The sequence below is a fragment of the Leucoraja erinacea genome, chromosome 2, assembly GCF_028641065.1.
Source record: "Leucoraja erinacea ecotype New England chromosome 2, Leri_hhj_1, whole genome shotgun sequence".
NCBI classification, from domain to species: Eukaryota; Metazoa; Chordata; class Chondrichthyes; order Rajiformes; family Rajidae; genus Leucoraja; species Leucoraja erinaceus.
In genome coordinates this window covers 50,796,768-50,940,946 of record NC_073378.1, presented here as the reverse complement: position 1 = coordinate 50,940,946, position 144,179 = coordinate 50,796,768, and the positions used below count along the sequence as shown (strand labels likewise).

The 144,179-nt window shown below is 44.2% G+C and overlaps 2 protein-coding genes across 4 annotated transcripts; both read left to right on the top strand.

Annotated features, from left to right (window-relative positions):
* Positions 1-25,445: 25,445 nt before the first annotated feature.
* Positions 25,446-97,407, top strand: LOC129709989 (polypeptide N-acetylgalactosaminyltransferase 15-like). Of its 2 annotated transcripts, none has more exons than XM_055656695.1 (10): positions 25,446-26,039; positions 45,464-45,630; positions 50,777-50,981; positions 63,065-63,232; positions 66,174-66,291; positions 83,723-83,917; positions 85,826-85,975; positions 87,334-87,435; positions 88,613-88,756; positions 96,237-97,407. In XM_055656695.1, exons 1-10 carry the CDS (start codon positions 25,546-25,548, stop codon positions 96,384-96,386), a joined length of 1,893 nt encoding a protein of 630 aa, XP_055512670.1. In that variant the 5' UTR covers positions 25,446-25,545; the 3' UTR covers positions 96,387-97,407. The 2 variants fall into 2 exon arrangements, with proteins under 2 accessions (XP_055512670.1, XP_055512671.1); XM_055656696.1 differs by having other exon boundaries at positions 85,826-85,968; positions 96,237-96,363.
* Positions 97,408-104,415: 7,008 nt separating this feature from the next.
* oxnad1 (oxidoreductase NAD-binding domain containing 1) lies at positions 104,416-140,722 on the top strand. Of its 2 annotated transcripts, none has more exons than XM_055656694.1 (7): positions 104,416-104,984; positions 111,706-111,769; positions 112,740-112,846; positions 121,061-121,202; positions 129,536-129,778; positions 133,646-133,754; positions 140,105-140,722. In XM_055656694.1, exons 1-7 carry the CDS (start codon positions 104,431-104,433, stop codon positions 140,254-140,256), a joined length of 1,371 nt encoding a protein of 456 aa, XP_055512669.1. In that variant the 5' UTR covers positions 104,416-104,430; the 3' UTR covers positions 140,257-140,722. The 2 variants fall into 2 exon arrangements, with proteins under 2 accessions (XP_055512669.1, XP_055512665.1); XM_055656690.1 differs by having other exon boundaries at positions 111,703-111,769.
* The last annotated feature ends 3,457 nt before the right edge of the window (positions 140,723-144,179 follow it).

The window sequence follows — 144,179 nt, the reverse complement described above, 5'->3', positions numbered from 1 at the left end:
GAGTTAAAACGTAATGGCAAGTATTATAAATGGCACATATAAAAGAAAGCTAACAAACCAATGAAGAAACCAACGTTGTTGGTATAATTTTCAGTAGCACTCATCACCTGTTTGTCCTCTGGTTTAGTTGTGAACAGATGCGTTGTCTTGTGAATCGCTGAAAGAAATTACCTGTTAAATTGAATGTGAGATTACTAACAATCGGGAACAGCTTTTATAAAGCGCGAATTGCTTGTGACCCTATGACCTGGGCATGCAATTCAAGCTCCACTCTATGATCTTTGCTCCACCAGGATGTCTCCCTCCTCTAATCACCGCGCTCTATCCTCAGTTCCATCCCCCTACTTCCACCTCTGACCGACACCTCCCTCCTCCAATCATCGCACTGAATCATCATGGACCCCCCCCTCCCCCCCCCCCCCCCCTCCCCCCCCCCCCCCCCTCCTTGCCTACTGACCGACGTCTCTCTCGTCCAATCGGCACCCTCGATCATCAGTCCTTCCCCCACTGTCTCATGGAAAGCAGAGATTTCACCGAGTTTTTAAATCTGGATTACAAAAAATGGGGGGTGGTGGGGTGGATCGTCTCCCCACCTCTCAAAACAGGGAGGAAACGTGCCCCCGTCCCCCCCCCCCCCCCCCCCCCCCTCTGGGATTTCCGCCCCTGTATGAAAGAAAAATGGTGGACCTGGAGTTAGAATGGCCTGGAGTCAGAATGGGTGGGTGGAGGAGGGGAAAGAAACGTGATGTTGGGATAGGGGAGTGAGAAGAAAGGTGTGTGTTGGAGGGTGGGGAATCTGAGTAGATGAGGAGGAGGTTCACATGAAATTAGAGAATTCCATGTTCATGCAGTTGGGTTGTAGGCTACCAAAGAGTAATAAGATGTGCTGTTCTTCCAGTTGCTGTGTCTTCACCCTGGCAGTGGAGAAGGAGGAGCATGACAGAGCATTATGGGAGTGGGAATTACAATAGTTAATAACTGAGAGACCCAACAGGCTCTAGAAGATAGAGCACAAGTATTTGGTGAAATTGGTGCTTGATCTCTCCAATGAAGAGGAGGGATGAAAAGCCATGGGGTCATGGGAAGAGTGGTCCCTAGGAAAACAGTAATTGGGTGGGGATTGGAAGATGTGACTGGTGATGGGACCTCGTTGAAGCGGGCAGAAATGTTGACGAATTATATGTTGATTGGTGGGTGAAAGGTTGGGATGGGGTGAACTCTCACTGTTCTGTTTGGGTCAGCAGTGGGTAGAGAAGAAGTGGGAAATCGAGAAAATGTGGACAAGGGCACTATCCACAGCTGAAGTTGTGTTTTCTGAAGAAAAATAACATTCCAGATGTTCAAGAGTGGAAAACCTCATCTTGAGAGCAGATGTGATGGAAATGCGTGAAAGGGGTGGTATTTCTGCAGGAGGGGAAAGGTGTAATCGGAGTAGAGGGACATCAAATGCAAGCAATTGGGACTAACTTAGACTGACATCTTAATCGGTATGGATGATTTGTGCTGAAGGTGCAGAACAACTCTGGTCCAATTGAATAATGACTCTGGCACAAGTTTCTGTATAGCCTTTAGTTTACCTAATGTTCCTAACACACCTTTGAATGCCATCTGTTTAAATTCCTAAAAGGTGCAAAACGCCCTCATGGGAAAGGGATTTATTTTGATGTGGTAATCTTTCCTCTCTCCCTGGGTTCCAAGTGCTGCCTGAGCAGACCACAGAAATTAAAATCGAGCATTCAAAATCCCAGGAAATATTAAATATCAAGGGCCGCCTGTAGCTGCAACTACGGAGGGCTTGGGGAGACCCTGACCACGGGGAACAGTGGAGGAAGAAGACTGACTTTGGTGCCTTCCTACACAGTGGGAAACTTTGATTCTGCTGTGTGGGGATGTTTTGTGTTAAATTCTATAATGTGTTGAGTCCTGTTTATTTTTATTGTATGGCTGTATGGAAATTCATTTCACTGTGCCATCTGGCACATGTGACAATTAAATCTATCTTGTATCTTGTATCTCTCTTGAGTAAATATTTTACCTGGTATATAAAAATAAATTCTGCAAGAATGTAGAATTTTGGGTTTGCCAGTTGATAAGGACTACATCTGATGAATTGTATGTATATACTGTAGGAGGACAATTATATCATACTTAGAACATTATATCTGCATTAAATAGCTTGGGGCTCTTATTTCCAGATCAATAAGATGTTAATTTTGTAAATAAATGACCATGTCTGCTCCAACATTCAATATGCAGCTGAGAGGTTTACTATGGCAATTCATTGGTTCAATTGGTTCATATCCCTGACATTAGGCAAGCGATAGGCTCTGTGCTTCATAGTTAGATGTACACAGTCAGTCTTTAATTCAGGACCAAGTTCCGAGAGACTCTGGAATGTTCATGAATTGCTGAGAGTTTCTGGAATTTCAATGAAGCCTTGGAGCATTGGAAGTGTGTGGAACCATGGTCCTTCTGGGCAGGGCCACAGGAAACATAATCTCTTATCTTTAATTCCTCCAAACATCCTAGAGTTTCAAATCACAAGTTGTAGATTGTGTCACCATATTTTTGAAGCAACAATGCATCTCCCTTTCAGGAGAATACTTTAAATAGTGCAGCCATTCACAAAATCTAGCACTACTATGAAGCACAAATGAGTTAGGTTACCACTGGCATGACTGTAGCCAAATTAATGAGCATGCAGCACCAGGTTTTGCATGATTTATCCAGGATGGGTAAATCACTCCATTGCATTATCTTTACTTGATTTTGGCCACTATTTAATTTAATCTGATTTTAGATATCTGCTTGAAAACAAAACCTTCCAGACATTGTTTCTTCTTTTGTTCTTTTCAAAGTCGAGTAAAAGCAATTTTAAGTTTAAAAAAACATTTTTATCTACAATTTTGTGCTCCAACTTTACTTCGTGCTTGCATATATATAGTAGATTTAAAAAAACAAATTAGTCGATGAAAAATGGCTTGATACAATCTTAATGCTTCATTCAAAATCATTCTTGCACATTCGAACCACAAAATAATAAGTAAATCTGAAAGAATGTTCACAACAAAATGAATACCATGTGTGCTCTCTGTAGCACTTTCACCTTAATCTGAATGAACTGTAAATGCATTGATGATTTTGCATCTCATTATCAATTACTGTTATCTATAAAAGGTATCACTTAATTCCCATCCATGCACAGTGTTCTTCCATAACTCCTTAGAGGTACAATGGCTCAAAAAATTGGAGAGAGATATAACCTAAACATCGATATTCCAAAATTGGGTGGGTGGTGCGACTCACGTCGCAGCGGCCTCTGCAGTCCGTCTGTCGTTTTTTTTATTTTTTGTCTCGTTTAAATGTAGTTTAAAGTGCTTTTTTTTAACTGGGTATGTGTGTGGGGGTGGGGGGGAAACTTTTAAAATCTTTCCCCTGCACGGAGAACCCGACCTTTTCTCTGCCGGGTCTCCGTTGTCGTTGGGGCCTAGCACCGTGGAGCGGCCTCCAACCGGAACGACCTGGGGCTCCAGTCGCGGAGCCTGCGGACTTACTTACCATCGTGGAGCTGGCCGAGTTCGGAGTGGGAGGAGCTGTGGTGGCGCGCCGCTGTGACCTGACCCTGGAGATTCGGAGGCTCCAACCGCAGGTCTGGTGGACGGTGACACCGGGAGCCCGCGGGTCCCTGCTGGGAGACAACGGCAACTTCTTCCGCCCGAGTTGCGGGGTTGAAAATTACCTGGAGCGGGGCCTTGCATCGCCCGGCGTGGCTTTAAATGGCCGCGGGACTTGATAGCGCACGCCGGGGGCTCCAACACCAAGACCCGGAGCATGGCCTTGCATCACCCGGCGCAGCTCTAATGGCCGCGGGACACTTACCATCGCCCGACGGGGGCTTTGACTTTGACATCGGGAGGGGAATGAGGAGTGCAGGGGAGAGATAAGACTTTGCCTTCCATCATAGTGAGGAGGAGATTCACTGTGATGGATGTTTGTGTAAATTGTGTTGTGTCTTGGGTTTTTTTCTTGTGTGTATGACTGCAGAAACCAAAAATCAATGAGGTTCAAATGACAACAAATAAATTGTATCATTATAGAACCATTTGCCCTGCTTCATTTTGAAGCACTGATAAAGATTATGGACTAGGTATGAGATACAGCTGAAAAAACATTGTTAAAACATCACAGCATGTTTTACATAAGCCTGTTATGTGGTCTTTTTACATTGCTACACTTTAGCTTGTTTCAAATGGCAATCACTGCCTCTTGCAGTAAACCGCACAATGAAACAGCGCCACTATTGTTGTCTTTAACATGTGCTGGATATTTGACATGCAGCCAAACGGTAGAGGTCACAATCTTTAAAGTGGCCGCTCCTTCATGAGACAACACATACACATTGCTACCTGACCCGCTGAATTACTCCACCACTTTATTTTTTGTAAGCAAGCATCTACGTTTCTTTGCTTCCCCATTATCTCTATTATGACCTCTCCCAAAACTTTGGAATGCAGAACATCAGGCTTCCAGTTTACAACTTCTCTAGTACTAATTTTTACCAACACTAATTTCTTTCAATTCTTCAGTCTTGCAGGCGGCAAGAGTTCAATCAAAGACACAAAATGCTGGAGTAACTCAGTGGGTCAGGCAACATCCCTGGAAAACATGGATAGAATACGTTTCGGGTCAGGACCCTTCTTTAGCCTCCATGTTGTCGATCCCTACATGGACCATGGGTCCTGACCTGAAACATCACCTGACCATGTTCTCCAGGGATGCTGCCTGACCCATTGAGTTCCTCGAACACTTTGTTTCTTTTTCCTTAAACCACATCAACATTCTACAAGGACAATGAAGTGAGTCAGCGCTGACTGGTGGAAAAGACTCCTATGGTCTCAGTCTGAAGAAGGGTTCTGACCTGAAAAGTTGTCGAACCATTCCCTCCACTGTTGCTGCCTTACCTGATTAGTTCCTCCAGCACTTTGTGGTTTGTTCAAGATTCCAGCATCTGCAGTTCCTTGTGTCTCCTATCGTGTCAATACCATTTTCAATCTTTGTGAAAATGATGTCTAGAAAATCCACATTGGAAATAACTTTATATTTAAATTCTGGGAAAACTTACAAAATCCAAAGCTGTAATGAGCAATGTGAATCTCTTAGGCATTCTAAAGCTTTTCTCATTCAACAAAATACTTTGATGTGTAGCAGCAATTTTCTTCACAAGAAAATTCCACAGTATTCCAATAACATGAGTTATCACTTTCAAATGCTGTCAGTTGAATGAAGAATGTTAGCTTGGATCATGACAAACCACACAGTTATTCCTATAATACCAAAGCATGAATGTTGAACTTAGTAGGGTAGAAATCTGTCCTGCGGTTATTACAGCATACATAAAATATAAGTGGCTCTGCTTTGTAATTCGCTTCAGAAATTCCCTCTCCATAATCCATAAGCCTGAAAGATAGGTGTAAGCAAAGTAGATGGATGCATCAAGGAAGATTAATGATGAGAATGTATAAACTGCAAATATCCAAAGAGACTTAATAGGCCTTTTTCACGGGGCGACTTGACGCAAGATGTAGCCAGAGTGAAGTGGTCGTGGTCTAGCACGATATCACATGATATAACGGGGGGGTAGACAAAGAGTTCCCACGGTACTCGGCATTTCTGTTATTTGTGCGAGTGACTTGTCCGTCTCCCGAGCCTTCCCGTTAAATCTTGAATGACATTGTAAACTGTCAAGTGTAATTAAATCATCACGTGGCACAAATGATGTCACTTTTTTTTTTCACACACTATAAATATCCTCCCTTGGTTGAATTGGTATATACACACACAAAGCAGAGTTTTACTGTGTATGTGGGAGACACAGATGGAGTGAGCACAGTTACTCGGTCTTTACTGTGAGTGGGAGGGGGAGAAATAGACATACACTCACAGAGGCAGAGTCTCTCAGCCTGTGTGAGAGGGAGGGAGGGAGAGAGAGAGAGGCGCACACACAAGGTGGATGTGAAATCTCACCTGCCCGTTTCAGTGACAGACACCCGCCGCCAGTAAATGAAGACACCCCCATCTGTCTCCCCCTCCTCTCCCTCGACTCCCCCACCTTTCCCTCCCAACTCCAGTCCCGTCCCGACCCCTGGGAAACTGAAGGGAGCAACAATTAACTGCTGCCTTCCCGCTGAGTTAAAGAGTGCCCACGGTAGTAAGACGATGTTAGTTGCGCCCAAGTTTAAATTTCCAACGTGTGTTTCAGAGTAAATCAAAAACTGTCTGAATCAGCAAGTTAGACACAAAATGCTGGAGTAACTCAGCGGGCCAAGCAGCATCTCTGGAGAAAAGGAATAGATTCCATTTTTGGTCGGGACCCTTCTTTCGGGATGATTGTAGGGGGGAACTGGAAGCAAGAAAAGACCGGGACAAATCAGGGCCAACAACAGATGACCTCAGCAGGGTATTTTGAAGAGGGGTCCCGACCCGAAATGCCGCCTAACCCTTTCCTCCAGAGATGCTGCCTGACCCACTGAGTCACTCCAGCACTTTATGTCTATATTTGGTTCCCTGACATTTACTGCATGGGGGAGGGGGGGGGGGGAGAGAGAGAGAGTGTAAGTTACCTAAAATTAAATAATTCAATGTTCATAGTGAACACGGACACAAAATGTTGGTGTAACTCAGCAGGTAAGTCAGACCTGGGAAGAAAAACATAAAAAGCTGGAGTAAGTCAGTGTGTCAGGCAGCATCTCTGGAGAAAAAGTATAGGTGGCGATTCGAATCGGAACCCTTCTTCAGACATCCTAATCGGAATTGAGTCTGAAGATGTGTCTCGTCCCGAAACATCACCTATTTTTCTCCAGAGATGCTGCTTGACTCGCTGAGTTACTCCAGCTTTTTGTGTCTGTCTTCGTTTTAAACCAGCATGTGCAGTTCACTCCTTTACACGGGTCTCTGGAGAACATTGATTGGTAGCGTTCCGGACCCTGCTTCGGAAAGGCATCGATCGCTGGTCGGCGAGGACTCCGAGCTGTATCTCTCATAGAAGTACATGTGAAAAAACTTTGCACGGACCATAAAAATGCGGGACCTTTCAGTAAAGTCCCTTTTAAAGATTATAGTTATTTTCTTGAATCTCATTAACATAACATGAATAAGTTGATGTCCATATGCGGATGCAAATCTTTATTTTTTAAATTCAATCCCACAGAAGACAATTTTTACTCACCTTCTGTCCCCTCTGTCCAGCTTCCGGGTTCACCGTTCGCAGGAGTTCCCACGGTACACGCAAGAGTCAGTACGGATATCGCACTGGCCACTACGTGCATATAATGTTGCAATATTCAACCACAAGTGTACAAGTCACTCTTGGAGAAATTCAAGCTTGTTTGAATTTTCTCCCGAGTCACCAAGTTACACGAGTACCTGCCGTTAGCGCCACGGTGGTCCACGGTGGTCCACGAATGCCGTATGGTTATCGCAAGAGGTTCCCACGATGTTCAACTTTGGTTAACTCTTGCGTCAAGTCGCCCCGTGAAAAAGGGGTTTAAGGGTCCATGCAAACACATCATTGAAAAAGATCAATTTCCAAAGATTATATTACATTATAATGGAAAAGTATAAAAACAAACAATAGGCCTTTGGAAGTATCATATTACAACTACAAAAAACTCTTGTCAGCACACACCTCAGCAAATCTGGGGACCACATCTTAGGAAAGAGATGTTGGCCTCAGAGGGAGTGTGTGTGGAGTGGTCGGTATGATACCTCAATTCCAAGGTTATGTTACAGAGAGAAAATTTAGAAGCTCCACACGTTATCTCCGAAAATTAGGTAAGATTAAAATGTTATGGGGTGCTGATGGGTTTACAAGAGATAATCATTCTCTAGCGATGAAGAAGTCTGGGTTCAGCAGTGGTTCAACTGTGAAAACAATAGATATATTGTTGTTCACTAAAACCATTGGAGGATGTAGATCAAAGAGAGGGACCTAAAGCTGTTAAAACTGCATTGAAGGGTGCCAAAGGTTTTAAGGGTGAAATGACCTGGATTCTGATATTCCTACACTTCATCATTCAACCATATTGATCATATAGAGGACATGGTGGTACCAAATGTGGGATCAGCTAGATTTCTACTCTATTATATGTAGTTAAGGAAGTGGTATGTTATTACCAGCAGAAATTCATATTAGGAACAGGAAAAGCCATTATTTTCCTCAATGCCTCCTGCCAGCTGGCACTAGTATAAACCCTTAATGCATTCACCAGCCTCATTTCCATCCAGTAAAGAAGGGACATACTGACTTTAAATACTCCACTTCTTTTTCTTTTAAAGGATAACAGTAAATTCTGCTGAAGACAAGATCAGAGTGTACCTGGTCAATCGTACTTAACCACACAAAAACTGCTGACAGAATTGGAACTCTACAGAGTGGGATAATGTGAGCAAAGTAAAACAAACCAGCTATGACTTAGAAAATGTAGTTACAAATGTTTCTACCCCCTGTGTTTCTTGGCACTTTACTTTTCAAGTAATGCTCCCCACAGAAGCTCAGCTTGCTCCAGCTGACACTCTCGGGTGGGGGGTGGGAGCGGTTGGGTTTGATCCAGCTGGCAGCAACAAAGCTGGCATCTCCCAGAAGCAGAAACACTGCAGAGGCTGGGAATCTGAAATAAAAACATAAACCATGGGTTAGATAGCAACTGTGAAGATAGGAACAGTGTTAACATTTCAAGTTGATGACTTTTCATCAGAACAAGGAAGGACAAGTTAGAAATTAAACAGTTGGTAGTGAGAGGGGAGAATGTATGAAGAGAGCATGATAGTAGGTTTGCGAAAGGGTAGAAGCCAGAATGCAGTGAGTGGCATACGTTTTGGTGCTGGCAGAAAGATGGTGATGAAGTTATATCTGGAAGAGCAGATTATATTTCCTGGACTTACATTCACCTCCATTGGAATTGTACAGAAGGCTTGAGAGGTTGACACATCAGAGTTTTCAGAATTCAATACCAAGTTTAATAATTACAGATGATCAGCTATTCCAATCTTGCATCTTAAATTTTCAGCTGTTGTATTTTTTCCTCTTCCCCCTAGTGGTAATTCGAATATTGTCTTTTGCTACTTACATTTTCTTCAAATACACCTTTAACAGACTCTTAGGACAGCACCATCACCAGTTGGTGGCTTTCCTGCTCACTCATGGACCTTCATTTACCATAGATCATGGATCTCTCATTGATCACAGGCCTTGGTCCTGAGCGCACAGTTGAACTGTACAGGCCACTCAATCCATATGAATAGCTCCTCTATGCCATACCAGCCTCTTATGGAGTTTGGGGACACTGGAAGCAGAGATGTTCAAGAAAACGATACAATGACAAATTCAAATACAGTAACATTCCTACAAGTCGCTGAAGTCAAGTGCCCAGGACGGAGCAGGCTGGTGTACTTTGACCAGAAGGCCCTGAATCAACTCTGAAGGCAACCGACAGGGTTGCGTCACCAGAGGCAAATAATACAAGAAGGCTTCAGCATCTGCAACTACCACAGCATCTCTGTCAAGTCCCACTGTCCCTGAATATGCATCTCCAGAGTTGGTCTCACTAGCCACACTCAGGCTCTCTAATGAAGATTGCACAATTGCCATTTTTTAGTTTAGTTTAGTTTAAAGATACTACGCTAAAACAGGCCCTTCAGCCCACCATGGCCACACTGTCCAGCGATCATACCGTACACTAGGACTATCCTACACAGTAGGGACAATTTTACTAAAACCAATTCACCTGTAAACCTTAGACACAAAAAGCTGGAGTAGCTCAACGGATCAGAAAAGGAATACTGTAGGTGATGTTTCGTGTCTGCCCTACTAACCTACAAACCTTATGTCTTTGGCATGTGGGAGGAAGCCAGAGTACCTGGAGAAAGCCCACACGGTCACGAAGAGACCATACAAACTCTGTACAGACCACACCCGTGGTCAGGAACAAACCCGGGTCTCTAAGCATAGTAAGGCCACAACTCTGCCACTGCACCACAGTGCTGCCTATTGTGACATTATCAAACTCAATAGTCAACTGACACATGCATAGATCTTCACATTTGTTCTCTCCACCCATTCCCCATTCGCCCTTCAATTTGCATGTTGTATTTTCATTTTTTTTGGTGCTGATGTTTTTTTTAATTCTGGGATCTTCCAATGTGGCCCGAGTCAGAGATGAACTGGCATTCCAGATGGCTGTCAGTAGTTGATATTTTCTTCATAATATTCTCAGGCTCTTTGCTAAGATTGAGCTAGCCACATTTTCCCATCTCCACCCCTTTCTGCCTTCCACAGAGACCGTTCCCTCCACAACTCCCTGGTTAACTCATCCCTTCCCACCCAAACCACCCCCTCCCCAGGTACCTTCCCCTGCAACCGCAGAAGATGCAACACCTGTCCCTCTACCTCCCCCCTCAACTCTGTCCAGGGTCTCTGACAGTCCTTTCAGATTAGGCAGAGGTTCACTTGCACGTCCTCCAACCTCATCAACTGTATCCGTTGTTCAAGATGTGGACTTCTACACATCAGCGAGACCAAACGCAGACTGGGCGATTGTATCGTGGAACACCTTCACTCAGCCCGCCTGAACCTACCTGATCTCTCAGTTGCTAAACACTTTTATTCTCCTTCCCATTCCCACACAGACCTTTCTGTCCTAGGTCTCAAGCTTCTCATTTTCACCTAACAAACAGCTAACAATGGCCTGCTTCCTTTATCATTGATACTGTTTAGCATATCTTTTATTCATTGTTCTTTATCTCTCTGGATCGTAGACTATATCTCTCGTTTCCCTTATTCCTAACCAGTCTCAAGAAGGGCCACAGTATTGTGTGCAGTTTTGGTCCCCTAGTTTGAGGAAGGACATTCTTGCTATTGAGGGAGTGCAGCTTAGGTTTACGAGGTTAATTCCTGGGATGGCGGGACTGTCATATGCTGAGAGAATGGAGCAGTTGGGCTTGTACACTCTGGAGTTTAGAAGGATGTGAGAATATCTCATTGAAACATATAAGATTGTTAAGGGCGTGGACACGTTAGAGGCAGGAAACATGTTCCCGATGTTGGGGGATTCCAGAACCAGGGCCCACAGTTTAAGAATGAGGAGTAGGCCATTTAGAACGGAGATGAGGAAACACTTTTTCTCATAAAGAGTCGTGAGTCTGTGGAATACTCTGCCTCAGAGGGCGGTGGAGGCAGGTTCTCTGGATGCTTTCAAGAGTGAGCTAGATAGGGCTCTTAAAAGTAGCGGATTTGGGGGATATGGGGAGAGGGCAGGAATTGGGGATGATCAGCCATGATCACGTTGAATGGCGGTGCCGGCTCGAAGGGCCAAATGGCCTACTCCTCCACCTTTTGTCTCTTGTTTATTATCACTATTTAGAGTGCGTACACGGGGTCTGAAGATACATGTCACGGTTAAGAGCAGTAGATTTCCTTCTCTTAAGAGCATTTGTAAAACAGATTGTTTTTTTACAACAATCCAAAACAATTTTTTTAAGAAAGTTACTGATTAGTAAATTTAGGTTCCCTTGCTGCCATGGTGGGATATAAACTTTACATCTTGGAATAATTAGCACAATAATATGATCACTGTGCCTCCGCTTCCCATAAGGGGAAAACTTAAAAATATAATTAAAGGTTTTCCACCAAATGGTTAAAGGGAAAACAATGAAGAAAAGTCTGGCTCAGACTAAAACGCTGTTTCCATTAATAAGCTTTTACTCCTGCAATACCTGTGGGAACTATTAGCTGTTTCTTCCACATCAGCAGCCAATTACCACTTCAGGAATTTATCACTGTGTTTTCTAACAGTGTTAGCATTTTGGCAATTTGTATAGCAATCCATACTTACTTAGATAGAGTATGAAATAAATAGCTTCCTGTGGGTGAAAACATTACAAAAATTAGTATTTTGTGTGTTAGAATGGAAAACAGATGCTTGCTGATCAGGAACCAACAGGAGCTACATTTAAGGCAGCTGTTTCCCAATGACTATTTTTGAGCTCCTTTGAAAGTGGGAGAAAAGCACATATTTTATTTTCAGGTCATGATTTCAGGTTATGATTTTCAGGTTTCAGGTTTTCAGGTTATGATTTTCAGGTCATAATAACCATATAGCCATATAACAATAATTTTAACTTGGGACAGCGATCTTGCAGCTGGGTTGAGGCAGATGGTAAACTAGCCAACCATCAGCAACAGGAGGCCACCCATAGGACGTTTGAGGTTGAGTAGGCTCAGAAATGGAAAGGACTTGAATGCAGGGTCGCCGAAAAGTACTGAAGAATATCCAAAATCCAAACACGAATGGAACCGAAAGATAGCCGTGATCAGCTATGATCATATTGAATAGTGGTGCAGGCTCAAAGGGCCGAATGGCCTACTCCTGCACCTAATTTCTATGTTTCTATATAGACCTGGAACCAACAGAACTCAGAACTGCGCTTGAACCGACAGAATGCGGAACTGGCCAGTAGGCACCCAATTGGTGATGATCTCAGGTATTTATAACAAGTTATAGATTAGGGGAGCAGATTAGTATGAATGAAAGCAACCTTAATATTTTTTTTCAATACATTTCTTAATAAGAATCAATGTAGAATGAAGCATCAAGGAGTGCATCAAGCAGTAAGAATGAAGAAGGTCGACCATTGAAGCATTGAGGAATGTTTTGGAAATGCGGCCCTCCCCCTTACGTCACTCGAAGTTCGTGGAACATTCTGTGTGTGAAACTGGCTCCGAGCCGAGCCATCGTGCCCGCCCACCTCATTGTGACGTCTTCAGTGGGAGCTGGTCATTTTAAAAGGGAATGTTGTCTTTTTTTTTTACTTTAATCAGCAATGTCGTGAAATAAAGCATAAAATCTTAAGTGAAGCTGTTCACTGCTTAGAGGGGGGAAATGCGAGTCAGAATATGTAAACATTTTATTGTTACCGTGTAGCGTTTTGGCGAAAATATAAAGACACACACATATACACACACATGTACACACATACACACATACAAGATGAGAGTTTTAAAGTTATAGAGATGGTTCTGTAGAATGATAAATCTGCCTCATACCAACTGAAATACTCAGATATGTAACTTTGTTTGCATCTAGTTGCATCAATTTTTTGATCTATACATGTCACAATTCCTGGCCTATATCACCCAAATCTGAAAACTAAACTAGATTTCATGCAATGGAGAGTGAAAGCATAATCATTAGACACCAAGATAACATATTAACCTGCTTTAGATGATTGCTAACAAAACATTGTGAAGAGGGAGGCGATGGCACAGATAATCAAAGGAGTAATAATATAGTTATCCAGGACAAAATCCAAGAACCTGGGTTCAGATCCCTCCGCACCAGATGCTGATAAATAAAAATAAAAATCCTTGAATTAATAAACAATTGTCAATTGCTGTAAAGACCCATTTGGTCCATTAATGTCCCATGGGGGAGGAAATCTGCCATCTTTGCCTGGTCCGGTTTACATGTGACTAAGTTGTTGACTCTCAACTGCCCTCTGAAATGGTCTACTGAGTCATCAAGTTATAATAAATTGCTGGAAAGCCACAAAGTAATAAAACCAGACAGATTACCCAGAATCGACCAAAGCCAGAAATGAAGTTGGCAAAGTGCTGGAGTAACTCGGCGGGTGAGGCAGCATCTCTGGAGAACATGGATAGGTACTTTTTTTGTAAACCAGCATCTGCAGTTCCTTGTGTCCATGTAAGATGATTGCAAAATTGCCTTATCAAAATACATTGTCATTCCTTCACCATCACTGGTTCAAAATCCTGAAACTCCTTCCATAAGCGCAGGAGGATGAGGGGAGATCTTATGGAGGTATACAAAATCACGAGAGGAATAGATCGGGTAGATGCACAGTCTTTTGCCCAGAGTAGGGGAATCAAGGACCAGAGGACATAGGTTCAAGTTGAAGGGGAAAAGATTTAATAGGAATCCGAGGGGTAATTTTTTCACACAAATGGTAGTGGGTGTATACAAACAAGCTGCTAGACGAGGTATTTAAGCCTTGGACATTTAAGAAACAGTTATACAGGTAGATGGATAGGACAGGTTTGGAGGGATATGGACAAAGCACAGGCAAGAGGGACTAATGTCACTGGGACATTGTTGACGGTGTGGGCGAGTTAGGCCGAGGTGCCTGTTTCCAAACTGTATCACTCTATGACTCTATAACAGCATTATGGGTATACCCACACCTTAAAGATACCAGTAGTTCAAGAACGCAGCTCACTACCTTCTTCTCAAGGTGAACTAAGGATGGGCAATTAAATGCTGGCTCAACCTATGAAGCCCATATCGCTTGATAGAATTTAAAAAAAGTTAAATATTAAAATAGTGCAAAAGACATACCATACCATGTTAATATTCTCAGTAAATCATTTGATTTACGTTCAGTTATTGCGCAGTTGTTGTACAAATCAATTGTTGATTTGCCCCACTCTGGTTAAAATAGTCTATGCATTCACCTTATCTATTTCCTTCCTGTACACCTCTATGTCACCCCTCAACCACTTGTGCTCTATGAAATAGTCCTAATATAATAATAAATAATAATAATAATTTTATTTATAGAGCACTTTAAAAACAAACATAGCTGCAACAAAGTGCTGTACATCACTAATCATTGACAAAAAAGTTAATACACACCAAAAATAACAATCAAAAGAAATAGTAGGAAAAGACATGTAAAATAAAGAAACATCAAAAACACCACAAACAGAAGCAAAGCCTCAGGCATGGTCAAAAGCCAGGGAGTACAAATGTGTTTTAACACTGGATTTGAAGATGGATAGTGAGGGGACCTGTCTGATGTGCAACGGCAGGGTGTTCCAGAGTGCCGGAGCAGCAACAGAGAAGGCTCTATCCCCTCTGAGCCTCCGACTAGTCCTAGCCTTCCCAATGTCTCTTTATAGCTCAGGTCCTCAATTTCTGGCAACATCCTGGGAAATCTTCCCCCCGCCACTTTTTGCCGTCCTTATTTCCTTCGTAAGTATGCTCTTCAGTTCCCAAAACTCCTCCAAGGATACACTTGATTCCAGCTGCCCATACAGTACCTGCTCGGTGCTTCATTTTTCCTGACCAGCCTCAATTTCTCTCATCATAAAAGCTTTCTCAGTCCCCCACGCCGGTGATCACCCCATACACTAGCACCAGCATTATCCTACACACTAGGGACAATTTACATTTATTTTTACAGTAGCCAATTAACCTACAAACCTGTACGTCTTTGGAATGTGGGAGGAAACAGAGCACTTGGAGAAAACCCAAGCCGTCTGACACTGAATTAATGATTTGAATTATAGAATCAAACAGCATGGAAGCAGGCCCTTAAACCTAACCTGTCCATGTTGACTAAGATGCCCATCTTCCCTATCCATGTACTTGTACCTGCTTCTGTTTATTATATGTTCAGAAGTGAAATGTTTTAACCAGTGATGGAAATGGGTTTTAGGAACATGGGGTACTCTAAGGTCTGTGAGGCTGAGGTTATGTGCGGTTATACCCATGCAAGAGTACAAAAATGCATAACTTCTTTATTGTGTATTTATAATATAGTTTATTGTGTATTATATGTCATAGCTGCTTTCTTGCATCTCTCTCCCTTATCCATGTTACTGTCTACCTGTACTTAGTTGTGAGGGATAACATTCATATCTTTTCATTCATTTTTGAATGACAAATAATTTCAATTCAATTCAATATGTACAGGTCTATTACCAAGAAGATCTTGGAACATTTCACATTGTTTATCAATGCTCTGCATAGTCTACTCTTCTGCCTCACTTTCCCAAAGTTTACTTAAATTTAGAGCCTTATTTTCTGACTCATCCTTCTCCCTCTTAACTAGTATATCGAATACCATTCAACAGTGACTGCTAGCCAAGCGTTACTGCACCATTAACCCAATTGACTAACTCAGACTAATTATTCATTATTTTTGTTAGCTGAAGGACAAATCGTTCCAGAAAAATTGACACAATATTCTAACTATGGCACAACCAAAGATTTATACAAGTTTTCTATTAGGTTCTTAAGCATTATTTCCCATTTGAAAATGTAGCATATCATTTGCTTTTGAAGGTTTGTATATCTGAACCCTGATTTTGTAAATGTGCACATTTTATGCATCTCCTTTCTCCAAAATACCTCCCAAAATACATCATCGAATTTTCGAGAGAGGGGGAGAGTGGGGAGCGAGGAGCGGGGAGCGAAGAGCGGGGAGCTGGGAGTGGGGAAAGTGGAGAGCAGCGGAGAGAGGAGAGCGGCGGAGAGGGGAGAGCGGTGGAGAGGGGAGAGAGGCATGGAGGCAGAGAAGCACGGAGGCAGAGAGGCATGGAGGCATGGAGGCATGGGGGCAGAGAGGCACGGAGGCAGAGAGGCAAATAAAATAACGTGGAATAATAAAATAATGTGACTTTACCTGAGCCAGTGCTTGCAGCCCTGACCGTGAGTTTAAGAAATTTCCCTTGAATTTTATTCAAAGGAACGCAGTGTTAAAACACAATTACATTTATTGAGGAATGTGGATCGATGTATTGATGACACATTGTATAACTACTGTTGACTACTGGCTGTTAACAAGTGCTAACAGTGGCAGTTAACAAATCTTTCTCAAATCTTTCTGCAGTACTTATTAAACCCGAGCTGGAAATTGAAAACTAGTGGAACGCTGTACCCCTGCGTACCCAACCGCCCATTTCACTGGTTTTAATGTCTCATTGCCAAAATTGGCCAATGGCCAAAATTGAAATTAATTAAAAAAAAAAAGATATTTCAAGGCTGATGAGAAGTTTGTTCCACTATTTAGCATTTTTTGCAAAGCTACAAAGATCCACGTCACCAAAATGTACACAGCCTGATGTCTCATGAAGGGATGTAGTCACCATCATTTATTCCGCTGTGAATCAATTCAATATAAACTTTAATTTCCACCATGTGTGCAACTCATCTTGCACGACACAGGCTCGTGTTCCTATTTATGTGAGTTAAAACCCCAACTTCATTCGCATTCAATCTGTCCTGATTTTATTCAACATGAACTCATTAGAGATTTAGTCATAATGAAATATGCATTTTTGAAAGAGGGTTAACTGTGGTCAACTAGTTTTAGTCAGACAGTTTTTCCCGATCTAAATTCCAGCTGCTTTGTCTACTTTCTTCACAAAATTCACTAGATTAATGTGTTGGTTTTGATGAGCAACATGGTGAATATTGAATATCTATTAATACCACCCATCACAGTAAGGATTCAAATGCAGGAGCATGGATCTCTTACTGAAATTGAATAGGGCCTTGGTAAGTATAGTGTGCACTGTTAGTCACCTTGTCTGAGGAAGGATGTTCTATTATGGAGGTAGTCCAGTGAAAGTTAACTTAAAATGATTCCCAGGATGGCAAGACTAAAGAGAGATTTGGTTAATTCAGGTTATATTGGCTAAAGTTGAGAGAAATAAGAGGAAACCTCGATGAAACTTATCAAACCCCTATTGTTGTGGATAGAATATACAGGAAAGATGTTTCTGAAAGTGGGGAAATCCAGAACAAGTGATCAAAGCCTTAGGATATGGGGAAAATCATCCATGGACTGAGATGAAGAGAGCTACCACACCCAATGATTGGTAAATCTGTAGAATTCTCGCAACAGAAAATGGTTAAATATATTAAAGACGTTAGATATTTCCAATAGCTACAAAGACCAGAGGATATGGGGGGAACAGAATACTGGATCTGGATGATCAAAGAGTGGAATGGCCTGCCCTTACCACTAATTTCCATGTTTCACTTCTGAATTTTCAATTGAAAGCAAAGGATATTGTGAACATATAATTTATAATTATATTGATACGGAATAATTTCAATATGATTACATCTTATGGGTTTAGGATAAGAACAACAATTACAATGAATGTAGTTACTTTTACTCTATTATTTTTTGCAATCTGCAAATTTTGGAACTAGCTTGAAGGAATTAGTGAGGTTTGAAATATGGAATAGCTAAGTCAGAACTTATAATGTTATTTTATTTCCACTGCACTTCTGGTAATGTTGGCAATTTGTCTGGCTAGCTTTTACGGTTAATTAGTTCTGTTTTCTAAAGTATTCATGACTTTCACAAATATAATGCAGTGATTTCTAAGACATGATATTTTACTTTTTATTCCATCTAAGAAATGGGTTCCATTTTAATTTAGCACAGTTCTTATTGAATACTTATATATTGACTGAACGAAAATCACTGAAACTCACCAGGGCTCCAGACCCCATGCTTCCTTGAAACTTACATATTTCAAGTTCAAGTTCAAGTTCAAGTTTATTGTCATGTGTCCCTGATAGGACAATGAAATTCTTGCTTTGCTTCAGCACACAGAACATAATAGGCATTGACTACAAAACACATGAATAAATAAAATGATAAAGTGCAAATAACGAATAATGGGTTATTAATGTTCAGAATTTTGTCCGAGCCAGGTTTAATAGCCTGATGGCTGTGGGGAAGTAGCTATTCCTGAACCTGGCCGTTGCAGTCTTCAGGCTCCTGTACCTTCTACCTGAAGGTAGCAGGGAGATGAGTGTGTGGCCAGGATGGTGTGGGTCTTTGATGATATTGCCAGCCTTTTTGAGGCAGCGACTTCGATAAATCCCCTCAATGGAAGGAAGGTCAGAGCCGATGATGGACTGGGCAGTGTTTACTACTTTTTGTAGTCTCTTCCTCTCCAGGGCGCTCAAGTTGCCAAACCAAGCCACGATGCAACCGGTCAGCATGCTCTCTACTGTGCACCTTTAGAAGTTAGAGAGAGCCCTCCTTGACAGACCGACTCTCCATAATCTTCTCAGGAAGTAGAGGCGCTGATGTGCTTTCTTGATAATTGCATCAGTGTTCTCGAACCAGGAAAGATCTTCAGAGATGTGCATGCCCAGGAATTTGAAGCTCTTGACCCTTTCAACCATTGACCCGTTGATATTTAATGGAAAAGTTACTATAATTCGATGTAGCATGTAAAAAATAGTGTGAATTAAAGTGTGTTGGGTTATCAATAGGAGTTGTATTGCATAGTCCAGAAAATCTAAAGGTCTGGCACCTCCAAAGTGCTGAGCATGCTGGATGAACAGGTTTTACTGCAACAGTCAATTGTATATATACAATCAGCGACATTTTACCTTTCTGTGTGTCTGTTTCAAATGGTAGATCCTAGAATTTGACAGAACAGATAATACATGGCCTAATATTTCCAATCAACCTAATGCCGTGAAGTAAAAGGAAAAGTCCATTTGTCTTATCTTCCTATTCTATTACGAGATGCTTTATAAGCAATAATTTTCTTATGAATATTTTTTTTATGATAATCCCAAATTCTTGTTTCTTTTTATAAACTCATCCACCATTCTAAAATATCTCTTGCCCGACTTCTGATAATTATGAATACCGCAGCTTGGCTGCCACTTTGGATTTTTTGGGGTTTTTTTTGTTTTGTTTCAGTACTCAAAGAAAAGTGAAACCACATATATTCTGTGAATGTCCATTTAAAAAAAAGCACTGGATAAGAACATTACTGGAATCATTACAAAGACATTAAAAATAATAGACTTGTTACGTATTTTTTAAATTTATTTGAAAATGTCTCTGGCAACGTTCTCCAACAGAAGTCTGTCTGTTTCTGATAAGTCTTAAGCTCACAAGGCTTTTGGGAGGAGTTGGTAAGGAGTTAGAATTGAAGCCCAATCGTTAAAATTGTCAACGATTGATTCTGCTGTGGGTGGGCAGTAAGTTAAATCACTGGCTTTTGTGTTGGTAACAGGATACTAAATTCTCCAGCAAGGAATTAACTGTTTTAGCAAGCTAGTCAGTCCACCAAAATGGCCAGGAGTGCTATGAAAATCAAATTACGGTCAATTAATTCCAAAATGATGGGATATTTAAGGGTTTAAGAGAAATGGAGGAGATAATAGAGATATGTTGGCTGGCTTGTTAGAATAGAACAAAATTTTGTGGGATGAAACCTGGTGCTTATTTTAAATGGGAAACTCTCTTTATATCAATCAAAAGCAGGGAACACAATCAAAATCTCACAATCAGTCTGTTCTCCTTTCAAGATTATTGTTGAACTTTCCGAGTGGACTGTTTTTATTTTGAATTTCAATCATTTGCCAAGTTTTTTTTAAGTTTACTCTTTTTATTTCTTGAAAAAATGTTGAAATTAGTGAACTTGCATGGTCGTACCTAGGCAAACATCTAATTACTGGATCAAATCCAGGTACAATGGGCCAAGATTGTGCTTCCAGAGACATGTTAAACAATTGCTCCATGGTTAGGCATTAGGCATTGACCAACCGTTTAGAAATTCAATAACACCAGAAGCTCACCAAATTTTATTTAAATTTTATTTAAAGTTTAAAATAGTATATTATAATAGTTTTCTAAAATTATAATACTTTATCTAAACAAATTCACAATTTACTGCAAAATTGGTAATTACAAGGATTAATAAAAAATGTGATTAAAGGGAATAAGAACAAAATAAACCTCAAGCTAAATATGAGAAGATGTTTCATTAATGTTCATAATTATTAGGAACATAAAAAGATTACTTTCAATAATGGTATGGAATGTTTTGTGTTTGGTTATTAGAACAAGAGTAGTGTTTCCAAAAGTGTATTTTTAAGTAGAAGCTAATATTAGTGAAATTTCCCTTCTCTACTTAGAGCTCCTACTTTAGGCATTGTATTTTAGATGTTTGTGCAAGTTTATGTGAATAATGCCTGTCAGATGAAGGACACCTGCAGGAAAATAGAACATAGAACAGCACAGCACAGCACAGGAACATTTGCAGGAAACACAAAGAGAAGAGATGTCTTCAAAAATAACGTTAATTACATCTTAATGTTCTAAGATTACCTTACCCGACTTCTAACGTACAGCAGCACTATCCCCCAACTCTTTCCCCACTACATTGGCAACTGCTTCAGAGCTGCATCCTGCACCCATGCAGAATTCAATGATTTCATTAATTTACCACTGCTCTCAAATCTACGTGAACCATCTCTGACACCTCTTTGTTCCTTCTCTTGATCTCTCTGTCTCCATCACAGGGGACAGACCATCGATTGACATCTACAATAAAATCACCGACTCCCACAGGAATAGCACTTCACATTCTGCTTGGGTAACTTACAACCTGAGGACACCCTTCTCCATCAGGTTTGTGCCACTACCTAAGAGCTAAATGGGATCTGAAAGCTCAAAACTGGACTCTAGCAGATGATGCAGACCATCAGCAAAAGCAGAAATATACATTACACAACGTGTTTCTTATGTCCCACCACATCCCTTACTCTACCATCGGTACACAGTGTTTACTAAATATAGACCCACCACTGATTTTCCGTCACTCTTGGTTTCAGATCCTTTCTGGATTATCCGTATTGCCAGACCAACAGAGTCCGGCAATACGGCCCCCGAGAGTAGTCCAACGGTACCGGAACGGTCCACCAAGGCCACTGGGGAGCCAAGATACCGGTCGGCTAAATCAGCTATGGGAACAAATTAGCTGGCTCCAGCCGGGCCTTGTTCCATAGCCCCAGCCGCAGGGGACAAATTTGATCTGCTGATCAGCGTGGAAGTCCCAATGAGATCAAGATCGGCTGCCTAGGCATCACATTTTTGAGGGGACTTCCGGGAGGAATTTCAAGTGCACTCATAATTTTGTCTGGATTATAGGAGGTGTCAGACCACCAGTTGCCAGAAAATTGATGGTGGTCCTGTATACAGTACTACAGTTATGTGCCCATGTTACTCCAATAGCATCACCCAAATCTCTAATCTTTTTCAGCAAGAAGGACAAGGGCAGCTGGTGCATGTGAACATGGCCCCCTGCAGCTTCTTCTCTGAAATATGCAACCGTCATTTGGAAATATGTTACTAGTCCTTCAGCATAACTGGGTCTAAATCCTGGAACTCTCTCACAACCATTTTGCAGAATTTTACCAGAATCTTTGCAATGGTTCAAGAAGGCAACTCATCGCCATTTCTCAAGGGCAATTAGGGATGAGTAACAAATATTGGCCATGCCAAATGAAGCGCAAATCATGATAAATGAATAAATAAAGCATATTGAACCCACGTTCTCCTGATAGATGTCATCTACATCAATTATTTGGATGAGAACATACAGAGCAAGATTAGCAAGTTTGCTGATGATACAAAAGTGATGTATTTTGCAGATAGTGAAGATAGTTGTGAAAGATTGCAGCAGGATCTGGATCAATTGGCCAGGTGGGCTCAGGAATGGTTGATGGAATTTAATACAGAGAAGTGTGAAGTGTTACATTTTGGGACGTCTAACAAGAGCAGGACCTGCACAGTAAATGGTAGGCCTCTGGGGAGTGTTGTAGAACAGAGGGATCTGGGAGTGCAGGTGCTTGGTTCCTTGAAGGTTGAGTCGCAGGTAGATAAGGTGGTCAAAAAGGCTTTTGGCATGTTGGCCTTCATCAGTCAGAGTATTGAGTATAAAAGTTGGTAGGTCATATTGCCGTTGTATAAGACATTGGTGAGACTGCATTTAGAATATTGTGTTCAGTTCTGGGCACCATGTTATAGGAAAGATAGTGTCAAGCTTGAAAGGGTTCAGAAAAGATTTACGAGGATGTTGCCAGGACTAGAGGGTGTGAGCTATAGGGAGAGGTTGAGTAGGCTGGGTCTCTATTCCTTGGAGCGCAGCAGGATGAGGGGCGATTTTATAGAGGTGTACAAAATCATGAAAGGAATAGATCGGGTGGATGCACAGAGTCTCTTGCCCAGAGTAGGGGAATCGAGGACCAGAGCACATAGGATCAAGGTGAAGGAGAAAAGAGTTAATAGGAATCCGAGGGGTAACTTTTTCGCACAAAGGGTGGTGGGTGTATGGAACAAGCTGCCAGAGGAGATAGTTGAAGCTGGGACTATCCCATCGTTTAAGAAACAGTTAGGCAGGTACATGGATAGGACAGGTTTGGAGGGATATGGACCAAGCGCAGGCAGGTGGGACTAGTGTAGCTGGGACATTGTTGGCGGTGTGGGCGAGTTGGGCTGAGGTGCCTGTTTCCACTCTGTATCACTCTATGATTCGAGATCTACAGAACATTCCCGCATTGTGAATGCTGCGTCATTTCTTAATTATAAGATGAATTCAATGAAAAATAGAGTAAGTTTTGTTTTGGAGCTAATTTGTCTTGTAAATACTTGCACTGTGGAGACAAAATGGAACCATGCTTCATCCCACTGGACTTAAGGAAGTAGCCCCAGAAATAGTGAATGCATTAATGATAATTTTTCAAAACTCTTTAGATTCTGGAGTAGTTCCTGAGGATTCGAGGGTAGCTAATGTAACCCCACTTTTTAAAAAGGGAGGGAGAGAGAAAATGGGGAATTACAGACCAGTTTAATAACTGGCACTGGCCACTCAAATCAGCTGCCCCGGACATTTTTATGATTGGTTTATTGTATTTTAACGTTGTGTTTTACCTGCTTTTAACTATTTATACTGTTCCATCAGGGACTGGATTGTTTTTAGTGTTATTATGTGTGAAATGTTTTAAATTTCATGTGCGATGCTCCGCTATTCTCTGGGAAACGTCTTTTCATTTTGTACTGTACAACTGTTGCTTGCAAGATGACAATAAAGGTTGATTGATTGATTGATTGATTGATTGATTGATTGATTGATTGATTGATTGATTGATTAGTCTAACGTCAGTAGTGGGGAAACTGCTAAAATTAGTTATTAAAGATAGGATAGCAGGACATTTGGAAAGCGGTGAAATCATTGGACAAAGTCAGCATGGATTTTTGAAAGGTAAATCATGTCTGACGAATCTTATAGAATTTTTCGAGGATGTAACTAGTAGAGTGGATGAGGGAGAACCAGTGGATGTGTTATATCTGGACTTTCAGAAGGCTTTCGACAAGGTCCCACATAAGAGATTAGTATACAAACTTAAAGCACACGGTATTGGGGGTTCAGTATTGATGTGGCTAGAGAACTGGCTGGCAGACAGGAAGCAAAGAGTAGGAGTAAACGGGTCCTTTTCACAATGGCAGGCAGTGACTAGTGGGGTACCGCAAGGCTCAGTGCTGGGACCCCAGCTATTTATGATATATATTAATGAATTGGACGAGGGAATTGAATGCAACATCTCCAAGTTTGCGGATGACACAAAGCTGGGGGGCAGTCTTAGCTGTGAGGAGGATGCTCGGAGGCTGCAAGATGACTTGGATAGGCTGGGTGAGTGGGCAAATGCATGGCAGATGCAGTATAATGTGGATAAATGTGAGGTTATCCACTTTGGTGGCAAAAACAGGAAAGTAGACTATTATCTGAATGGTGGCCGATTAGGAAAAGGGGAGATGCAACGAGACCTGGGTGTCATGGTACACCAGTCATTAAAAGTAGGCATGCAGGCGCAGCAGGCAGTGAAGAAGGCGAATGGTATGTTAGCATTCATAGTATAGGAACAGGGAGGTTCTACTGCAGTTGTAAGTTGTACAGGGTCTTGGTGAGACCACACCTGGAGTATTGTGTACAGTTTTGATCTGAGGAAAGACATTATTGCCATTGTACAGAGAAGGTTCACCAGGCTGATTCCTGGGATGTCAGGACTTTCATATGAAGAAAGACTGGATAGACTTGGTTTGTACTCGCTAGAATTTAGAAGATTGAGGGGGGATCTTATAGAAACTTACAAAATTCTTAAGGGGTTGGACAGGCTAGATGCAGGAAGATTGTTCCCGATGTTGGGGAAGTCCAGAACAAGGGGTCACAGTTTAAGGATAAGGGGGAAATCTTTTAGGACAGAGATGAGGAAAAACATTTTTCACACAGAGAATGGTGAATCTCTGGAATTCTCTGCTACAGAAGGTAGTTGAGGCCAGTTCATTGGCTATATTTAAGAGGGAGTTAGATGTAGCCCTTGTGGCTAAAGGGATCAGGGGGTATGGAGAGAAGGCAGGTACGGGATACTGAGTTGGATGATCAGCCATGATCATATTGAATGGTGGTGCAGGCTCGAAGTGCCGAATTTCTATGTTTCTATGTTTCTATCCCCAAGCTCCGAGATATTGGTTAAAACGTTGTAAAGACATAAGTGGTAAGCTACTGTTGACCAGAACTGCTCTGGTAGCGTTTCAGAGGCAGATTTACATGACAGCGAACATAGAAAGACTGTCAAATAAATTAAATTGAGGCACTGCATCTTACTGAATACAACTCTCGGATCTGTCGCTATCGTTACAGTACTCTTCAGCCGTGGGTCGTTTTGGGTGGCGGGCGCTAGGACCGGGCGCTGCGCTGCGCCTTGTCGGGGAGCAGCTGCTGGAGTCGGTGCATCTGCTGGTCGACGCGAAGAGCCGGCACGCGGACAGCTGGTGGTCACACTGTCGGCGGGCGCGAGGCTCGACCCGTGCGTGACGGTTAGGACGAGCGCCCTGGGCCGTTGCGCACGCGGGGATGAGGAGATGCTGTCGGGCTGTTGCCGCCGGCTGAGGCGCGCGGGCTGCCAGCCGCCTCGCGGCATCATGTGCGCCAAGCGGCGGGGCTGCCGCCCTGCCCTCGCCCTGCTGTGGCTGCTGCCCGGTTTGCTGCTGCTGGTCGCCGCGGCGCTGCTCAACCCGCCGCCCGGACACCCCCCCGGTCCCGGTCCCGGTCAGGATGGCACGGCGGCGGCGGGTTGGACGTCGGAGGGTAGCCGGCTGCCGGCGCTAGCACCGCCGTCCACCGAGGTCTTCGCCGAAGACGAGCTGATGGTGGCGACCGAGGGACCGGCCAGTAAGAGGAGCTGGAGGAAGAGGGTGTACCGGCTGGTGAGGACAGGTGGACGGGGACTCCCCGGGCGACGTGCCGGTCCGGTCCTGGGACCCGAGCAGCATGGGCAGCATCTCCGAGGCTTTAACGAGGTTGTCAGCGAGCAGATCTCCCTGCACCGAAGACTACCTGAGGTACGCGACCCTTTGTAAGTACAGCAGCGCTGGAGCTGCTTCTTTTCCCATTCCCTACTGGTGGCACAGGTATGCCCTCTCCCTGGAATAAAACTTTGCTTCGCAAGGATAGCGGTCAAATTTTAACCATCGCACACAACAATTACTAAATTAAACCATAAAACGCACTGCATTTTTATTTTAATACCGAATACAAAAAAAGAGATGGAAATCTGAATGCAGGGACCAAAAACAGCTCAAGATTGGTACCTCGGAGTCGTGTGTGAACCGAGCAACTCTTAAAATAAACTAGTAAACATTCTGAGGCACTTCCCAACATGTTGCATTTGCATTGTATTGTAGCTGGTTAAATAATCCATCTTCTGCATTCGGCTTTCAAATAAAATATGCAAACCGTTTCAAGTATAGATTTCGTGTGTTTAGTGCGTTTTTGCCAGCAAAGGGTTGTTTTTTCAGAGATAGTTTTTTAAAAGAAGACTTTTTCTGCAGCGTTGAAGGTATACTTTAGTTGGGAGAGTGTGATGTATAGATTTTAGCAGTAACGGCGCTGTAGAAAACGTAGTGGTGCATTATTAAGGTTTACGAGGGGTGGGGGAGAGTGAATCTCAATTCATGAAAGGCAGAACAGGAGTTGTCATATAAACAGTAATGGCATAATTTAAAAATTAAAAAAATGCTTGAATGATTCAGCAGTTCAGCAGCAACAGGGCTCTCGCTTAACTTTTTTTCCCTGTTGCCAGCTGGGCAACCTCGGCAGCTTTTTAGGTTGCCAAATGACTGTTTAGGTGGTAATTTAAGACGGCTTGCATGACGTGTGCGATAATGTGCTCGGACGAAGTGCGTAGTTACCAGTTAAGGTCAATGAAGCATTCGCATATTATTTCTGCTTCAAATAAAGTCACAAACGAAACATATTCACCAATCAAGACATGATATATACCACAATGACATGCAGCAAAATTACAATACAGTATCTCATCTCTTTATACACATTGCAATTAATGCAATTTCTATTATCTCTTTCCACTTCCAAACAAAAATATGGTTATTCAGCGTATGATCAACCTCGGTGAGACCAAGCGCAGGTTTGGCGATCGCTTCGCACAACACCTCCACTCAGTTCGCAATAGGGTGATTTCACTAAAGGTCACTGGAGTGTAGATCCGCACCCACGTGACCAAAATTCTCAAGTGGAGGACACTTGAGGGTTCGGTACATGTTAGTGGATGGGAAAAAACGCATTTTCCCACCCATTAAAAACATAGAAAACGGCGAGGTTGTGAGCTGCAATTTACTGTGCCAGTCGGGGTGACCGTGAGGCACAGCTACCTAGATTTGCAGGAAAAAAAAAAGATAGCAAGTAAGGTAAATTCAAGAGGGAACTGAAGGTGCCAATCCGGCGGAAATGAACAGCCGACATTTGCCGTGGATATTTACAGGTCCAAAATATCGGGAATTATCGCGTTTGCTTGCCTTACTTTTGATGAAATTCAGCGAGCAAACGCGATAATTCCCGATATTTTGGATTACCTTACTTGCTATCTTTTTTTTTTCCTGCAAATCTAGGTAGCTGTGCCTCACGGTCACCCCGACTGGCACAGTAAATTGCAGCTCACAACCTCGCCGTTTTCTATGTTTTTAATGGGTGGGAAAATGCGTTTTTTCCCATCCACTAACATGTACCGAACCCTCGAGTGTCCTTCACTTGAGAATTTTGGTCACGTGGGTGCGGATCTACGCTCCAGTGACCTTTAGTGAAATCACCCTATAGGGAGGTTTCACGGCAGTCGGGTCACGACCCATGACCCGTACTGTTGCTAGGCTACTCCAAATGGATTACACGCGATGTACTGCAGGTAGGCACTTACCATTGTTTCCAGCGTAGGTGGCCCGTTAAAACCCGCTGAAATTGACCATTTTTGCGCTGTAATTAATTATGGAAATCGGGATAAGCGTGTGAAACATGTAGCATGCTTCAGAATTCCAAAAGTGAGGAGAAATGACGGTAGGTAAAAACGAGAGCTGAAGGGACAACAGCCAAAGTGCTTGGCGAACATTGGCCGTTTGCTCACTGCATTTCATCAACTAAGGCATTATTTGTGTTTTTTCTTGATTCCTTTGACATCTAAAAAGTTTCAGAAGTGATAAATCTGGCTGTAATTTTTTTAAATCGCCCAAGGTTCCCAAGAAAAATTTACAGCCAGATTTATCACTTTTAAGAATTTTTAGATACCAAAGGAATCAAGAAAAAACACAAATAATGCCTTACTTGATGAAATGCAGTGAGCAAACGCGATAATTTCCAATATTTTCAATGTTTACCAAGCACTTTAGCTGCTGTAGTCCCTTCAGTTCTCGCTTCTCTATACCTTCATTTCGCTTCACGTTTGGAATTCTAAAGTTGGGTACATGTCTCTCACACTTACTCCGACTCCCACAATTTTTTTCAGCGCAAAAATTCAACATTTTGGCGTTTTTTATCAGGTAGAAAAGTACGCGTTTCTAGCATTAATAACATATACCGGAAGTGACGGATGTCTTCCAGTTGGATTTAGTGGCTCCGTGCGTCGAGCCCTATGACCCAGTGACCATTCGTGCAACCCCCCTATAACCAACCTGATCTCCTGGTGGCTCAGCACTTCAACTCCCTCTCCCATTCTGAATCCGACCTTTCTGTCCTGGGCCTCCTCCATGGCCAGAGTGAGGCCCACCGCAAATTGGAGGAATAGCACCTCATATTTTGCTTGGGTAGTTTGCACCACAGCGGTATGAACATTGGCTTCTCCAATTTCAGGTAGTCCTTGCTTTCTCCCTCCTACCCCTCCCATTCCCAGCTCTTCCACAGCCTACTGTCTCCGCCTCTTCCTTTCTTTTTCCCGCCCCCCCCACCCCTCCCGACATCAGTCTGAAGAAGGGTCTCGACCCGAAACATCACCTTTTGGGCAGTTTACACCGCAGCGGTATTAACATTGACCTCCAATTTCAGGTAGTCCCTACTTTCTCCTCCGAGGGGAGGGGGGGAGAGAGAGTGCCTATTTATTTCAACCCAAACACCCCAAACAACCATTTGCAGGCAGTGCTTTTTTACTTTAACCATATTTTCATTTTCAAACCACATTAAGGGTACTTACTCACAGTTGTGTGGACATGTGTTCAGTGTTATTCACAGCTCAGAGAAACGTGACCCTCTGCCTTCCTCCAGCTTGCAGACTAATTGAGGCACACCACTTCCTGGTTTTATAGTCCATCCCCCCTGCCGCCAGCGGGGGCAGCAGAGAGAATGGGGAATTTTGTAAAATCATTAATATCTCTGTCATTTTTCATCGACTGGAAAAATCCTCAGCACACATGCGGCGGAGGGGGGCTCTGAGCGAGGTGGCCAAAAATGACGGCCGTAGGTGGCGGCGTTCTCTCGGAAATCGCAGCACAGATCGCCAAAACCGGTCAAGAACAGACTTTTAGTAATATAGACTAGACCAAGTGAGACCCATTGGACCCTGTTCCCCCAACGCAATATGCCACTACTCACCCATTCTCCCAATGCAACCCGTTTCCACCACTCACCCGTTCCCCCAATGCAATATTCCACCACTCACCCATAGCCCCCAACTGTGCAGGCGCAGCTCATTTACCCTTATCCCCAACACTCTCTCCCCTCCTTCACCCTTCCTCTTCTCTCCCCTCTCCTCCTCCCCTTCGCTACCACCTCCCTCACCTCTCCCTCCCTCTTCTTTCCCCACCCTCAATCACTCCTTCCCACCCTCCATAAACCCTCTCCTCCTCCTACCCCCCTCCTCTACCTCTATCTCCCTGATCCCCCACTCCTCACCTCTCCCCAATCCCACTCTTTTGCTTTGTGTCTCAATGCAAGGAGCATTCGTAATAAGGTGGATGAGTTGAATATGCGGATCGCTATTAATGACTATGACATAGTTGGGATCACGGAGACATGGCTCCAGGGTGACCAAGCCTGGGAGCTGAACATCCAGGGATATTCAATATTCAGGCGGAATAGACAGAAAGGAAAACGAGGTGGGGTAGCATTGCTGGTTAGAGAGGAGATTAACGCAATAGAAAGGAAGGACATTAGCTTGGAGGATGTGGAATCGATATGGGTAGAGCTGCGAAACACTAAGGGGCAGAAAACGTTAGTGGGAGCTGTGTACAGGCCGCGTAACCATAGTAGTGGAGTTGGGGATGGCATCAAACAGGAAATTAGAAATGCGTGCAACAAAGGTAAAACAGTTATAATGGGTGACTTCAATCTACATATAGATTGGGTGAATCAAATTGGCAGGGGTGCTGAGGAAGAGGATTTCTTGGAATGTATGCGGGATAGTTTTCTAAACCAACGTAGAGGAACCAACGAGAGAGCAGGCTATTCTAGACTGGGTATTGAGTAATGAGGAAAGGTTAGTTAGCAGTCTTGTTGTGCATGGCCCCTTGGGCAAGAGTGACCACAATATGGTTGAGTTCTTCATTAGGATGGACAGTGACATAATTAACTCAGAAACAAGGGTTCTGAACTTAAAAAAAGGTAACTTTGAGGGTATGAGACGTGAATTGGCCAAGATAGACTGGCAATTGATTCTTAAAGGGTTGACGGTGGATATGCAATGGAAGGCATTTAAAGGCTGCATGGATGAACAACAACAATTGTTCATCCCAGTTTGGCAAAAGAATAAATCAGGGAAGGTAGTGCATCCGTGGATAACAAGGGAAATCAGGGATAGTATCAAAACAAAAGATGAAGCATAAATTAGCCAGAAAAAGCAGCCTACCGGAGGACTGGGAGGAATTCAGAGTCCATCAGAGCTTAATTAGGAAAGGAAAAATAGATTATGAAAGAAAACTGACAGGGAACATAAAAACTGACTGCAAAGGTTTTTATGGATATGTGAAGAGAAAAGGATTAGTTAAAACAAATGTAGGTCCCGTGCAGTCAGAAACAGATGAATTGGTCATGGGGAACAAGGACATGGCAGACCAATTGAATAACTACTTTGGTTATGTCTTCACTAAGGAAGACTTAATTAATCTGCCGGAAATGGCAGGGGACCGGGGGATGGAGATGGAGGAACTGAGATGGAGGAACTGAGTGAAATCCAGGTTAGCCGTGAAGTGGTGTTAGGTAAATTGAATGGAATAAAGGCCGATAAATTCCCAGGGCCAGATAGGCTGCATCCCAGAATACTTAAGGAAGTAGCCCCAGAAATAGTGAATGCATTAATGATATTTTTTCAAAACTCTTTAGATTCTGGAGTAGTTCCTGAGGATTGGAGGGTAGCTAATGTAACCCCACTTTTTAAGGAGAGAGAAAACGGGGAATTACAGACCAGTTAGTCTAACATCGGTAGTGGGGAAACTGCTAGAGTCAGTTATTAAAGATGGGATAGCAGCACATTTGGAAAGTGGTGAAATCATTGGACAAAGTCAGCATGGATTTAGGAAAGGTAAATCATGTCTGACGAATCTTATAGAATTTTTCGAGGATGTAACTAGTAGAGTGTGTAAGGTAGAACCAGTGGATGTGTTATATCTGGAGTTTCAGAAGGCTTTCGACAAGGTCCCACATAAGAGATTAGTATACAAACTTAAAGCACACGGTATTGGGGGTTCAGTATTGATGTAGATAAAGAACTGGTTGGCAGACAGGAAGCAAAGAATAGGAGTGTAAAGAGGAGTCATAAACACACTGTGTCTTTACTACTATTTATTGATAATACACAAACGTTGCTGCCCTAGCTGTACGTGGTCTGTCACAGGAGCTAGAGAGAGATCAATGGGTGGAAAGGTTGCAATTATACTTCTGATATGGGGAGTGGTTAGTTGTGTTGGGTCACTATATTAAAGGTACATGCACATGTCATCTACATCCTTCCCCTTGGAAACAAAGCAATACGGTAGTGACGGGGCGACCACGTCTCATGCGCCACAAGCAGGTAAGGAAACAGTTAAACAAACAGATGAGCAAACAGCTAAGCAAATTCACCATAGCGGACAGGCGGCTTAAGCAGCCGGCCCGACCGGGTATGCAGCTCGCCATCGCCCCTCTCTGCAGGAAGAGCAGGAGCCGGAGCGGGAGCGGGTGACCGAACCGGAGATCCTGGAGGAGAAACAGTAGGCGGAGGCAGAGGAGGGGATGCAGGCGCAGCAGCGGGTGGACGGGCAGGGGAACGAGGGCTGAGTGCTGAGATGGCAGGGACCGAGGCATGCGTGGGGCGGCAGGCAGTGTGGCGGACAACGGAGTGGAGAAAGGGTCGGCAGGCGGTGGTGGGGGCTCGTTGACAAGCCGCAGAGGTTAGCGGGACCGGCGGTAGATGGTACCGTCGTGGTCGACCAGGTAAGAACGCGGCGAACCAGCATCACCGACGACGGTGGCAAGCTTGGAGTGACCGGAGGGGGACTGCATCCGGACGACTTGGCTGGGGAACAGACGTGGTAGGGGACGGCAGGACTAGTCGTGGGAGCTCTTTTGCACTGCGTGCTTGAGGGCAATGCGCTCCTGGACAGCAGCAGGCTGGAGAACAGAGGGCACGAGGGACTGCTGGGTAACAGGGAGTGAAGGTCTCGTGGTGCGAGACATCAGCCGCTATGCTGGCGAGCCCAAGGCAGGGTCGCGGGAGATGTTTCGAAGATTGAGGAGGGCCAGGTAAAAGTCGGATTTGGACAGTCTGCAATGCTCCAGCAAGTCCTTAGCACTGCGGACAGCGCGCTCCGCCAGGCCGTTGCTTTGCGGGTACTCTGGACTGCTGGTGTAGTGTCGGAAGTTCCAGCTGGCAGCGAAACCCCGAAACTCGGCACTGGTGAACTGGCTGCCGTTGTCAGATTGGAGGCTCGCCGGGGAGCCGAAAGTGGCGAAGTCGCGGCGCAGCTTCCCGATAATGGCCGAAGAGGTGAGGGAGTGCAGCTGGTCGACCTCGAACCAGCTGGAATAAGAGTCAACGAGGACCAGGAAGTGCTCGAAAATGTCAATGGCGACAGCCATCCAGGGCAGTTCAGGGGCAGGCTGTTGCAGAAGCGGCTGTCGTTGCTGATGGGGAGCGAGGCTATTGCAGGTAGCGCAAGCGGAGACCCTCACCCGGATGTCTTGAGCCATGCCGGGCCAGTAGAACTGACTCTGGGCATGGGTCAGAGTGGCCTCGGCCCCAGGATGATCGCGGTGGGCGGTTTGAAAATGGTGGTCCCGCAGCGCAGCGGGCACAACCACCTTGTGTCCTTTCACCACCACGCCGTCGTACAGGACAAGCTCGTCACGGACCAGGAAGTAGGGCACGGCACCGGCCGGCAAGGATGAACGTCGGTCAGGCCAGCCCTGCCGGATGACGTCGGCAAGCTGCTGCAAGGCAGGATCCTTGGCAGTGTGCTTGACCAGGGACTGCATCTGCTGTGAAGGCACAATGTTAACGTTAAGCACCATCAGGTCAGACGATTCGTATGGGTGGCGATCAGTGGACGATAGTGAAGCGCAGGACAGCGTGTCGGCCAAGAACATGTCCTTGCCCTTGCGATACACAATTTTAAAAGTGAAGCGCTGGAGATGCAGCATCATGCACTGCAGCCGGGAAGAGGCAACGTGGATTGGCTTGTTTAGGATGGTGACCAATGGCTGGTGGTCGGTCTAGATCGTGAAGTTGTTGCCCAGAATGTAGTCCTTGAACTTAGAGCAAACAAATACCACGGCAAGCAGTTCCTTCTCAATCTGAGCGTAGCGCTGCTCGGCCGGGGTCATGGTGCGGGACGCATAGGAAACGGGCAGCTGCAGGCCATCGTGGAGCTGCAGGCAGGCGGCACCAAGACCGAATTTGGAAGCGTCGCAGGTGAGAACGATGGGACGCTGTAGATCAAAGAATTTGAGAGTGGGGGTACTGACTAGTCTAGACTTCAGGACGCCGAAAGCTTGTTGGTGATGCGGGAACCAGGCCCAGGCAGTGTCCTTGATTAGCTCCCTCAGGGGCGCACTCAGCTCGCTGAGGTCGGGGTTGAATTTCCCCAGGTAATTGACCATGCCCAGGAAATGCTGCAGGCTGGGCACATCGGTGGGTGAGGACATCCCGGAGACAGCAGCCGTTTTTTGCGGGTCAGGCTTCAGCCCCGAGGCAGTAAAAATGTGGCCCACGTAAGTGACCTCCGGGACGCGGAAACGGCACTTCTTTGGGTTGAGCTTGAGGTTGATTTCACGGGCCCGGTCTAGGACTTGACGGAGGTGGAAGTCGTGCTCAGCCACGTCCTTACAGTAGACCAGAATGTCGTCAACGATGATAGCACACGGCAGACCGCCAAACAGCTGCTCCATGGTTCCTGGAATACCTCGTTGGCAGAGTTAATCCCGAATGGCATGCGGAGGAATCGGAACCATCCAAAAGGCGTCCTGAAGGTAGTCGGGTAGGAGGATCGCTCGTCCAGCGGTATCTGCCAGAAAGAGCTCTTGGCATTGAGGACCGAAAAAACAGTGGCCGGACCAACCTGTGCAGCGACATCCTCCACTGTACGCATTGGGTAGTGCGGGCTTTTGATGGCCAGGTTCAGGTCCTTGGGGTTGATGTAAATGCGAATTTCGCTCTTGTCCTTTTTCGCGGCAACAACCATGGTGGAGACCCACCGGGTGGGATCGCTCACCTCTTTCAGGATGCCCATGGTGACCATGTTGAGCAGCGTAGGCTCCACCTTGTCCTTCATGGCGAAGGAGACGCGGTGCGGCGGGCGGATCACAGGTTCAACACTGAGGTCGACAGCAATCTTGTAGCAGCTGGGCAGCTTTCCCAGCTTATCGTCGAAACGGTCGAGGTATTCGCGCTGGGGGTCCATGAGGGTCCGTACCTGGTGGATATCACGGTGAAAGGAGACCAAACCGAGGTCTTGGCACACCTGGGCACCCAGCAAGGTAACGTTGTCAGAGTCTAGCAGGTAGAAAGTGAGGGGCCGAGAGGCCTTCAGACCTTGCAGTGCAGGGTTGCCTTTCCCACAGGAACGAGCACGCCTCCCCCGTAGGCATGCAGACGGGAGTTGTCAACAGTCACTATTTCATCAACTCTTATCTTTTTGAAAAGGCTTGTTGACATTACATTGGTTACGGCCCCCGTGTCGAGCTTCGCGGAGAAGGTCGAACCATTGACAGTAACCCGAACCGAAGGGTCCGTTATCAAGCCATGTGCATCCAAGAGTGAAAAAATGCTGGTCTCCCCCTGGGATGAACTGGTATCAGACAAAGGGAGTTTATCAGGCTGGTACTGGGAACCAGGTCGCTATCAGCTTGAGCAAGGTTGTTTAACATTCTCCGTGGAGCAGGGACTGGCTTCCCATGGGAGCGGCAAGCTGCAGAGAAATGGTTTAACTTCCTGCAAAAATTACATGTTTTGCCCAAGGCAGGGCACACATTAAACTGATGGGAGGCAAAATTGCAGTTGGGGCAACGTCGTGGGCTGCCGCCCACGGGTGCAGGGGAACCCTGTTGCCGTGGCGGGCCAGCGTTCCGCCGGCGGCCAGCAGCACTGGCAAAGTTAATGTCATGATCAGCAGGCGACAGTGCCGAGGCGACAGCCTCAGCCATGCGGGAGGCGTGCAGAGCCTCGTCCAGAGACAGGTCAGGCTTCCGCAGAAGTTCAGCCCTTAGCTTTACATCTAGAAGGCCATATACTAGGATGTCCCGGGTCACTTGATCGGGGGTCAGAGCGTCCAGGCGACAACGCCTGGCCATGTGTCGCAACGCGGCGATATAGTTGTCGATTGACTCTCCAGGGATCTGACGCCGGTTGAACATTTTAAAACGCTCTAAAATGCAGTTGCTGGGGATGTCGCACATCGCGGTAAACTTAGCCATAAGACATACCGGGTCTCGAGCATCTTCACCTGCACCATATACAAACGACTCAGATCGTTCCAGGGCATCGGGACCAGCCAGGTTGAGGAGCAGAGAAGCCTGCGTTTCAGCGGTGGCAGCAGGATGGGGGATCGTCACGTAGTGCTGGAAATCGCTTCTAAAGACACCCCACCGATGGGCAATGTCCGAGTTGAAGACAAGCACATCGGGCTTGCGGCAAGAGGTAGCCATGGCACGGGAGAGAGAACAAGGGATAGGGAACTGGGTTAAAAGTAAATAAAACCCGACAAACAGGAGGCGCAGGGGCACGATTGTGACACCATGTAAAGAGGAGTCATAAACACACTGTCTTTACTACTATTTATTGATAATACACAAACGTTGCTGCCCTAGCTGTACGTGGTCTGTCACAGGAGCTAGAGAGAGATCAATGGGTGGGGAGGTTGCAATTATACTTCTGATATGGGGAGTGGTTAGTAGTGGTGAGGTCACTATATTAAAGGTACATGCGCATGTCATCTACAAGGAGTAAACGGGTCCTTTTCACAATGGCAGGCAGTGACTAGTGGGGTACCGCAAGACTCAGTGCTGGGACCCCAGCTATTTACACTATATATTAATGATTTGGACGAGGGAATTGAATGCAACATCTCCAAGTTTGCGGATGACACGAAGCTGGGGGACAGTGTTAGCTGTGAGGAGAATGCTAGGAGGCTGCAAGATGACTTGGATAGGCTGGGTGAGTGGGAAAATGTTTAACAGATGCAGGATAATGTGGATACATGTGAGGCTATCCATTTTGGAGGCAAAAACAGGAAAGTAGATTATTATCTGAATGGTGGCCGATTAGGAAAAGGGGGAGATGCAACGAGAACTGGGTGTCATGGTACACCAGTCATTGAAAGTAGGCATGCAGGTGCAGCAAGCAGTGATGAAAGCGAATGGTATGTTAGCATTCATAGCAAAATAATTTGAGTATAGGAGCAGGGAGGTTCTACTGCAATTGTACAGGGTATTGGTGAGACCACACCTGGAGTATTGTGTACAGTTTTGATCTCCTAATCTGAGCATTTATGGACTTACTACAGGTGCACAACCTTTTATCCGACAGCCTTGGGACCAGACACTTTTCGTAATTTGGAATTTGTCGGTCTTCGGAATGGAAATTTTTTAGCGTAGATTTTAATGGCTGGCTCAGTGGTAGAGTGCCCGGCTCATATCCGCAAGGTCGCGAGTTTGCGCCTTGATCCCGGCAGTTCCTCGGTCGCGAGTTTGAGTCTTCAGTGTAGTTTTTTTCTTGCAGAATAAATGTCTGTATGAAATGCAGTGTGTTGAATGAATTCCTGAATTTGTAAATGTGACCGCAGCATTGAATCACCTCTCGCACTCATGTCACCCTAGCGGGGCTACATGCCCTAAGGCGGCCTAAGGCGACATTTTCACACTCTTATATCCGTGTGCAGCAGAGAGGCGCCAAACGTGAGCTTTGGTGTGCAGACGACATCCTGGAAAAAATGTCTGGTTTCTTCCAGGTAGGCGATATACCCTCCCGCGCAATATACCCTCCACTTCTCTTTTATGAAGGTGATTTAGTTCCCCTTTCTTCCAGGACCGACCCGAGGTTCCGCTGTCACCTCTGCGGGCCACCCTCGGTGAACGCTCACTCAACTTTGTCTTGGGATTCCTACTCTCCCACGCAATGTACCCTCACCTCTTTTATGAATGGGGATTTAGTTCCCCTTTCGTCGAGGACCGACCGGAGGTTCCGCTGTCACCTCTGCGGGCCGCCCTTGGTGAACGTCCTGTCTCCCTGTCCCTGGGATAGTAGGGGGCGATCAAACAGCACAATACCCTCCTCCCCCTCCCCCCCACCCCCAACTCCAGAGGAATCCGCTCCCCGATGGGCCGCTACGGCGACAAGTGGCAGTTCGCCCACAGCCCGAGAACAAGACGCACCTTGCGCACCAGCAGCAGCTGCCCCTCTGGAGTTGGAGCGGGGCTGGGCTGGAGTTGCTGATCTGGGATCTCCGTGCTTGCAGTGGGCCTGGGGGTCGGTGTCCCGATGAGGGGGCACAGCTCGGGCTGTGGGCGAACTGCCACTTGTCGCCGTAGCGGCCCATCGGGGAGCGGCTTCTGGTGGTCCCGATGTCTCCCGCTAGTTTGCAGTTTTCCTCTGGAGTTGGAACGGGGCTGGGCTGCTGCTGGCTGTGGGTCTCTGGGATCTCCGTGCTTGCAGTGGGCCTGGGGGTCGGTGTCCCGTTGGTCCTGACGTCTCCGGTGACTGGCATTGCCGACGTGAAGACAGTGCAAAGCCCCCGCGCCGGTGCAATGGGCGGGGAGCTGGAGAGGGGAGGGAAGGGGTCACACACATGGCCGGGAAGCAGAGGGGTGTAGGTGGGGTGAAACTGAAGGGAGCGACAATCTGCTGCTCCCTGCCCGCTGAGTTAAAACGTTCCCACGCAAGACTCACGATACACTGTGTATCGTGAGTCTACCGTGGGAACTTCTTCACTCAGAGGGCAGACAGCAGCATATTGTCAATTATTAACCCTCCCGCGCAATATACCCACACCTTCTCTTTTATGAATGGGGATTTAGTTCCCCTTTCTTCGAGGACCAACCGGAGGTTCCGCTGTCACCTCTGTGGACCGCCCTCCGTGAACGTTTTCAAGGACCTTTTTTCAAGGACTGAAAAAATGTCGCTATTCGGAGGTTTTCGTTATTTGGATCTTCGGATAAAAGGTTGTGCACCTGTACAAGCATAAGGTGCAACAGTAATTTAAAAAATAAATGGTGCCATGATCTGGTAACGGGGGATGAAAAATTATGATTGGTATATCCCTTTTTGCATAGTTTTTTATAATAGAGCGATTGTTTCTCTTTCTTTCTTTTCTAGGGTCTATTTCTTAACTTTCTTCTCTAACTCTCTTTCTAATGGGCTTTCTTTTCCCAACACTTTCTTGCACTATCACGACTCTTTCTCACTTTCTTTACTTCCTTTATTTCTATCTTTCTTAAAGCTCAAAAAATGAAGGGGTACAACAAATGTAATAAGATATATGTGGTGCGTATTACTGTAACTTATTGTACTTCTAATAAATAAATAAATAATTGTTTAAAAAGCATTCATAGCAAAATGATTTGAGTATAGGAGCAGGGAGGTTCTACTGCAGCTGTACAGGGTCTTGATGAGACCACACCTGGAGTATTGCATACAGTTTTGGTCTCCTAATCTGAGGAAGGGCATTCTTGCCATGGAGGGTACAGAGAAGGTTCACCAGACTGATTCCTGGGATGTCAGGACTTTCATATGAAGAAAGACTGGATAGACTCGGCTTGTACTCGCTAGAATTTAGAAGATTGAGGGGGGATCTTATAGAAACTTACAAAATTCTTAAGGGGTTGGACAGGCTAGATGCAGGAAGATTGTTCCCGATGTTAGGGAAGTCCAGAACAAGGGGTCACAGTTTAAGGATAAAAGGGGAAATATTTTAGGACTCAGATGAGAAAAACATTTTTTTACACGGAGAGTGGTGAATCTCTGGAATTCTCTGCCACATTATGTAGTTGAGGCCAGTTCATTGGCTATATTTATGAGGGAGTTAGATGTAACCCTTGTGGCTAAAGGGATCGATCACGGGGTATGAAGAGAAAGCAGGTACAGGATACTGAGTTGGATGATCAGCCATGATCATATTGAATGGCGGTGCAGGCTCGAAGGGCTGAATGACCTACTCCTGCACCTATTTTCTATGTTTCTCCCACCAAACACAGTTTAAATAACACTTCTCCTCCTGCCCTCCCCACTCCCTCCCTCTCCTTACGACTATGTAACAAAACTCTCATTGCACTGGGTGGAACACAGTTGACGGGCAGTTTATGTAAATGAGATCCCATCCTGATGTCATAAGCTGCTAAGTGCCAGTGGAACAATAGTGATGAACACTAGTGATGGGCAGTTTATGTAAATAGGATCCCATTGTGACGTCATAGCTGTTTACTGCCAGTGCAGATGAAAGATTTTTCTCAAAGTAGGATTTTGTAAAGTTAAAAATATGAATAAGGTAAAATATAACCAATCTGAAGGAAATTTGATAAAAACACACCACAGGACAATTGTGTTGTAGCGGTATCGTGTACTGTTTTGGCGTAGTTCTGGGCATCCCTGAATCACAGACAGACAGACAGGCAGAATCACAAACAAACAAGATGAGAGTTTTAGTAATATACTAGACCATGTGCAGACCCGTTGGGTCTGTCCCCCCAACGTGTGGTTGCGGGGGAGGGGGGGGGCGGCATGCGGCGTCACATACACTAACTACCCCCCCTGCACACACGCTAACTACCCCCTTGATTTATTAATATTATTAATTTGCTCCTTTTATCCCATAACCGCCCTATCCACTGACGCATAGCCCACAACTCGCAGGCACGTCTATAGAGAGAGGGGAGGGGGGTGGAGTAGAGAGTGAGGGCAGCGAGAGAATGGGGAGAGACAGAGAGAAAGGGGCAGAGACAGAAGGAGAGACAGAGGGAGAGTGGGAGGATAGAGAGAGGGGGGGAAGGGAAGGGGAGAGGGGGGAACGGAAGGGGAGAGGGGGGAAGGGAGGGGGAGAGGAGGGGAGGGGAAGGGATCAGATGGAGGGAAGGGGGTAGGGGATGGGTGGAGTGGATTTAGGGGGGGGAGGGTGGGGAGGGCAGGGGGGGTGGGGGAGAGGATGGGGGAGAGAGAGAGGAGGAGGGAGGGGGGGAGAGAGGGGGGAGAGAGAGGGAGAGAGAGAGAGATGGGGAGAGGGAGAGATGGGAAGAGAGAGAGAGAGAGAAAGAGATAGAGGGGAGAGAGAGAGAGCAAAATGCAACCGTGCACCACGCATTCCGAATGTTCTGGAAAAGAAGCGTCCGCGTCTCATGCACAAAAGCTGTCGGCAGCTCTATGGAATTCAGGGGTGGACCCCCCTCCCCCAGGGAGGACCCCCACACACACACAGCGGGTCCGATCTAAGCTGTCAATGAAGACAGCAAATTTATTTTAAAAAAACTGTCTTTCAAATTAAAAGTTAATGTTAAGAATTAGTGATGTTATGTGAGAAATAATTCAATTCAATTCAATGAAAAACAATGGAATCAATAACCTGGCAGGCTGGGGGTCGGGCAGGGCCAGGAAGCAGTTGGGTCAGGTGCAAAGGCATTGTAAGGTCAGCAGCTGGGCAACCTTAATTTTTTTTAAATGTCAGTTTGGTTATAAATTTTAGTAAATATCTCGGGAAATAATCCACCAAATTTATAGAGGATTGCGTTTTTGAAACCTTAAGGAAATTTATTGTAACGTCAGCAGCTGGGCAGCGGTGGCGTGAGATGGCACTGTGACTCATGCAGCAGTTTGATTTTAGTGGGACCATGTGAAGGTTCCAAACTGATTAGACATGTTAGGTGGCACTGTGACTCATGCAGCAGTTTGATTTTTTTTTAATTTGATGTTTTTGTGAACAATTTTATTCCAAATCTGGGGAAATAATCGACTGAATTAGAGAGGAGTGGATTTATGAAATCGTAAGTTAAATCCCTACCGAAATTGTAAAAATCTCCACTTTTTTTGCGTCTGGTTTTCAAGGAGATACGTTTCAAAGGCAAAATGACATACACCCACACACACACACAGTTTTAAAAGTATACTAGACCAAGTGCAGACCCGTTGGGTCTGCTCCCCCAATGCAGCCGTTCCCTACCCGTAGCCCCCACGGGAGACGTGGTCCTCCAACTCAAGCCGTTCAGGACTCAGTAGTGCAGCTGTTTTTAAATGGCATCTTTGAGGCGAGATGCGGGCGCCAGCAGCCGTTATGGTCGCTGGCTAGCAGAAGGCGACAAAATGAGTGAGTCGGGGGGGGGGGGGGGGGAGAGAAAGATTTTATTAAAAATGTGTACATAAACACGACAAAATTTAATCAGGAGTGGATACTTGGAATGAAAAGTGAAATCTCTACCGAACTAGAAAAATTCTGGGCGTTTTTGGGTCTGGTGTTGGCGTAGCAACGAATCAAAGGTTGGCACCCACAGGCTGGCAACCACAAGTCGGGCAGAAACACAGCCAGCCAGCAGCCACAGTTTTAATATTATACTAGACCAAGTGCAGACCCGTTGGGTCTGTTCCCCCAATGGGGGGGGGGGGGGCGGCACGCAGTGTCACACACACTAACTATCGCCCCCCCCCGCACGCTAATTACCCCCTTGATATTATATTAATATTATTAATTTGCTCCTTTTACCCCATAACCACCCTATCTACTGACGCATAACCCCCAACTTGTAGTCACATCTAGAGGGGTGGGGGGGTCTGGCAGGGCTAGAGAGTGAGGGCAGAGAGAGAGGGGGCAGAGGCAGAGAGAGGGACAGAGACACAGAGAGAGGGGCAAGAGGGATAGGGGGGTGGAGAGGAGGATAAGAGGGTGGGTGAGGGGGGGAAAGGTGGGGGAGAGAGAGAGGGTGAGAGGAGAGAGAGAGGGGGTGCTGAGAGAGGGGTGAGGTGTGGAGGGAAGAGGGTAGGGGGTGTGGAGGGGAGGGGGTTTAGGGGAGGGAGGGTGATGGAGGGGAGAGGGGGGGGGAGGGGGGAGAGAAGGGGGGGAGAGAGGGGGGGGAGGTGGAAAGGTGGGGAGCAGGGAGGGGGAGGGAGGGTAGAGGGAAGGGTTAGGGGTGTTAAGGGTTAGGGAGGGGAGGGGGTTTAGGGGAGGAATGGTGGGGGAGGGGGGGGAGGGGGGGGGGGAAGGGAGGGGGGGGGGGAGGGTGTGAGAGGGGGGGAGGGAGAGAAGGGGAAAGGGGGGGGAGGAGGAGAGAAGGGAGTGGGAATGGAAGGGAGAGATGGAGGGGTAGAGGAGAGGAGAGGAGGAGGGGGAGGAGAGGAAAGGGGGGGGGGGGGGAGGAAAGGGGGGGGGAGAACCTAAAAAACATGTTAGAACCAAAAAAGACACATTCTGCAAGCATTGCAGAACCAAAAGAGACACTTTTTGCAAACATTTTAGAACCAATAAACACTTTTTGCAAACATTTTAGAACCAATAGACACATTCTGCAAGCGTTTTAGAACCACTAAGGACACTTACATTTGAGTAGACATGTGTTCAGTGTTATTCACAGCTCAGAGAAACGTGACCCTCTGCCTTCCTCCAGCTTGCGGACACTGATTGAGTCACACCACTTCCTGGTTTTATAGTCCCTCCCCCCAGCAGGGGCAGCAGATAGAATGGGGAATTTTGTAAAATCATTAATATCTCTGTCATTTTTCATCGACGGGAAAAATCCTCGGCACACATACAGCGGAGGGGGGCTCTGAGCAAGGTGGCCAAAAATGACGGCCGTAGGTGGCGGCGTTCTCTCAGAAATCGCAGCACAGATGGCCAAAACCAGTCAAGAACAGACTTTTAGTAAAGATAGATAGATAGACAGATAGACAGACAGACAGACAGACAGACCAAGTGGTTGTGGGGGGGGGGAGGAGGGCAGCATGCGGCTTGCGGCGTCAAACACACATCAACCATCACTCAAACCTGTACGTCTTTGGAGTGTGAGAGGAAACCGGAGCACCCGGTGAAAACTGCACCCATAGTCAGGATCGAATCCGGGCCTCTGGCGCTGTATAGATAGATAGATCCTTTATTGTCATTCAGACCTTACGGTCTGAACGAAATTATGTTGCCTGCAGTCATACACAGAATCAATAATAACAAAACATACAATAAACACAAATTAAACATCCACCACAGTGAGTTCACCAAGCACATCCTCACTGTGATGGAGGCAAAGTCTTAGTTTCCATCTCTTCCCTCCTTGTTCTCCCTCTGCGCTGAGGCGGTCGATCCAGGCCGGAGATGCCGCTCTCCAGTCCAGCGGACCTCCGTGGTGATGTCGCCGCTGCCGAAAGCCAGAACGCCATCTCCGCTCCGAGACAGGCCAACTCTATTGCTGCGCCACAGGTTACATGGATTTTATTCTCAACTCATTGTTCAAGCAGCCATTTTCCATTGGGTAATTTGAACAAATGCTATTTTAAATAATATAAAATAAAGAATAAGGGATTAATCTTGTGTAGGAAGGAACTGCAGATGCTGGTTTAAGTCGAAGGTAGAAACAAAATGCTGGAGTAACTCAGCGGGTCAGGCAGCATCTTCTGAAACGTCACCCATTCCTACTCTCCAGAGATGCTACCTGACCCCGAGTTACTCCAGGATTTTGTGTCTGGGATTCATCTTTCTTGGAATGTTAAAATTTTCTGTGACATATTAAAGAAGGATTTTTATAGTGTTGGATAGTGTAGCATTCTAGATCTGTCAAATAGTATTCTATGCACTACACCATTTTAAGAATTGAAAGGGATATATATATAGTTATATAGTTTGTGGTAAATTATTCTTACTCTAAATATATTTCATTTTACCTTAGAAAAAAAGTTGGGGAAATATTTAGTAAACACTGGAGGCATTTATATTAGTCACCATTACTAGATGTCTAACACAGTGGTTCTCAGCAGACTGAAATTGAGATCTTATCCTTCCCACCCGCCCCTGCTCCCATTTCTCTATGGAATCACTCTTGGACAAATGGGAGCCTTCTCTGGTGAATTTGTTACCAAGTTGGTCTTTGGAGGGATGGCGAGAACCACCGGGCTGCTAAAAGCAGTAGCTGAATAATATTTATTTATTTTCTGTATTCTCCTGTAAGCTGAAGGAGTAGATTAAATTAAAAAAAACACTGTTTCAGTTGTTCCTCTCTCTTTGACCCTAGAGTATTTTAGCTGTATTGAAGCACCAGGCACTTTATCATCTATCACACTGGCATAATTAAATTGAGAAGCTAAAATTGATTATTTTGGGTTACAAAATCAGACCGATTTGCCAGAGAGTGTGTTACAAATCTTTATGATTTGACTAGCTAACAAAATGAAACCATATTATGTAAACCATAACACAAAAGGAAACAAAATCTTCTATTCAAGAGCTGATGTACCTCGTTATCTTTTCCTCGGTTTTTCTTTCAGTCTGCGTGGTATTTTCTGGAACATGATTATAGCCTCTCAGAATTTGTTAACGCTCCAGAATAATGCAGAAATGTACATGTCAGCATTTTCTAGAAACTGAAATTAATATACAGTAAATCAGGTTACATGGATTGTCCACATGTAATCAGGAAAATTGTGCTCACTGCGCCTGTTCCTCTGTTTAATAATATTTGTGATAATTTTAAGAATCTGCAACCAATGTAATTGCAATCCAAATTATCTGTGATAAAAGAGAACATGTCCATAAAACTGTAGTGTAGAAATGATGAAAGCAACACGATAGTGGCTGCTGTATTATAAGTGGTTTGCACTTGAACTTTAAGCTTACCTGAAGCCTGTGAACACGTAGAGTAGTTTTGCCTACAAAAATACGTATAATTTTCAATGAGACTGCTATGTCCAGTTGCCCATCTAGCTAAATGTTACTGTTTTAAATCAAATATAATAGAGAACAGAAGATCCATGTACAGCTATTAATCACATATGGTCACAATATGAATGCCCAGTCAATAAATTGTGCTGTGTAGTGTGGTAATTGAACAGAGCTGAGTTTCTCATTAATTTGTATATAGATGCCTGCAGCAGGAATATGGTCAGAACCTGCCAAGTGCCAGCATCATAATTTGCTTCCATAATGAAGCCTGGTCCACTCTTCTAAGAACAGTGAACAGTGTTATGGACACAGCTCCAAAAAGATTTCTCAAGGAGATCATCTTAGTGGACGACCTCAGTAACCAAGGTACTTCTTAAGAAGGAAAGCACAATAGATAGCAAAATAGATGCATCTATGAATGTGTGTGAGAGCGAGAGAGAGAGAAAGAAAGAAAGAAAAATGCATTGCACTACAGTACTCAGCAGGGGCATAAGCAGTAATTTAAAAATTGTGTTCTGTATAAATGGTACATTGGTCCCCTGGAGAGCATTAGCAACATTTTCAGATGGGGGGGGGGAGGGGGGGGCAGGACTATTTTTCCACCTTCCTTCGACGTAAAAATATTTGACTTTATTATGGAAGTAATACAATTTGGTTTGAACACCTCACAGACTCTTACAACGGTCGCAACATGGAAATATACCATTTGACCCAAGTCCATATCTACTTTGTGTGCCGACAATGCAGCTTATTCCTCTCTCCTGCTCGTTCCCTGCTACTTAACAAAGTTTTTCCTTTGAGATACTTTCTGATGGTGGAATTGATTTTAAATTCCTGCCAATGTAAATTTGATTTGTCTTAAAAAAAAAACTGAAACCAAGATCCAAGTCACAAAACTGCAAGGACATAAAGAAGGACAGTAAAAGCTTCTTTAGATATGTTAAGAGAAAAAGAATAGCAAAATCAAATGTGGGTTCCTTGAAGGCAGACACAGGTGAAATTATTTTGGGGAACAAGGAAATGGCAGAAGAGTTGAACAGGTACTTTGGATCTGTCTTCACTAAGGAAGACACAAACAATCTCCCAGAAGTATTGGAGGACAGGAGGTAGAGGAACTAAAATAAATTTTCATTAGGCGAGAAATAGTATTGGGTAGGCTAATGGGACTGAAGGACGATAATTCCCCTGGGCTTGATGGTCTGCATCCCAGGGTCCTCAGGGAGGTGGCTCTAGAAATAGTGGATGCATTGGTGATCATTTTCCAATGTTCAATAGATTCAGGATCAGTTCCTGTGGATTGGAGGATAACTAATGTTATCCCACTATTCAAGAAAGGAGCGAGAGAGAAAACGGGGAATTACAGACCAGTTAGCCTGATTTCGGTGGTGGGAAAGATGCTGGAGTCAATTATTAAAGAGAAAATAATGGTGCATTTGGATAGCAGTAAAATAATTAGTCCAAGCCAGCATGGATTTATGAAAGGAAAATCATGCTTGACTAGTCTTGTGTAATTTTTTGAGGATGTGACAAGTAAAATGGATGAAGGGAAGCCAGTGGATGTGGTGTATCTAGACTTTCAGAAGGCCTTTGATAAGATCCCGCACGGGACTTAAATTAGAGCACATGGTATTGGAGGTAGGGTGGTGACATGGATCGAAAATTGGTTGGCAAACAGGAAGCAAAGAGTAGAAGTGAACGAGTCCTTTTCAGAATGGAAGGCAGTGGCGAGTGGAGTGCCGCAAGGCTCGGTGTTGGGGCCGCAACTGTTTACCATATAAATGATTTGGAAGAGGGAATTAGGAGCAACACAAGATACAAGATATATTTATTTGTCACATGTGCCAGATGGCACAGTGAAATATGAGCACCATACAGCCATACAATAAAATAAAGCACACTCCACACGATAGAGTTCATCATCAAACATCCCCACACAGCAGAATCAAAAGTTTCCCACTGTGAGGGAAGGCACCAAAGTCAGTCTCTTCCTCGATGTTCACCTGTGGTCAGGGCCACCGAAGCCCTCCGCAGTCGCCGCTACGGGCAGCCCAACGCTCAGGCCACTCGCCGGGATGTTGGCTCTCCGACGTCAGGACTGGAGGCCAACCTCAGCGGCTTGGACCTCGAATACGGCTGCTTACCACCGGAGTCTGCAGCTCCCGACATCCTCCGGCTGCGCTGGGCGGAGATTCCCACTGGCGGCCATCGACAAAGGGCCCCAGGACTCCGCGATGTTGGACTACGCGATGTCGGTCAGCACCGCCCACGTTGGGAGCTCCACGAACCACAGCTCCATGATGTCGATGCTGCAGGCCCAACGCTCCGGAGCTACAAACGGTGATCCAGGAAGGTATCGTCTGCTCTGCGGTGAATGTAGCTCCGCGCCGCCGCTGTTGTAGCTCTGGTCCGGTCCCCGGTCTAAGGTAGGAAAGGCCGCACCGCTCCAGCTGGTAGGCCGCAAGGAGGGGGGAAATATCTCGGAGAAATAGTCGCATCCCCGCCAGGAAGCGACTAGGAAATGGTTTCCCCCTTACCCTACCCCCTTCCCCCACATAGAATAGCTAAAGTAACCCCAAAACATACAGTTTAAACTAAAATTTAAAAAAGGGAAAAAACGGACAGGCTGCAGGCAGAGGCGCCTTCAATGCAGCGCCCCTAATGGTCCCACTAGCAAGTTTACGGATAACACAAAGCTGAGTGGCAGTGTGAACTGTGAAGAGGATGTTAGGAGGTTGCAGGGTAACCTGGAGAGGTTGAGTGAGTGGGCTGATGGTTGGCAGATGCAGTATAATATAGATAAATGTGAGGTTATCCACTTTGGTGGCAAAAACAAGGGGGCAGATTATTATCTCAATGGGGTTAGGTTAGGTAAGGGGGAGGTACAGCGAGACCTGGGTGTCCTTCTACACCAGTCACTGAAAGTTTGGGTACAGTTTTGGTCTCCTAATTTGAGGAAGGACATCCTTGTGATTGAGGCAGTGTAGCGTAGAGTCATGAGATTGATCCCTGGGATGGTGGGACTGTCCTATGAGGAAAGATTGAAAAGACTAGGCTTGTATTCACTGGAGTTTAGAAGGATGAGGGGATATCTTATAGAAACATATACAATTATAAAAGGTCTGGACAGGCTAGATGCAGGAAAAATGTTCCCAATGTTGGGCGAGTCCAGAAGCAGGGGCCACAGTCTTAGAATAAAGGGGAGGCCATTTAGGACTGAGGTGAGAAAAAACTTTTTCACCCAGACAGTTGTGAAATTGTGGAATTCCCTGCCACAGAGGGCAGTGGAGGCCAAGTCACTGGATGGATTTAAGAGAGAGTTAGATAGAGCTCTAGGGGTTAGTGGAATCAAGGGATATGGGGAGAAGGCAGGCACGGGTTATTGATTGGGGACGATCAGCCATGATCACAATGAATGGAGGTGCTGGCTCGAAGGGCTGAATGGCCTCCTCCTGCACCTATTTTCTATGAAAATGACATATAGTACATACTTACAAATAATGGATATTAATTAATCGACATTTTAAAATACAGCTATTTTAACATCTACTTAATGGAAAAAGAAAACAGAATAATTTTCATTTCATTTCCCTTTTACTTCCTCCCATTCTCAATTCTGTCACTAAAGGGGAAAAAAGCTGCTCTATTGGAACCATTGTTTGTTATTCAAAATCTCACTTTTTTATGACTGAATCAGCCACAGGAGATCTGCATGCAGGTTAAGAAATCTTAGTTATTCATGTCTGAATTTTGGAATTATTTTGTAGAATGGAATTATGATATAATTTTTTTTCTGCTCTAAAAGATAATAAATCAAAGTTCAACAATGTACAAGTACACATAATGCAGGGTTAGTAGATATCAGCACAGTTATAGCACCCATAAGCTATAGCTTTTCTCCACACACTCAGATTTTCAGAGAATGAAATGAATCCAGAAATCCTGCTTTTATTTTTCCATTTTGTGTTTTAATTACATTAATTGAATTACAGTACTTTGTGTTCTCTTCTTTTACTTAAGCATATGATCATTTTAGCTCAGTGTTCAGTCACTTCTTAAAAATATGTGGTGAATCACGTTAACCTCGTGTTGATTTGGGACTAGTGTCGACAGCATACGCATTTGATCTCGGATATCTTAGCATTTTCACTATGTACGGATGTGCTAATGCAGCCCCTGCCATCCTTTGACCGGATCTTAGGAGTCATTTTACTTTGGAAAATTTGTCACATCTAAACCAATCTTCAATAATCCCCCACTCTTCCCCACAATCCCAATCCCATCCTTATAGGGTGAAATGATTATGATTCAGATTACTCTTTAAAGCAATCTTGTCCATCAGTGCACATGGACCCTCTAGCACAAGTAGAGCTGTTCCCTTGGCTAACATTCGCTCCTAATCAATACCACCAAAAATAGATTAGTAATTTATATAGTCATTTAGATTAGGTGGTGAGGGAAATAATACTTTAGGTATATGCCTTTAATTAGAATTGTTTTTTCTGAATCTCTCTACAGATGCTGCTTGACATGATGTTTGTTTCCAGCAATTTTACTTTATATTATATATTTCCAGTACCCACAATATTTAGCTTTTGGTTATTTATTTCAGACAATATTAGCACAGAATAACTTATTTGTTTACCTTCTTAGCTGTAGTAGTTGCACGTAAGATATGTTAAGAGTTTCAACATGAAATGCACCACATCATTAAAAGTAATATTTGTTGTTATCAGTCTTTGGGAACAAAATGGAAACTAAAATAAATATATTATAAAACAAAACACAGAATTCTTGATCAAGTAATCTTTTGTTGTATCTTGATTGCAAATAACTGCATGAAAATGAAATGCAAACACATTTTGTCAAAGTGCCAGTATAGAGTAATGCTGTGATATGGAATCATGTTACCGATTAATAAAGCGATATTTTCACTTTTTATATTATAAATAACATTAAAAATATGCACTAATTTTGAATTAAGACTTTACTTTCCTAAGTATCATAAATGTATTACAGAACCACTTAAATCCATATAAAGAATAGCATACTGTGCCATGTGTTCTGTTTTTGGAAAATTATATTTCCTGAAGCAATATTTTTATTTTGTTTGCCATTAGATGGCTTTGGTTGACACAATGAGTCTTACAACCAGTCTGCCAACTGACTAGAGGCAGAGAGCAGAAGCCAGCCAAACCCCCAGCCCCAGTTGTTGTTCCATATTGCAGAAAGCTATCCAATTCCAAAGTAGGTCACGTAGAGCTCATGACAAGACAGAATGTTCTAGTCCATGGGAGAAATAAATTCTGTGAATATTTGTTGTCTTTTCAATTATTCACTTGGATTATTGACCATGAGTAAATTACCCCCATCTCACGGGTATAAATGTATAAATAATTTTGTATTTAACACATTGGGAAGAACGAAGAGATGTCCGTAAACAGTGGTACCTTGCTACCTTTTGGAGTCTAATCAATAACTGGGCAGAAGTGTAATTTATTTTTCTTATTCGCAGGACACCTGAAGGCAGCTTTAAGTGATTATATTTCCAAACTGGACGGTGTCAGGTTGATTCGCAGCAACAAAAGATTAGGGGTGATTGGAGGTCGTATGCTTGGTGCGGCTCGGGCAACAGGAGATGTCTTGATTTTTATGGACTCTCATTGCGAGTGTCACAACGGCTGGCTTGAACCACTCTTGGATAGAATAGCTTTTGACAGGTAAGGTTGGTGAGCTCTCACTTAATATCTGATCAAAACGGACAAATTTAAGACTGAAAATAATGTTTCTTTAATGATATGTCATAAATATTTGAAAGAAGTACGTTGGACTGCTTTAGTATGTAATTTATTTATTTTTTCCCCACATATTACTTAATATCACACTTAATATCAAGGTGTGTCACCAACCATCAGTTTCCATATGTAAACATAATTTAATTTAGCCTGAGCTGCAATGCCAGGGCACGATTGGCCTTGTGTTCCTTGAGTTCAGAAAGCAATTAGATTACATTTCCACTCCTGACCACTGTCCTTTAAGGCTGGTAAATACGTGTTTGCCAGTTGAGCAAAATGGTAGGAGAGTGGTAGCGGTGTGGAAAGAGCTTCCAGTGGAAGTGGTGGAGGCATGTTCATTGGTATCATTTAAAAATAAATTGGATAGGCATATGGATGAGAAGGGAATGGAGGGTTATGGTATGAGTGCAGGCAGGTGGGACTAAGGGGAAAAAAAGTTGTTCGGCACGGACTTGTAGGGCCGAGATGGCCTGTTTCCGTGCTGTAATTGTTATATGGTTATATGGTACCCGCCTGAGATACCCCAAGGAGTATTGTTATTCGTTTCAGTGCCAATTCCAAAGTTGTGGATAAACCCCTCTGCCAATTCTATACATGAATGCCAAAGGTGAAATTGTGTCCCCTTGCTTGCTAAGCTTGCTTACAGAGAATGGTCATTTGGGAAAGATAGCACTGACCCACTCATACTTTTGAAAAATGTTTTTCACATAAATCATTGCACATACATCAGATGAGGATTACAGAAAGGAATTGACATGAACTTCTAGTATTGCATCAGAATTAGTAATTTGGGGTCAAAAACAATCTGCTTCTGTGTTCCTGAAGCTTGCTGCGAGCACATATTGGGAAATTGACAATTTCAAACATGTGATTTTTCCATCCTTGACAATAAATGGATAGGAAAAATTGACTGGCAGTGAACAAATGACACGTTGTCTTGTCATGCACATGAAAAGCCAAAGCTGAATTTTTACTTTGTTATATTAGGTATATTATATCTTGTTCATCATAGTCAGCTTGCAGAAATTCTTCAAGCTTTTCAAGAAAATCTCTCAAACCACAAATGTATCATGCAAGTGCAATGATCATAATCGAGAATCGAGGCAGTATCTTTGATGAGCTAAATGTTCTTAATCTGAAGTCAATACTACCAGCTCGTATGGAGTCTGCATTGATATTTTTCAATTAAATAATGAACTAATTTGACATTGTTTCACATGTAAATTGATATTTTGGGATTTTTTTAATTGTGAAGTAATAACTTCAAGTTGAAATCCTACTATGCATTAAATGTAGTTTGCATTAAATCTGTTCTACTTACAATGCCCTGTGTGCCTGGTTCTGTCTAGCCTTCCTATAATAATTCTAATGACTGACAATTGGAATGTCAGCAAACTCTGGAACGTCCCAGGCAATGCATTCATCATGTGATTAATATCAGGTTTCTCAAGCAGCAGCTAAAACTACTTCCAGAGATGACTAACCATAAAGAATAAAAGTAATTACAACATCCCTTGGTCATTATTCTGTAAATTAATTAGATGGTTTGAAAGGCATTATTATTAACTTGTTCAGTTTTTATGATAAAACTAGACTAAGTGGGACCCGTTGGGTCCCAGTCACACGGGAGGCCTGGTCCCCCAACGCAACCCATTCCCCAACGTAATATTCTACCACTCACCCGTTCCACCAACGCAACCCATTCCCCCAACGCAATATTCCACCACTCACCTATAGCCCCTAACTGCGCAGGCGTAGCTCATTTCCCCTCATCCCCCAGCACTCCCTTCCTCTCCTCTCATGTTTGGGAGGAGGGAAGTAGGGTGTGTGGCAGGGGGATGTGGTGTAGGAGGGGAGGGGGGTGTGTGTGTGCGGGGAGGTGTAGGGGGGGGAGTGGGTGGTGTGGGGGGAGGGGGGATGTGGGGGAGGGGGGGGGGGTTGTGGGGAGGATGGGTGTGGGCGGGGGGATGTGTGGGGGGGATGGGTATGTGGGCGGGGGGGATTGTGGATGGATGGGGGGGGTGTGCGGGGGGGGGTGTGGGCGGGAGGGAGGGTTGTGGGGGAGGGGGGTGTGTGTGTGTGTGTGTGTGGGCGAGGAAGTGAGCTCAGAGAAAAGACAGGGACGAACCATGGGGGAGAGGGGGGTATCGCGGGGGAGTCTAGCAGGAGCCAACGAAGGGGACGAGAGGGGAAGAGGCTGGAGCAGGTGGTGCGATGGGGACTTACAGCGGGTGCTGGTCGCTGGTCGTTCTCCTCCGCTGGGATCAGAGTCTCCGCTTTCCATTTCGCCACATCTCTGACTCCGGGCCTGGCCGGCTGGGTCGCTTCCAGTCCCTCCAATAATTTTGTCCGGTTGGAGACCTCCGCCGGCTACCCGCAGCTCCAGAAAAGACGTAATGGCGCAGGAAGGGGGAGGACCGTTCCAGGGAGTGATTGGAGAAGAGACTAATCCACGCGGCGCTGACTGGCAGGAGAGGAGATCGATCTGCGCACGCGCGGGTTTTAAGGTTTTTAAATCTCGCTACCTTTTACATTACATTAAGCCACCGATCGGAACTCGCAGCACAGTACGGTGAGGGAAAGCTTAATTAAGATATAAAATGAATAGATTTATCGTGAAGTAGAGAGAATTGATTTAAAGTATTTCTCTTAGCAGAGAGAATGGATTTAAAATAACTGGAAGAATTTGAAAATAAATTAGCTTTGTTTTGCATCCAGAGGAGAAGCAGTGTCTGGAATTCATCCCATTTAAAAGGTACTTAGATATGCATTTGTGGAGCTGTGTAATACTGAGATACAGATTGAGTGCAGGAAGGTGGGATTAGGCTCGGTAACTCTGTCTTGACTACACAGTGGGCACAGAGTGTCAAATGGTCTCTGTCTGTATTGTAAATGTTCTATGATCCACTAATTTGAGACCTGATATCTCTTTAGAGTGCAGTTATAGAGTCATCAGCATGGAAACTGACCCATCAGCTCAACTCTTCCATGCTGACCAAGTTGCCCTAGCTAAGCTTGCCTCTGTTTGGCACATATCCCTTTAAACCTTTCGTATTCATGCACCTGTCCAAATGTCTTTTAAATGCCGTTATTGTACCTGCCTCAACTACCTCCTCATAGTTTGTTCCATATACCCAATACCCTGTGAATGTAAAAGTTGCCCTTCTGGTTTGTACTAAATCTTTCCCCTTTTACCTTAAAGTTGTGTCCTATGGTTCTTGATTTCCTCACTCTGGGTAAAAGCCCCTACATCACCCTATCTATTCACCTCATGATTATGTACACTCCTTGAGCACCCCTCAGCCTCTTGCACTCCAAGGAATTGGCCTAGCTTGGCCAACCTCTCCCTATAGCTCAGGCCCTGGAGTTTAGGCAACACCCTCGTAAATCTTCTCTGCACCCTTTCTGGCTTAATGACATTCTGCCTGTAGCAGGGTGACCAAAACCGAACACAATAATCCAAACTAAAAACACAAAGTGCTGGAGTATAATAATGGGTTATGCAGCATCTCTTGAGGACATGACTAGGCCATGTTTCAGGTCAGGGTTCCTTCTTCAGACTATTCATGTCATCCAGAGATGCTGCCGGACTCCCAGAGTTGGCGAAATAAAGAGGTGAACATCCTGACAGGATCAGGAATCATTGAGGTGTGGGCGCAAGACTACAAAGGGAGGCTTCTGCTGAGGTGCACACTTATTTTGTTGTAACCTTTTTTTTTTACATATGCCCATGTCTCTTGTTTGGCTAAGCACAACTCTAATGTCAACCTATAGGAGAGAATTCGGAGCAGAATTAAGCCATGCGGCCCATCAAGACTAATCCGCCGGCAGAGGAACAACTCCAGGACTGTTTGGAGTCTGTAGACCAGGCAATGTTCAAGGGCTCGGCAACGGACTTGAACGAATACGCCACAGTCGTTACAGACTTCGTAAAGAAATGTGTGGAGGACTGCATCCCTACAAAAACCTTCCGAGTGTTTCCCAATCAGAAACCTTGGATGAACTTTGAGATCCGCACTCTTCTGAAGGCCAGACACAGGGCATTCACTTCCAATGATACAGTGGTCTACATGAAGTCCAGATACGACCTTGGTAAGGCCATCAAAAAGGCCAAAAGGGACCTGCTCCAAACTGGAGGTTGAGACATATGTTCGGCAGCTGTGGCGGGGCCTGAATACAATCACCTCCTACAAGGCGAAACCAGGAGGCAGCTCGAATGTCGGCGAAACATCACTCCCTGACGAGCTCAATGCGTTTTACACACGCTTTGATAGGGAGAATACTGATGTGCCTTCCCGATCCCCCATTCGCTGTGATGGCATTTCAGTCTCAGTCACAGAGGCCGACGTCAGGAAATCCTTCAGAGGGGTGAACCCCCGAAAAGCACCTGGACCTGATGTTATACCCGGTCGTGTTCTAAAAACCTGTGCGGACCAACTGGCTGGAATTTTTACGGACATTTTCAACCTCTCACTTCTGAGGTCCCCACCTGCTTTAAAAGGGCATCAATTATACCAGTGCCCAAGAAGAGTAAGGTGATGTGCCTCAATGACTATCGACCAGTGGCACTAACGCCGGTGGTGATGAAGTGCTTTGAGAGGTTGATCATGGAGCAAATCAACTCCTACCTCGACAAAAACCTGGACCCACTGCAGTTCGCTTACCGCCACAACAGATCAACGGTGGATGCGATCTCGCTGGCCCTCCACTCCGCTCTGGACCACTTGGACAACAAAAACTCATATGTCAGGCTGTTATTCATCGATTACAGCTCGGCATTTAACACAATCATCCCCTCCAAGCTGGTTACCAAACTCGCAGAACTGGGTCTCTGCGCATCCCTCTGCAATTGGATCCTCGACTTCCTCATTCACAGACCACAGTCTGTTCGTATTGGTGGAAATGTGTCAGCCTCGATAACAATCAGCACGGGAGCACCTCAAGGCTGCGTGCTCAGCCCCCTGCTGTACTCACTCAGCATGCGCTCCTGCATCTAGTCTGTCCAACCCCTTAAGAATTTTGTAAGTCATCCTTAAGTCCTCCTCTCAATCTCCTAAATTCTAGAGAGCTAAACCAAGTGTGGAAAGTAGTTGTACCCATTACAACTTGGTAGGAAAACCCCGGCTGTACTTCCTCCAGCTATGAAGGGACCCATACCTCGACTGCGTAGCTAATCACAGTGCGAACTCCATCATCAAGTTCGCTGATGACACCACTTTTGTGGGGCGTATCACTGATGGGGAAGAGTCCGAGTATAGAAGAGAGATCGAGCAACTGTCCATATGGTGCCAGCGCAATAACCTGGTCCTCAACACCAGCAAAACCAAGGGTCCTTTTCACAATGGCAGGCAGTGACTAGTGGGGTACCGCAAGGCTCAGTGCTGGGACCCCAGCTATTTACAAAATATATTAATGATCTGGATGAGGGAATTGAAGGCAATATCTCCAAGTTTGCGGATGACACTAAGCTGGGGGGTAGTGTTAGCTGTGAGGAGGATGCTAGGAGACTGCAAGGTGACTTGGATAGGCTGGGTGAGTGGGCAAATGTTTGGCAGATGCAGTATAATGTGGATAAATGTGAGATTATCCATTTTGGTGGCAAAAACAGGAAAGCAGACTATTATCTAAATGGTGGCCGATTGGGAAAGGGGGAGATGCAGCGAGACCTGGGTGTCATGGTACACCAGTCATTGAAGGTAGGCATGCAGGTGCAGCAGTAAGTAAAGAAAGCGAATGGTATGTTGGCTTTCATAGCAAAAGGATTTGAGTATAGGAGCAGGGAGGTTCTACTGCAGTTGTACAGGGTCTTGGTGAGACCACACCTGGAGTATTGCGTACAGTTTTGGTCTCCAAATCTGAGGAAGGACATTATTGCCATAGAGGGTGTGCAGAGAAGGTTCACCACACTGATTCCTGGGATGTCAGGACTGTCTCATGAAGAAAGACTGGATAGACTTGGTTTATACTATCTAGAATTTAGGAGATTGAGAGGGGATCTTATAGAAACTTACAACATTCTTAAGGGGTTGGACATGCTAGATGCAGGAAGATTGTTCCCGATGTTGGGGAAGTCCAGGACAAGGGGTCACAGCTTAAGGATAATGGGGAAATCCTTTAAAACCGAGATGAGGAGAACCTTTTTCACACAGAGAGTGGTGAATCTCTGGAACTCTCTGCGCAGAGGGTAGTTTTGATGAGATGCAAAATGATTTAAAAGGAGTGAACTGGGACATTTTGTTTTATGGAGGATGTGGAAGAGAAATGGAAGACATTTAAAGGGGAAATTTTAAGAGTACAGAATCTTTATGTTCCTGTTCGGTTGAAAGGAAACATTAAAAATTGGAACGAGCCCTGGTTTTCAAGGGAAATTGGACATCTTGTTTGGAAAAAGAGGTAGATCTACGATAATTATAGGCAGCATGAAGTAAATGAGGTGCTTGAGGAGTATAATGAATGTAAAAAGAATCTTAAGAAAGAAATTAGAAAAGCTAAAAGAAGACACGAGGTTGCTTTGGCAGGTAAGGTGAAAGTAAATCCAAAGGGTTTATGCAGCTACATTAATAGCAAAAGGATAACAAGGGATAAAATTGATCCATTGGAGAGACAGAGTGGACAGCTATTTGCAGAGCCAAAAGAGATGGGGGAGATATTGAACAATTTCTTTTCTTTGGCATTCACCAATGAGAAGGATAATGAATTATGTGAGGTAAGGGAAACTAGTAGAGTAGCTATGGATACTATGAGTTTCAAAGTAAAAGAAGTACTGACACTTTTGAAAAATATAAAAGTGGATAAGTCTCCAGGTACCGACAGGATATTTCCTAAGACATTGAGGGAAGTTAGTGTAGAAATAGCAGAGGCTATGGCAGAAATATTTCAAATGTCATTAGAAACGGGAATAGTGCCGGAGGATTGGCGTACTGCGCATGTTGTTCCATTGTTTAAAAAGTGGTCTAAGAGTAAACCTAGCAATTATAGACCTGTTAGTTTGACGTCAGTGGTGGGCATATTAATGGAAAGAATACTTAGAGATAATATATATAAGCATCTGGATAAACAGGGTCTGATTACGAACAGTCGACATGGATTTGTGCCTGGAAGGTCATGTTTGACTAATCTTCTTGAATTTTTTGAAGAGGTTACTCGGGAAATTGATGAGGGTAAAGCAGTGGATGTTGTCTATATGGACTTCAGTAAGTCCTTTGACAAGGTTCCTCATGGAAGGTTGGTTAAGAAGGTTCAATTGTTGGTTATTAATGGGTGGAGTAGCAAGATGGATTCAACAGTGGCTGAATGGGAGATGCCAGAGAGTAATGGTGGATGGCTGTTTGTCAGGTTGGAGGCCGGTGACTAGTGGGGTGCCACAGGGATCTGTGTTGGGTCCACTGTTGTTTGTCATGTACATCAATGAACTGGATGATGGTGTGGTAAATTGGATTAGTAAGTATGCAGATGATACTAAGATAGGTGGTGGTGTGGATAATGAAGTAGATTTTCAAAGTCTACAGAGAGATTTAGGCCATTTGGAAGAGTGGGCTGAAAGATGGCAGATGGAGTTTAATGCTGATAAGTGTGAGGTGCTACATCTTGGCAGGACAAATCAAAATAGGACGTACATGGTAAATGGTAGTGAGTTGAGGAATGCAGTTGAACAGAGGGATCTAGGAATGACTCTACACAGTTCCCTGAAGGTGGAATCTCATGTAGACAGGGTGGTAAAGAAAGTTTTTGGTGTGCTGGCCTTTATAAATCAGAGCATTGAGTATAGAAGTTGGGATGTAATGTTAAAATTGTACAAGGCATTGGTGAGGCCAATTCTGGAGTATGGTGTACAATTTTGGTCGCCTAATTATAGCAAGGATGTCAACAAAATAGAGAGATTACAGAGGAGATTTACTAGAATGTTGCCTGGGTTTCAGCAACTAAGTTACAGAGAAAGGTTGAACTTAGGTCTTTATTCTTTGGAGCGCAGAAGGTTAAGGGGGGACTTGATAGAGGTCTTTAAAATGATGAGAGGGATAGACAGAGTTGACGTGGATAAGCTTTTCCCATTGAGAGTAGGGAAGATTCAAACAAGAGGACATGACTTGAGAATTAAGGGACAGAAGTTTAGGGGTAACGTGAGGGGGAACTTCTTTACTCAGAGAGTGGTAGCTGTGTGGAATGAGCTTCCAGTGGAAGTGGTGGAGGCAGGTTCGATTTTATCATTTAAAAATAAATTGGATAGTTGTATGCACGGGAAAGGAGGGTTATGGTCTGAGTGCAGGTATATGGGACTAGGGGAGAATACGTGTTCGGGACGGACTAGAAGGGCCGAGTTGGCCTGTTTCCGTGCTGTAATTGTTATATGGTTATATAGGAGGAGAATTAGGCCATCAAGTCTACTCCGCCGTTCAATCATGGCTGATCTATCTCTCCCTCCTAACCCCATTCTCATACCTTCTTCCCATAACCTCTGACGCCCGTACTAATCAAGAATCTATCTATCTCGGCCTTAAATATATCCATTGAATTGGCCTCCACAGCCTTCTGTGGCAAAGAATTCCACATTCACCACCCTCTGACTAAAGAAATCCTTCCTCATCTCCTTCCTAAAAAAAGTCCTTTAATTCTGAGGCTATGACTTCTATTCCTAGACTCTCCCACTAGTTGAAGCATCCTCTCCACATAGAAACATAGACATAGAAACATAGAAAATAGGTGCAGGAGTAGGCCATTCGGCCCTTCGAGCCTGCACCGCCATTCAATATGATCATGGCTGATCATCCAACTCAGTATCCTGTACCTGCCTTCTCTCCATACCCCCTGATCCCTTTAGCCACATCTAACTCCCTCTTAAATATAGCCAATGAACTGGCCTCAACTACCCTCTGTGGCAGAGAGTTCCAGAGATTCACCACTCTCTGTGTGAAAAAGGTTCTCCTCATCTCGGTTTTAAAGGATTTCCCCCTTATCCTTAAGCTGTGACCCCTTGTCCTGGACTTCCCCAACATCGGGAACAATCTTCCTGCATCTAGCCTGTCCAACCCCTTAAGAATTTTGTATGTTTCTATAAGATCCCCCCTCAATCTTCTAAATTCTAGCGTGTACAAGCCGAGTCTATCCAGTCTTTCTTCATATGAAAGACTGGATAGGTGTTTTTCTACTGTATGGATTCACATATTCTCCATCATATGTTTTTCCAGCATTCTTGTTTTTTTATTTCAGTAACCTTAAGGCAAGCCAATTAACGTGTTTCCCTCAACTCTCCAGAATGGCTTAAATGGATGAAAGGATAGAAATTGAATTGAGTGCCATTCTTCGGATTATTTCCCATAAATCCCTGTATTCTACCATTGTGTTGCTTAATTAATTTAGTTATGGAGCAGTAAATGAACATTCCCATTAACATTCTTTTGATTAGAGATGCTTCAATTTTTTAGCTGTTGCCGTATGATCCTAAGCAATTTGTAAGTTTTCAAGAATACAGGGAAATTGAATCAGGGATAGGCCATTAGACTGTTCACCATTTAATATTGTCATGGCTAACCTATGCTAGCCTCAATCTTTGCCAATCTTCTATGCCAATCTTCTATGCCATTTCTCACTACCCCTGTTGCATAATCTATTAAATATTTATCCAGCTCAAAGTCAAAGTAAATTTTATTCGCCACATGCACGTCACATGCAGTGAAATGAATTTGCCAGCAGCGATACACTTAAAAAGAACACACGATACACAATAAAATTTAACACAAACATCTACCACAGCATTCTTCACTGTGGTGGAAGGCAACAAAGTTCGGCCAGTCCTCCTCCCTTGTTCACCCCTGGTCGGGGGCATAAACCCTCCGTAGTCGCCGGCTAGAGACGGCCCTCGATGTACAGGCCCCCTCATTGAGATGATCGAAACTCCGACATGGGACGATGAAACACACACGGTTTGGAGATCCCGAATCGGCACTTTCCTACCGGAGTCCGCGGCTTCAGGATGTTATAGGTCGGCGGTCGGAGCTCTTCTCCGGCAATCCCCGGCGAGGGATCCCAGGCTCCGGATGAAGTCCACACCATGCCCGTGGCTAGATGCTCCGCAGACCGCAGCCCCACATTGTCAACAACACCAGGCCAGCGATCGGAGCACTCCTCTCTAGCGACCCCCAGCAAGGGTTCGCACGCTCCGCGATGGAAAATCCACGCTGCGCCTGCTGCCGATACTCCGGGCCCGACTTCGGGAAAGGCCGCTCCAATCCAAGCTGTTAGGCCGCGAGAGAGGTAACATGGAAAAAGTCGCCTCTCCGTGGAGGAAATGGCCGAAAGCTGTTTCCCCATTTTCCCTCCCTCCCCCCCCCCCCCCCCCCCCCCCCCCCCAAATAAGACATACCGAGAGACACCCAAACTGACACTAGACAAACCCCAAAAAAGTAGAAATAACCAACACGCTGCTGGCAGGGCAGCCGTCTCGCAGCGCCCCCACCGACCTGCTTGGTCAAGCTCTACTTGACATCTAGTGATTCATCCTACACCACCTGTCAGGGCAGGGATTACAGAGATTCACCACCTTCTTCAAGAAGAAATCTTTACGTACTTTTAAATGGCATGCCCTTATTTTGCAGTTGCGTCGCCTGGTTGGAGACTCTTCCACTAATGCAAACATCCCAACATCTACTCTGTAAAGCCCCCTAAAGAACTTATATACAGGTGCACAACCTTTTATCCGGTGTTCCGGAAACCGTGAAACTCCGAAAACAGGCCATTTTTTCCAGGATGTCGTCTGCACACCAAAGCTCGCGTTTGGCGCCAAACCTGACCCGAAACGACCCACGGTCAACCCAGGTCTGTACTACTGTAGCGGCTGCCTCCTCCCCGGAGACCGGGGAGACACTTAAACATCTGTAAATCATTGCTTAAATGTTAGTCAGTTAGTTTGGAGGGCTTTTATGTGAAGGGGGGGTTGAAGGGGTAAACTTTAATTCTTAGTCCCCTACCTGGTCGGAGAGACGGGGAGCGGTCAATGCCTTACCGGGTTGCCGTGCAGTAAGCTCCGCAGCGCTGTGGCCGCCAACTCCCAGCTGGGGCTGCGGGCGGCGCCGGTTGTAGCTCCGACATCGGCAACTCTACCCCTGGCTGCAAGGCGCTCCAAATCCAGCGCCGCCCGCGGCCGGACGCCCCCCACCTCAGCTCCGCAAATGTTGGGAGTCGGCGGCATCGCAGCGCTGGGATACCAGCGGGAAGCGGGCAATGCCTTACCGGGTCGCTGTGCGGTAAGCTCCAGGGCGCTGAGGCCGCCTTCTCCCAACATTCGCGGAGCTGGGGCTGCGGGCGTCCGACCGCGGGCGACGCTGGATTTGGAGCGCCTCGCAGCCAGGGGTAGAGTTGCCGGGGTCGGAGCTACAACCGGCGCCGCCCGCGGCCGGACGGAGCCCCCAGCTCCGCGATGTTGGGAGTCGCCGACCAGGTAGGGGACTAAGAATTAAAGTTTCCCCTTCACCCACCCACCCCATAAAATCCCTCCAAACTAACTGACTAACATTTATGCAATGATTCCCCGGTCTCCGGGGAGGAGGCAGTCGCTCCAGATTTTTCAAGCCGCCCGCGCTACCTACCTAATCTATGCTAAAAATCTTCCATTCGGAAATCCGAAAATGTCCGAAATCCGACAAGTGTCTGGTCCCAAGGCTTTCGGATAAAAGGTTGTGCACCTGTATGTGAATAAGATAACGTCTTTCTTCTTAATGCAGCTGTATAATGTTCAAACTGCGGTTTGGAATTTTTTGGAGTAATTCATCGATATTTTATTGCGTGTCTCTCCTGATGTTATTCTCAGTCATGTTTAATTTGATCATCAATTGAATACTGATTAGTTTCCAAATCTGTAAATATTCAATTATTAATGCTCAGTACTGAAGTGAAATACAAAGGAAAGCTTTGCTGATAAAGTTAGGGAAGGAGGAGTTTGATCAAATCTTGTAGAATAAATCCAAATCAGGAAAAAATGCAGGTGATGTTTATTTTCTTTTCTTTCATTGCAGGACTCGTGTTGTTTCTCCTGTAATAGATGTCATTGACTGGAAGACATTCCAGTATTATCACTCTGTTGATTCGCAGAGAGGAGTCTTCAACTGGAACCTGGACTTTCATTGGGAACCAATACCAGAGAATGAGCAAAAATGGAGGCAGTCTCCTATCAGTCCCATACAGTAGGTGTTAAGAAGAGTGCTCACAAATTATATTAAAAAACATAAGGTAAAAAAGGATGTACCTGGTCCCAATACAACTAAAAATCAGAGGGGACAAATTCAAAACATATACAGTGATGTAAACTAAACGTTAAGAGGTAATAAATATCCTCATACTTTACATAATACTACATATGGAATAACCCATTTGACAAGAAAATAATCCAGTATTTCAATTGCCACTGACACAGACAACCAGGGAAAGTCCAGGGTCTGATCTCCCACTAGCAATGGATTTGACTTAATCAATGGCCATACTGCAATACTGTTGAGTCAGAGTGCTTCATAGAGTGGCACACCGTTTGGGTTTCAGTTCCCACTTGTCAATTATTCTTGCTGCATGTGAAATGTCGCGTGCACAGGAGAAGGCTATAGAGCAGGGGTTGGCAACCTACGACCCAGGGGGCGGTCCGGCCCATAACCCGAAATCATCCAGCACGCAGACGTATTTTTTTTTCAATTAAGGGCCTGTCCCACTTACGCGACCTTGGCTCGCAAATTATGCGACCTCGTGGTCGCTTGAGGTGTACGGGCACCGTATGGCCGCGCGGGGCCGGTCTGCCTTAGAAGCGCAGAGGGATATGGAGTGGTGCGGGGCTGGTTCCGACATCGCGCGGGGCCCCGAAATTCCTGCAGTGACGGAAAACTTTGCGCGCCAACGGCCTGTTGGCCCGTGTACGCACGAAGGCGCATTGCGGTCGCACACAGCGTCTTGATGTCGTACGCAGCGTCTTGACGGCGTACGCCTAGTTCGTGGCGTTGCGTGATGACGTCACCGCCCGGTGTGGCGTTGCTTGATGACGTCACCGCCCGACGCCGTTCGACGCCCAAATTGAGTCGGCCCGCCTCCTGCCCAGATGATTTGTAAGCATGAGGGCTGCTGCTAACAGAAGTCTCTGTTGCTGTTGCAGCAATGCAGTCTGCATCTCTTTCTTTTTTTTAATTTTTTTTTTTTTTTGTTTATTTTATTAGAAGTTAATACAGCACAAAACAGTACAGTGGCACCTAATTTTAGGTGCCAACTATGTAATACCGTAATCCATTCTATGTACAACCTCTAGGTTTATGTTATAAGAAGGAAGTAAGCAGGACAAGAAAAAGAAAACAATAGAAAGGGGAAAAAGTGGAAAAATAGATGGTAGAGAGTAGAAAAACGTGAAGTGTGTATATAAAAAATAAAAAAAGGAAGAGAGAAAGTGGAAAGTAGAAATAGAAGAGAAGGCCCCTTAAAAGAGAATTACTTCGAGGTCTTTATCATTAGCTCTTGTTCCCAATCTTCACTTAATGCTTCTGTTGAGAGTGATTCTCTATTTAATATATTATTATAAAAGTATGATATTAATTTTTGTGAATCAGCCTTAATATTCATTGCTTCTTCTAAAGGATCTAAAAATATAGTTTGAAATCTATGTGTATATTTCTTCATAAAGTCACATACCTGTATATATTTAAAATATTGATTATCCTTCAATTTAAATTTTAATTTTAATTGTTGAAATGATAACAGTTTGCCCATCTCTTTCATGATGATCATAGAATAGTAGCCAGCAATCCCCCTTTTTATGCGTAAATGACATCACGCGCGAACTTAGCGCAACTTCTGCTTCCGGTTGGTTGAGCCAAACGCACGCAATCGCATGCAAATGGGACAGGCCCCTTAGATTTCGCGATCTGGGAACTGCAGGCCAGTATCGGGGCATGCAGGTGACCTGGGCGCTACAGCCAGTCCTGGGGCAGGTGAGCTGACCTGGGCGCTACAGGCAGACATGGGGCAGGCAAGCCGACCCGGGCGCTACAGCCAGTCCTGGGGCAGGCGGTCCAACCTGGGCACTACAGCCTGTCCCGGGTTAAAAATAGCTAATGTCTTGGCCTCCAGAGCCGTCTGTGGCAATAAATTTCACAGATTTGCCACCCACTGGCTAAAGAAATTGCTCCTCATTTCCATTCTAAAGATATATTCTTTTATTCTGAGGCTGTGAATAAAACTCCAGCGAGGACAGGCCCAGTGCCATCAAACATTCATCATATGTTAATCCAATCACCCCTTGGATCATTCTTGTAAACCTCCTTTGGACCCTTTCCAATGCTAACAAATCCTTCCTCAGATATGTGGCCCAAAACTTCTCAATATTCCAAATCACCATGCCATACAAAAACCTGGGCATTACATACTTTTATATTCTAGTCCCCTCAAAATTAATATTAGCATTGCATCTGATTTTCTTACCGCCAACTCAACTTGCAAATTAACATTTTGAGAATCCTGAACTAGCACTCCTAAGCCCACTTACGCCTCTGCATATCTGAATCCTCTCTCCATTTAGAAAGTAGTTTGCACCTTTATTCTACCAAAGTACATGACTACACTTTGCTACGCTGAATTCCATTTGCCACTTCTTTGACCACTCTGCCAACCTGCCTGTCCTGCTGACTCCCTGCTTCCTCAACAATACCTGCCATTCAACCTATCTTCGTATCATCCATAAACGTAACAACAAAGCTATCAATTCCATCATCCAGATATTTAACATATCTGGATGTATATATACATAAAGTCGCAGACCCAACATGGACTTCTGTGGAACACCACTCGTCACTGGCAACCAACCAGAAAAGGCCCCCTTTAATCCCGCTCTTTGCCTTCTGCCAAAAAGCCAGTCCTCTATCGGTGCATGTACTTGCCTGTAATACCATGGTCTACCTTGTTTAGCAGCCTCACATGCGGCAATTTATCAAAGGCCTTCTGAAAATTGAAGTATCCTTTCCTCGAGACAAATGGCTTTGAGATAGATAAGGAAATATTTCCTTAAAAAATGTAGCAAATACTCTGTTTTATTGCCTTTTTACCTTATTCCTTAACTTATTTCCACATGATTACATTCTATGATCGCTCTTGTTTCAGAAGTCCAGCAATATCTGGAGGGGTGCTAGGAATCAACCGACATTATTTCCAAAATATCGGTGCATATGATCCTGGAATGCTGATGTGGGGAATTGAAAATTTGGAATTATCTCTCAGGGTAAGATCAAATCATTTTGTCATTCTCTCAAAACTGAATTATACATGGATGCATAGTCCTTTTGGCAGACTGATCTGCTTACATATAGCGGCAACTAGGAGGTTAACCTTTGATTCATGACAACTCCGGGGAAGTCACCTTGCATCTCAGAGTAATGTGGCCACTTTGTGTTGCATTCAAGTTTATTGTTAAAAAACAGTACCATTAAATTGGATCAACTAAAGCCATTTTTATGTGCCCACTGCACATAAATACAACTTGGCCTGAGTTAGATCACACAAGTGACTATTTCTTAGTAAAAATGCACATTTCAGGAAACTGAACTGTGCACTTCATTGAGCATACCTGATGTTTTTCAAGCATTGGTCGTACCCTTAATTATGTCACCAGGCATGCATTGCCTATTTCCTCCCTTACTGATGTGAATAGGGGCTCAAAATTGCATCTTCAATCTTTATGAACAAATCACAGAGGTTGTATATTTGGTCAAAAAGACAGGGCCTTTGAGGAATATAAAACAAACAGGGAAGAATTAAAACAGGGAATCAGATGGACCAAAAGACACCATGAAATGTCATTGGCAAGTTGAAATGAAAGAAAATGTCAGTGCTTTTTTATGTATATATTAAAAGCAGGGTAATTAGGGAGAAGGTATGACCATTCAGACATAGAGGGAATTTATGCTTGGAGTCAGAGGATTTAGGTGAGGTACTGAAATACGACTTTGCAACAGTATTCACCAAGGAGAAGGACATGGAGGATAGTGACGTCTATACTCCATGGTATACTAATATGGTAGGGCAGTTTGAGATCAAGAAAGAGGTGATGTTGATAAATCTACAGGATCTATCCCAGGATATTAAGAGGAGATTGCAGGGACCACAATAAAGATCTTAGTATCCTCTGTAGCCCCAGGCAAGTCCCAGAGGACAGGAGATTGCTATGGTTGTTCCTTTTCAATAAAGGGAGGCAGCAGTAATTCAGGAATTATGGGCTGGTGAGCCTCACTTCAGCGGTAGGGGAGCTTATGGAGAGGATTCTTCGGCATGGGCTTTACTCACCTTTGGAAGAGAATATGATAATTAGGTTCCATCAGCATTACTTTGTCGATGGAAGTCACATATTCCTAATTTAATTGAGTTTTTTGACGTGTTGACAAAAGTGATTGATGAGGGTAGGGCAGCAGATGTTGTCTATATGGATTTTATTAAGGCATTTGATAAAGTCCCTGATGGTAGGCTGATCCAGATGATTACGATGTATGGCATCCAGGGTAATTTGGGTAGTTTGGATTCAGAACTAGCTTACCATAGAAGACAGGATAGTCATGAAAGGATGTTATTTTGGTTCGGCATCTGTGACCAGTGGTGTTCTGTAGGGTTCTGTGTTGGGACTTCTATTGTTTGTGATATATATGAACAATTTGGACGTAAATGTAGAAAAGTCGGTTAGTAAGTTTCCAGACCACACAAAAATTAATGGTTGTGGATACAGCGGGATATTGGTTTGCACAACTATAGGCAGAGAAATAACTAACAAAGTTTAAACCACATCATTGTCATTTAAACCTCATCATTGTTTAAACCACAGCACAGGACTGTGCACCCCACAAATGTTCTTAGATATGGTCCCAGAGTGGGCAAGATTGGAGCACATGCTATTGGGGGTAAGGTACTGACATGGATAAAACATTGATAGACAGATAGGAAAAAGAGTAGGGATTAACAGGGCCCATTCAGAATGGCAGGCAGTGACTTGTGGGGTACCGCAAGGCTCGGTGCTAGGACCGCAGCTATTTACATTAATCTGGAGGACAGAGGATCTAAGGGGTTAGAGGAACTGCAAGAAATTTTCATTAGGCAAGAAATAGCATTGGGTAGGCTAATGGGACTGAAGGATGATAAATCCCCTGAACCTGATGGTCTGCTTCCCAGGGTCCTCAGGGAGGTGGTTCTAGAAATAGTGGATGCATTGGTGATCATTTTCCAATGTTCAATAGATTCACGATCAGTTCCTGTGGATTGGTGGATAGCTAATGTTATCACACTTTTCAAGAAAGGAGCGAGAGAGTTAACGGGGATTTACAGACCAGTTAGCCTGACCGGTGGTGGGAAAGATGCTGGTCAATTATTCAAGAGGTAATAATGGGGCATTTGGACAGCAGTAAAAGGATTAGTTCAAGTCAACATGGATTTATGAAAGGAAAATCGTGCTTGACTAATCTTCTGGAATTTTTTGAGGATGTGACAAGTAAAATGGATGAAGGGGTGCCAGTGGATGTAGTGTATCTAGACTTTCAGAAAGCCTTTGATAAGGTCCCACACGGGAGACTGGTGACTAAAATTAGAGCACATGGTATTGGGGGTAGGGTGTTGACATGGATAGAAAATTGGTTGGCAGACTGGAAGCAAAGAGTAGGAGTGAACGGGTCCTTTTCAGAATGGCAGGCAGTGGCGAGTGGAGTGCCGCAAGGCTCGGTGTTGGGGCCGCAACTGTTTACCATATATATTAATGATTTGGAAGAGGGAATTAGGAGCAACACTAGCAAGTTTGCGGATGACACAAAGCTGGGTGGCAGTGTGAACTGTGAAGAGGATGTTAGGAGGTTGCAGGGTGACCTGGACAGGTTGAGTGAGTGGGCAGATGCGTGGCAGATGCAGTATAATATAGATAAATGTGAGGTTATCCACTTTGGCGGCAAAAACAAGGGGACAGATTATTATCTCAATGGGGCTAGGTTAGGTAAGGGTGAGGTACAGCAAGACCTGGACGTCCTTGTACACCGGTCACTGAAAGTTGGCGTGCAGGTACAGCAGGCAGTGAAGAAAGCTAATGGAATGCTGGCTCGAAGGGCCGAATGGCCTCCTCCTGCACCTATTTTATATGTTTTTATGTTTCTATCTCCTCAATTTCTATTGTTTGTGATGGAGAAGTGGCCAGACTAATGTTGGGCAACAAAGAGGGGGTGGGTAGTGGAGGAGGGCCCAGTCTTTGCAAACTGGAGCCAGGCTGTAAGTAGGTGTGAAGTGGGATTGGGGAGGAAAGTGTGGGAGAGTGGTACCTGGGTTATGTTTCTGTCTTTCAAACCTGTAGTAGAACCTGCAGGTGGTTGGTCAGCTGACGATTGCCCAAGGAGTGGGGGTTTTCCTCTTGTAACTGCTGATTTCTTGCACGCCGTTCCACACTGAAGAAGAGTCACTAGCTGAGAAATTGCTCCTCAACGTTTCAAAGTACCTTTCCTTGGCAGCTCTGATTCTTCTTCTCAGCTTGTACTTGGCCTGCCTGTAGAGGTCTGCATCCCTGCTCCTGTAGGCCTCATCTTTAGACTGGCGGAGCTGCCTGAGTTCTGCTGTAAATCAAGGCATGTCGTTGTTGAACCTGATCCGGGTCCTAGTGGAAATGCAACTATCCTCACAAAAGCATATGATGTTGCGGTGTATATTCATCGAGGCTTGTGGTGTATATTCATCGAGGCTTGTGGTTGCATCCCTGAACACATTCCAACCTGTGCAGTCAAAGCAGGACGACTGTAGGTTTTCAATGCCCTCGCTTGTCCAATGTTTTTCATTGTTCTGACCACAGGTTTAGCAGATTAAGTTTCTGCCTGTAGGTCAGAATAAGGTGATTGATACAATGATCAGAAAGTCCCAGAGCCCCACGGGGAGCAGAGCGATATGCGTTCTTAATTGTAGTGTAACAATGGTTGAGTGTTCTCCCGTCTGGTGGGGCAGGTAACGTGATGTCTGTATTTTGGAAGCTCTCGGCTGAGGTTAGCCTTGTTAAAATCCCCCAAAACAATAACCATGGAGTCCGGGAAGTCACTCTCTAATCTCATTACCAACCAAGGTTGCAACCAAGGTTGCATTGTCGAAGGAAGTGCCTTGTGAGAACAGTGTGAGTCTTTGGCTCAAGAGTCTTTGGCGAGGAGGCTGAGGAGAGGAGACTACGCCAAAAGTTGGAGAGGACGAGGTGCGGTGACAATATGATGGGTAAGCTGATTCAGTGTGAGGCTTGCAGGATGTGGGAGGTCAGGGACACTGATGGTGTATCTGGCTTCTACACCTGTGGAAAGGTTCAGCTCCTGAAGGACCGTATTGGAGCACTGGAGAAGCAACTGGATGACCTCAGGATCATCCGGGAAAACGAAAGTTTCCTGGACAGGACCTACAGCGAGATCGTTACACCGAAAATACCCGAAGAGAGAAGGGGAGTGACGATGAGGAAGGGAAGGAAGCTTGTTGTACAGGAGACCCCGGGATGGGGATATACCTCTTGAAAACAGATTCACCCTCTTGGAAACTGTCGGGACAGAAGACACTGCAATTACGAGTGGGGGACAGGACTTCGAGTTAAAAGGTGATGATGAGGCAAAGCCGAAGAGACAGACGTCAGGCAGGTCGGGGACTCCATCGTGAGAGGTACAGACGGGTTTCTGCGGCAACAGGCGGGAGTCAAGGATGGTGTGTTGCCTCCCTGGTGCCAGGATCCAGGACGTCATGGGCCAATTGCAGAGCATCCTCAAGGGTGAAGGGGAGCAGCCGGAAGTGGTAGTGCATGTCGGCACAAATGACATCGGGAGGAAGAGGAAAGACATTCTGCATTGTGACTTCAGCGAATTCGGAAGAGGGCTGAAAAGCAGGACCTCCAGGGTGGTTAACTCTGGTTTGCTTCCAGTTCCTCATGCTGGTGAGGACAGGAACAGGGGGATAGAGGATCTAAATATGTGGCTGTGGAGCTGGTGCGGTAGACAGAGATTTGGATTCTTAGACCACTGGGATCTGTTTTGGGGGAAGGTTGTATTGTACAAAAAGGACAGGTTGCACCTTAACAGGAGGGGGATCAGCATTCTTGCAGGCAGGTTTGCCACTGCTGCATGGGTGTGTTCAAACTAAATAGTGGGGGGGAGGAGACAAACGAGATATAAGGATGGAGGTAAAGGGAAAGAGAATATAAGAAAAGTTAAGAAAGACACCAGAATTAATGGGCAGAAAGCTCAGGAAGGGATAGGAGACTATGGCCAAGTGAAAAAGGAATTGGTCTGAAGGATGAGGGGAGTAATGGATTAAAAGTATTATATATTAATGCACGAAGTATAAGAAACACAGTGGTTGAGCTTGAGGCTCGGTTAGAAATGGGCAAGTATGATGTGGGAATTACAGAGACATGGCTGCAAGCAGGGGCAGAAAACCCGGGGGGGGGCAGAGGGGACACGCCCCCCCCCCATGTTTTGAGAGGCGGGGGACATCCCCCCCCAAGTTTTTGTCATCCGGATTTTAAAATCTCCACTTTCCGCGAGACAGTGGAGGTGGGACTGCTGATCGAGGGCGTCGATTGGACGAGAGAGACGTCGGTCAGCAGGCAATGGGGGCGGGACATGATGATTCAGCGTGATCATTGGAGGAGTGGGGGAGGGGGGGTGGGACTGAGGATAGAGCGCGGTTTTGGTGAAGGGAGACGTGGCACAGACCTGCGCCTCATCCGCAGCCAGGATCGATCCCGGCCGGGTCTCCGGCGCTGTCCCGTCACCACCCGAGTACTCCCCCACGGGTGGCCAGAGAGGTCGGGAGTCAGATGAGAGCTGTACCCCCAGGCCCAGAGTCAGCGCAGAGAACCAGCACTAAACCCAGCTCAACTCTGCCTGTCCCGCCAGGTTAATATGCCTGGGCTTGCGGGAAATATGGCCAGTGCAGAGAAGCAGCCCTGGTGTCAGGACTGTAGTTAATCCGGCGAGACAGGCAGAGTTGAGCTGCATTTAGCGCTGGATTGAGCCTTCGAAGCCTCACGCATGTGTGTGCGAGTGTGCGCATGCGCACGTGGCTCCCAAAAATTTATGTCCCCCCTGTCCCCAGGTACCCTCCATATTTTGATAGTGAGTTCCGTGCCTGGCTGCAAGAGGATCAGAGCTGGGAACTGAATATTCAAGGGTGTACGTCCTATCGAAAAGGCAGACAAGTGGGCAGAGGGAATTCAGTGGAGTAGCTCTGTTGGTGAGGAATTAAATTCAGTCCCTTGTGAGGGGTGACATAGAATCAGGAGATGAAGAGTCAGTATGGATAGAACTGAAAAATTGTAAGGGTAAAAAGACAGTAATGGGAGTTATCTACAGGCACTCAAACAGTAGCCTGGATATAGTTGAATCAAGTTAAAATTGGCATGTCGCAAAGGTAATGCTCTGGTTGTTATGGGAGATTTCAACATGCAGGTAGACTGGGAAAATCAGGTGGGCACTGGACCTCAAGAAAGGGAGTTTGTGGAATGTCTCTGTGATAGATTCTTAGAGCAGCTTGTACTGGAGCCAGCCAGGGAGAAGACAATTCTGGATTTAGGGTTGTGTAATGAACCGGATTTGATAAGGGAACGCAAGGTAAACAGGAGCTATCAGGAGGTAGTGACCATAAAATGCTAAGTTTTAATCTGCAATTTAAGAGGGAGAAGGGAAAATTGGAAGTGTCAGTATTACAGTTGAACAAAGGGGACTATGTAGCCATGAGGGAGGAGCTAGCCAAAGTTGACTGGAAAGATACCCCAGCAGGGATGACAATGGCAGGTATTTCTGGGAATAATTCAGTTCATTCCAAAGAGGACTAAAGGTTCCAAGGGGAGTAAGGGGCAACCGTGGCTGACAAGGAAAGACAGTATAAAAATAAAAGAGGAGTATAACATAGCAAAGATGAGCAGGAAGCCAGAGGATTGTGTAACTTTTAAGGAGCAACAGAAGATAACTAAAACGGCAATAAGGGGAGAAAAGATGAGGTACGAAGGTAAACTAGCCAAGAATATAAAAGATAGTAAAAACTTCTTTAGATATGTGAAGAGGAAAAAATTAGTTAACACCAAAGTTGGTCCCTTGAAGACAGAAACAAGTGAATTTATTATGGGGAACAAGGAAATGGCAGACAAGTTGAACAGATACTATGGAACCGTCCTCACCAAGGAAGACACAAACAATTCCCCTGATGTACTAGTGGCCAGAGGATCTATGGTGATGGAGGAATTGAAGGCAGGAAATGGTGTTTAATAGACTGATGGGACTGAAGGCTGATAAATCCCCAGGGCCTAATGGTCTGCATCCCAGGGTTCTTAAGGAAGTGGCTCTAGAAATCATGGACGCATTGGTGATCATTTTCCAATGTTCTATAGATTCAGGATCAGTTCCTGTGGATTGGAGGGTAGCTAATGTATCCTACGTTTTAAGAAAAGCGGGAGAGAGAAAACAGGGAATTATAGACCTGTTAGCCTGACATCGGTGGTGGGGAAGATGGTGGAGTCAATTATCAAAGATGAAATAGCGGCACATTTGGAAAGCAGTAACAGGATCAGTCCGAGTCAGCATGGATTTACAAAGGGGAAATCATGCTTGACTAATCTTCTGGAATTTTTTGAGGATGTAACTAGGGAAATGGACAAGGGAGAGCCAGTGGATATAGTGTACCTGGACTTTCAGAAAGCATAGGAGATTAGTAGGCAAAATTAGAGCACATGGTATTGGGGGTAGGGTGTTGACATGGATAGAAAATTGGTTGGCAGACAGGAAACAAAGAGTAGGGATTAACGGGTCCCTTTCAGAATGGCAGGCAGTAACTAGTGGTGTACCGCAAGGCTCAGTGCTGGGACCGCAGTTATTTACAATATACAATGGCTTGCAAAAGTTTTCATACCCCTTGAACTTTTCCACATTTTGTCACGATACAACTACAAACGTAAATGTATTTTATTGGGATTTATGTGATAGACCAACACAAAGTGGTGCATAATTGTGAAGTGGAAGGAAAATGATACGTGGTTTTCAAAATTTTTTACAAATAAAAAACTGAAAAGTGTGGCGTGCAAAAGTATTCAGCCCCCCTGAGTCAATACTTTGTAGAACCACCTTTGGCTGCAATTACAGCTGCAAGTCTTTTGGGGTATGTCTCTACCAGCTTTGCACATCTAGAGACTGAAATTTTTGCCCATTCTTCTTTGCAAAATAGCTCAAGCTCAGTCAGATTGGATGGAGAGCGTCTGTGAACAGCAATTTTCAAGTCTTGCCAGAGATTCTCAATTGGATTTAGGTCTGGACTTTGACTGGGCCATTCTAACACATGAATATGCTTTGATCTAAACCATTCCATTGTAGCTCTGGCTGTATGTTTAGGGTCGTTGTCCTGCTGGAAGGTGAACCTCCGCCCCAGTCTCAAGTCTTTTGCAGACTCTAACAGGTTTTCTTCCAAGATTGCCCTGTATTCGGCTCCATCCATCTTCCCATCAACTCTGACCAGCTTCCCTGTCCCTGCTGAAGAAAAGCATCCCACAGCATGATGCTGCCACCACCATGTTTCACAGCGGGGATGGTGTGTTCAGGGTGATGTGCAGTGTTAATTTTCCGCCACACATAGCGTTTTGCATTTAGGTCAAAAACATCAATTTTGGTCTCATCTGACCAGAGCACCTTCCTCCACCTGTTTGCTGTGTCCCCCACATGGCTTGTGGCAAACTGCAAACGGGACTTCTTATGGCTTTTTTTCAACAATGGCTTTCTTCTTGCCACTCTTCCATAAAGGCCCGATTTGTGGAGTGCACGACTAATAGTTATCCTGTGGACAGATTCTCCCACCTGAGCTGTGGATCTCTGCAGCTCCTCCAGAGTTACCATGGGCCTCTTGGCTGCTTCTCTGATCAATGCTCTCCTTGCCCGGCCTGTCAGTTTAGGTGGACGGCCATGTCTTGGTAGGTTTGCAGTTGTGCCATACTCTTTCCATTTTCGGATGATGGATTGAACAGTGCTCCGTGAGATGTTCAAAGCTTGGGATATTTTTTTATAACCTAACCCTGCTTTAAACTTCTCCACAACTTTATCCCTGACCTGTCTGGTGTGTTCCTTGGGCTTCATGATGCTGTTTGTTCACTAATGTTCTCTAACAAACCTCTGAGGCCTTCACAGAACAGCTGTATTTATACTGAGATTAGATTACACATAAGTGTATTTACTAATTAGATACATGACACCATGTATCATTTTCCTTCCACCACAATTATGCGCTACTTTGTGTTGGTCCATCACATAAAATCCCAATAAAATACATTTACGTTTGTGGTTGTAACGTGACAAAATGTGGAAAAGTTCAAGGGGTATGAAAACTTTTGCAAGCCACTGTACATCAATGATTTAGATGAAGGGATTCAAATTAACACCAGCAAATTTGCAGATGACACAAAGCTGGGTGGCAGTGTGAACTGTGAGGAGGATGCTATGAGGATGCAGGGTGACTTGGACAGGTTGGGTGAGCGGGCGGAAACATGGCAGATGCAGTTTAATGTGGATAAATGTGAGGTTATCCACTTTGGTGTAAAAAACAGGAAGGCAGATTATTATCTGAATGGTGTCAAATTGGGAAAAGGGGAAGTACAAAGATCTGGGGGTTCTTGTTCATCACTCACTGAAAGTAAGCATGCAAGTGCCGCAAGCAGTGAAGAAGGGTAGTGGCATGTTGGTCTTCTTAACAAGAGGAGTTGAGTACAGGAGCAACAGGGTATTTCTGCAGTTATTCTAGTGAGACCACACCTGGAGTATTGTGTGCAGTTGTGGTCACCAAATTTGAGGAAGGACGTTCTTGCTATTGAAGGAGTACAGCTTAGGTTAACGAGGTTAATTCCCGGGATGGCGGGACTGTCATATGTTGATAGAATGGAGCTGCTGGGCTTGTATATACTGGAATTTAGAAGTGTGAGAGGGGAATAGGGGATCTTATTGAAACATATAAGATTAATAAGAGATAGGACACGCTAGAGGCAGGAAACATGTTCCCGATGAAAGGGAGTCCAGAACAAGGGGCCACAGTTTAAGAATAAGGGGTAAGCCATTTAGAACGGATATGAGGAAAAACATTTTTACCCAGAAAGTTGTGAATCTGTGGAATTCCTGCTGTGTTCCTCCAACACTTTGTATTTTGTTCAATCTTCCATCCCCATCTGCTTCAAGGAAATCACCATCGTTTTAGTCCCCAAGAAAAGAAAGTGTCATGTCTCAATGACTGCTGCCCAGTGGTTCTAACATTGGCCATGCTTTGATTTTCAGACTTAAGAACAGCTTCTTCCCCACTACTATCAGCCTCCGAAGCCAATTGCCTCTTGCACACCCCTTTCCCAGAGGTTCTGCAATGTACTCTTGCTCTTAACTCTACCTCTTTCAGTTGTGACATGATTGCACTTTAGTATTTTATTTGTACTACAGATTGCATTATAACCTTTCATTCTGTCATTTTGCATTTGTTGTGTATTTATTGTTATCTATCATTGCCATATATTGTAATTATGAACTTCATGAGAACTAGGACTTCTGTTCAACCGTGGTGTATATGATAATCTGTCTAAAATAAACTAATTTGATTTCTCTGGAATTGATCACCAGATTTGCAGAATGATAATTAGCGAATTCAGTTTAATTTCATCTCGGAGATTGCAGGCATTGTGTTGAATGAGTGTTCTTACAAGAATTTCCATCAACAATACACAGGGGCTTGTGTTGTTTCCATCAATAATAAAAGAAAGCAAGAGCTAAGTAATTATCCTGCGTTTTTGCCCCTCTTAATAACATGCCAAAAAATTATTAGTCCCAAAAATCTGAAGACTGAGGCCCTGCAAATTGAAAATTGCTACAAATTATATCCATGTACACAAAAAAAGGAAAAAAACATTGTGGATTATATTAGATATTAAAACAGGCTGATTTTACCAACTGGTGGAATTAATTTAATTTGATAATATTTTCTAAGCCTTCTTTCCAAGCTACTTTACTGAACATATCCCTAAACAATTATTTATTTAAGTCTCTTGGGCCAGAGAAATCAACTTCAGTTCAACTGATCAAAATTGATGAAATCTTTGTGTTGTCAAACACAACTGCATGAATTCAATAACAGTGGCTCGTTCATTCACCTTAGCTATTCACTGTAGGAAGTTACTTTCGTAAGAAAACACCTGAAAATAATAAATCACCAATCCATCTGTTGTATTGATTTGCAGGGAATTGTCTAACACTGACTTCATCACAGTATTTTACATATGAATCTTGATTAAGCCAGATGGTGTGACTCCATTGGTTGAATATTTTGTATCACATAATTCCTGTTTATGGTCATCAATGATTAAATTATTTCCCATTGTTATATTATGAATTCAGTGAGAAGGTTAGAGTCAAGATAATACTGGTTATGTTCAATGGTTTCAAAGGATCCACTATCCACAGACAATATACTTGCCATGACCAGTAACAGAAAGAGTATGAAGGTCTTGCTAGAACAGTATAAACCACCAGTTGGGCCCGTAGCTTGGGTCCTACACTAGCCACCTCATTAAAGGAAGGATGTGACCACACTGGGAAGCGTGCAGAGCAGATTTGAGGATGTTACAAGGGCTGAAGACATCCTTATGAACAGAATCTGATGTGAGAGTATTGGAAGAGAGGATATTATGGATATATTTACATGAGGTGGACAAGATTGAGGCCTAGAAAGGTGAATTATAACTAGGCAATTGGTTGAAGGAACTAAAGGGAATTTGCGAGAAATAAGTGAGAATGGTGGGGATTGGAAATTTACAGCCCCAATATATTGGGGATTTAAGAAACTTAAATCCCTAATATATTTAAATACTGAAGAAATCAGAAGAAGGGTCTCGACCCGAAAGGTCACCAATTCCTTTTCTCCAGAGATGCTGTCTGAGTCTGACCCGCTGAATAACTCCAGCTTTTCGTGTCTTATCTTCTATACATTAAATACTTCTTGATTGAGCATATGAATCGCAGTAAACCTTTATAGGTTCTATTGATTTTGAACTGGGAAGCATTATTAATCTAAATGGATTTATTTTTGGTATAAGGACTGGGAATGATAGAGGGTCTTTTGGGCTCTGCTTTGTATAATCTTGTGTAATTAACTACAATTCATATTACTCCTGTTTCTAACTTCAATTGGAAACATGGAAGTAAAAATCAGAAAAGCAATAAAACAAAGTTCAGATTCATTGTCATATGTTTTACTATTTTGAGTAAACTCAATAATTTGACACAGTTTCATAAAGAATTTTAACCTTTTCATTGATTGTAATACGATGATAGAATAAGATTATTTCTTCTGATTGGGAAATTAGGAAAATAAAACCTATCAATTTAAAACTGCTTTAGGTTTTGACGACACTGAAATGTTGGGTAATTTTTTAGTAATTCTAAGGGAAGACCTGTACAGTATTTCTCTACAGTAATTGTTTGTGATTGAACACTTGACCCAAAGTTTATATTTAGAGGAAGTAAAATTCAAGGAGTTAACCTGATACTTCAAATCAAAATGTAAATATACAGAAATAATTAGAATATTTAATAAGAGAAAATTAGATCATTTAGATCAATTAGATTATCGAATTAATTATTTCATTAATTAAGAAAGAAGAAAGCTCTACACTTAATTGTTTTCTGTCCAATACATTAGTAATGTCAACTGCTGGTTTGTGCTGTCAAACTTGAAATTGTAGCAGTAATTGCACAAAAAGCTTTCTTTTATTGAACCTTTCTCCCAAACTATAGGCTCAATCAACGCAGTAGCTAGTGTCTGTTATCGTTCCCTTTCCAGTCTTTTTCCTTATTCCTTTTTCTCCATAGGCAGCATGGCTACAGAGATTAGAGCAGTCTCCAGAAAAAAAACTATGTTTTGGGATCAAGAAGACTGTTACAGGCAAGCCAGAATGTGTGCATTGTGCATGGCCATGCACCATTTTTCATCAGAAACTAATTGATCAGATCCATGAGGGTATAAATTGTTGATGTTTTTTTCTGTCATCATCTTCGAAAATACTGATACACATTTCCAATAGTCTAGCTGTGAATATTAACTTATCATTCACCAATAATGAACCTGTAAGACTCGTACTGAATTATCCCATAACCATAAGTGGATACTGCGCTAGGCATTGCTTGTACATTATGTTACCTGGTCTAACATATTGTGGTGATGTCTGAAAAATAACACGGCAATTTAGAATGATTCAGTGAACCAATATGTATTTATGAAGAATGATATCAGATGAATCCAGCCTCAAATAGACACATTTAGGGAGGAAGCAGGTACAATTACATAGTCACTTGGACAGGAACACAGATATGAAAGATTTGAAGGGAAGGTACACAAAAAGACTAAGAGGAGGTTGGGCGATCGTTTCGCCGAACACCTCCGCTCGGTCCGCAAGAACCTCCCTGACCTCCCGGTGGCTCAGCACTTCAACTCCCCCTCCCATTCCCCGTCCGACTTCTCTGTCCTGGGTCTCCTCCATGGCCAGAGTGAGCAACACCGGAAATTAGAGGAACAGCACCTCATATTCCGCTTGGGGAGTCTGCATCCTGCAGGCATGAACATTGAATTCTCCCAATTTTGTTAGCCCTTGCTGTCTCCTCCCCTTCCTCAGCCCTCTGGGTTCCTCCTCCTCCTTTTTCCTTCCTTCTCCCCTCCACCCCCTATCTCTGAAGGAGGGTTTCGGCCCGAAACGTTGCCTATTTTGTTCGCTCCATAGATGCTGCTGCACCCGCTGAGTTTCTCCAGCATTTTTGTGTACCTTCGATTTTCCAACATCTGCAGTTCCTTCTTGAAAGATTTGAAGGGGATATGGGCAGGGCCCAGTCAACTAGGTCTAGCTCAGTTAAGCAACTTGGTCGGCATGGACGATTTTGGTTGAAGGGTCTCTTTTTGTGCTATATAGCTGTATATATCTGTGATACTATTTTGAAAATATTGTAATTGAATTGAATTTGCATAAATTACAGAACTGTAAATCTCTAAAATATTTTATCTCTGTCAAATATTTAACATAAATATGGCAGATGAGTTACAGTTGCGCATGTTTGCCTCTGGTCTGTTTGATTATTCATTCATGAGCAGAAGTTGATTGAGGTGAGCTAAGTTTAATTATAGTGCTTGATAAGCAAAAACATGCAGGTCTGGAAATCTGAAATAAAAAATGAAATTGCTGGAGTTATTCAGCAAATTATATAGCATCTGAGGGGTGAGAAACCTCTGAGGGGTGAGTGCGGCACAGTGGCGTAGCGGTAGAGCGACTGCCTTACAGCATCAGAGACCCAGGGTTCGATCATGACTTCAGGTGCTTGTCTGTACAGGGGTTGTACGTTCTCTCCGTGATCTGCGTGGGTTTTCTCCGAAATCTTCGGTTTCCTCCAACACTCCAAAGACGTACAGGTTTGTCGGTTAATTAGCTTGATATAAATGTAGAATTATCCCTAGTGTTAATGTCCAGGGATCGCTGGTTGGTGCTGACTCGATGGGCCGAAGGGCCTGCTTCCGCGCTGTATCTCCAAACTAAACTAAGTTAATATTTCAGGTCAATGACATAGAAACATAGAAAATAGGTGCAGGAGTAGGCCATTCGGCCCTTCGAGCCTGCACCGCCATTCAATATGTTCATGGCTGATCATCCAACTCAGTATCCTGTACCTGTCTACTCTCCATACCCACTGATCCCTTTAGCCACAAGGGCCACATCTAACTCCCTCTTAAATATAGCTTCAAGCAGTACCATTATTATTAAGGTATTTGCTGTTGTAGGTGGCTGCTTGCAAAGAGTTTATAATATGAAATGGTGTGTATATTGAGAAGGTAATTAATTTTATTGGAAATATTTGCTTCTATTTAAGTAAACAAGTTAATAATGTAGAGGCACTCTCACAATGGATCTTTTTGATCTTATTTATAGAATATAAATTCCTTTAAGGAAATATTTGTATTTTGTGATATACATTCTCATCATTTTGACTAGTTGCCCTGATCTGAATGCAGCTAGGATATGGGTTTCTCTTAACACATTGCACAGACTGACCGACTGACTGACCCAGACCCTAACCCTAATCCTAACCCTAATCTTAATGCTAGCTCTACATTTGTTTTTTTATCATTTTTATTTAACAGTTCTCTACATTACTTTATAAAGATAAATCAATTGAAAAATCAATTGATCAGCAAGGTTAGCATTACCTTTATTTCTTGGAAACCTTTTTATTGTTTTGATATAATGAGGAGGCAGCCATGATCCCAGGGTCCTCGCTGCCTAGCAACCATAAAACAAAGCGCGGGTTTGGTTCATTTGCGTTTGACCTCAATGTCAAACGTGCATTGATTGGACAATTACCACATATTTAAACAAAATGTGCAGGTTTTGGTCTTGACGAGTTTCAGGTATGATTTACATAATATTTTTACACAATATGTTAAAAATTCAGGTAGTTCCATGAGTTGGGTCACGAACTTGAACAAAAAAGCTCTTCGGCCCACAGCCTATACTCCTAATTTAAACATTAATACATTACACTCAAAGTGTGCGATTGAAAACACTTAATTGGTGATATTAGAGCATAACATAGTGGCAGAGAAGAGGTGCTGAGGTAGTTGGATGAAGCATCCATTAACTTGTGAAGGGTGAGACTTTGTTCTCTTTGCTTTAATGTGGACAACACTTGCATGGTGAGTATTAGAACCCTAAGCTGCTTGGCACCTATGACTAATAAGCTCGGCTTTCAAATACAACGCTAAATGATATAAAACACAAATCATTAATGTTCATTAGTACTAACTGTATATGCGTTGTACTCTGAAATGAAATTTGTAGATAGCCGTTAAATTCCTGCAGCAGTTTCCTGAGAGCAAGAAGGGACCCAACCCAAAACATTGCCTATCCATGTTCTCCAAAGTAGCTGCTTGACCTGTTGAGTTACTCCAGCACTTTGTGGTTTCCAACAGTTTTTTATTGTATTGCCCATTTAGTCCTATCAACCAGGGATGAGTTTCTAAACAGAAGTGTGTTATGTCAATATGATTTTTACTCTATCGTAGATTAATCCCAGTATTTTGTTGAACACTGAAATAAATGTTATTATTTTTGGTCAGAAAATCTAATCACACTGAATAAAACACTGCTTATGAAATAAGTGCTGGATGATCCCAGCAGGTCAGGCAGCATCTGTGGAGGAAATGAACAAGCAACATTTTGGGTCAAGACTTCTTCACGCTGATTCAGATGCTGCCTTAACCACTGAGTTTCTTCAGTACTTTGTTCAATATTCCAGCATCTGCAGTTTCTTATGTCTCCATTTTACTGCTTATGAAGTATATGCCGCTCCAGTGTTTCAGGTGTCATAGAGTACTAGAGCCATAGAACTGGGCCCTTTAGCCCAACTATTCCTGCTGACTAAGTTGGCCTCCTCTTGAACATCAAAAAAACTAAGGAACTGATCGTGGACTTTAGGAGGGCACATCATCCGAGGACGTACACAACATTGAGGATAAATGGGGATACTGTGGATAGGGTGAGCTGTTTTAATTATCTGGGAGTCCACATCTCTGAGGAGATGACATGGACCTCACACGCCGCAGCACTCGTAAGGCAAGGCAGCACCTTTACCATCTCAGGCAATTGAGGAAATTCAGAGTGTCTCCGAGGATCCTCCAGTGCTTCTACTTAGCGGCTGTGGAAAGCATCTTGTCCAGAAATATTACAATCTGGTTTGGGAAATGCTCTGCCCAGGACACGAAGGCTCTGCAGAGAGTAGTGCGTTTGGCCGAACGCACTATGGGAACTTCACCCGCCCCCCTGCAGGAACTATACATCAGGAGTTGCAACTCCAGAGCCAATAAAATCATGGGAGACCCCTTCCACCCCTGCAACGGACTGTTCCAGCTGCTACGGTCAGGCAAACGCCTCCATTGCCATGCTGTGAGAACGGAGAGGTTGAGAAGGAATTTCTTCCCAGAGGCCATTAGGACTGTAAACGCCTATCCCACCAGGGACTAACTTTTACTGTACCACTCTACTGCTTTTTTTTAAATTGCTGTTTTTATCCCTTTTTCCTTCCGCCCACAATATTTAATATGTAAAAGAATATGTGATTCTGTTCCATTCTGTTTGTAGTTTGTTTGGTTGTTTGTTTGTCTTTTTGTTTGTCTTTTTGCACAAAGTCTGCAAGCATTGCCACTTTTCATTTCACTGCACATCTCGTATGTGTATGTGATGAATAAACTTGACTTGACTTGACATGACATTCTGGGCTAGTGCCATTTGCGTGCATTTGGTCCATATTCCACTAAACCCTACTTATCTATACATCTATCCAAATATCTTTTGATCATCATAATTGTATCCACTTTTATAGCTTCCTCTGTCAGCTCATTCCAGATATGGAGTACCCGCTGAGTAAAACAAATTGCCCCTAGAGTTGCTCTTACACTCTCTCTTCTTAAAACGGTCCTTTTTTGAAATCTCTACACTGGGGAAAAGACTGCGAGCATTCCCTTTATCCCTGCCTCCTTTTAATTGTAGTGCTTAGAAATTGTCGGAAACTTCAACTAAAATTTATTAGAAAATTCTAATAAATGTTTATTTTGGATGGTATTTCTTCTTCCAGGTCTGGCTCTGTGGGGGTTCAGTGGAGGTCCTGCCCTGTTCCAGGGTTGGTCATGTGTACCAGAAACATGCCCATAGTTCTCTACCTGATAAAGAGACTGTAATGAAAAACAAAATTCGTGTGGCTGAGATTTGGTTGGATTCCTTCAAGGAAATCTTCTACAAGAGGGACTTGGCTGCATATTTGCTCAGTAAGGTAATAATATTTGCATTGTTCAATTAGAAGCAATACTTATTTCTGGGCAGCTGTTCTGACGGTCACTGACGGCAGCTTTAGGATTTCCTCAATCAGGTGTCAACGTTATAGTTAGATTTCCTCCTTTATAACAAAGTGTACAGAAAGCTTTGATATTGGCCTTACCTGTAATTTTGGATGTTTGTATGTGGTTGCAAACCATATTTGTGGTCAGTCAGTGGCTGGCTAATTTCATTTCTTTGGAACCACATATTGCACACTGATCGTGGAAAATAAACAAATGGAATATTCTATGCTTCCGTTTCATTCCAAAGGAAGCAATGTTGCCATAATTTGTTTACTATGGCACAAAAATGGCTGTAATTCTTTAGAATAAATGATAGGTTGCTTATAATTGATTTCATATTATTACTGTCATTTTTTGCTCAGAGAACCTTATTTGCACAGAGGACCTTATTTGGGATAGTGCTTACTCTTTCCTGTAAATACCATTTATTAGCAATTTTTTGCAATAACTCCTGTGTGATCATAACTGAATCATTTTTTTTTGTCTGAAGGTAACTTGCTTAATTTCCACATGGATGTGAATTAGGTTTTAAATGCTCACGGCATAGTTCATGAAATTACATTGAAATTAACAAAAAAAGATACAAAGTTTGTTTCCCATTTTCGTGGATATCTTTTATGCTGCATTAAAACAAGTGCAGGATGTAAATCCCAGATTCCACCACTCATCTATACAAGGGACAAATTACAGTGAGTAATAAACCTACAAACCCACATGCCTTTTGAAAGTGGAAGAGAACTGGAGCAACAGAGGAAGGTTATGCAATTTTGCATATGCAGGGAGAACATGCAAAGTTCAGGAGAGGACATCCCAAGTCAGGACTGAATCCTGGAAATCACTTAACATAGAAACATAGAAATTAGGTGCAGGAGTAGGCCATTCGGCCCTTCGAGCCTGCACCGCCATTCAATATGATCATGGCTGATCATCCAACTCAGTATCTCGTACCTGCCTTCTCTCCATACCCCCTGATCCCCTTAGCCATATCTAACTCCCTCTTAAATATAGCCAATGAACTGTCCTCAACTACCCTCAAGCTATGTGGCAGCTGCCCGTGTGTCGTTGCCCATCCCCCCCACCACCAAGTTGCATCAAATTGTCCCTCATTTTAGTTCCAAGTGATACACTTCATGATAACAAGGTTTGGTAAAACTTTCACAATGGGATTCATTTATATAGAAAAGAAGGGAGGCTCCAATAGTGACGTTCATGTTTTATCTTCAACCTTACTTTTTTTAAATATACAAAATGTGTTTTTAAGTGTGCAAAATAGGCTTGCAGAATATGGCTTGTTGTAGTCAAGAACCATGAGAAATTGGCTTTCATTGAAGTTTAATATGATCTGATTACCTTTTGGAACATAAGATATTCAAGACAGAAAGATACAGTATGCCTTCTATCTTCCTCGCAGACATGTAATGCAACAGCAGGATTATGAACAAATTACAGCAGTGAATCTCCAACCCTGGCTCCTTGTGTCATTCAACAAAGTACTCAGGTGCTACTCTGATCACTCATACTGTATGCCAAAATATTACTTCCTGAATAGTGCATTACAGAGATTTCAAAAATATTTTTAGGTATGTTTCTTGAAATAAGAATGAAATAAAAATAAGAAATAAGAGCTGGAAAAGCATAGATGATGGTCAGTAAATGATAGAAAGGAAGAGTTAATGTATCATCTAAAACAATTCATCCATAGATGCTGCTTCGCCTGCTGAGTTTCTCCAGCATTTTTGTCCACCTGCGATTTTTTCAGCATCTGCAGTTCCTTCTTAAACATCAGAATTCATAAAATCTGTTTCTCACCATTCATCTGTTTTTCACTGGTATTTCTGCAGGCTGAGATGCCAGACTGTAAGGAACGACTGCAGCTGCAGATGAGACTACGCTGCAAGAATTTTCATTGGTTTTTAAATAACATCTACCCAGAGCTCTATGTGCCCGAAGACAAACCAGGATATTCTGGGGAGGCAAGACAAAGGTTTTTGGTATTTTATCTAACTTTCTGTTTGTAATTCTGACTATTAAGATAAATTAGCAATCAGAAAGGTTTATGCATGATGTTTCTATTGGGAAAGCATCTCAGCTGGATTTTATTTTAAATGGAAACAAAAAATTCTGGAACATTGAGGTTCAGGCTGCATTGTGGAAACCAGTTGAAGACCTTCGTGACATTGGGAAAGGAAGAAAACTATTTGAAATTATGGAAAAAGTGGGGAGATTGTGGATAAGACAAAAGGAATATCTCAGAAACTGAGGTTGTAGTCTCCCAGGTGATTCCAATGTTTGCAGAGGTTAATGAGGGAATTTAGAAAGAGCAAAGCATGTTAAAGCTGTGAAATGCAGGTCAGAGCTATTGCTGAAACCTGGAGTCCACTTTCACTCCCAACATCCTACTCTCACTGATCCCTTTATGACTGTACACTGTTCCAGTGGGAAAATAGGTTGTGGAACAGGATTGCTCTGGCATCCTTGCAGGGACCTGAAAAGCTGAAATAGCTTCCTACCTTATAGAAATATGTGTGAGAAGCAGCACTTTATTTTCTGTCAAGGCATGTTGTGATCTCTCAGAACATGATATTGAGTTCAACATTTTCAAATAACTTACTTTTCCTGTTGGTATCAGAGCAGACCAGTTCTTCTCCAATGTTTTCCAACTGTAATATTAACAGAGGTTTTCTCTCCCCACAGGCATTGCCTATCTGCATTTCATCTTCTATACATTTCTTGCTTTCTCTAATTGCTTCTATAATTATCAACTACGTAGCTTCATCAACATTTGTCACAACAGCAGCCTGACCTCATCCTATCAGGGATATTCCCTTAGTCTTGCTCATTATTCACCACTTTTAAGATTATCATATTTTCCCACTTTTCCAGTTTTGATCAAGGGTCTTCAACCTGTTTATTTTTCCTCAGATGCTGCCCCACCTTGAAGTGTTTCCTGTATTTCTGTTCAAATTTTAGATTTTCAGCATGTGTCTTTTTTTAATTTTCATCTTTTTTTCATTCATCTAATTGTAAACAGACAGCAAGAATTTTAGTAGGGTTTGTAATATGATACAAATAACACATCAAATTTGAAATAATATGCTGCATGTAATTAAAAAAAATCAGGTTATAATATTTATTAGTCTTGCTCTTTGAAGCATCTTGAACGCCACACTCCATATAATAAATCTGATGCATTCTAAATTTAATGAGAAACTATCTGAATAAAGAAATAAAGATACCAAATATTTAATTATTTTCTTTAAATTGTCTAGAATGAGTAGTTCTTTTTCAGAGAAATGGTAAAACATTGAGTAATAATTGTGTTCACATGTATATTTTCTTCTTACTCCAGCTCTATAATATTGGTACAGGTTTCTGTGCAGACTATGAAACTAAATGGAACACCGGTGGATACCCTATTATTCTTGCACCATGCAGTAGCAATGGGAATCAGGTAATACCGATAATACATGATGTTATAAAATAATTTAATTGCAAAATTTCTGGTGAACTTGATGTGTGGCTGAATGGTTAGTAGTGATTCTGTTAAAGATTAATCATTGGTGTGAATATTTGATGAAAATGTCAACCAATGGACAAATGTTTAAGAAGGAACTGCAGATGCTGGAAAATTGAAGGTAGACAAAAATGCTGGAGAAACTCCGCGGGTGAGGCAGAATCTATGGATCTGAAGAAGGGTCTCGACCCGAAAGGTCGCCTATTTCCTTCGCTCCATAGATGCTGCCTCACCCGCTGAGATTCTCCAGCATTTTTGTCTACCTTCAACCAATGGACATTTACTTTCATAATTGAGTGGTATCTCAGGACTCCATTGTGAAGGCCAATGTTCTTAAATTCAATGCAGCTGATTGCCCGTATATGTATTACGTCGAATATCTATAACGTACCGTCCTCCCAGCTCTTGCTTTTAGGTTCTACCCAGATTAGATCCCTGTGAGTATTGAAGTGCCAGGTAATGACATTTTTGAAAAGATGGATTGAATAGAAAAAAAGTCATTTAGTCCCTTGGCCTGTTTCTCCATTCAAAAAGATTATGTTTGATATGTAGTTCATCTCCATACACCCACTTTTGCTCCATGTTTTCTAATTCATTTGATTAACATTGTTTTTATTATCATATTTTATTTTATTTTTAAATTGACCAAATGAATAAACTTCAACACTTCCCTCTTTAAATAAACTGTTTCCTAATGTTACTGTTGAAAAATCCTGGCTCTAATTTTAAACTGTGCTCTCGTCCCAGTCTTAGTGGAAATATTTTCTCTTTATCCAGCTCATCTTCTCAATATCTTACACACTATGATAAAAATCATCCTCTAAATCATAGCAATGGCGTACTTGCTTTAGTATTCTATTCATCAATTAATAAAGTTTGTTGAGTGAATATGTGAACTTTTATTAGTTCACTTGCCAAGTGTAGGGTGAGCCTGTGTTTAAAAAAGGACAACAATGAGTTTAGAGAAAACAAGTAAATATTCAAGAATCTTGATTAATTAATCTTCTAACAGCAGTCTTGATTAGGTCATTCCATAGTAAGTCAATTTTAATCTTAATGAATTAGTACACCACACAGTTGTATTACAAATCTATTCTTTTATTTTAATATACAGCACTTTGAATATAACAGTAGAAGAGAAATCAGGTTTGGTACCGTTGTGGAACTTTGCGTTGATGTCAGAGATGAACAGGTCGTATTACAGAATTGTACCAGAGAGAACAGGATAGAATCACGTCAGCAATGGAATGTACAGAAGGTTTGTCCGTCTACAATAACTTCCTTGACAACTATGCACAACTATTTGGACAGTCTGCAAGTAGGCTCCAATTAATTTAAAGGAACTTAATTTAAAGGAATGTAAAGGAACTTAATTCAAATTGTGATGCAAGACCTTCCAACAATTGAATCTGTAAAGTAATATTCTGTCCTGCTTTTGGCCAGTTAGCTTCAACACCAACACATTTGCCACTTAAAATAGTTTCTGCTTCAAAATCATCCATAATTTTGATTTTCTTTTGTTCTTAACCTTACTTTGCTCCAGGAGTTTGTATCCCAGATTTTTCTCTCTCTAAACACATTTCCCCATCCATGGTACCATTCTAGGAGACCTCTTCTGCATCCTCTTGATGGCCTGGGTATGTTTCCTAAATGTCTGCACATTGAACTGAATCCAATACATAGGTATGTTACAAAACTTGCCTTCAGCAGCGCTGCAGTTCTGTCACTGGCCGTGTGCGCTACTTTGGCGCCTTGGGGGGGGGGGGGGTTAAAATGCGGTTTTCTACCGCCTGTCCTGGATATATTTTCTCGGAGAGCTCGGTAACGCTGAAGATTTGTTCCCACTGTCGGTCTGTGAAAAAATATTTTTTAATTGCTGGACCATTTCAGCGCTGGAGTAAATTAAAAGCCGCTTCTAATGCCGTGAACGGCTACAACGGGGACGGATTTCAGGTACGGGACAGCTAAAGGAAAGCCGTTTATTTTACATATAAACGTGCTTCTTAGGATGACCTTAATCCACATTTTACGTTGCGAAAAGATGATTTAGGCCCCATACGAACCGGCAGTATTTTTCCTGCCGATATGGGGTTTAAATTCTCCGCAACCGCAACGTTCCAATCGATCGCGTTCCACAAAATCCCACTCGCAAGATGATTAAAATGGCCATTAATTTACAGGAATTAAACACTAAATTACTTCCATTTGGACTATAAATTAATGACAATGAGATTTAAAAATCATGTTATATTGTGAATTCTTGTGTGAATGTTATTTGGACACTTAGGCTATTTAAAAATGTTAATCTTTTCTGAAGAAATGGATAGATGTTTAGATCTAGTAATTGAATTTTGTAATTAGCTACAATTGAGTAACTAACTAATCAGATGCTTTAATTTCAGGTCATCCAAGTAAGATTGTTTCATATTTGTTTCAGAATCTACAATAATCGAACATTTATTTCAGTTCTCTTAATTTTTAAGAAAGTTATGGGCTTTTGACTGTCCTCGATCACAGCTTTTGTGTTAAGTCAATGGAAAAGCAATAGGGAACAAGACGCTAATTTCTGAGTATGAAAATGGCCATAACTCTTTTAATATTGAAGATATGAAAGTGAATTAGGTGTCAAATTAAACTACTTTTTATGCTTTATCTGATGGGATAAATTGCAGACTTGATTTTTTAAATCTCAAAATTTTGTAACATTGCTACAATTGACTACAACTGTAGTCAAACCAATATTTTATAGCAATCTGACAACAGTGAACTCACTTTGGTGCACTTTTCTCCGATTGATAGAGCTCAAGATACAATTTGATTATTTTTATTACAGTACCTACTCTGCATCTTCAAAGATCTATTTATATGCACAGGCACCCTCCACCACCACTACACATTTGTTGCAAATCACAAGTTGAACCTGTAGACCCAAATGTCATGTTCAATTTAGAGTGTTTAAATTCATAGAAAATAATGTGATAAAGGACTCTTGATGGGATCATTAAACACAAATTAATTAAAACATTTTGTACAATCAAGATAACTTTAGTGTGCTTCTACTAACACAGAGCTTTAATTTTTTTTAAATTTTATTTCAAAATATACTTTTTTCAAGTATTAAATATATACAATATATCAACCTTGGAAAAAATTCATCCAACATTTTCAGAGGCTATACAAACATTCAATACTGTTTACATACATTGCTCAAATTTCACAAATCTCTACCCCAACCTTGCCACTCATGTGGCCCACTGGCGTGGAATCCCTTCCCTTATTTTGAGGGGCATCTCGACCACACCCTGCCCCCATGTCCAGCAGCAGAAGGACCTTAGACTGTGGTCCTCTCCAACCGACCCTTGGTGTTGGCTGCAGCAATCTTCAATGCATCTCTCAGCACGTACTCCTGCAGTCTGCAGCTGGCTAGTCGGCAACATACCCCGACGGATATCCCGCCCATTCTCCGACGGACATCCCGCCCATTTCCTGACGGACATCTGATTCCCACCCATTGATTTGGACTGCACTACGGATATCGGTGTAGAGCAGTTGGATCCAATTCCTGATTCCCTCCCCAAAGCCCATTTTGGAGAGCACGTCCCTCATGTATGTGTGCGATATCCTGTCGAAGGCCTTCTCCTGGTCTAAGCTGACTAGGACCAAGCTGCCAGCAGCGCCAGGCTGTCTGAGATTTTCCTGCCAGGTACAGCACAGGCTTGATCACTCGTCCCGGAGCAGACTTGACCCGATTGGCGATGGCCTTAGACAGGATCTTGTAATCAACATTCAACAATATGATGGGTCTCCAATTCCTTATGTCATTCATCTCCTCCTTCTGTTTGTAGATTAGGGTGATGCTGCCCTTCTTCAGAATCTGACATGCTGCCGGCTAGAAGCATGTTGGTGTACACTTCCAGCAGGTCCGGGCCCACCCAGTCCCACAGAGCCGAATACAACTCGGCCAGTAAGCATCCGGGAGTTTTATTCGAGTCAAAGGAACGGATGGAGCCAGTCAGCTCCTCTAGGGTCAGTGGTTGGTCAAGACTCTCCCGCTTGCTGTCCTCAAGACCTCTGTGATAGAGGACAGGAAGTTCTGGGAGGACAGGACAGGACATGTCTGTGTTGCCTGTGGTCTTTCTGTCGTACAAATCCGTATAAAAGGATTTGCAGATCCTCAGCATGTCCATCTGCAAGGATGTTACCGAGCCATCCTCCTCCCTAAGGCTGTTCATCACAGAGCTCCCCCTGTGAACCTTATGGAAGAAGAAGTGTGAGCCAGATCATCCTGCCTCACGTGCAGTCTGCAGCTGGACACTTGCTGCAAATCTGTCTGGAGCTGACACAATTCCCTCTGACTGTCTTGCTCTCTGAACCCTTTTAAATATGAAGAACCTCTTGATGTTCTCCTTGGTTGCTTCCCACCAGTGTGTCAGGGAGTCAAAGAGGGGACTCACAGTTCTCCAACATGCGTAGTCCCTCTTTAGCTCCTCAATATTCTCTGGGGTCAACAGCTTCACATTTAACTTCCACGTCCTCCTGCCTGCATTCCGGTCCTCCTGTAGGTGACAGGAAGCCTGAAGGAGGCAGTGGTCAGAGAAGAACATCGGCGTGAGGTCAGTGTGCCTTCGACATGAAGAGGAAGTCTATCTGGACTGAACAGTCCAATCTAGACCAGGTGAACTGTGGCTGAGGCCCGCCTGCAAGGTCGCTGAAAGCGTCGCGCAGCGTCGCGTCTTTTACTGTCTCCATCAGGAGCTTGGAGGTACTGTCCAGTCTGTTGTCGGCACTGGCAGATCGTCCATCCGCATCGATGATGCAGATGAAGTCACTGGCCAGAACGAGCAGCCGGGATATGGCCAGCAGCGGTGGGAGCCGCTGGAGAACAGCCAACCGCTCACTCTGCAAGGGTGAGGCGTACACATTAATCAGCCGGAGCGGAGAGCCACGGTACATTACATCCACCACCAGGAGACACCCCCCAAACACCTCCCTGCCCTCGGTGATGGCGAAGCTCTCTCCCCGCAAGATCCCCAGACCAGAAGCGCGACAGTCATTGCCCCCCGACCATACCGACAGTCCGTGGGGTCACCATCGCGACCACCTCCGATAGCAGCAGCGGTATGGCAGCCCACACTCCTGCAGAAAAGTCACGTCCGCCTTGACCTTGGCCTGGTACTGCAAGGCAATTGCACATCACGCAGTGTTTTTCACACTGCGCACGTTTAGTGATGCTATTTTAATCTCCATCTTACCTATCTATCATATATCTATCATATCATATTATATTCATAAATCTATTAAAACTCTGTGTGTGGGTGTGTGTATGTCATTTTGCCTTTGAAACATATCTCCTCGAAAACCAGATGCTAAAACGCGGAGATTATTACAATTTCGGTAGGGATTTAAGTTACGAGTTCATAAATGCACTCCTCCCTAAATTCAGTCAATTATTTCCCCAGATTTAGAATAAAGTTGTTCACAAAACTCGCTTTTTAAAATATAATCGCTGCTTGCCAGCTGCTGATGTCACAATACCCACATGCCCACCAATACAGGCCCACCTGCCTCCTGGCCCCCCCCCCCCCCCCCCCCGCCGCTGTGGATCAAAGGTGCAGAAACATCGAGAAAGTTCTGCAGAACTTGCTCCGTTCCGCTATAGGATCTCGCTGAACCTTCTCCTCGCTGCCGGCTCGTGAAGCCCCGCCCCTCCCCTCCCATCCCCTGCGCGCTCATTCCAGCTGTGGGTTTCCAGAGAGTCAGAAGCCGGTGCTTCTTTGCTGTCAACGCTCGCTCCTGGGCGAACGCGTCTTGCGTTACCGGCTTTAAAGGGCTGTTGTCACCTGACAGTTATCAACGGCTGCGGGCGTCGCGAGGCCTAGTTACGTCATCACCCCGCCCCTGACGTGCGCTGACATTTGGCTTTCTGACTGCTTCTCCCTTCCACTGTCCATTTGTGTTCTTCTCTGTGAACGAGCAAGTGCTGCAGATCCGGAGGACAGGCGAGATCCTGGGGAGGGGAAGAGGGGGAGTGGGGGGAATTGAGAGAGAGTAGGGAGAGAGAGGGGGGGATGGGGGAGGTGAGGAGGGAGAGTGTGGGAAGAGAGGGAGATGAGTGGGGGTGATAGGAGAGTGGGGGAATAGATGGACTGCCCACACCCCTCTCCCTCCCCCCCCCCTCCCCCACTCTTCCACCTCTCCTTCCCCTCTCTCTCCCCTACCCCATCTCCTACTCTTCTCCCTCTCCCCCCTCCCTCCCCCTTCCCCCCTCTCTTCCCCACCCACCTCTCTCCCTCCCTCCCTTCTCCCCCCCTCCCTTCCCCCCCTCCCCTCTCTCCACTCCCCCTCCTCTCCCCCCCCCCCTCTCTCTCTCCCCCCCCCCCTCTCTACCCCCCTCCTCTACCCCCCCCCCTCCTCCTCTCCCCCTCCCCTCTCCTCCCTCTCTCCCCCCCCCCCTCTCCCTCCCCCCCTCTCTCTCTCCCCCCTACCCCCCTCCCCTCCACCCCCCCCTTCCCCCCTATCCCCCTTCCCTCCCCCCCCCCTCGCAGACCCCTCTCTCTCTCTCCTCCCCTCTCTCTCTCCTCCCATCTCTCTCACCCTTCCTCCCCCACCCACCTTCCCTCTCATCCTCCCCTGCACCCCCTCTCCATCTGTCTCTTGCCCTTGTCTCTGCCCCTTTCTCTGTCTCTCCCCATTCTATCTCTGCCCTCACCCTTCCCTTACCCCCCTCTTTCTTCTCCCATCTCTCTCACCCTTCCTCTTCCACCCTCCCCCCCTCACCCACCCTCCAGCTCATCCTCCCGTCCACCCCCCTCTCCCTCGGTCTCTTGCCCCTCTGTCTCTCCCCATTCTCTCTCTGCCCTCACTCCCTCGCTAGACGCGGCTGCGAGTTGGGGGCTATGCGTCAGCGGTTATGAGGTAAAAGGAGCAAATTAATAATATTAATATAATATCAAGGGGGGTAGTTAGCGTTTGTGCAGGGGGGTAGTTAGTGTGTGTGACGCCGCATGCCGCCCCCCCCGCAACCACATGTTGGGGGAACAGACCCAACAGGTCTGCACTTTGTCTAGTATACTTTTAAAACTCTGTGTGTGTTGGTGGGTGTCATTTTGCCTTTGAAACGTTTTTCCTCGAAAACCAGGTGCAAAAATGTGGAGATTTTTACAATTTCGGTAGGGATTTAACATGATTTCATAAATCCACTCATCTCTAAATTCGGTCAATTATTTCCCCAGATTTTGAATAAAGTTGTTCACAAAACTCACTATTTCAAAAATAATCGCCACTTGCCAGCTGCTAACGTCACAATGCCCACATGCCCACCAATCCAATCCTCTCCCCCCCCCCCCCCCCCCTCCTGCCCCCCCCCCCCCCCCCCCCCCCCCGCTGTGGATTAATGCAACTGCTGTCAACGCGCATGCGCAGTTTTCCACAAGGTAAGTTTGCCCACCCACCCAACCGCTTTTCAAAAGGCGCGGAAAGATTGAGAACGTTCTGCAGCAAAGACCCTACAGCTCAGCTCAGCTCTAGGATCTTTGTTCTGCACATCGCGGTGTCAGCGTCACCTCACGCGCTGAAGAAGTTTTCTCTTCACTGCTGGCGCAGCTTGTGGAGCCCCGCACCTCCCATCCCCTGCCCGCTCACTTCTTTGCTTCGGCATCTCATCCTTCCACGCCACGTCTGGGTACTATTGCGGATACCCTGTCCTCCCACTCCATTTGCTGCTGCCATTCTTACTGGATGAGGTGTTAGGTTGGTTACCCAACCAGCATGGATCCACCTCTAAGCCAGCAACTGACAGACTCCTGGTCACCGACATGACCTCCAATTTCAATCTGTGCCAGATAAGCGATCCACGGTCCTCGACCTGGGACAACCGCCAGAACTGTTCTGATAAGAACCCAAAAAGACCTCTGCCTTTTTGATCACGGTCTCTCCCCTTACACTTGACCTTAGCCAAAAGGTCTCTCCCCTTACACTTGACCTTAGCCAGAAGGCCGAGAAGGTAATAGAAGTTTCACGTCACCTTGTAACTCTGGCAGTTGGCCAGGAAACCCCCAGGTAAATGACATAGAGTACTTTAACAGCCATTATGAGTTGTTTTCCTGCTGAGGACTAGTCTATTTAGGTTGGTTATTTAAAACTGTTCATGAAATTGATTTTTGTACATTGTAACTATGTTTTGGATATGTCTATAATGGAATTTTTTTACATAAATTCATGCATTCTTGTGCAAACATGTCAGAAGAAATTAATTAGAGGGCAGGAGGGTCCAATACAGTATCATTGGCAGCAGCTCACAGAAAGCAGGCAATCTATCAGAAGATCATGAGTAATTTGTCCGTAATTTTCTGTGCGTACCCATAAATGGGCAAAATCCTGTGAACAATACATCTACAGTTTTCCAGTTATATAGTCACTGCATTTGGGGCCATGCCCAATGTTTTCTAATAAAGCAACCCGGCTAAAATTAGCAAAACAATTCAAAAGAGAAAAACCCCAGTAAAATAAATCATTATATTTTTATTTATTCCTTTGAAGTAAACCCCCCGGGAACATTGTGAGAAACAAAATCAGGCAACTAAATTAAAGTAAATAACACTGAAAAGCATTAATTACTGTTGAGAAACAAAGAGAAAAACATACTTTTAAAAGAAAAAAGAAATTACTTGAATTTGAGGCTGATTGGCAACTTCGTCTACATGTAGATACGTAATACATACTTTTATTTTGCTTTGCAGAGTGGAGAAATTATTCATGCCTTTTCTGGGAAATGCATTGAGGCAATAAGGAATGCCACAAGCCAAGACCTGTTTCTAAGGCCATGCAACAAGGATGTCACCCAACAGCTGTGGCGATTTGAGCAACTGTCTGTCATAAATGAGAGATGAGCTGTCGCACCTGATGCCTACTGTGTGATGGCTGCAGTTCATATCCCCCTGCCTAGTCAGGAGCTGTCAAGTATTTCAAGGGTGTGCAGAACTCAAGACTACTGACCACGTGTGCCTTGTACATTGTTTATACTGAAAATCATCACTATTTCCAAGCATCTTTGAAGAGCTGGAAAAGATAATCAAAATAGATTATGTGACATAATTGATCTGTCTAAACTCCACTCACAATTAGGATCAGCAAAAATGAAACTAATTTTCATTCAAAGCAGAATCCGTTGGCTAACATATTGTGTACATTCTTTTTTTTAAATATGTTTCTATTTTGCGGCAGCACTGTGTACTTTAATGATTGAATAAGAAAAAATAAACTTGAACAGCATTCGAATCAAGTTGTCCCATTTTCTGTGTTGATTACTGCCTGTTCATCCTAAAATCAGAAAGCAACCAACGAAAAATATAGTCTTCCGCTAATAATGAGGGTATTTGATATGGTATTTTTATAAACCTGGCCATAATTTACAAGCATCTGTTGAATCAGGGTAATACCGTAGAACTGGAAAATATCAGACTATAACCCCTTGTAGTAGCCATTTAGTTTAACTCAGTATATTATACTTATAACCAGTTACTTTTAATTTTATCTGCCTGTAATTATGTGGGTGGGATTTATACTTAGTCTGAGGCGTGTTTTTGGCTAGAGGATTCTGGCGCAGATGCCCAGATGTTTTAGTTTATTTCGGCGAAGACTATGGGAGGATACAGTTTTCGACCATGAACACGAGCATGATCACGAGTATGATTGAAACATATATATGCTGGAAAACAGAGTGATTTTACTGTTTGTACTACTATAATAAAGAAACTATCAAGAGACTGTTTCTGGAATACTTACCTTTCGACGGCTTTGAATGTCTCATGGAGAGCTCGTGGAATGCGTAACCTTCTGACCCATAGACAGCACATTAGTGACTATCGAGGACTAAATCCTTGAGACGTTGTAAAAACTGTCACTACCGAGTCGAAACTACAGAGGCGGCGCGACTCTGGTCAGCAGCGGCCTCTGCAGCCTGTCCGCGTTTTTATTATTTTTTGTCTATGTTTATATGTAGTTTTTGTTATTTTATGTTGGGGGTGTGTGTGTGGGGGGGTGGGGGTGGGGTGGGAGGGGGGGGGAAACTTTTAAAATTCTCCCTGCACTGGAGACCCGACCTTTTTTTCGTCGGGTCTCAGTTGTCGTTGAGGCCGCAACGAGGAGCGGCCTCCAACAGGAAGAAGCCGGGGACTCAGGTGCCGACTCACCGTCAACGTCGCGGGGCTGGCCGAGTCCGGAGCGGGTGGAGCGGTGGAGGAGCGCTGCTGCTGCTGCTGCTGCTGCTGCCGCTGCTGCTACCGGATAGTCGGAGGCTCCAACGGCAGGTCTGTGGACGGCGGCACCGGGAGCCCGCGGCTCCTTGGAGGGAGACCGTTTTTCAGGGCTCCTGCAACGGCGACTTCTCCCGCCCGAGTTGCGGGGTTGAAGAGCTCCTGGAGCGGGGCCTAGCACCACTGCCCCGCGCGGCTGGAACGGCCGCGGGACACTGCGAGCGCACACCGGGGGCTCCAACATCAAGACCCGGTGTGCGACCTCGCACCACCCGGCGTGGCTTTAATGGCCGCGGGACAATTGCCATCGCCAGCCGGGGGCTTTGACTTTGACTCTGACATCGTGGGGGGGGAGAGTGCAGTGGAGAGATAAGTTTATTTTTTGGCCTTCCATCACAGCTATGTGATGGATGTTTATGTAAAATTGTAAATTATGTTGTGTCTGGGGTCTATTTGTGTGTAATGTATGGCTGCAGAAACGGCATTTCATTTGGACCTCCAGGGGTCCAAATGACAATTAAATAGACTATTGACTATTGACTAGACTATTGAAAACTACCGTACTACCAGGAGGTAGAAGATTAGTCCCATAAAAGAGGGACAGAAGATTGGACTGGATCTCTGTGAGAGATTACTGCCAGAAGAACTGGTTCCGTAGAAGAGGAACTGAAGAAGCTAAATCTCTGCCAGAGATTGTAGCTTGACCCGGTTTAGAGCATACCCGCCGGTAGGTTAATTGACACAGCCACTCGACTTATCTGAAGATTGAAAACTTCACTGATTGTGCAATCGTGAGTAATCTCCCGAGACTGCGAGCTCTTGATGGTAAGTCCGCAGGCCGCGGTTGGAGTGATCCCAGGCAAGCGATCAGCTCAAATGTTAAGTCCACGCCCCGCGGTGGGAATCAAGTCAGTGCGAGGAGGCCTCCAGCTCCATTGATGGTAGGCCGCAGAGCGACCGGCGATGCGACCTGAAAATTAATCGCATCTCCGGCAAGGTAAGAAACTGAAAAAAAGATTTCCCCGACCCCTGCATAAAACAAACCAGAGAACATTTACACAAACTTTTAACACACTAAAATTTAAAAAAAAACTTTAAAACAGACAGACTGTTGGCGGGGCTGCCAATCGAGCTTTGCAAGGCTGGTCGTGGGGCACACTATCTCCAGCCTCCCAGACAGTTTAAGACCATTGCAATTCACCTACTGCCGCAACTGCCCAAGGCAGATGCCATTTCCCTGGCCCTTCAAGGGCATCTATGTCCCAGTCCAATTTATTGACTGTAGCTCTGCCTTCAACACTATAACCCTAACCAACCTCACCTGGACCCAGGAGTTAACACCCTACACTGCAACTGGATCCGCAACCTCCTGATCCACAATCAGTGAAGATAAGTAACAACATGTCCCCCACAATAATTCTTAACACCGGTGACCCCCCACCCCCATGTATTTTCGAGCCAAGGGTCTGTAAGGGTATAAAAGAGGGGAGAGCACAAATGGAGTGTGCCCATCTTCTGGGATAGCATATTGGAGTGTGCTGATCTTCTGGAGTTCTATTCGCATGAGGCTGATGAGTTCGAATGAGTAGAGACAAGGATCGGACCAGGTATTGGGCTAGGTATTATATTGATGTTGTACAATAAAGAGAGTTGGATTTCCAGTGTTCGTATTCGGTGTTTGACTGAACCAGACTAGGGGGGTAAGATTAGGACCGGAATTACAGGTATATGGAATGAATTAGGCACGGGTAGTAGATAAGGCAGGTACGATAACAATATTTAAAAGACATTTGGACAGGCATAAGGATAGGAAAGGTTTAGAGGGATATGGGCCAAACGCAGGCAGGTGGGACTAGTGTAGATAGGGTGTCTTGGACAGCATCGGCATGTTGAGCCGAAGGGCCCGTTTCCCTGCTGTATCTTTAATCGCTCTACTATTTTTAATAGTATCATTTGGTCTGTTTATAGTATCTGATCCGATTGGATAGCATATAAAACAATGCTTATCACTGTACCTCGGTATATGTGACATAATAAACCACAACCCTTTAAGGGCCTGTCCCACTTGGGCGACCTAATCCACGAGTTCTGGCGAGTTTGCCCTTGACTCATATTCGCAGCATGGTCGACACGAGGTCGTAGGAAGTCTTCGTAACTCTTCTTCATGCTCGAGAGTGGTCTCTGCGTACTCGAGGCCTCAGCTAGGTCGCGGCGTTTTTTTCAATATTTTAAAAAATGCCTGCGAGTAAAAAAAGGTCGCCATGGAAAAAAAATTGATACTTTTTTTACTCATAGGTTTAGTCGTAGTAGGTCGGCATGTTAGTCGTAGGTAATCGAGGGTAGTCAAAGGTAGTCGTAGATAGTCTTCATCATAGTCGAAGGGAGATCGAAGGAGGTCATCTTCACTTTCCACTATTCTGTGTCCAATTTTCCTGAAGTTAGTCGTAGCTAGTCATAGCTTGTTGAAGCTGGTCTTCAACATAGTTGAAGGAGGTCTTCTACATAGTCGAAGGAGGTCTTCAACGTAATTTTTTCAAACTTTTCTAAACTCGCCAATTAGGTTGCCCAAATGGGACAGCCCTTTTAGCATTCACAATACCATTTTGCATGAAATAATGTCCCACCACAGTAGGCTCTAAACCCACATTTAAACCTCCTTAGAGACTTTCTTGCTGTACATCTTTATTCCAGGCTGGAATTTTAGAAAGTTTAAAGAATACATCCTTTGGATAACATAGATGACATAATAGTTAAATACAGTAGATTTGCCCATCTGAAATGCTATGCTCATTGGACACATAACACCATAAAAACCCCAGCCTAGCCACTCTGCTCCACAATGATCCAAGCCACAAGAGTACATTTCCAAATTCAAACAAGAGTGATGGAGATGGGAAAAGGGTGGGTGCAAGTGTAGGGACTGCTTGCTAAATATAAAAGGAACAGATTTGAGCAAAGAAGTAAATACAGTATTGACACACCTCAATGGTGAACACTGACTGAAGACTCCACACATCTTTTGTTAAAACCCATTTTGAACATTAATAGAGTGACATCTAGTGACTACAATTATAATGACAATACATAAAAAGGGGAGAGAGGTGTCAAAATAGTCCCGTTTAATTTGAATGCAAGTCAAGTCAAGAGAGTTTATTGTCATGTGTCCCAGATAGGACAATGAAATTCTTGCTTGCTGCAGCACAACAGAATATTGTTGGCATAAATACAGATCAGATCAGTGTGTCCATATATATCGTAGAATATATATATATACAAACAGTTATATACACACACTGAGTGGATGTTAGTAGCAAAGTTGATGGAGAAAGTATCAGAGAAAGAGTTGGGCAGTGATGCCAGAGTAGGTTTGGAACAAGGGCTGGCCTACATAGCCAACAAAAAGGATAGGCATCGGTGGGGCGATTGCTCCTGGCTATACCTTTGATTTGTAGAAAATGAGAGGAATGAAAAGAGAAGTTGCTCAGGATAAGAACATGTTCTGTCAGGCAAAGGAGAGTGTTTGTAGAGGGTAATAGTTTGGATCTATGTTCTGAAGACAAACAAGGGGTCTTAGGCCTTCTTAATAGGGAATGGAAGTATAAACTTTTTGTTTTTTGAGGTCTTTTGATGTGGGGGTGGGGGAAGGAGGAAACTGTATTTCTCGGTCCCTACCTGATCGGAGATGCGGCTTTCCTCCAAGCCGCATCTTCGCCCCTTCCTCGCGGCCTATCAGCGGAACTAGAGCGGAGTTTCCTGCCGGGACCGGCCAGAACCTCAGCTTCGGCTGCGGCACAGTGCTGAAGCACCAGCACGGGGCGGGCGATGCCTTACCCGGGCTTTCCTCCGAGCCGCATCTTCGCCCATTCCTCACGGCCTACCAGCGGAACTAGAGCGGCGTTTCCTGCCGGGACCGGCCAGAACCTCAGCTTCGGCTGCGGCACAGAGCTGAAGCACCAGCACGGAGCAGGCGATGCCTTACCCGGGTCGCCGCGTGGTAAGCTCCGGAGTGCTGGGACCGCCCACTCCAACATCACGGAGCTGTAGTCGCGGAGCGTCCAGCTGCGGGCGGCGCTGAGTTTAAACACCGCGGAGCCTGGGATCTCCCGCCGAGATTGTCAGTGTTGGAGCTCCGACCAGCGCGGCCTGTGGACTTCGGGAGCCACGGTCTCTGGCAGCAAGCGGCCGTTCCAGGCCGCTGAGAGTGTTCCTCCGACGCCGGAGCTCCATCAACCGGTGAGAGGGCCTGAAACATCGGGCCGACGTCGCGGTGACTGCGGAGGCTTCAAATAGACCCCGACCACGGGTGAACAGAAGAAGAGGACTGGACTTTGCTGCTTTCCCTCACAGTGGGAACTATTGTGGGGGGATGTTTTTTATGTTTAATGTCAAGTTCTTTAATGTTGTGTTTTATTTTTATTGGTGTGCTGCAAATGGCAACTCAAATTTCACTGCACCAAAAATGGTGTATGTGACAATAAATGTCCTTTGTCCCTTGTCCTTTGATATAGGTCCTGGACATCCATGTTAAGTTGAGGCAGTGGGGACCAGGGAAATTGTTGTTCTTAAAGTGCAAGGTTTCCAGAGCATAATCAGAAGTGACTGGTTAAATGGAACAAGATATAATTAAGATATGAGGAGATACGTTCAGTGGGAGGGAGACAAGAGGGAGCACTACTTTTCTATACAATCTGAAGTTAGGGAAATATGTTTCTGTACATCTCTGTACCGTAGGGACTCAGTTAAACTGTGTAGATTGAGGTTGGGACACTGGGTTAAATTACTATTTGTGCATTGTAGGGAAACATGTTTCTGGCTTGTGTGAATGTGGGAGTAATGAGACAGTTAAGCATGTTTTCCTAGAATGTAAAAAGTACAGGGTAGAAAGAAAAGTATTGTTTGTTAGACTGACAGGACTTGGAGTTGAGGCTTTTTCTGTTTCATCTTTGTTTGGACACAGTGAGAAACATCAACTGATATCCAGGGCTGTTCTTCAATTCCTGCAAGTTACAGGACTGTATGTAAGAATTTAGTTCAAACTTCGACCTGTGGAGGGCAGTAATACGCTTAGCAGCGTCTACACTGCCGGAATCCTATATAAGAAGACAAGAGGGAGGCAGAAACATGGAGTCTAACAGAGCAGTCCTGTTTGTGGTTCTTGGGTAGTAGATGGAAATGGACATGGAGGGCTTGGGGAACTGTTAGGTTAGAGGCTGTGGAAGGGAGATGTCCTAAAGTGATAAGATCTGTGATCGTATGGGAGACAGTGGCCTGGAACTCACTGGTGGGGTCATATTCCAAGAGCAAGTATGAGGCGTCTGGAAACTGCTTTCTGGCCTCTGAACAGTAGAGACCAATCTGCCATACCACATCATAGTACTGCCATTGTTAGTGGGTTTGATAAGTTTGGGATGAGTGCACAGTGAATGGAAGGCTAAGCATTTGGAGGGGTTACGGTTAGAGTGGATGAGGAAATGGAGGTGAGGTGATTGATATCTGGAGAGGGTAAAAGCCCACAGGATGGGGGGTTGGGGCCCAAGAGGAAGAAGAATGTTAGAACAAAGTAAAATATAGGTGCTAATGACACCTTGCTAAAGATAAAAGGCAGAGATGACGAAAAAAGGCACACATCCTCAGGATCAGAAATCTTTGAGATGCGGGCACAGGGATATAGCCGAGGAGCTCACTTATTTCCTTGTAAACTATTTTCTCACATATGCCCATCAACGTCCCATTTCTCTTGTTTGGCTAAGCATAACTCCAATGTCAGCATAGAACATACTGCATGGAAACCCGCTCTTCCGTCCAACCTGCCTGTGCCAACCAAGATGCCCCATCTACACTAGTCCCACCTGCCCATGTTTGGCCCATATCCCTCTAATCTAAACATTTCCTGTACATATAGAAACATCTGGTTGATCGATGCCACAATAATGACCGTTTGCTCCATTTTAACTAAACTAAGGAACTAATCATTGACTTCAGAAAAGGGAAATTGGTGGACCAAGTGCATTTTTATCAGGAACTTCAAATTCATGGTTGTTAACATCCTGGACCTAGCCACGAAGCAGCACATGGATGTAATCTCGAAGCAGGTACACCAGCAGTTTTTCTTCCTTCAAAGTTTAAACAGATTCTGCATGTCATTGAATGCTCTAAAACACTTGTACAGATATACTGTAGAAAGTATCCTGACTGGTTAAATCGTGACCTAAAGAGCAAAGCAATGATTTTAAGAGCCAATCGGGAATTATCGCGAACAAACAAGGATTAACTTACGATGAAAGCAAACGCGATACCCTCCAGATATTTACCATCTACACAAATGTCAGCTGTACACAGTTCCCTCATACCTACACTTTTATTAAAGCAGCACCCCGACTAGCACAATTTCAGCTCAAAATACCGTTTACCAACGGGTGGGAAAGCCATATTTCCCCATTCTCACATGCTACAATTGGGTCCAGTTAAAAGGAACAGATCTACGCTCATTTGACCTTTGGTGAAATCACCCTATTCACACCACCAAGAACAGCTACAAATAACACCTTCATGAACCGATCTGCACAACCGTAATCTTACTTCAGCAACACACCACCTTGCATGGGTTTGTTTTTCCTGTGATTCTATCCTGCATTAATGTCTTGTTTTACTGCAATCTTTCGGATGTTTTGTGTAATTTATGCATAATTTATATCTGTGTTTGAGCTTACGTGCCTGCGATGCTGCTGCAAGCAAGATTTTCATTGTACTTGCACCTCACCGTACTTGTGCGTGTGACAATTTGAGGAGTAAAATCTTCAGGGGAAATCTGTCTCCCCGGCCTGATTTTAGCGAGTTGAGCGAAGCAGACAACACATGTACAGACACACCGCAGCTCCCATCTTGCAGGAGGCTGGGTGGGTGGGTGGAGGGAACGTCACGTGACAAGAGCAGCGCCGGCTTCGGCGATTGTGACGCACTTCCCGGTCTGGCGGCGGCTGCTCTTTTGAATTTAAAGCGTCCGGTAGCGGAGCGTGTGATAAGCAGCGCGAGCGGCGGCCGGTACGAGCTGCCAATCACTAGCGGCGGGTGTAGCAGCTGCAACCCGGGAATGGCCTTGACTGTGGCGGCGCTTCGGACCTTGCTGCGGGCCGCTGCCAGTGCACCGACTGCCCGCTTCTCACCCCCATCCTCCCTGCTGCAGCCGCACTCGTTATCCGGGCCCGGCTTTCTGTGTCACTGCAAACTGATGAGGTGAGAGAGGGAGGGCAGGGGCGTTGTAAACTCCCACTGTGGCTTTAACACTTTGCACGAGTCAGACTCTAATCACTGCCTCTGGTGGATTTGTGCCAGTTTGAAATTGAAGAGGTTTATTTTGCCGAATGCCACTATTATTTAAAAAAAGCTGAGGTTGGTGTCAGTGAACCTCATTCAGCCCTCGGACAACACGCGCACTTTTGATCAAAATCACTAGAAATAGAAAAGGTTGTCAAGTGACTACATTTAAGTACACTATATTGTCTGAATTAGAAACTAATTACATTTTTATTTATTGGCTCTGACGGACGGAGTGCCCAGAACCGTGTGTAATCCAATTCACAGTTTCCATTTGAGACAATTTATGCAATAGTGTAAAGTCGAGTTTATTGTGATAAGCACGAGTACGGTGGGGTATTTTTGTTTAAAAAGTTGCATCGGTTTGAAATCTCAGTTGTCAGAACTCTGGTTTCTGAGTTAGAAGGTTGTGGGTTCAGGTTCCTGAAATTTTAAACGTAAAAAGATATGCACTAAGGAAGTATTTGTCGAGGTGGTGTCTTACAAAGGTGAAATTGAATGGGTCTCAAGGTGAATGTAAAGCCCCTGTCCCACTTGGGCGACCTCCACTGCGACCTCTGGCGAGTTTGCCCGTGACCCATAGTAGCGGGAAGGTCGCTGCGAGATCGTAGGAGGTCTTTGTCACTCTTCTTCATGGTTGAGAGTGGTCTCTGCATAGTCGAGGGTTCAGCTAGGTCGCGGCGTATTTTTCAAAATGTTAAAAATTGACCGTGACTAAAAATAGGTCGCCGTGGGAAAAATCGATATTTTTTTTAGTTGTAGGTCTAGTTGAAGCCGGTCGTAGTAGGTCGTGATGCTAGTCATCGGTAGTCGAAGGTAATAGCTCTGGGGTGGGAAAAAAAAGGTCAGTAGAAAGAAAAGCTAATTTAAACAGCAGAACATCACCTCTTTCACTCCAAGGCATGTTCATTCAAAGCTGGAGAGTTTTTTGGAGAGGAGACTTGTGTTTTAGAGATGGCACCAAAAAGGCAGTGGCGCAGGGGAAGGCACAACCCTAAAAAGAAAAACCTGCCATGCCGGTGTTGCTCACCCAGGAGGAGGAGTGGCAGGTGATGCCACAGGTGGTGATAGTGCAGGAGGGGGTAGCCCTACATGGGAGACCCTGGAGGAGGAGACCAGGGTGGTAGTGTATGTCCCCACCACCACCGCATTCTTCACGAAGGCAGCAAAGCAGCCCTTTCTCCTGTGTCTGACACAGCATCGGAGGCAGATGCCCCATTGGTGGTGAGGGAGGGCTGAAGGAAGGTTATGCCCTACACCTTCACCAGGCAGCAGGAGGGGCACCTTGAGGAATGGTTCCAGCAGAATGCCATCCTGTACGAAAAGGAAAGTGAGGGGGACAAGGACAAGAATGGCATGCTTGCCATCCACTGCCCCACATGTGTGCTTAAAGTTCCAACTTTTGTCAAAGCCCAGGGTCACTCTCTTCCAGTCATCTGGTGCACTGGGACAGTCCATCACATCATCTCCATTCACCCATTGAGACCTCTTCTTGTGCTTCCTCTTCACCCTTGCTCTTCCCCTTCTGCCTTTCTTAAAAGGCTGCTGAAGCAAAAGGGCTACTGCAAACAACCCTAGCCCTAATCATTCATTAGACTGGTCTTTGTGGACTTCTCTAGCACCTTTAGCTCCATGCAACCTCACCTGATGGGACGCAAACTGCTCCAGATGGATATCAACCTGCACCTGATCCTCTCATTTTTAACAGATAGACACCAGAGGGTCCGAGTCAACAGTCACCTCAGTTCATCCAAGACGGTCTCCACAGGAGTCCCACAAGGTTCTGTAATCGCACCGGTTCTGTACACACTATACACAAACGACTGCAGGAGCACTAACCCTGGTATAACATACATTAAATACTCTGATGACACTGTGATCATGGACACCACCAACTCACAGGGACAGCTACAGTCTGAGATGGACATTTGTGCAAAGTTGTGTAGGCAGAACTGCCTTGACCTCAATACCTCCAAAACAAAGGAGTTGGTTGTTGACTTCCGTAAAGGTCCTTCCATCACCCCCATGCTGTTAGTCAACAACCAGCCAATAGAAAGGATCGTCATACAGACATCTTGGGACAATAATTGATCACAAACTCGCCTTCCAACTAAACAGTGAAACTATCTTTTCTAAGTGTCAGCAGCGCCTCTTTTTCCTGAGGAAACTCCGCAGACTTCAGGTTCATCAGTCAGTTCTGACAGCTTTTTACAAATAATAATAATATCTTTTATTGTCATTGCACATAAGCGCAACGAGATTTGGTATGCAGCTTCCAACCGATGTCATAACATAAATAACTAATAAAATTTGGATTTAGATATCCCGAGCACATGGTTTGTAAAAAGAACAGTAAAACAGTTAAAACAGTTCAACAGACTAAAGTGCAGATGTGTCTGTGCGACGTGGCCATCCGAGGGAGACCGTCCAGAGGGGATGGGGGACACTCAGCAGGGCCAGTTCAGAGCCGCTCTGGGAATGAAACTGTTCCTGAGTCTGGAGGTTCGGGCGTAGAAGGCCTTGTAACGTCTGCCGGAGGGAAGTAGTTCGAACAGTCCATTACAAGGGTGTGAGAGTCTTTATGGATGCTGACGGCCTTCCTGAGGCACCATGTGTGGTAGATGCCCTCCAAGACTGGAAGCTGTGTCCCAATAATCCTCTGCGCTCTGTGGACGACGCGCCGAAGAGCTCTCCTCTCCGCCTCCATACAGCTGAGATACCACACAGAGATGCCATATGTTAGTATGCTCTCTGTGGTGCAGCGGTAGAAGGTTGTCAGCAGCTGTTGGGGCAGACCAGTCTTTCCAGAATGTTTCATTGAATCGGTTATAACCTTCAATATGTCAACCTGGTTTGGGTCACTATCCAACATCCATCGTAACCCACTAAACAAAATCATATCAATGAGCAGTAAAATAATCGGACTGGAGCAGGAACCACTGATCAGTATTTACAATAGAAGGACTAAACAAAAAGGAACAAAAATAGCCTCGGACACCACTCACAGCCAATACAGTCTTCTACCCTCGGGCCAGAGATATAGGTCACTCACATTCAGGACTAAGAGAGCCGTTGAGTTTCGTGCCTACATCCATTAATCTCATGAATAGTTGATTTATTTATTCATTTATTTATATATACATTTTTAACATTCTTTTAATGTTTTTATTGCCTATTCTTCATGTATTGTGCTTTGCAAGTTTTACCTACTGACCACTGTTGGACTGCTGGTATGTGATGTGTGTGGTATATTGTGTTGTGTTGCTGGGTATGTGAACTGTACACGCACTGATGTTCTGCACAAATGAAGTTCCTAACGGATAAATAAAGTTCATTAAAATTGAAAAAAATTGACATTTTGGCCGGCATGGACAAGTTGGGCCAAAGGGCCTGTTTTCATGCTGTGTTATTCTGAGTGTGCAACTAAATGGTGGAGGAATGTCAGGATTGAATTTGCCGCTAGAATAACAAGATGCTGGAGTAACTCAGCAGGACAGGCAGCATCTCTGGAGAGAAGGAATGGGTGAGGTTTTGGGTCGAGATCCTTCAGAATGAGAGTCAGGGGAGAGGGAGACATAGAGATATGGAATGGTAAGGTGTGAAAACACAGATCAAAGGGGACAATGTTCAAGGAAAATTTGCCTCTTCGTGTGATATTCCAATTTAAACCACTATTTTATTTTCAAAAAATATTTGGTAGCATCGTAAAATAAAAATCTAGAAATATAAAATTGCTGAATGTCATTCGTTTTCGATGTTGCTTAAGTACAAAACTAAATTTCAGTCTGGCTACTTGGAAACTACATTTGTAGGTTTTAAGGAAAAAACAAGATTTTATCACAAACTCAAATCTTTTTATAACATTTTTGCATTTTATGTGTCAATGATCTGTGTAAAATAGTTTTTTACATAATTGCTTTTAGAGAAAAATATGTTTTGCATTTCGTACTTGTTTGTGGCTCTCTTTTGTTAATTATGAATGACATACAATACTAAAAACACATTTTTAGCACTTTGTCAATGCTCCCAATATTATTTTCTATCAGTGGTAAGTCCAATCAGAGTTTGTGACCAGGTTACACAGTACAGGTGCACAACCTTTTATCCGAAGATCCAAATAACGAAAACCTCCGAATAGCGGACATTTTTTTCGGTCCTTGAAGAAAGGTCCTTGAAAACGTTCACCAAGGGCGGCCCGCAGAGGTGACAGCGGAACCTCCGGTCGGTCCTCGAAGAAAGGGGAACTAAATCCCCATTCATAAAAGAGAAGGTGAGAGTATATTGCGCGGGAGGGTTAATAATTGACAATATGCTGCTACCTGCCCGCTGAGTTAAAAAGTTCCCACGGTAGACTCACGATACACAGTGTATCGTGAGTCTTGCGTGGGAACTTTTTAACTCGGCGTGCAGGCAGCAGCAGATTGTCGCTCCCTTCAGTTTCACCCCACCTACACCCCTCTGCTTCCCAGCCATGTGTGTGACCCCATCCCTCCCCAGCTCCCCGCTCATTGCACCGGCGCGGGGGCTTTGCACTGTCTTCACGTCGGCGATGTTAGCAGCACAGTCCCAGTCACCAGAGACGTCAGGACCAACGGGACACCGACCCCCAGGCCCACTGCAAGCACGGAGATCCCAGAGACCCACAGCCAGCAGCAGCCCAGCCCCGTTCCAACTCCAGAGGAAAACTGCAATCTGGCCGGAGACGTCGGGACCACCAGAAGCCGCTCCCCAAGCTGCGCCCCCTCATCGACACACCGACCCCCAGGCCCACTGCAAGCACGGAGATCCCAGATCAGCAACTCCAGCCCAGCCCCGTTCCAACTCCAGAGGAACACGCTCCCCGTATGGGCAGAAGCTGATGGTGTGCACGGGACGTCTTGTTCTTGGGGTCGCACAGCTCGGGCTGTGGGCGAACTGCCACTTGTCGCTGTAGCGGCCCATCGGGGAGCGGATTCCTCTGGAGTTGGAGGGGGAGGGGAGCATTGTGCTGTTTGATCGCCCCCTACTATCCCAGGGACAGGGAGACAGGACGTTCACCGAGGGCGGCCCGCAGAGGTGACAGCGGAACCTCCGGTCGGTCCTCGAAGAAAGGGGAACTAAATCCCCATTCATAAAAGAGAAGGTGTGGGTATATTGCGCGGGAGGGTTAATAATTGACAATATGCTGCTACCTGCCCGCTGAGTTAAAAAGTTCCCACGGTAGACACGATACACAGTGTAGGCAGCAGCAGATTGTCTCTCCCTTCAGTTTCACCTCACCTACACCCCTCTGCTTCCCGGCCATGTGTGTGACCCCTTCCCTCCCCTCTCCAGCACCGGCTCATTGCACCGGCGCGGGGGCTTTGCACTGTCTTCACGTCGGCGATGGCAGCAGGGCAGTACAGTCACCGGAGACGTCAGGACCAATTGGACGTCGACCACCAGCACGGAGAACCCAGAGACCCACAGCCAACAGCAGCCCAGCCCAGCCCCGCTCCAACTACAGAGGAACCTGGGTTGCGGATGACAGAGCGCAGCTCGGGGCGTCGTAGGGGCCCATCGGGGAGCGGGTTCCTGTTGGGCCTGGCGTCTCTGGCCACCTGCTATCCTCCGGGAACTGTACCGCCCTTGCAGGAGAGTGGGGTTGTTTGCAGTTGCAGAGGGAGGGGGCAAGGGCGGTACAGTTCCCAGTCTCAGCTCCAGTCCAGGGGGGTGGCCGGAGACGTCGGGACCAACGGGACAGCGACCCCCAGGCCCACTGAAAGCACGGAGATCCTAGAGACCCACAGCCAGCAGCAACTCCAACCCAGCCCCACTCCAACTCCAGAGGAACACGTAGGGGCAGAAGCGGATGGTGTGCAAGGTACGTCTCGTTCTTGGGGTGGCGCAGCTCGGGCTGTGGGCAAACTGCCACTTGTCGCCGTAGCGGCCCATCGGGGAGAGGATTCCTCTGGAGTTGGAGGGGGAGGGGGGTATTGTGCTGTTTGATCGCCCTCTGCTATCCCAGGGACAGGGAGACACAGCGGCTTTTTAAGACTGGTGGGCAATCACTTCCAAAGTTCTGCCCACACAGTCAGTACACCTCTCCTACACTGCATTTCATACAAACATTTATTCTGCAAAAAAAAACCTACATTGAAGACTCAAACTCGCGACCGAGTAACTGCCGGGATCAAGGCGCAAACTCGCGACCTTGCGGATATGAGCCGAGCACTTTACCACTGAGCCAGCCATTAAAATCTACGCTAAAAAATTTCCATTCCGAAGACGGACAAATTCAGAATTACGAAAAGTGTCTGGTCCCAAGGCTTTCGGATAAAAGGTTGTGCACCTGTAATGAAACTGAATAAATGACAATATTATATTTTAGTTCTGCTGATTGAAATTGGTTTACTTTACTCCTTAAATGGTATCATTGTTTTTTTTGCATCCAATTAATTGACTAACTGGTGCTAGAGGGTAATATCGCATCAAAAGCCTTGATCTCTTTTTTTTTTAATGGAGCATTCCGGTGGTACCACACCAGTTTTTCAGACATCATTAAGTATACACATAATGGATTAATTACAAGGAGTTGATGATCAGACACAAAGTGAATATTTAAAAAAAAACTTGTTAATCTATTTACTGAATATTAGCCTATTGCATTTGCCTTCAGCAGGAATGTATCATCAAGAAGGAAAGCAGATCATCTGGAAAGAACAATCAACAACTTCCGTCAAGAGGTCAGTGTAGCTTGAATGTTGTAGAAAAAGGAGTAGATCTTGTTTATAAAAAAGTACTTGTTAATGTTTCAAGCTTTTGTGTTCATTTAGTACTTATTTTGAAAAAAAATGTGTAAACCCCAGTGAAAGATTGATTGTAGTGTGAAGAATATTACACATATATGCAGCTGAATATCAGTTATTTTTAATTAAATGAAGGCTACTAAGGAAACATATTCATATGCCACAACAAAACTTTATTGAATAGTTAGTTTCAATTGGGTTTTTTTTTTCTCAAAACAAATTTTATTAATCAAAAGCTTTCTGGGCCAAAAGCAGTTATGGGCCAGAATTTCTTCACTGATTTCTTCACATTTCTTTTCTGAGCTTGCCTGTGGGAATTTAATGTCACGAATTCATGAGAACAACACTGCCAAACTATAAAATTACTATGTAAATGCTCTTTTGATATTCTTTGAGTCTTTTATTTGGTTACTAAATTTGTAGCCACAAGATCATAATTTATGAATTTTAAGCTGATTAGAGAATGAATATCTGTACAAATAACAAAATAAACAACATACTGAAAACACTTTATAGATGCATGTGAAAATATTTTACAATTAATAATTGATTGCAGCTTAAATATTGGGCAGACACTGGGAAATAACTTCTATGCTGTTCTTTGAATTATAAACATGGAATTTATGCATCCACATGAGAGTACATAGTTTTAATTTCATGCTATATTCAAAAGGCTACACTCTGTCATTACTGTAGTGGAGTGTCAGTTTAGGTAGCTGTGCTTGGGCTTTTTGGTGGTTGAGCCTGCAGTCATCTGATTCTGTTAATAATGAATAAATATCAATCTCCGGAAAGTATGAACAAAACAGAAAAACCATTGCGTTTATGTACATAAACAGATGGGCCTGCTAAGTGAAACGGAGAGGATTTACTTTATATTCTTAATGCCAATCCTTCCTGAATTTAGATGATTGCTCAAGCAAAAGTATGCGGGATAGTTCATGAATCTGAGACCGTTAAGAGACTACGCCTTGCTGTGATGAACAAAGATTTCACCTTCAAAGCAGGACAATGGTAAATATTATTTGGCATTTGTTTTAATTTGCAATTCTCATATGGTACAAGTTCAACATACATGTTCTGAGTGTTGTAATCTCCGAGCCTACAGTGTATTGGACTAATCCCTGTCTATTTGCATGAGAGATCCAGGTACTGACTGGGATAGCCTCAACATCAAATTCCCCGATTTAAGGGAACTTGCTTTTTCTGCCTGCATCAGAACTGACCATGGCTTCCTCCATCACCCCAGATCCTCTGGCCACTATTATATCAGGAAGATTGTTTGTGTCCTCCATAGTGAAGACGGATCCAAAGTACCTGTTCAACTCATCTGCCATTTCCTTGTTCCCCATAATAAATTCACCTTTTTCGGTCTTCAAGGGTCCAACTTTGGTCTTAACTAATTTTTTCCTCTTCACATACCTAAATAAACTTTTACTATCCTGCTTTATATTCTTGGCTGGCTTACCTTCGTACCTCATCTTTTATCCCCGTATTGTCTTTTTGGTTATCTTCTGTTGTTCGTTAAACATTACCCAATCCTCTTGTTTCCCACTCATCTTTGCCATGTTGTACTTCTTCGCTTTAATTTTTATACTGTCCCTGACGTCCCTTGTCAGCCATGGTCGTCTCTTCCTCCCCTTGGAATCTTTCTTCCTCCCCTTGGAATCTTTCTTCCTCCCCTTGGAATCTGTCTTCCTCCCCTAGGAATGAACTGATCCTGCACCTTTTGTAGTATTCCTAGAAACACCTGCCATTTTTGTTCCACTGTCATCCCTGCTAGTGTATCCTTCCAGTCAACTTTGGCCAGCTCCTCCCTCATGGCCCCATAGTCCCCTTTATTGAACTGGCTCCGATCTACTCTTCTCCCTCTCCAATTGTAGATTAAACCTGACCATATTATGGTCATTACCTCCTAATGGCTCATTAACCTTGAGGTCCTTTATCAAATACGGTGCATTACATAACACTAAATCCAGAATTGCCTTCTCCCTGGTAGGCGCCAATACAAACTGTTCTAAGAATCCATCACAAAAGCACTCTACAAAGTCCCTTTCTTGGGGTCCAGTGCCAACCTGATTTTCCCAGTCTACCTGCATGTTGAAATCTCCCATAACAACCACAGCATTACATTTGCTACATGCCAATTTTAACTCCTGATTCAACTTGCGCCTTATGTCCAGGCTACTGTTTGGGGGCCTGTAGATTTGTTCCATTAGGGTCTTTTTATCCTTGCAATTCCTTAGTTCTATCCATACTGACCACATCTCCTGTTTCAATGTCACCCCTTGCAAGGAACTGAATTTCATTCCTCACCAACTGGGCAACCCCACTCCCTCTGCCCACCTGTCTGTCATATCGATTGGAGGTATACCCTTGAATATTCAGTTCCCAGCCCTGAATATTCCCTCTTGCAGCCATGTCTTAGTAATTCCCACAACATCATACTTGCCAGTTTCTAACTGAGCCTCAAGCTCGTCCACTTTATTCCTTATACTTCGCGCATTCATATACAGCACTTTGACCTCCGTATTCACTTCCCCCCTCGCACCGCTCGCAATTGACCCTGACCTTACTCTGTTGTCCCTTCTCGTGCTTTCCTTTCCATTAATTCGAGAATCTTTTGTAATTTTTCCTGTAGTCACGTCCCCTTCAACTCCATCTTTATATTCACAATTTGTCAATCCCTCCCCCCCACTATTTAGTTTAAACCCACACGTGTAGCCCTAGCAAACCTGCCTGCCAGAATGTCGGTCCACCCCCCCCAGTTAAGGTGTAACCCGTCCCTTTTGCCATGATCACAAACGATCAGCCATGATCACATACGATCAGCCATGATCACAATGAATGGCGGTGCTGGCTCGAAGGGCCAAATGGCCTCCTGCACCTATTTTCTATTTTTTGTACAGGTCACCCCTACCCCAGAAGAGATCCCAGTGGTCTAAATCTAAATCCTCTCTCATGATATTACACACCTCTATAAGATCACCCCTCAACCTCCTGCACTCCAAGGAATAAAATCCTAGCCTGCATAACCTTTTCCTATAGCTCAGGCCCTCGAGTCCTGCCAACATCCTCATAGAAACATAGAAATTCGGTGCAGGAGTAGGCCATTCGGCCCTTCGAGCCTGCACCGCCATTCAATTTACCTTTCGTAAATCCATGCTGACTTTGTCCAATGATTTCACCACTTTCCAAATGTGCTGCTATCCCATCTTTAATAACTGACTCTAGCAGTTTCCCCACTACCGATGTTAGACTAATTGGTCTGTAATTCCCCGTTTTCTCTCTCCCTCCCTTCTTAAAAAGTGGGGTTGCGTTTGCTACCCGCCAATCCTCAGGAACTACTCCAGAATCTAAAGAGTTTTGAAAGATTATTACTAATGCATCCACTATTTCTGGAGCTACTTCCTTAAGTACTCTGGGATGCAGCCTATCTGGCCCTGGGGATTTATCAGCCTTTAATCCATTCAATTTACCCAACACCACTTCCCGACTAACCTGTATTTCCGGCAGATCATTTATGTCTTCCTTAGTGAAGACAGAACCAAAGTAGTTATTCAATTGGTCCGCCATATCATGGTTCCCCATGATCAACTCACCTGTTTCTGACTGCAAGGGACCTACATTTGTTTTAACTAATCTCTTTCTTTTCACATATCTATAAAAACTTTTGCAGTCAGTCTTTATGTTCTGATAAATCTTCTCTGCACTCTTTTCAGCTTGACAATATCGGTCCTACACGGGGTGACCAAATACTCTGAATGTGGCCACCCCAATGTCTTGTACAACATCCTATCCACCTGTGGCACCACTTTCAAGGAACTATGTATCTGCACTCCTAGAATCCTCTGCTTCAAAACACTCCCCAGAGCCCTACAATTCACTGTGTTGATTCTCCCTGGTTAGACTTCCCAAAATGCATCACCTCTCACTTCTCCCTATTAAATTCCATCAACCATTCCTCAGCGCACCTGCAGATTCTACTGCACTTTTTGACAACCATCCTTGCTATCTACAATACCACCCACTTTAGTGTCATCTGCAAACTTGCTAATCATGCCTTTGTAGTGGCCTGGTCAAGGTCAGGAAAAGACCGGATGCCAGGCGGATTCAAAAGAAGCTTTTTAATTAAAACAGTTCAAGCACACACACCGACACTCTTATCTCTACCCCTGGGGAGTCGACCGGTAAACCCCGTGGCAGACCTACGCCCCTGTCCCTCAATCGTCGAGGGGGATGATCCAAGGAGTGGCCTACCCCCCAGGGACCGCCACAGGACCCCCCCCCCCCCCCCCCCCCCCAAGTACCCGAGGTACGAAACGGACAGGACGGCGTACACGACGGCCAGACCGGGTGCACACTACGCTCGGACCCGGAACAGGCGCCTGATTAACAAGTGCGGGGTACGAAGTAACCAAAGGAGGAGGTACCCTAGACAGAGGTCGCCCTCGCTTACGGGGCAGTGCTACCAGCGCCGGCCGATCGATATCGATATGTGCTGGCTTCAACCGCGCAACTGAAACAGTCTCCCGCCGACCCCCCATGTCCAGGACGAACGTCGACGAGCCCTGTTCCAAGACCCGGAAGGGGCCTTCGTACGGCCGCTGTAGAGGTGTCCGATGTGCATCCCTGCGCAGAAAAACAAACTGGCAGTCCTCCAGAGCAGAGGGAACGTGCGGACGGAAGGACCCATGACGAGAAGTGGGCACCGGCGCCAGCTTGCCCACCGTCTGCCGAAGACGTTGCAGAGCGTCCGAAGGCTGCTCCACCTGGCCACGTGCCGGCGGGATGAACTCCCCAGGCACCGTTAACGGAGACCCATACACCAACTCAGCGGAGGAGGAGGCCAAGTCCTCCTTGGGTGCGGTGCGTATCCCCAGCAAAACCCACGGTAGAGCGTCTACCCAATCTGGGTCAGTGAGCCGCGCCCTTAGGGCACCCTTAAGCTGTCGGTGAAACCGTTCCACTAGGCCGTTCGACTGCGGGTGGTACGCTGTCGTGTGGTGCAGACGAACACCCAGGAGGCGTGCCATGGCCGACCACAGCTCTGACGTGAACTGAGGCCCCCGGTCGGATGTTATGTCCAGTGGAACCCCGAACCGGGCGATCCAGTGCGCCAACAATGCTCGAGCACAGGTAGTTGTGGTGGAATTCTGTAGCGGAATGGCTACAGGCCACCGCGTGAAGCGGTCCACAACGGTAAATATATACGTCATGCCCTGGGACGACGGCAGCAGCCACACGATGTTCACGTGAATGTGGTCGAAACGTTTATGAGGAATGGGGAACTCCTGCAATGGCGCGTGCACGTGTCGTTGCACCTTGGCGGTCTGGCATGGGATGCAAGTGCGCGCCCAATGTCCAACCTCCTTCCGCAGCCCATGCCACATAAAGCGGGAGGCTACCAGGGCCATTGTTGCCCTGATGGAGGGATGCGCAAGGCCATGGAGCACCTCAAACACCCTGCGCCGCCAGGCGATCGGGACGATGGGTCGCGGAACTCCAGAGGAGACATCGCACAACAGCGTGGTACCCCCAGAACCACAGACAACGTCCTCCAACTGCAGGCCCGTAACTGCTGTACGATAGGCAGCCATCTCCACGTCGACCAGCTGAGCAGCTGCCAGGTCGGAATAGTTGATCCCCTCACCGACTTGGAGAACCGCGTGGACTGCAGGTCTTGATAAGGCATCGGCCACCCTGTTAAATTTGCCCTCAACGAACCGGATGGAGGGCAAATTCGAAAAGACCAAATGGTGTGATAATGGCCGACTTCGGGATATCGTCGGGGCGGACTGGAATTTGATTGTACCCTCGCACGAGGTCCACCTTGGAAAATACGGATGCCCCAGCCAGATGGGCATTGAAGTCCTGAATGTGCGGGACCGGATACCTGTCGGCGACGGTCGCATCATTCAGGCGCCGGTAATCACCACACGGGCGCCAGCCCCCGTCCTTCTTAGGGACCATGTGGAGCGGTGAGGCCCATGGGCTATCAGAGGGACGCACGATGCCCAACGCTTCCATCTGGCGGAACTCCTCCCGAGCTAGACGGAGCTTGTCTGGGGCGAGACGACGTGCCCGGGCGTGCACAGGCGCGCCGGTAGTGGGGATATGGTGCTCCACCCCGTGCTTCGGGGTGGAGGAGTGGAAGTGGGGTTCGAGAATGCCAGGAAAATCGGCAAGGATACGCGCGAAAGTCGCATCCACGGATGACAGGGGACCATCAGGGCGTACTACAGGATCACCAGTACGGAGGAAGACTGGCTCCAGCGTGACAGAGTGCATCAGGCGCCGCCGCTTGACATCCACGAGCAGTGAATGGGCTCTAAGGAAGTCGGCGCCCAGCAGCGGCTGGGAAACGTCTGCAATGACGAACCTCCACGAAAACGAGTTGCGGCCAAAGTTGAGGGGAATGGTGCGAAACCCGTAGGTGCAAATAGCACTCCCGTTTGCCGCGGTGAGGAGGGGGCCTTGTTTGCCCGCCCGGATGTCAGTGATGGAGGGAGGCAGAACACTCACTTCCGCACCCGTGTCGACGAGGAAACGTCCCCCACTGCGGCGATCCCAAGCGTAAACGCGATGAATCGTGCCGGCCGCCGAAGGAATCGCTGACGACCGGCCCTTTAGTTTCCCGAGAACGAACAGGGTGGGCGACAAAGCCTGGCTGCAGCTCCCCAGCGGCGATGATAATAACACCAACCAGCTTTGCTGGCGTCTGGTTGAACTGCAGGCTGGTTTGAGCGCCAGCGACCTCCGCTGGCGTCTGGTGAAACAGCAAGCCGATTTGGCTGGTTTGAACGCCAGCGACCTCTGCTGGCATTGGTTTGAACTGCAGGCTGGCCGTGCTGCAAGGACGTGCCTGCTGCTGAGTGCGTAATGGCCGCCGGATTTTGCCGCGGGGGCCGAGCGGGAGCAGTGGAGACGCGGTGGATAGCGGTCCCGACCTGCTCTGAGTCTCCAAACGCCTCGGGAAGGACGTCCACTGCTTCCAGGTTGCGATGGCGAGAATTCCACAGCTCGTCGGCATGTTCACCCAGCGCCAGCATGTCGGTAAATGGGTCCCTGGCGAGCTGCATGCGAATGTCGAGAGGCAGCTGCTGCAGGTAGGCATATTTAAAGAGAAAGCACGGCTCATGGTCCCCCATTAGGGTGAGCATGTCTTCCAGGAGGGCAGACGGCTGGCGGTCGCCCAGGCCGTCCATTCTGAAAATGCGAGCTGCCCGCTGGGCATCACCCAGGCCAAACCTCCTGATGAGAAATGCTTTAAGGCCAGCATATTTGTTTGTTACCGGGGGGGCCCTGAGGAAAGGCTTAACCCGCCTCGCGGTCAGTTGGTCAAGCGAGCCAACCACGTAAAAGTACTTAGTCTCATCCTGCGTGATACCTCGCACAGCAAACTGGGCCTCTGCCTGCTGGAACCAGGTTTCGGGTTCTTCAGTCCATAGTGTTGGGAGCTTCAGCGCAACAGCGTTATTATCCATCACGACGCGTGATGAACGAAGTCGGGGTCACCAGTGTAGTGGCCTGGTCAAGGTCAGGAAAAGACCGGACGCCAGGCGGATTCAAAAGAAGCTTTTTAATTACCACAGTTCAAGAACACACACCGACACTCTTATCTCTACCCCTGGGGAGTCGACCTGTAAACCCCGTGGCAGACCTACGCCCCTGTCTCTCAATCGTCGAGGAGGATGATCCAAGGAGTGGCCTACCCCCCAGGGACCGCCACACCTTGTATGTTCTCATCCAAATCATTGATATAGATGACAAACAGCAATACCGAACCCAGAGGCACCTAGTACCTAGTACTGAACCCAGAGGCACACCACTAGTCACAGGCCTCCAGTCTGATAACCAAAACTGTGCTGACTATTTTCATCACCCCACATCCATCTAAATGTACGTGTATATTATCCCTCCATATAACCATATAACCATATAACAATTACAGCACGGAAACAGGCCATCTTGGCCCTACAAGTCCGTGCCGAACAAATTTTTTTTTCCCCTTAGTCCCACCTGCCTGCACTCCGAATACTCTTTAGTAACTTTATGACAACCGATGGTAGGCTCGCTGCCCTATAGTTCCTAGGCTATTGCGTACATACCTTCTTAAATAGACTCACAACATTTGCTGCCTGTATTTAATGACAACTCATAAATCTCAGCCGGAGCACCTGCAATTTCCTCTATAGCTTCCCAGAGTGTCCTCGGATATATCTGATCAGGCATGGGAGATTTGTCTACCTGAAGTATCTGTAACCTGAATCATTAAGCTGCCAGTCCTGTCCTTCTCTTAACCATTTTTCTGCAATGGCTACAACGATCTCGTCACATACTCAAGTTCCTCTGCCTTGCACGTCAGGTCTCTTGCATTAAAATAAGTTAAATTCAACCCAACTGTCCTTCCTCACTCTTTACAAACACCACTAAACTTGCTCATTTTCTATATTGGTTATGTTTGCAAACAGTTCAGATCTAAAATCAACTAACACTGGAGGGGAACCAATATCCTGGCGGGCAGGTTCGCTAATGCTATACGGGTGGGTTTAAATTAGATTTTCGGGGGGTGGAATCCTATGCAGGACCAAGGCAGGTGAGAGGCTGGAAGTCATTATGGATGGTGATGAATGAAAGTTTAGTGGTGTTTGTAAAGATCGAGGAAGGTTTGTCAATGGTTTTAAAAAAAAAACTGCCCACCCACAACATGTGGTGATAATAATGGTAGAATAACGGATATGCATATCGTGAAACTGCATTTCCACGAGGTCTACTGCGCTATGATGCCCAGTTTCAACAAGCCAAATCTGTTCTGTTTATTCCATTAAGCACAATTTTAGTGCCATCCAACATATTTGAGGATGTCCAGCATATGAAGTCAGAACTTTTTGAGTCTTTATAAAAACTTTTGTGGTCACTTCCACAAATCGTATGTACAGACATATTAAAACCTAAGCTGATAGTCTTTTCATAAGCAATTGTTAAACACCAGCTCTCTTTCTGCGTTTGTATATTTGGTAGAATAAGGGATGGGTTTCATTGGTATCTCTTATCAGATGCATCTAATTGTATCTCTCAAAATTTCAGAGGTCAAAATTATTTATTTCTGAAACATTCTACCATATGTAAAAACATATTAATCAAATATTTTAATATCCCATGGTTCCTTGTTTAGTGTTGTATTCCTTTGATTTAATAGAGAGTACCTTTTTTTTTTAATTGAAGGGTAGACTTCTTTATTCCTGGCATATCTAAAGTTGGTGGATTTTCCATCTGTTCAAGTCCGGGGCAATTGGAGAGAGAAGGTGTGATGGAGCTGGCAGTAAAATACAGCAAGCATCCTCCTGCCCACTGGATTCATTCACAGGTAACTAAATACATTTGTTTATTTGTTTTATAGTTTGGGGGGAAATAATTTATTGATGAGTTAAAACCTATTCTTTGAGTAACTGATCAGAGCTGTAATTGTATTTCATTTAAGTTTTAAAAAAAACTAAATAGTGTACTAAATGGCGGGGATTATTTGAAATTAGTGTTCAGATTGTTTTGGAGGTGCAAAATTGCAGATGCTGAAATCTTGAGCATAAAACAAACCTCGAGAAAAACTCAGCAAGTCGGGCAGCATCTGTAGGGGGGAAATGGGCCGACATCATTTTGGATCAGGGATTTCTCTGGCAGTTTTTATTGTTTTCTTTTAAATTTGCATTTACAATTGCCACTGATTAATGCTGCTTATCAATTTGTAGTTTGTTGTTGCTGACTGATTAACAAGATGTAGGTTTTCCCAATATTCCTGATTATCCTGATTATTCTTAAAAATGTAGTTGTGTGCCGTTCATTAGCTTCTGCATCCTATATGATGCCAATTATGCAGGCTGTTTTGTCTTCAGCTGTGTTGTTGGAGCTCCATCATCCAGACAAAAAGAGAGTATTCCACCACATCCCTAAATTTGTGCTTATTAATGGTAGAAAAAAATGCGGGAGGGTGCTTGGCAAAGGTGCTAAGACACGCTCTGCATTACCTGATCTTGTAGTATTGCTCCTTGCATTTAGTTTAGTTTATTATTGTCACATGTACTGAGGTACAGTGAAAAGCTTTTGTGTGCCATCCAGTCAAAATAAAGACTTTACATGAATATAATCAGGCTGTCAACAGTGCAAAGATAAAGGATAAAGAGTGCAACATTTAGTGCAAAGATACAACATTGAAGTCCGATTAAAGATAGTTTAAAGGTCTCCAATGATGTAGATAGGAGGTCAGGACTGCACGCTAGCTGATGAGATATCATTATCCAGTTAAGTTTCTGGTAAATGGTGACCATATGATGTTGATGTTCATGGATTCAATGATGGTACAAATATTAAACCTCTAGATTTTCCAATCTAACAATGAATATTGCTTGCTTGCTGCGTGGAGATGTGGATTGCTTCATTATCTGCATAATAAGAACTGGAATTGCCATCATTTAATGATGTTGGGCCTCTGACAATATCTTGAGGAACTCATGCAGTGGACTGAATTGATTTGTTTTATACAACCACTACTCTTTTTCTTTTGTGCCAGTAGTGAAACTAATCCATGGTCTGTTTTCTCCTGATCTACATTGACTTCAGCTAGGGCTTCTTAATGCACACTTCAACCAATCTTGTCTTGACAATTGCAGTAACTGTCTCTCCTACCCAGGAATTGAACTGCATTCTCCACATTTCGACTAGGATGCACTTTGATGTTCCTGGCATATATTAAATAATACATCAGTAGGCTGGTTAGTGAGTGCTGTTTTCCATTGCTTTGACTATGATTTTGAGTAGTCTGATGGGGTAATTGGTCATAATGCATTTGTCCTTCTGGACAAATCATCCAACATTGTTGACTTGAGTTTCAAACAGGTAAACGACCAGTACGGCTATTTTGGAGCACCTCATCTCATGTTCTTGTGACTCACCCAATCATTTTATATAATCTGGAACGAATCAATTTAGCTGGCCTGCGATGGTGGGATTATAGTCTTATGAAAGATCATCAACCTGAGATCATCGGAACCAAAATCACGCTGCTGGAGGAACTCTGAGGGTTCGGCAACATCTGTGGAAGAAGAATGGTTGAAACATCAACCATCCCTGTGCCATTACAATTGATGCCTAGTCTACTGAGTTCCTCCAACACTTGTTTTTGTACCATATCATGCTGCCTTGACATATATTCCTTAACTGCTGAATTACCAGTTTTTTTTTATTTGAGAAGTTTACCTCTCAAGTTTATTAATTCAGGTCGATCAATTACTTGTGCATTAAGAGTTTTTCTAGGATGTAATAGAAGAAGAAGAATCGTATTATGTGTAATGATTGAAGGAGTGCCAGCTTTTGTATGGCAGCTGTTCATAAATGTAGGTTCTTAAACACGTTCATACATGTAGTTGGTTCTCTATTTTGCAGTAAATTTGAATGGTATTTTTATTATTTGCTGTGCTAAATATTTATACATTGTTTCACGTATTCAAAGTGCAATGTTAAAAGTGATGAAGGTTATTTGAACCAAATATCTATTCAGTAGATTTTCTCTTGTTTGCATATTGATGCTGGACAAATGTTAAGATTGTGTCACTAATAACAGTACTACAGAGTCTAGTCCTCATTTTTAAATATTTATAAAATACAAATAACCCGACAAAGAAGCCTATTCGATATTTCATGTCTTTCTATGAATTCAAAAATTTAAATTATGTCAGCAGGAGCTCCAGGTTCCAATGCATATACATTATATTACCACTAGCTGGTGCTATACCACCATTTCACTACCAGAATGCAGAGGTTAGTCAGATTTGGATTATTATATTGTATACACCAGGGTACAATGAAATTCATTGTGAAATTAATAGTATACACAGACTAATGATGAGCAAAAAAAGCAGAATGGCCAAGATTATAGTGCAATCCAAAGTAGTGCAAAAAGACATTACGGTACAATAATAGAATACCTCAATGAGTTTTCTGTGGGAAGTTTAGTTTATCTTCATTGCACCTCAGTACACATGACAAGCTTCTGTTGCATGCTATCCAATTAAAGAAAGGAACTATGAAAGAGGTGACTGGTTCAGGAATTTGAAAGCAGAAGGAAAAAAGCTGTGCTTTGGATGTCTGAGCTTTCAAGCTCCTGGATCTTCTCTCTGAAGATAGAACTACCTAGGTAGCAGGTATCCTTGACGATACTGCCAGCCTTTCAGTTGTAATGTGCCATAAAGATATAATGAACTTGCTATGTTCACCACACTCTGCAGTTCAGGCAATCAAGAGCAGAGCAGTTGCTATCCAGACAAAGATGCCTCAGATCACCAGCTTAGTCTGAAATCCACCGTGGCGTCCTGAATGATTCTCCGATGGCTGTAGTTTTTTTTAATACTGTTCAGGATCGCTTGACGTAAATTATGCAGACTTGGACTTCACCTGGCAGTGGACAAAGAGTTCATTCTCTATTTTGGAGTAAATTTGAGTGAAGCAGTTGCAAAGTATCTCATCTGTTTCCTCAGACCCGCACTGCACAACATTCTGTACAGGATTCTCCCACTTCAGCTTCTGCTTGTAAGCAGGGAATAGAAGCACAGTCAGATTTACCAAAATGCAATCTGGGAATGAAGCGATATGTGTTTTTGATGGCTGTGTGGCAGTGGACGAGGGTGTTTGGGCCTCTGGTTGGACAGGAGCAGTGCTGATGATATTTTGGCAGCATGCTCTTGAGCTTGGCCTGATTGAACTTCCAGCCTATTATGAACAAGTCCCAGGGGTACTTTGTTTCCAGGCTATTGGTGACAGTGTATAGTTCCTCAAGTTCAAGCTTAGCATCGGCCTAGGTTGGGGTGTAGACCACTGTCAGGATAGCCAAAGTAAATTCCCGCACAGATGTGAGGACAATACTTCACCATAAGTAATTACAGTTCTGGGGAATGGGAGCAAGCCAGGACCATCATATCCGATCACCATTAGTTAATTAGAAAGCAGACCCTTCCGTCCATAACCTTGCCCAAGGATGCCGTGCAGTCCATTTGGTGTAACAAGAAGCCTCTGGGCTGAATGGCACAGTCACTGTTTTAAAGAAACATGTCTGTTTCTGAAAAACTGAGAAGTCCCTAAGACAGGTAAGTCGAGCTTTAAGTTCATCTTGATTATGCAGAAGACTGGTGCAGATATGGGCCATTACTCATCTTGCAAAGCACTTCATTATGGTCGGTGTTAGAACTACAGAGTGGTAGTCATTGGGGGTTACGGGGTTAAGAGGAGAAGCTAGATCAGCCACGATTGAATGGCGGATTAGACTTGATGCGCCGACTGGCCTAATTTTGCTCATAGAAACATAGAAAATAGGTGCAGGAGGAGGCCATTCGGCCCTTCGAGCCAGCACCGCCATTCATTGTGATCAAGGCAGATCGTCCCCTATCAATAACCCGTGCCTGCCTTCTCCCCATATCTCTTGACTCCACTAGCTCCTAAGCTCTATCTAACTCTCTCTTAAATCCATCCAGTGATATGGCCTCCACTGCCCTCTGTGGCAGGGAATTCCATAAATTCACAAGCCTCTGGGTGGAAAAACCTCCACTCGCCACTACTGCCATCCTCTTGTTATGAAGGCCCCATTCATTACTTTCTACTCTGCTTGCTTTCAGTGACCGGCCAACCAAGACGCCCAGATCTCATGTCACCACCCTCACCCCCAATACCATGTGTTCTAATTATAGTCACCAGTCTCCCATGCGGGATCTTATCAAAGGCTTTCTGAAAGTATAGATCTGCCACTACATCCACTTGTCCCGGTCCCAGCAGCCTCCTAACATCCTTTTCACAGTTCACACTGCCACCCAGCTTTGTGTCATCCGCAAACTTGCTAGTGTTGCTCCTAATTCCCTCTCCAAATCATTAATATATATGGTAAACAGTTGCGGCCCCACACCGAGCCTTGTGGCACTCCACTCGCCACTGCCTGCCATTCTGAAAAGGACCTGTTCACTGCTACTCTTTGCTTCCGGTCTGCCGACCAATTTTCTATCCATGTCAACACCCTACCCCCAATACCATGTGTTCTAATTATAGTCACCAGTCTCCCATGCGGGATCTTATCAAAGGCTTTCTGAAAGTCTAGATACACTACATCCACTGGCACCCCTTCATCCATTTTACTTGTCACATCCTCAAAATATTCCAGAAGATTAGTCAAGCATGATTTCCCTTTCATAAATCCATGTTGACTTGGACTAATCCTTTTACTGCTATCCAAATGCCCTATTATTACCTCTTTAATAATTGACTCCAGCATTTTTCCCACCACCGAAGTCAGGCTAAGTGGTCTTAAATTCCCCGTTTTCTCTCTCGCTCCTTTCTTGAAAAGTGGGATAACATTAGCTATCCTCCAATCCACAGGAACTGCTCCTGAATCTATTGAGCATTGGAAAAAGATGACCAATGCATCCACTATTTCTAGAGCCACCTCCCTGAGAACCCCAGGATGCAGATCATCAGGCCCAGGGGATTTATCATCCTTCAGTCCCATTAGCCTACCCAATACTATTTCTCCCCTAATGAAAATTTATTTTAGTTCCTCTACCCCCTTAGATCCTCTGTCCTCCAGTACATCTGGGAGATTGTTTGTGTCTTCCTTAGGGAAGACACTTCCCTAAGAGTACCTATTCAACTCTTCTGCTATTTCCTTGTTGCCCATAATAATTTCACCCTTTTCTGCCTTCAAGGGACCCACATTTGACTTTGCTACTCTTTTTCCCTTAACATATCTAAAGAAGCTTTTACTGTCCTCCTTTATATTCCTGGCCAGCTTCCCTTCATACTTCATCTTTTCAGCCAGTATTGCCCGTTTTGTTTCCTTCTGTTGTCCTATGAAAGTTTCCCAATCCTCTGGCTTCCGGCTACTCTTTGCTGTGTTATACATCTTTTCTTTTAGTTTTATTATATCCCTAACTTCTCTTGTCAGGCCCATTTGCCTCCTACTTCCCTTAGAATCTTTCTTCTGTTTTGGAATGAAATGATTCTGCGTCTTCTGGATTATGCCCAGAAATTCCTGCCATTGCTGTTCCACCGTCATTCCTGCTAGGATCCCTTTCCAGTCTACCTTGGCCAGCTCCCCTCTCATGCCTTCATGGTCCCCTTTGTTCAACTGCATCACTGACACTTCCGATTTAACCTTCTCCTTCTCAAATTGCAGATTAAAACTAATCATATTATGATCACTACCTCCAAGCGGTTCCTTTACCTCGAGTTTTCTTATCATATCTGGTTCATTGGACAACACTAAATCCAGGATTGCCTTTTCTCTGGTCGGCTCCATTACAAGCTGCTCTAAGAATCCATCTCGGAGGCATTCTACAAACTCTCTTTCTTGGAGTCCTGAACCAACCTGATTTTCCCAGTCTACCTGCATATTGAAATCCCCCATCACCATAGTAGCATTACCTTTGTTACATGCCAGTTTTAACTCCTGCTGCAACTTACACCCTACATCCGGGCTACTATTTGGGGGTTTGTAGATAACACCAATTAGTGTCGTCTTGCCTTTACAATTCCTCAACTCAATCCACAGTGATTCTACCTCGTCAGTCCCTATGTCTTCCCTTGCAAGGGACTGAATTCCATCCCTCACCAGCAGAGCTACCCCTCCCTATTCTGTCCACCTGCCTGTCCTTTCTATAGGATGTATAACTCTGAATATTAAGTTCCCAGGCCCGATCATCATGCAGCCACGTCTCAGTAATCCCCACAATGTCATATCTACCAACCTCAGAGCCTCAAGCTCATCTACATTACTTCTTATACATCACGCCTTCATATACAATACTTTTAATTCCTTACGCATCTCACCTATCACATTGATCCCTATTACACTTGGCCAATACTCTCCTATCTCTTTGTGAGCTTCTTTTCCCATTAATTCTGGGGTCATTAACCATCCCTTTACTCTCTTTCCCTTTAACTCCGTCCTCGACTATCCCATTTGACACCCCACCCCCCCTTATTCAGTTTAAAACCACCTGTGTAGCAGTGGCAAACCTGCCTGCCAGAATGCTGGTCCCCCACCTGTTAAGATGCAATCCGTCCCTCTTGTAGTTCCCCCTTACTCCCAAACAGATCCCAGTGATCTAAGAATCAAAATCCCTGCCACTTGCACCAGTTCCTCAGCCACACATTCAGGTCCCATATCTCCCTGTTCCTGCTCTCGCCAGCATGAGGAACTGGAAGCAAACCGGAGATAACCCTGGAGGTCCTGCTTTTCAGCATTTTTCCGAGCTCTCTAATGTCACGCTGCAGAATATTCATCCCCTTCTTTCCGACATCGTTTGTGCCGACATGCACTACCACTTCCGGCTGTTCACCTTCGCTCTTGAGGATTTTCTGCACTCTCTCTGTGACATCCTGGCACCAAGAAGGCAGCACACCATCCTCGAATCGCGTCTGTTCCTGCAGAAACCCCTGTCCGTACCTCTCACAATGGAGTCTCCAACTACAATGTAGTTGCCTGACGTTGGCCTCATTGGTTTTGGCTCACCAACCCTTTTTGCTTCGCAAGCCAGTCCGCCGCTCAGTGTGATAAAGTCTTCTGTCCCGACAGCTTCCAAGTGGGTGAACCTGTTCACAAGAGGTACAACACCCGGGGACCTTTGCATTCTATGTCTCCCTTCCTTTCTCACCGTCACCTACCTTCTCTCTTCCAGTACCTTAGGTGTAACAATCTTACTGTAGGACTTGTCGAGGAACGATTCAGTTTCTCTGACGAACCGGAGGTCATCCACTTGCTTCTCCAGTTCCCCAACACAGACCTTCAGGAGCTGTACCTGGATGCACTTCACACATTTGCAGCAGCCAGAGGCACCAGCAGTGCCCTTGACCTCCCACATACTGCAAGCATCACACTGAATCAGCTTGCTTGACATCTCCTTCTTTCGTCTCTCCCTCTCCAGCGTTTTGCGTAGCCTCCTCACCAAAGACTCTCGAGCCAAAAACTCGCACTTTTCTCACAGGGCACTGACTCTCGAGCCAAAGACTCGCACTTTTCTCACAGGGCACTTCCCTCACTGCCGCTCCCTAAGAGCCGTTCTGCTTATATTGACTGATAAATTGCCTAATTTACCAATTTACAAACTAAATTCCTCAGTTTTAAACTGTTTTCCCCCTCACTTCTAACTCTCCTCCCACTCGGGCTAGAGCCAATCAGTGCTTTCTCCTGCTTCTCTTTGTTGCTGTTGCTTCAAAATCCACGGGAGCTCTGAGTAAAGTCTGCCTGTGCTTTGCCTCTCCTTTTCAACTGTTTTCCCCCTCTGACTCTCTTCCAACTCTCCTCCCACTCGGACTAGAGCCAATCAGTGCTTTCTCCTGCTTCTCTTTGATGCTGTTGCTTCCAAATCCCGGGAGCTATGTTTCTATGTTTATACTTTGTTCAGTGCCATCTTGGTACGTAGACTGCCAAAGAACGCTTTTATTACAAATTATAAAAAAATATATTGATCACATATTATTGCTGACTGAAAAATATTATAACATTTAACTTCTTAATTCATTTTTCAATAATATGATGAACCTTTTTAAAAGACAATAAATATTTAGAATGCAATTTGGTTTTCCAATAGAACGTTCCCAAAAGTGGCAATTAAAAAAAAACTTTAAAAAAAAAACTTTTCTTGACAAATAATTTTATTTCTTTCTTAGTGTGAGATTGGTTCGGAGGTAACTCTTCGTGTAGGAGGTGATTTCTTCTTTGACCCTCGTCCTTCAGATTCTCCGGTGGATCTATTATTGGTTGCAGGTGGTGTGGGCATAAATCCCTTGTATTCTATACTCTTGCACGCTGCTGATCTCCACAGATTACAAGGAACGGAGCATTGTAAATACAAGCCAGGATCGGTACAGCTCTACTTCAGTGCTAAGAACATGGAAGAGCTGCTTTTCAAGGTTAGAAAATCCTTTTAATATTTTTTTACATTTTCATAATCGCAGTGTGAATCTGGTGTAGTCCAATGATTGATGGACACTGTGGATCTTTAAATTGACTTGCAGCAGACAATAAGATAGACTTTGTTTACGATATTTAATGCAGTTTAACAGTCTATTAAGTTTGTGTTTAATGAAATTTCCCTGGCCATGAATTAGAAGCGTAATGCTTCTAGTGGAATTTCAACAATTTATTTAGTAGTTTGCTCTGAACTATTCACATAAAGGCAATGATGACATCTGGTCAATTATTCCCATGCTTTAAAATTCCTTTGACGCTTCATTCTCTGTAATTGCTTGTTTGTGGCATTTTGTGGTTCTGTATTTTTTGTTCCTGTTTTATTTGAATAAATTACTCCCTTTCCATCTACCTTTTGCAAGCATTTAATACTACGGTTAAAATACATAGGGTTAATTTCACATTTCTTCCAGATACAACCGTGTACCCCTATATTTTTACCACATTTGTTACTCCATCTCTCCTTAACAGCGCAGGTTTAAGGATTTCACAGCAAAATTATATTAAGTTCACAAACAAGTTGTAGGAGTAGAATTAGGCCATTTGGCCCATCGAGCCTACTTGATGTGGTTGTTGCCACTTTTTACTTTCTTTTGAAATGTTGCCCGGTCAGGTAAAAAAAAATGTGTGTTTAAGCACCTCCAAATCAAATTAGTTAAAGTAAAAATAATAATAATAATAATCAGTTGCTTTAGATTTACAATGACATATATAATATTCATTTTAAAACACAAACTGTTGCATTCAATCAAAAATAATTTTAAGATGCCTTAAGGTAATACAAAATGTATCAAAGCAGGAAGGTTTAGGGAGAGAGTATTGAGTGTTCAGGCGAGATGACCAAATGTTAGTTGTTTATGGATGAGGACTACAACGTGAAACTGGAGTTGAGGCCAAAATCATGATTTTATTGAATTGTGGAGCAGATTCAACGGGCCAACTGGTCTACTTCTCTGATTACTTGGGTTCCATGAAAAATTATAAATATTAACGCCCCAGCGAAAGTTCCCGTCCCACTGCTGAGCTCAAGGACAGACCCGGTAGCTGCCGAGTACAAAGACAGGCCTGATTCGCCGTGCCAGGCGACTGCCTATAGAGGAAGATCAGAAGCCGTTCTGCCCCGAAGACCAGAGAGTCGTGGAAGTGGGAGCTGCTGGTGATGAGGACACAAGGAGTGAGCCGGTAGGAGAGGATATTGCATCCAGCTCTTTCAAAGTCTGCTGTAGAAGGTGCCGCCCGGGACACAGTTGGTCGGGGGAGGAGAGGGGCATTAGTTGGCGGCCGAACTAGCCAAGGGAGATGTGGGAGGCCATCTGGATTGCGGGGGGGTGCTCCGATACATCCAGTATGTGCACATTTCAGACTTTGAACTTACTTTCTTTTGTAATTATATGATGACGGTTGCAATAATTCCACTGTGCAATACATACGTAACAATAAAGAACCATTGAGCCCTCACCAGTAGTTCTCATAAATAAATAATGATGATTCGCCAGATTGAGATTCGTTTTATATTTGATGTGCTGGTTGGAATTCAGGATTAATCAGGAGGTAAGAGAAGAGGCCTTAGAAAAAGGTAAAACTACAATATTAGTTGACATTTCAGAATGGGAAGGTAGGCAGTTTTAATTGATTAAATATGGGATGTGAGACTAATTTCAAGAATAATAAGAACATGCAGTGTTTGTGCAAACAAGTGCATTCAGGAAGATTGTTGGAAAACTACAGTGGGCTCAGGGTGAGAATTGCAATTTTACAAATGTGAACATGTGGTACCAATTAGCACAGATGATAACATGAATGATTATGGGACAAATACAACTTTTGCTCAAAGAGGCCACATGAAACAAGCTGTCAGAGAAGGTAGTTTGAACAGGTACTATAATAACATTTAAAATACATTTGGACGGGTACAAAGTGAGAAAAGGGCCAAACATGGGTCAATAGAACAAACGTAGATGGGGCATCTTAGTTGGCATGGGCAAATTGGGCTGAAGAGCTTGTTTCCATAGTATATAACACTGAATCTATATTCCCTTTGGTTCTTTTGTGCCATTATCAGACACAGTGGTCATCTACAGTAATGATATAACCTACAAAAACATATGAAAGTTCATAGATGGTTATATCTTGGGCTGAAGGATGAAACCAGAGGACATGGCAGAAACCCATGAAGTCATAAGGAGAATGAACAAACCCCACATTGACAGTGGATATCGGGTTCAAACCCCAATCCCTGAAGCTATAAGGCAGCGGCAGGAACTGCTGTGTGCCTGATGGTTATGAATCTAGTCTTACAAATTTTGAATTGGTTGCTATTCTTGTATAAGTAAAGATATGGAATGCCAACTTTTTTCTTTAAATTGCTCTTGCAGCTTTATGCTTCAGTGTGTAAACAACCATATGTTTTGTAATAAATACAGTTTCTGTGATCTTTTAATGTATGATGTATTGACTTGTGAATTTGCACAACTTTATTTCCAATCTAAATGCACGTTACTATTAGCAACACCTTGGCACAAAAAAATAACTTTTTAATTTACTACTTGTCACAAAAGCAGTGAGTGTTTTGAAGTAGAAAGTGATTAATTTGAAAAGTTCACTTCTCTGGCCTTAACCATTTTTACAATTATACAACTCCAAATGTTTTGCTATTCGATTCAAAACTGTCAAATTCTGGAGAAAGGTTTCGGCCCGAAATGTTGCCTATTTCCTTCGCTCCATAGATGCTGCTGCACCCGCTGAGTTTCTCCAGCATTTTTGTGTACCTTAGTGTTTTGAAGTAGACTAGTTTGTTGAATTTAATTTCACTGATACAACTAATAACAGTTGGAACAGTTTTGAATCGAATAGCAAAACATTTGGAGTTGTATAAATGCCAAAAATGGTTAAGGCCATAGAAGTGAACTTTTCAAATTAATCACCTTCATTCTCCTGGGCCATCCTTGATTGCTTCTCCATGAAGATATACCTGACAAAATTCGCCCTAATGGAAGAAAAGGTCTTGATTAAATTTATTAAGCGATTAGAAGAATGTTCTAAAATCTCCACTTCAATTAAACCTGGTGAAAATGTATTGACAAATGTGCAGCTTGACAATGCTCTGTTATCAGCAATAATCTTTTAATTAATTATTAGCAATTGAAAGCATTTTATTCTCTTTTCCTTCATGTTTCTTGATACCATTTTTGTGTGTTTGATGAAAATGAACAATCAGATCATAGCTAAGTACAGAAAAAATGGCAGCACTTTTTCCTCCTGAGATGCTTACATTTTATTATTGTGCTGAATGTTGACAGGGTCAAATTCTTTAACTTGAGAAAAGAGGTGAAACTCATTTTATTTGCTGATAACTTTACAGCCCAGTGATTTGTTGGGTCACTTCAGTGGCAACTGTAATGGTGTTGTCAGGAAATGTCATGGGTATGGATAGTCTTACCTCATGGTCATTAGTGAAGTTTAATAATCTAACACTTTTCACAATCAACTCATAAATAAACTAATTTACTCCATTAATCTTCAACCAATTACCTTAATTAGGATTTGAATATATGGCTCCTGGGTTGCTAGTCCTGTATCATAATTACTAAACTGCCATAAATCTGATTCTATAGGTTTCCCAAGATTATTTTGAAGTTGCCATATTTGCTGCACTGATTTTGAAGTACTTTTCCACGGGTTTATTGACTTGAGATGGAAGGCATTCCTTTTTGTTTCACTTTAGTCCATTGTAGATTTCTGAACACATTTCTCCTTTTTCCGCTGAGGTTACTTATTTAATCATTTTATGCAATCGACTTGTTTTCCAGAGAAATATCATAAACCTAGCAAAGGAGTTTTCTGGAAAGATCAGTTGTCATTTTCATGTGACACAGCAAAGCTCTGAAGTACCTGAAGAAATCTTGCCTTACATAACTGGTAAGGTTTAGAATTTTTTGATCTTTTTGAATACTATTTATGTTTAGGCCTCGAATTATTGCTAAGTTTTATTCGGGTCAAAAGATAAGGACAAATTATTTAAGAATGTAACTCCATCTTCAAATTAGAAACAAAAACATCTGAATGGTTTTAAATATAAAAACAAAATTGAATATGCGCAAAGTACTAGAGTAACTCAGTGGGTTGGTAGCATCTCTGGAGAACATGTATCATGTTGGGATGGGGTCAAGACCATTGAGTTACTCCAGCCCTTTGTGTCTAATTTCTGCTATTCCATGCATCTACATTGAATATGTCTTGGGTTGATATTTTATCAGACCTTAGTTTTATGAAGAAAAGCAATTTTTTATTAATACAATTGTCACAAATGTGTGCATTCTTTGTACCCATATAACCATATAACCATATAACAATTACAGCACGGAAACAGGCCATCTCGGCCCTACAAGTCCATGCCGAACAAATTTTTTTTCCCCTTAGTCCCACCTGCCTGCATTCGTACCATAACCCTCCATTCCCTTCTCATCCATATGCCTATCCAATTTATTTTTAAATGATACTAATGAACCTGCCTCCACCACTTCCACTGGGAGCTCATTCCACACCGCCACCACTCTCTGCGTAAAGAAGTTCCCCCTCATATTACCCCTAAACTTCTGTCCCTTAATTCTGAAGTCATGTCCTCTTGTTTGAATCTTCCCTATTCTCAAAGGGAAAAGCTTGTCCACATCAACTCTGTCTATCCCTCTCATCATTTTAAAGACCTCTATCAGGTCCCCCCTTAACCTTCTGCGCTCCAGAGAATAAAGACCTAACTTATTCAACCTATCTCTGTAACTTAGTTGTTGAAACCCAGGCAACATTCTAGTAAATCTCCTCTGTACTCTGTACCCTTTGAGATTTATTGCGCAGTTCCCATTCAGATCTTTTGGTGTGTGCCAGGATAGATCAGCATACCGGATGATTAGCAGGCTGCGTAGGTGGATATAGATCTCCAGATATACAATTCACCAAAAGCCAACGTATTGTAATCAAGAAGCTAATGCACTAGTTACAATGTCTCTTGAACATTGGGATTCAAAATGAAGGATCTAATAATTTCAGAACCATAAATATTGAGACTTAATTCAGAGTGTTTTATTCCTGGAGTAAGTTTAGCGCTAATTCGCCATAATAATATCTGACTTAAAATTACATGTTGTAAAGAACAATTGTCTAAACTTGGCTACATTTCTTTGAGTTCAGAAGTTTGAATGGTAATTTAATTGAGGTCCTAAAATTTTATAAAGATACTTGATTGAATAGGTGCAAACCATTGGGGAGATCCATAAACAGTGGTTAATGAAATAAGTCAAAGGTTGTATCAGAAGAAAGAAGATTAGATTATAAAACAAAACAAAGATGAGTAAAAATAAAATTAGCATACAAGATGAAGTTAGCCAGATGTATAATATCAGATAGTGAAAACTTCTATAGTTATTTAAGAAAGAGTTAACCAATGGACATTCCCTATAGATGGCAAGCCTGGAGAATTACTGGTGGAACACGAGGAGGAGTCTGATGAATTAAACAGTTTGTATTGGTCTACACTGTAGAGGATACAAGCAACAATCCCGAAATAGTAATGCAAGAAAATTACCATCAACAGAAAAATTGTTGGTGCAGCAAACTGACAAATATGCAGGCCCTTATGGGCTTTATCTTAGGGTCTTTAAGGGAGTGATTCTTAAATAAATAGCATACTGATTTTGATTTTCCAAAATTCCCTAGATTTAGAAAAGGTTCTATTAGATTGAATGATAGCAAATAAACACCTTTATTCTAAATGGGAGACTGAAAGCAGAAAAAGAGATGTCAACTTTAGATTCTGAAACTTCAGCTGTTTCTCTTTTCGCAGATTCTATCTGAACTGAAAAGTGTTTCCAACATTTTATACCTATAATTCAAATTTCCAGCACCTGCAGCATTTTTGTTTTTCAAATTAAAGTCCCATAAGCTTTATTTAAGAGTTTCCCCATGACCAAAGCCATTACTGAAGGCATTATAATGGGACATTTATAAAAGTTCAGGGTAGTCAAACAAAATCAACATGATTGTGAAAAGGAAATCATGTTTGACCAATATATTGGAGTTCTTTAAAGAAGTAATGTGGTATTGATAAAGAAGACCCCTTGGATGTGCTGTGCCTAAATTTCCAGAAAGGATTTGATAAGATGTGATGATTTACATAATTTACAAGTGCCTAGCAAATAGATATTAGGTGGAAAACTGAATTTATCTGGATTTTTTGTTTAATGAATGCGTATATTCCAATGGGGAAAGAATGTAGTGCTCTGAGATGCAGCTGATCGGGTGTCAGTGCCAGGTCCATAAAATACAGGTCCATAAAATACTGCAGGAAATTAGGATACTATTTATTCTGTGTAAAATGAATACAAGATTATGCTTGAGTTATGTAGGGCATTGGTGGGAATAAATCTGAATCCTGAAATTACGCCAAAATGGTACACAATAGCACTACAATTTTTCCACCACCTTACTCACTATTGTACTGTGGTGTGTTTTCAACAAGTTTCGTTCAGATTGATGTTATATTTTACTTTATTCATATTTTTAACTTTACAAAACCCAGTTTGAGAAAGAATGACTTGAACACTGCAGTTGCAGTGGCAGTCATAATGGGAACTCATTTTCATAAACACCGGTGAACAGTGCTCCACCCGACAATGACATCACCATGGGATCTCATTTACATAAACTGCCCATCTACAGTGTTCCACCCAATGTAATGAGAGATTTGTTTCATTGTTGTAAGGAGAGGAAGGGTGGGTGAGGGGAGGAAGAGAAATATTATTTAAACATTGTGTTTAGTGGGAGAGTGCAATAGGAGAGGTGAGGAGTGGGGGAGCGGAGAGCGAAGAGGGAGGGTGAAAGGGAGGGAGTGTTGGGGATGAGGGGATATGAGCTGCGCCTGCACAGTTGGGGGCTATGGGTGAGTGGTGGAATATTGCGTTGGAACGGGTTGCTTTGGGGAACGGGTAAGTGGTCAAATATTGCTTTGGGGAACCAAACTTCCCGTGTGACAGGGCCCACTTGGTCTCATGATTCGATAAAACCTTGGCCATTCTACATTACTAAAAATCTGATCATACATTTTCTGAGATGCCCCCAAAACTAGATGCATCACTACTCTAGGTAGTATGTCGGTGTAGTGGTCGGTGGGGCATACTGTTTTTTTTAGTATGTTTCAATGTATGCTTTTAATGTTTCTCTGTGTGTCTTGTGTGGGGGAGTAAGGGGGAAACCGCTTTGGCCGCCTCCTCCACGGATTAATTGAGACTTAAATTTCACTTTTTTTCGACGCTTATCTGAAAAGAGTATGAAATTGTTCCTGATCTACAGGCCAATGAATATTTCAAACAACCCCGAAGTAACATGATTTATTTTTGTCTCGGCATGCTGTTTAGAACCAATATTGCAGGCAAATTGTAAATTTAACATAGAAATTAGGTGCAGGAGTAGGCCATTCGGCCCTTCGAGCCTGCACCGCCATTCAATATGATCATGGCTGATCATCCAACTCAGTATCCCGTACCTGCCTTCTCTCCATATCCTCTAATCCCCTTAGCCACAAGGGCCACATCTAACTCCCTCTTAAATATAGCCAATGAACTGGCCTCGACTACCCTCTGTGGCAGAGAGTTCCAGAGATTCACCATTCTCTGTGTGAAAAAAGTTCTTCTCATCTCGGTTTTAAAGGATTTCCCCCTTATCCTTAAGCTGTGACCCCTTGTCCTGGACTTCCCCAACATCAGGAGCAACCTTCCTGCATCTAGACTGTCCAACCCCTGAAGAATTTTGTAAGTTTCTATAAGATCCCCTCTCAATCTCCTAAATTCTAGAGAGTATCAACCAAGTCTATCTAGTCTTTCTTCATAAGACAGTCCTGACATCCCAGGAATCAGTCTGGTGAACCTTCTCTGCACTCCCTCTATGGCAATAATGTCCTTCCTCAGATTTGGAGACCAAAATTGTACGCAATACTCCAGGTGTGGTCTCACCAAGACCCTGTACAACTGCAGTAGAACCTCCCTGCTCCTATACTCAAATCCTTTTGCTATGAAAGCTAACATACCATTCGCTTTCTTCACTGCCTGCTGCACCTGCATGCCTACTTTCAATGACTGGTGTACCATGACACCCAGGTCTCGCTGCATCTCCCCTTTTCCTAGTCGGCCAAAATTTAGATAATAGTCTGCTTTCCTGTTTTTGCCACCAAAATGGAAAACCTCACATTTATCCACATTATACTGCATCTGCCAAACATTTGCCCACTCACACAGCCTATCCAAGTCACCTTGCAGTCTCCTAGCATCCTCCTCACAGCTAACACTGCCCCCCAGCTTAGTGTCATCCGCAAACTTGGAGATATTGCCTTCAATTCCCTCATCCAGATCATTAATATATATTGTAAATAGCTGGGGTCCCAGCACTGAGCCTTGCGGTACCCCACTAGTCACTGCCTGCCATTGTGAAAAGGACCCATTTACTCCTACTTTTTGCTTCCTGTTTGCCAGTCATTTCTCTATCCACATCAATACTGAACCCCCAATGCCATGTGCTTTAAGTTTGTATACTAATCTCTTATGTGGGACCTTGTCGAAAGCCTTCTGGAAGTCCAGATACACCACATCCACTGGTTCTCCCCTATCCACGCTACTAGTTACATCCTCGAAAAATTCTATAAGATTAAAATTTACTATTTTAAAGCAGTATACTTATTCTGAACAAAGACAGTACAGCTCAGAAACAGGCCCTTTGTCTCACAAGGTCTGTGCTGAACAAATGCTGAAATAAATTAATCTCATCTGCTTGCACATGGTCCATATTCAATTTCCTGCAAACCCATGTGCTTTTCTAAAATCCTCTTAAATGCCACTATCATATCTGCCTGCACCACTACTTCTGCAGCAGGTTCCAGGCACTCACCACCCTCTGTTTAAAAATAACTTGCTTGGGACATCTCCTTTAAAGTATGCCCCTCTTACTTTAAAGCTATGCCCTCTAATCTTTGACGTTTTCACCCTGGTGGGCGGAAAAGCACTGACTGTTTACCCTATATATCATAATTTTAGTCGAGAGAGTCCAGAGTGTTTAATTCTCATATGTCCCGAAACGGAACAATGAAATTCTAACTTGCAGCAGCACAGCAGATATGGAAACAGAGTACACTGTAAACGCTATAACAAACAAAAAAGTTCAGTACATTGAGAAAAATAAACAAACAATAATAGTGCAAAGACAAAAGCTATGGCCACATAGTGTATGTAGTTTGGAGCTTATTTGAAGGTTGTAGTGTTTAATAACCTGATGGTTGTTGGGAAGAAGCTGCTCCTGAACCTCTCCTTGTAAACAAATTTCCCCTTATCCAGGCAGCATTCTGGTAAACCTCCTCTGCACCTTTTCGGTTCTCCACACCCTTTCTGTAATAGGGCGACCAGAACTGCACACAATATTAGAACCAAAGATTATAGAGCAGAGCAAGATAGACCACTCCTCCGAAATCCAATGGACTGACGTGTAGTACGTAACGGAACGTCACGGCCGCCATTTGTTTATGCCAAACGCGACATCTTTGGTAGCGGGGACGGACTCCACAGTTATACAATCTGCTCTTACATCGGGTCGCAGGGAAAAGCAAAGATACTAGAGGCTCCTCTAGTATCTTTGGGGGAAGAGGACGTTTCCTCCACTCCTGAGTTGATCCAGGACTGATTCTCGGTCCCCCCGATACCAGATGAAGGCGGCCGGCTGGGGGAGCCTCGAGCGTCTGCCTGCGGTCGGCGCTCCCGAGGCAGCGGGCAATGCTCCTCTAGTATCTTTGGTGTAATCCGTTCCAAAGATTGATCTGCTCTATCATCTTTGGTGTAATCAGTGTTGTAGGGAAAAGTGTGTTATATAGCATCGATCACTTCACATATTTAGTTAATATTATTGTAAATTTTTTTAATATTATTGTAAATTGCAGCTCAATAAAATGGCGACATGTCATACCCATGTCAAACTACGCTTTTTTCGCAGAGTGGCGCATCTTGCTCTGCTATATAATCTTTGATTAGAACTGCGTGCAATACTTAAAGTAGTATTTAACTGGGTGTGTCATACTTTCAGATGTTCTAAATTTGCAAATCTTCCTGTAGGAATGTTTTACATTGAGTTTTTATTTATAATTACTGTTCTTTATTTTTAAGATCTTATATAGTACTTTTTATAGAGAATCTGGTTGGAACATGGTTATTTTGTAATTATATTGTTCATTTTTATTTTAGTTGGAAGAATATCTGAAGATACATTGGCACATGTGTCAAAGGATAACCTCTGTTACATTTGTGGACCACCTCCAATGATAGAGTCTGTTTCTCAACAGCTGGAAAAACTTGGTGTTCCTAAAGAAAGCATATTTTTTGAGAAGTGGTGGTAGTGAGAATCTGAAAAGGCAATTGATCTTATTCTGGTAATATGGCAGCATATTATTTTGTATTGCACATTATTGCAAAGTGGCCTGTATTTGAATTTTATTCCCAGTTAAAAGTAATGCATGATGCAGAACTTGGAGTTTGAGATTGATATCATTGGGTATTATGTTATTCCAATGAAGAATGTATTCAAATTATATTGTATGTCATAAATTATGTTATATTGCTTCTCTGAAAAACCTAAAATACTCAGTAAAAGTTTAGTTTTTGGACTTTTCTGAACGAACTACGAAAAATCTAATTTATTTCTACATTTCTTTGGTAGACATTTGAAACTTAAGCTGCCACCATTATCATCATATCAATGCAATTTTTCTTTGGGACCTGTCTCTAATACCACAGTCGAGAAACTGGATCTCAGTCCAACTCCTGCTGCACATTGCATGATGTCAGCTTGCACATCATGAATAATTCCAGCAAAAATTATTCCATGCAGGAATATTTTTAATATTGAAAGACAAATGTCTGTACTTTGGGGGAAAAAAGCTACCAAGACTAATTCCACCTTTCAATAAAAGTAATACAAATTCGCAACTTTATTTATGAAACCACTATTTTCATGAATACCCTTAAGTTATACATGTTTAATTCAGCAATCTGGGTTTACTCTGAGTGTGAAATAGATGCATAACTGTTTTCAAATGAAATAGTAATAAGCAGCTAGTTGTCTTGTCAAATTGCACCAACATAATTCAGTAGCTATTCCTGTGATTCATACTTCTGAATCATCTTGGTATAGCCACTGGTACAAATATATTGTATAAAGTCTTTGGATATATCAACAGGATTAATACTTTGGATATGACTTCACAATTATCAGTCAGTGAAAGATTTTAACGGGTAATTAGATTTAAGATGCAATTTATCATGAACTACAAATTAACTATATTTGTCATTCAATATCATCTACCTGTGAATTTGGTTTAGAAAATGTCAATGTTTTTATTCTGTATGATCTGAGAACTATGGTATCAAGAGGGTTGACATTGGCAAAATAAAAATTATATGTCTCGTGTCTACTACAATGTTATTTAAACTGCGTTTTATAGACAATAAGTGCAGGAGTAGGTCATTCGGCCCTTCGAGCCAGCATTCAATGTGATCATGGCTGATCATCCCCAATCAGTACCCTGTTCCTGCCTTTTCCCCATATCCCCTGACTCCACTATTTTTAAGAGCCCTATCTAGCTCTCTCTTGAAAGCATCCAGAGAACCTGCCTCCACCGCCCTCTGAGGCAGAGAATTCCACAGACTCGCCATTCTCTGTGAGAAAAAGTGTTTCCTCGTCTCCGTTCGAAATGGCTTACTCCTTATTCTTAAGCTGTGGCCCCTGGTTCTGGACTCCCCCAACATCGGGAACATGTTTCCTACCTCTAGCGTGTACAAGCCCTTAACAATCTTATGTTTCAATGAGATACCCTCTCATCCTTCTAAACTCCAGAGTGTACAAGCCCAGCTGCTCCATTCTCTCAGCATATGACAGTCCCGCCATCCCGGGAATTAACCTTGTAAACATACTCTGCACTCCCTCAATAACAAGAATGTCCTTCCTCAAATTAGGGGACCTGTGTGGTTTTTTTTTTTTAATTGCATTTGTAGTTAATTTCACCCTTCTAGAGACTTTATTTGAAAAACAAATGCAACCACATTTTCTTTTCTAGAACATCAAAATAATAGTTCAAAAATCTTAATTTTTTTATAGACAATAGGTGCAGGAGTTGGCCAATCACATTCAATGTGATCATGGCTGATCATCCATAATCAGTACCCCGTTCCTGCCTTCTCCCCATATCCCCTGAATCCGCTATGATTAAGAGCCCTATCAAGCTCTTTCTTGACAGTATCCAGAGAACTGGCCTCCACCACCCTCTGAGGCAGAGAATTCCACACACAACTCTATGTGAAAAAGTATTTCCTCATCTCCGTTCTAAATGCCTTACCCCTTATTCTTAAACTGTGGCCCCTGGTTCTGGACTCCCCCAATATCGGGAACATGTTTCCTGCCTCTAGTGTGTCCAAACCTTTAATAATCTTACATGTTTCAATAAGATCCCCTCATCCTAAATTCCAAAGTATACAATCCCAACCGCTCCATTCCCTCAGCATATGACAATCCCGCCATCCTGGGAATTAACCTTGTGAACTTGCGCTGCATTCCCTCAATAGCAAGAATGTCCTTCTCCAAATTAGGGGACAAAAACTGCACATAATACTCCAGGTGTGGTCTCACTAGGGCCCTATACAACTGCAGAAGGACCTCTTTGCACCTATACTCAACTTCTCTTGTTATGCAGGCCAACATGCCATTCACTTTCTTCACTGCCTGCTGTACCAGCATGCTTACTTTCATTGACTGATGAACAAGGTCCCCCCAGATCAGAATCGGAATCACACTTTATTCGCCAATTTTTTATTTATTTTTTGCAGCATTTTTTTGCAACGAGGAATTTAATTGGCCAGATCAGTCATACAATTAAAAGCAACAATTCACTCAAAAACACATTTTAACATAAAATCCACCACAACGACTCCTACACATTCCTCACTGTGATGGAAGGTGAAATAAAGTTCAAGTCCTTCCTTTCGTTCTTCCTCGGTCGGGGGCCTCGAGCCCTCCATTGATGGGATGGTCTTTACTCCCATAGCCGGCGGCATAGAGGCGATCCGCTCCCGCATCGGGGGAATGTCATCTCGTCCGCGCCGGGCGATCGAACCTTGCGTCGGGGCTGGTCCAGCAATCCGCAGCGTTGGAGCTCCCGACTAGCCCTAGATGGTAAGTCCACGGTAGTTGCGGTGGGAGCGATCCCAGGCAAGGGATCCGCTCCGATGTTAAGTCCACATCCCGAGGTGGGGCTCACGACAGTCCGAGGAGGCTTCCAGCTCCAGCGATGGTAGGCCACAGAGCCCGGAGAATGATCCGAAAATTGATCACATCTCCGGGAAGGTTGGAACTTGAAAAAATGTTTCCCTCGTTCCCCCTTCCCCCCACATAAAACAAACCGAAGAACATTAAAACATAACAAAAATAACAAAAAGAAAGAAAAAACGAACAGACTTCCGGCAGAGCTGCCATCTCCCCGGCGCTCCTGGTGGTCTTATATACTTCCGTTGTACTTCCTCTTTTCCCAACCTGATGCCATTTAGATAATAATCTGCCTTCCTGTTTTTGCTACCAAAGTGGATAACCTCACATTTATCCGCATTAAACTTCATCTGCCCACTCCCCCAACCTGTCCAAGTCACCCTGCATTCTCATAGCATCCTCCTCACAGTTCACACTGCCACCCAGCTTTGTGTCATCTGCAAATTTGCTAATGTTACTTTGAATCCCTTCATCTAAATCGCTGATGTATATTGTAAATAGCTGCAGTCCCAGCACCGAGCCTTGCGATACCCTACAAGTCACTGCCTGCCATTCTCAACCCGAGCATCTGGAGAAAACCTATGCAGTCACAGACTCCATACAGACAGCACCTTTCGTCAGGATCGAATCGGAGTCTCTGGTGCTGTAATGCAACAACTCTACTGCTGAACTACTGTGCCGCACTAACCATACCTTTATCTCTTGATTGTAAATTGGAGTAAAATAGTACCTGCTCAACACCTTTGCTTCCAACTTAAATGAAACTATAATAAACTGCCTGTTTAAGGATCTTCATAGAGAGATACCATACGGAAACAGGCTCTTTGGCCCACTGAGTCTGCACCAACCGTCAACCACCCATATTCATTCATTCTACATTAATAGCCAATATGCAGTTCTTCTATTCTCCTCTGCTATGCACTAGGGGCAACATCTTGGGGATGTAGGAGGATACTGGAGCACCTGGAACAAACCTAAATGGTGACAAGGAGAACATGCAGAATC

Coding starts and splice junctions, on each gene's coding strand:
- LOC129709989 (XM_055656695.1), top strand. CDS start 25,546: ATGCTGTCGGGCTGTTGCCGCCGGCTGAGGCGCGCGGGCTGCCAGCCG. Junction 26,040..45,463: donor CCTGAGGTACGCGACCCTTT/GTAAGTACAGCA, acceptor ATTTGTATATAG/ATGCCTGCAGCAGGAATATG. Junction 45,631..50,776: donor GGACGACCTCAGTAACCAAG/GTACTTCTTAAG, acceptor TCTTATTCGCAG/GACACCTGAAGGCAGCTTTA.
- oxnad1 (XM_055656690.1), top strand. CDS start 104,431: ATGCATAATTTATATCTGTGTTTGAGCTTACGTGCCTGCGATGCTGCT. Junction 112,847..121,060: donor ACCTTCAAAGCAGGACAATG/GTAAATATTATT, acceptor TTTTAATTGAAG/GGTAGACTTCTTTATTCCTG. Junction 129,779..133,645: donor TGGAAGAGCTGCTTTTCAAG/GTTAGAAAATCC, acceptor CTTGTTTTCCAG/AGAAATATCATAAACCTAGC.